This window comes from Chiroxiphia lanceolata, chromosome 15 (genome assembly GCF_009829145.1).
Source record: "Chiroxiphia lanceolata isolate bChiLan1 chromosome 15, bChiLan1.pri, whole genome shotgun sequence".
NCBI lineage: Eukaryota > Metazoa > Chordata > Aves > Passeriformes > Pipridae > Chiroxiphia > Chiroxiphia lanceolata.
In genome coordinates this window covers 16,767,987-16,899,421 of record NC_045651.1, presented here as the reverse complement: position 1 = coordinate 16,899,421, position 131,435 = coordinate 16,767,987, and the positions used below count along the sequence as shown (strand labels likewise).

General features: G+C 43.9%; 7 protein-coding genes and 2 long non-coding RNA genes across 21 annotated transcripts; 6 read left to right on the top strand and 3 right to left on the bottom strand.

Moving 5' to 3' along the window:
• Nucleotides 1–17,521: 17,521 nt before the first annotated feature.
• On the bottom strand, nt 17,522–32,276 carry SAR1B (secretion associated Ras related GTPase 1B). 4 transcript variants are annotated; one of them, XM_032702728.1, is made up of 7 exons: nt 32,153–32,276; nt 27,682–27,752; nt 24,675–24,794; nt 23,821–23,886; nt 23,184–23,287; nt 22,893–23,024; nt 17,522–21,329 (listed from the first exon to the last, which is right to left on the bottom strand). In XM_032702728.1, the coding sequence occupies exons 2-7, from the start codon at nt 27,734–27,736 to the stop codon at nt 21,213–21,215; spliced, it is 594 nt and encodes a 197-aa protein (XP_032558619.1). In that variant the 5' UTR covers nt 27,737–27,752; nt 32,153–32,276; the 3' UTR covers nt 17,522–21,212. The 4 variants fall into 4 exon arrangements, with proteins under 4 accessions (XP_032558619.1, XP_032558622.1, XP_032558620.1 ...); XM_032702731.1 differs by having other exon boundaries at nt 32,163–32,202; XM_032702729.1 differs by having other exon boundaries at nt 32,029–32,166.
• Nucleotides 32,277–32,595: 319 nt separating this feature from the next.
• SEC24A (SEC24 homolog A, COPII coat complex component) lies at nt 32,596–56,492 on the top strand. 3 transcript variants are annotated; one of them, XR_004359714.1, is made up of 24 exons: nt 32,596–32,694; nt 37,576–38,100; nt 39,537–39,695; nt 41,261–41,338; nt 41,654–41,820; nt 42,382–42,554; nt 43,539–43,641; nt 44,423–44,549; nt 44,892–45,001; nt 45,402–45,514; nt 46,164–46,282; nt 46,919–46,974; nt 47,297–47,503; nt 47,785–47,905; nt 48,479–48,637; nt 49,146–49,319; nt 49,675–49,785; nt 50,182–50,357; nt 51,290–51,427; nt 52,099–52,203; nt 52,316–52,408; nt 52,930–53,033; nt 53,435–53,808; nt 53,953–56,492. XR_004359714.1 is itself a non-coding variant. In XM_032702600.1 (23 exons), exons 1-23 carry the CDS (start codon nt 32,646–32,648, stop codon nt 53,547–53,549), a joined length of 3,282 nt encoding a protein of 1,093 aa, XP_032558491.1. In that variant the 5' UTR covers nt 32,596–32,645; the 3' UTR covers nt 53,550–56,492. The 3 variants fall into 3 exon arrangements, 2 of the variants coding, with proteins under 2 accessions (XP_032558491.1, XP_032558492.1); XM_032702600.1 differs by having other exon boundaries at nt 53,435–56,492; XM_032702601.1 differs by lacking the exon at nt 32,596–32,694 and adding an exon at nt 32,821–33,062 and having other exon boundaries at nt 53,435–56,492.
• Nucleotides 38,227–44,642, bottom strand: LOC116794174. The gene is made up of 3 exons (XR_004359716.1): nt 44,262–44,642; nt 41,163–42,571; nt 38,227–38,572 (listed from the first exon to the last, which is right to left on the bottom strand). It is a non-coding gene; the product is annotated as an uncharacterized LOC116794174 (long non-coding RNA).
• On the bottom strand, nt 48,653–57,600 carry LOC116794173. Its single transcript, XR_004359715.1, has 3 exons — nt 56,559–57,600; nt 52,545–52,635; nt 48,653–49,852 (listed from the first exon to the last, which is right to left on the bottom strand). It is a non-coding gene; the product is annotated as an uncharacterized LOC116794173 (long non-coding RNA).
• An 80-nt stretch (nt 57,601–57,680) lies between these two features.
• CAMLG (calcium modulating ligand) lies at nt 57,681–64,491 on the top strand. Its single transcript, XM_032702602.1, has 4 exons — nt 57,681–57,872; nt 59,684–60,138; nt 60,971–61,036; nt 62,756–64,491. The coding sequence occupies exons 1-4, from the start codon at nt 57,710–57,712 to the stop codon at nt 62,945–62,947; spliced, it is 876 nt and encodes a 291-aa protein (XP_032558493.1). The 5' UTR covers nt 57,681–57,709; the 3' UTR covers nt 62,948–64,491.
• Nucleotides 64,492–64,813: 322 nt separating this feature from the next.
• Nucleotides 64,814–82,175, top strand: DDX46 (DEAD-box helicase 46). 3 transcript variants are annotated; one of them, XM_032702675.1, is made up of 24 exons: nt 64,814–64,880; nt 65,778–65,963; nt 66,238–66,378; nt 67,260–67,377; nt 67,545–67,710; nt 68,014–68,165; nt 68,460–68,573; nt 68,783–68,948; nt 69,307–69,427; nt 69,783–69,958; nt 70,319–70,440; nt 71,206–71,284; nt 73,083–73,165; nt 74,010–74,174; nt 74,519–74,681; nt 75,520–75,713; nt 76,228–76,365; nt 76,998–77,147; nt 77,765–77,962; nt 78,541–78,759; nt 79,301–79,445; nt 80,100–80,173; nt 80,634–80,712; nt 81,627–82,175. In XM_032702675.1, the coding sequence occupies exons 1-23, from the start codon at nt 64,864–64,866 to the stop codon at nt 80,679–80,681; spliced, it is 3,135 nt and encodes a 1,044-aa protein (XP_032558566.1). In that variant the 5' UTR covers nt 64,814–64,863; the 3' UTR covers nt 80,682–80,712; nt 81,627–82,175. The 3 variants fall into 3 exon arrangements, with proteins under 3 accessions (XP_032558566.1, XP_032558565.1, XP_032558564.1); XM_032702674.1 differs by lacking the exon at nt 81,627–82,175 and adding an exon at nt 80,817–81,618; XM_032702673.1 differs by lacking the exon at nt 81,627–82,175 and adding an exon at nt 80,802–81,618.
• Nucleotides 80,691–98,623, top strand: C15H5orf24 (chromosome 15 C5orf24 homolog). 4 transcript variants are annotated; one of them, XM_032702680.1, is made up of 3 exons: nt 86,419–86,490; nt 93,964–94,393; nt 96,249–98,623. In XM_032702680.1, exons 2-3 carry the CDS (start codon nt 93,967–93,969, stop codon nt 96,287–96,289), a joined length of 468 nt encoding a protein of 155 aa, XP_032558571.1. In that variant the 5' UTR covers nt 86,419–86,490; nt 93,964–93,966; the 3' UTR covers nt 96,290–98,623. The 4 variants fall into 4 exon arrangements, with proteins under 4 accessions (XP_032558568.1, XP_032558571.1, XP_032558567.1 ...); XM_032702677.1 differs by lacking the exon at nt 86,419–86,490 and adding an exon at nt 80,691–80,712 and having other exon boundaries at nt 93,964–96,939; XM_032702676.1 differs by having other exon boundaries at nt 93,964–96,939.
• A 1,938-nt stretch (nt 98,624–100,561) lies between these two features.
• On the top strand, nt 100,562–104,247 carry TXNDC15 (thioredoxin domain containing 15). The gene is made up of 5 exons (XM_032703261.1): nt 100,562–100,679; nt 100,768–101,129; nt 101,638–101,801; nt 102,000–102,130; nt 102,821–104,247. Exons 1-5 carry the CDS (start codon nt 100,625–100,627, stop codon nt 103,015–103,017), a joined length of 909 nt encoding a protein of 302 aa, XP_032559152.1. The 5' UTR covers nt 100,562–100,624; the 3' UTR covers nt 103,018–104,247.
• A 791-nt stretch (nt 104,248–105,038) lies between these two features.
• On the top strand, nt 105,039–128,285 carry PCBD2 (pterin-4 alpha-carbinolamine dehydratase 2). Of its 3 annotated transcripts, XM_032703212.1 has the most exons (4): nt 105,039–105,110; nt 107,752–107,883; nt 124,920–125,000; nt 126,443–128,285. In XM_032703212.1, the coding sequence occupies exons 1-4, from the start codon at nt 105,054–105,056 to the stop codon at nt 126,536–126,538; spliced, it is 366 nt and encodes a 121-aa protein (XP_032559103.1). In that variant the 5' UTR covers nt 105,039–105,053; the 3' UTR covers nt 126,539–128,285. The 3 variants fall into 3 exon arrangements, with proteins under 3 accessions (XP_032559103.1, XP_032559106.1, XP_032559104.1); XM_032703215.1 differs by lacking the exons at nt 105,039–105,110; nt 107,752–107,883 and adding an exon at nt 111,868–111,925; XM_032703213.1 differs by lacking the exons at nt 105,039–105,110; nt 107,752–107,883 and adding an exon at nt 118,782–118,891.
• Nucleotides 128,286–131,435: the final 3,150 nt, after the last annotated feature.

Genomic DNA, 131,435 nt, shown 5'->3' with positions numbered 1-131,435 from the left:
TTGGAGCCAAACCCTCAGGGGAAGCTCTGCTGTGAGCTGGGCTGCTCAGAGGAACAGCTTCTTGCACCAGGAGCTGGTGTAGCAGGCAGGGAAAAACGCTGCTAGATTTGCTATTCGTGGGAGCAAAGGCAAGCTGTGAAATCCAAATTACTCCAGCAATGTGTTGCTGTTTGTCAGACACTCCTCGTTCTCCTGCTGATACCAACCAGCAACCTGATCTAGTGGGTGGCATCCCTGCCCATGGAAGGGGATTGGAAATAAATATCTCTGGGGTCCCTTCCAATCTAAACCATTCTGTGGTTCTGCTGGTGTGGGCTGTGGTTGCTGGGCCCGACCCTCCACCTGTGGAGTGTGATGGGAGCACAGGACTCATCACAGAGCTTTAAAAACTTGAATGGGATCCACATCTTCCCGTGAATTCTTGGCTGGCGTGGAGGCCACAGGCAAGGGTGCAGCCTTGTTTCAGCAAATACTGGAGTCATCAAAGAATGGCTCTTTTTTTTCTGCCTTCTTGGCATTTCCTGGCACATTTTTCTTCTGTAAAATTGACCACGTGTCCAAGCTGCTGAAGGAAAATGAGCCGTTCAATAGACATACTTGGTGCAATTTATTAGCAAAGTGATTAATCAGGGAAATCACAGTGCCTGGTGAAGACAGCACAAACCCCATCAATCTGAGATGGGTTTTCTGGGCGTTGAGGGGAAGAAGAGGGGGAAATGCACCTTAAACTGTCATGGGCTTATATGTCACTCTTAAAGGAAAAGGCAAAAAATCGGTTTATTGCGAATGAAGGATTTTGTTACTGGGCTGTGTTATTGCTCACAGCTCTCAAGGCACCCCAGTGATGAACTCAAACTCCTGGCTGGTCCCCAAAACCCCACAGTTCAGGTACAATGCCCACAGCAGCGTGCATGAACCTGCCTGTCCAAAGCCAGTTCAAGAGTTGTCTTCTGTAATAAGTTTTTCACCTGTTTTAGGCAGGGAGATATTAACAGAGTTCAATTCCATAAAGCAGGGAGGGAGGCCAGCCTGCCTGTCATGGCTTAACCCCAACCAGCAACCCCCTTCCCAGCTCCCAGAATGTCTGAGGGGATGATGCTCAGCCCAGACACACCTCGGAGATCTGATGCTTGTCCTTACGAAGTGGCAAGGATTTTGTCTTCAAAATATTTGAGGCTAATGGAAGAGCTTGCCAAATTCCTGGGAAGGTACATCCCTGTCTCTGGCACCTTAGATCAGAGTTGTCTGGGATGGTCTGGCTGGATTTATCATGGGCAGGGATGGACAGACCTGGGGCACCAGTGCTCCACCAGCAGCACCACATCATCCTTCTCCTACAGGTCAGCCTGAGAAATGATTCCCCAATAAAGGTAGAAAAAGCCCTTCTTAGTAATAATCTATATTTATAGGCATTTGGAGCACATAGGGTTTCCCTACGTTGCTCCCTTGGGGTTTGCCTGTAGTATCCTCATCACAGGTGGTGCTGAGTGCCTCGATCTGGAGTGAGCAGCCAAAGAATCATTTCAATTTAATTGCAAAATAAATGTTAAGCTAGCCCCTATATGTTTTGCATAAGGATTGGAAGTGCCACCATAAATACTAATGGAGCAAATACACCCCAGTGTCAGTAAATCATCAGCAACGGATGTGGAAAGGAATTAATTTCCCTTCAGCTTATCCTGAAAGAATTGCAGTAAGACCTTGTTTTATTGTGTTTGATTAAGTGCTGGTGGTATAACATAATTTCCCCTAACCATTAAAACCACTGGTGTTGTACTTCTGCGTAAACGCCTCTAATGTGATGAGAGCATATTTAATATTTACTCTTCCAAAGTTAATACATTTAGGGGAGACATTTTGTGCGCTAAAAATAGTTCCTTGGCCTTGGATTTCCATGTAGGGCTGAGAAATGATGTGTCTGCTGTGATTGCAACAGATGAATAAGAAAAAAAAACAAACAACCTCTAAAAAAATAAACAAACCTTATGACTAACCCACAAAACAGGGGAAAAATCCCACTGCAGCCAATGCCCACCCTGGCTGATCCAGAGGGTTTCACAAGTGCTGTCTGTGCTTTGATGTCTTGCCCATCCCAAAATCCACTTGACAAACTCAATTCCCTGTTCATTTACTGCACAAGTTAAAAATAGACCCGTGGAGGGTCTAACCAGGCACTTTTTTTCATAGAAGATTTATCCAGGTACCTTTTTTCACGGAGGCTTATCCTGGGGATGGGATGGGACTGGCATTGGTTGCAGGCAGCTCTTTCTTCTCCTCTGATGGCCCCACATGGATGTCCAGATCCACCACGGAGTCCTGGTGGGGAAGTGCTCAGCCCCCAGCCAAGTTTTGGGGGCACAGGGGGGCCACAGCAAACAGTTTATATGGGAATCAGGAGGTAAGAGGAACGTAGCTCCCTTCTAAAATCAGGACTCTGGTGCTGGGGGTGTTGTTTGGGTTGTGGGTGCCCTGAGAAACGAGCCCTGGGGGTGTCTGTGAGCTCTGCTGGTGTGTGCAGTGGTGGGATGGAGTTTCCCATAGTGGTGGGATTTTGGCATTTCCCTACGCCTCGGGATGGTGTTTCCCAGCTAAACCCACTCTGCTGCACATCAGATGCAGTGTTTTCCCTCAGGAGTAGCTGCTGTACATTCAGATGTAATAAAGATTAAAATAATTGACTGCCTGTGCTTGTATTTTAAGTGGTGCTTCATAATGCTGACACTGAGCAGGAGGAGAAAATGCAGAGGTTAAAATAGTGCTGTTACACTGGGTCATTAGCAGCCCTGCAATGAGCTCTGGAGGGTCAGATCGATGAAAGGGAGTTTTTCCTGGGAGACAGACAGGTCAAAAAGTAAAATAACAGACCTGCAGCCATAACTCCTGGGAAAATGATTCTCAGGAGGGAGATGCTGTGTTTGTTCAGGACCCTGCTGGTGTTAGAGCAGGACACCAGCCAGCCATGTGGGAATGGACCTGCCACGTGCTCTGCCTCCATCCAAGCATCTCCCCGGGCAGGCTGGAATGCAGCACCCTGCAAGAGAGAAAATTCCCTGCAGAAAACAAGGTACCACAACCCCTTCCAAGAATGCTCAGCTAAAAATAGGTGTTTGTTGTATGGGATACCACAAATAACACTCACACTGCACAGAGGGACCGGCAGGCGGGGGATGAATTCCTGCCCTTAGCTAGAAAGCAGGATCAATAAAGCACTTCTAAAAGAGGAAAATCAGCAATTTTTGCAGCTCCAGCTTTAGACTTAGTAAGTCTGGGGGATAAAGCACAGCAGCAAGGATGCTCTTGTGCCATGCATTCCCCAAACCAGCTTTAGCCAGGTGCCATGCTGGGGGACACGGGAGTCCTGGGCACCCAGAGAGACCTGCACACAGCCCTGGGGTGGGCCAGCCCCCTGAAGGGCTGCTTCTGGAGAGCCATGGGAACAAGGTGGTTCCAATCAGGATTTTAAATCCAGCACACAGAGAGCAGCTCTGGAGCAGCACAGGGCCAAGCAGCATCACTGTGTTGCCAGAGGCAGGCTGGGGACACACATGCCCTGTGCCACGAGCATCACCTGCTTGGCACTAGCTCTTCTCCAGTAGCAAAAGGACTCATGGTTGATTTTTTAGGCTTTCTGAGCCACGAGGATGCTGAGGCACAGTCCAGCCACAGGGCAGCAGCACATTTATTGGCGTGGCAAGAGCCAGACGTGTGCCAAGCCGTGGGGACTCAGGTCACTGCTCTGATCTGAAGCCTGCAAGCATCTCCCCAGTCCTATGTGTGTGCTAGACAACAGCTCTAAAACTGGCTCAGACAAATGCAGCAGGAGGAGGAAGGAGTATAAATAGCCAAGCTGCAGGAGCATGGGCTGGGAGCAGCGTGGGCATGGCACGGGCACAGCCAGAGCCAGGGGGTGCTGAGAGTGGCTGTGCCTCCCCCACACCACCAGCAGCCATAGCCCCCCTCAGCATCCCACCAGCCCACCTGACAGGCATCTGCAGTGTTTTCCATCCCAAGCATTGGAAGAGTCAGTGACTGAGGTGTCACTGCTGCCCCTGGCTCAGAGCTGCCTGTTGGAAAACATGAGCTGAGATTTGAAACTCGGTGTAACTCTCTGCTTCCTCATGGGGGAACACAGGGTGCCCCTATAATATGACTGCTCACTGCCTTTTTTTTATACTTTCATAAAGTCCTTGGCTTACCTGGGGATTCCCACCTCCTGACAATTAAGTGGACAACATCTGCTTGAGCAAACAGAATTACCTTACACTGAGGAATGGGCCAAGGGCAGCACTGCCTGACAGCCAGAGGAAATGTGCTGGGACCCTCACAGAAATCACATTTCAGCTGATTTTTCAGTCTGAGGGTGGTTGCTGGCTGCTGGAGAGCTGAGATGCCAGGGGCTGGCAGCAGCGAACTTGTCAGGCGTTTACAAACTCAGTTTGCCTTTTTGGTTTCTGTATGTATCAATGAGAGGGGTTTGGTGGAAATGAGGGAACCAGGGGAAAGGTTTGCTGGCTGGGGCTGTGTGGGCCTGAAGGGCTGTTCTGATGGGGTAAATAAGAAAGGAATTGGTTCATTGCTGAATGGCTGGAAAGAAACAGGAGTCAATTTGCAGCAGCAAATGAAACATCTCCCAGACTCAGCCCTCAGCTAAATCCAGATGGAATGAGCATCCACAGCCCTCAGAAGGGAAGCAGCAGGGCAGGGGTCTTGCTGGCAAAACATCCCCATTCCTTCTCTTCACTTTCTGCTTCTTTGCCTTTCCCAGGGGGATGTGTGGGGCTGTGACTGTGTCCCCCTGTAGGGCTGCTCCCCCTGAGGATGCTCCCTCGGGAGCTGGTACAAGTGGAAACCCAGCCACAGGCAGCAGCTTCATTTACATTTTACTCTGAGAGTTTGACTCATCCCAGCCTGAAAGTGAGAACTAAACCCTCGGCAGGAGGACGGGTGACACCTGAAACAATGAAACCCGGGGGAGGTTTGAACCCCCACCAGGAGCTGGGGGCAGTGGGGAGGCTGTGGAGAGGCTGACACTGGGTCACTGCCTGGAACCTCTGACAGGCACACCTCTGCTCCCAAACCTGGCTTCCCACAGGTGCTGCAGCCCCTTTTAGGATGCTCTTAGCTCCAATCTGAGCAAGAGGATTGACAGGCTCAGATCCTCCACAGAAGAATGAGTTTTTCATCCTGTGACACCATCAAACATAAACCTAAAGAAAAGTGGGACTGAAACACTGCTGTTCCCAGCCCAGCCCAGCTCTGCTCCTTTCATCACTGGCCCAAGTCCCCCAGCCCACATGCTGGTTTTGCTCCCCCTCCCTGAGTGCCCCACACAGCTGAGTCCTGCTGCAGTTCAGTGCACAGTTATGACCCAAATTATCAAGGCAAGGAATGTAATAACTCCCTCCTAATTGAGACAAGGAGCCATGGTGCTGCCTGTTCCAGGCAGAGCTCGATCCCTGCCTTTCTATTCCCCAGGGCCATCATCTACTCTCAGCACAGTTTTCATAGAATCACAGAATGGTTTGGGTTGGAAGGGACCTTAAAGATGATGTATCTCATCCAACCCTCCTGCCATGGGCAGGGACACCTTCCACTATCCCAGGTTGCTCCAAGCCCCATCCAGTCTGGCCTTGGACACTTCCAGGGATGGGATATCCACAGCTTCTCTGGGCAACCTGTGCCAGGGCCTCCCCACCCTCACAGGGAAGAATTTCTTTCTAATATCTAATACAAATCTACCCTCCTTCAGCTTAAAGCCATTCCCTCTCGCCCCGTCACTCCATGCCCTTGTCAGAAGTCCCTCTCCAGCCTTCTTGCAGCCCCTTTAGGTACTGGAAGGGTTTTGGCACCTTCACCTGGGGAAGGAGAGGAAAGCAGAGGCATCACTTGGCGGCACCGAGAGCATCATCTTCCCCGCGAAACACATGAGTCATCTCCGCAGCAGGCAGCCGGTGTCAGCCCGAGCCGCAGGATCCCACCCGCTGCCGGGGGGAGCCGCCAAACGAGCCCCAGACGAGCGCCTTTGGCTTCCCGGCAGCGCCCGGCCCCTTCTGCCTTCCTTCCCCCCCGCCGCCACCTCGGCAGCCCCCGGCTCTGCTCCAGGGGATGCTGCCTTTCTCAGGGCTGGGGGTATTTTTTGCGGTCGATCTGGGCCAGCTGGCTGCAGGGACACAAAGCGGGGCTGATCTCCCTCCCTGCCGCAGCTCTCCAGGCAGCCCGTGTTGGGTCTGATGCCGTGCAGAGGGGCTTTGCTCCCCTCCCTGTTGCACGTCCCCCCTGCGCCGGCTGCTGAGCACCTTCCCACCCCATCAGCCAGGACAGCGACGGGGATGGGGGCAGGGATGAGGACATGGGTCCCCAAGGCACGCCAGGATGCCCAGCACTGTTACAGCACGAGGACCAGCAGCTCCCCTGTGCTCTGTGTGAGCAGTGCTCCTTGCTTAATGATGGAAACACTGTGAAGATGTTACCACAATAGTTTTATGACTTCTTGAGTCTAATTTGATGGCAAAGTGTCACTCCAGGCCCACAGGCAGGTGATTACACTGCAGAACACACCAGACCCACCACTGCTCCTCCAAATGACATGTGCCCATCCTGGTGACTCACCACCCAGCAAGCTGGTGGGTGGGAGCTAGGCTGGACCTGGCAAAATAAATTCATAAATCAATAAAACCTTCATGAAAAAGCAATACTCAGCCTGCTGTGTGTGGCATTTGCCCCAGCCCACTCCAGCTCTCCCAGACCTGCCACCACTGGGAGGGACAGCAGAGGTGACCCAGGGTGACACTCGGCTGTGCATGGAGGAGCAGTTTTGTGGTAGCAGCACGTGGGAATTGCTCTTTCCTGCAGGAATATGAGGCCCCAGCAAGGTCACTGGCAAAGGTCCTGATGATGAACACCACTTGTGCATGTTCCAGCCTGGGCACTGCTGCCCCCAGGCAGGCATCCCAGTGCCAGGAAAGCATTTTTGGGGAAGTGCAGTGCCACTGGGCTGGTTTGAGCTGCCACGTGGATCACACTGGGTGCCTGCAAAGCAATTTCATCTCCTGGGATGGTCTGGGATCAGCTGAGGAAACTGTCCCACTGCCCACGGTGGTGCTTGCTGTGCTTGTGGAAGGGCAGCTCTGCCACAGCTCCCAATTTTGGCACGTTCAGTGAGCTCCACAAGAACCACTATTTCAGCAAACAATCCAGCAGAGCACAGGGTGGGGAGATGCTGAAATTCGTGGGATCTTGTCAGGTACAAACCCTGTCTGGCTGCACAGCAGCTACTTCCCAGGTGGTTAATGCAGGGAAATGGTGAAAATAAATAAAAAGCAGCATTTGCTGTAGAGATGGAGCAGAATTCACCCAATGAAGACAGAGCCCCCTGTTTCAGCTGCCCAGGAGCTGCTGCATCCCTGGCTCAGAGACAAAAAGCACTTGGACATCTTTTTTGGATAAAGGCATGAGGGAAATGGGTGTTTTCAAACAGAGCCTGAACTTCTTCTGGAAGTAATTGCAGGCACTCGATGTCGGAGCAGCAGGCACAGATGGAGGCTGGGAATAATCCAGCCAGAATAAAAGAGCCCAGCCTGAGCAGGAGGGGGTTCCACTGCATGTGATGCTTACACTGTAAATGTCCCCCACCCACCTGCAATTCCCCTCTCTGGCTTTCCCAACACAGATGTGAACCCTGATGGGAAATGCCTTTAAAACACAAACACGTCCTAACACCTGTTCTAATGTTTCCTACCCTGCTCCTGCTGAGAGGAAAACAACCAAACCAGGCCTGATGGCACCAACCACAACCAAAAAGCAAACCTGTGGTGAAGCTGTTGGGTTAAAGAGCATCTCCTTATGCAGCTCCCACCTGCAGGCACAGAAACTGCTCAGGCATTACAGCTGAGCATCCCATCAATGCCAGCACCCACATTTACCTGGAATCAAAAAGGTTTTTAGTCCTATAAAAGTATCTTACAGGCATGTCTGTGTTGAATAGCTTGAAATATCTATATATGAACAGCTATATGAATAGATATCTATAGATAGCTAGCTTTATAAATATAGTTTTCCATCTATAGATATTCAAGATCTTGAATATCTATAGATGAAAAACTGTATTCCCAGAATTTAAGGTTGAAGAACCCAATTCCATTTGGGAAGAGAGAGAGGCGTTGACTTGTCTCCTGAGTTGGACTCTGTGATCCCTGTGGGTACCTTCCAACTTGGAATATTCTTGGCATTTTATGCTACAGCAGATGAAGAACCACTGTTCTCACAGCTGTCTGACATGGAAATCATTCTTTGGGAATTTCCCAGAGAAGGGAAGGTAAAAAGCCACCCAAACACAGGCAGAAGCTCCATTCCCTGCATGGCCTCCACTGCCTGGGCAGGACCCTTCTCCCTGACCCTCTTTTCCCCCTGGAATGCCAGCACCCCCTCCCATCCAACATGTTACTGCTTTCTAACGAAAGGCCACTGCAAAGGAGACCGAGATCACCAGCTCATTTTATGTTAGACACTAAACAGACATGAGATGATCACTTCGACTTAATTATATCATAATTATCCCTCATATTCCTGTCATCTGGAACTGTCAACGGCAGCCTGAGCTGAGCTGCTGCTCCTCTCCAAGAGCCGTCACTCAGTGCTTCTGAGAGGTGTCAAAATAGGGGTAATTTTGCCTGCAGAGCCAGCTCCTGGCTGTAAACAAGCGGTCGTGCTTCACTTCAGAGCAGGGGCTGTGGAGATGGAGGGCTCTCACTCCCCAGGGCTGTGGGATAATGCCCGGGGGGCACAGCAGCCTCGGTCCCCACCTCCCAGCGGTGGCACCGGCACTGCAGCCCCACGGGGAGTCACCTCCCTGCCTCGGGCAGGTCAGCTGTGTAAAACATGTGATTTTAATCATGTTATTAGGAAAGTTAAGTGTAAGCCAGCATGTACTTTTCCTTACAGGATCAGGCAGCGAGGCTGAGGATGGAAATGCAGGGCAGATGCCCTTCCCTGAGGTGCAGCTGAGCAGAGTGTCCACTCCTGCACGTGTAGAGAGCTGGAGATGGGCTCTGTCTGTCCTGGAGGAGACAGGGAGGGGACCATGTCCTCTCTTAGCTCCTCTGCTCACCAGGCCTGATCCTGCTTCCTCACAGCCCCAGGACATTCACAAACCCAGGCTTTCTCCTTCCCCCCTGGATGATGCCTCCCCTCCAGGCCATGCACCAACCCTGTGCATACAGGCACTACTGTAACTACCATTTGATTATTATTTAATCTTACAACACCATGTGCAGCTTGCAAGGTTTTATTTAGGATTGCTCTGCTGCCTGTCAGAATTCTTGTCACCTTTGTGGTTTCCAAGTGAGTCATTATCATTGCTCCAGCAACACTCCACCAGCTACTGGGCAGGGGGAGAAGAATATCTCGTTCAATTAAAGCAGTGATTAATTTTTGCAGGAGAATGACTTGTATGGAGAGTTTCCCTTACTCTTGGCTGGTGCACCTGCCACTTAGCTTTTCTTTCTCCATGCTTTAACAAATTCCCAATTAATCACCCTGGGAGGTGGCTGTGACTCATTGCCTCCTCCAAGCAAGTCCTGCCTCATCCTGACCCCCGAGGAGCCCTCTGTCCTCTCAGCTCTTCCTGCAGCCAGTGTGGCTTTTGGCTGGTCATTGTCAACACAGCTGAACTGTTTGTGTGAGCCTGGCATGAAACACAGGAAAATAAAAGGCAAACCAAAGAGAGAGTCACTGGAGTGTGCTGGGCACATGGCACCACACTGCCCAGGATGTGCCCAGGAGTTCTAGCAGGGACCCACAACCTAAAATTAATGTGAGTAGAAACACCACGGTGCTGACCTTCCTCCATCTGCTCCATCCTCAGGAGTGGGTTGGGATGGGGAGGCTGGAGAAGGGCTGGCTCACAGCTGAGCCCAGGGCAGCCAGAACGATCCTGCTGCAGGTGGAGGTATGAGGGTGGAGATCCCAAGGTCTGGAGATCCTGAGCACCCCGTGGAGCTGGGGTTGTCATCACCATGGAGCAGATCATGCTCCATGTGCTGCTGGAGCACGAGCAGCCAACCTGTCCAAGCCACCCCTGTGTCCCCATGTCCTGAGCTGGGTCTCTGGGTGATCCCACCTGCAGCTGACCCAGACAGAGCCAGGCACCACCACGGCACAGAGAGGAGAGAGCATCCAAAAACAAACTTGAGCAAAGCTGCTTAAATTTGCACTCACATGCTTTTGCGAGGGAAAGCTGTTAACCACATTATTCTTCCTGAGTTACTTATCTGACAAAAATGCTGCTCTTTGCAAGGCTGTGCTGGCCCCAGAGAGGTGCCCATTTGCCCTTTCTTTCCCCTGGGTTTGACTTTCTGCTGTTTGACTTCACGGAGCAATTCAGGGAACAGCTGCAAAGGGTGGCTCATTCCTGGAAAACAATCCATTCCCCTTGCACTGGCTCTGTGCACCAAAGTTCTGGAGATCGTTGCACAATTCCCTGAGCTCTTAAAAAAACATCGATGTTGAGAGGTTAAAGATTTTAAAGCCTGCTGCCACCTATGGATGGAAGGAAAGCAGTGAGAGCAGGAATCCTCCCAGGAGCATGCCTGACTGGAGGGAGACTGGAACTCTGGATAGAGCCCTTGGCAGTGGGGATGTGCCAGCAGCCCTGGGCAAAGACCCGAGCTTTCTCCTCCTTCAGACAAACCCAAAAAAGTGCAGGAAATTTGCTATGCATCATGTGAGTACATGTAGTACAAGAGAGGAAATAAGCCTGGTTTTTGGCTTGCTGGATCAATCCGATTATGGTGTTTTCATTGACAGACTGTGGCTTGCCCTCCCTTTACCTAATTGTTCTGATGTAATTAAATCCTTCAAAAAAAAAATAAAATCGTGCATATTTGCATTCAGATTGCTAAGGTGATAATTTCTGCAGGAAAACTCTACAGAACACCTGAAATGGATATTTGTGGGGCCATGGGAGCTACAGGGCAGCATATTCCACCCTCCCTGGAGGAAACAGAGATATTTATATCATAGATAATGTTATAGATAATAACAGGTCTATAATATGGGTGGTATTTTTATAGCATCATACCTAGCAGAGCTCTTGGCTCTTTGGTCTGTGGCAGGGGACACCTCCCATTCCCAGAGCATCCTGCCAGACCTCAGGGGGGCCAGGCTGCCCTCTGCCCAACAGCACCAACCTTTACCTTAAACTGGGCAAAGGGGAGAGGGCAGGGAGCATAATGCCAACAAATTACTACAATTCAGAGATGTTGTTACTGTTTTTTGCTCTGGTTATCCACCTGCACTCTCTGGAAGTGGAAAGTGAGCTGAAAACAGGCACAACTTAATCCCCTGATCTCAGGCATCCACCACCTTACTCTTCAGAAAAAGATATAATACTTTCAACACGGGGTTAAAGATGTCCTATTGTTTTATTCTTTTTTTTTTTTTTTTTGTAATTTCATCAGCTTCTCGAAAAACCTGTTTTTCTTTTATCCTGAGTCATTTCACATGAAGAAACTATTGTTCTAAACTGTGACTCATCAGTTTGCATCACCACTTTCCAAACCCCAGGGGGCACACGGGCTTCGAAGCAGGGAATGGCAGCCAACCTTAATTTACCAATAAACAGGCACTTCATTTCTGCATTGACTCATCACTGGCTAAGCCTGGGTTTGTTCCTGCTTCCAAGGGTGAACCTGGAGTGATCATTCCATTTGCTTTTTTAATCATCTTTCACGAAGAGCACTCACATGACCCCTGTCTTACTGACAGTCTGTCTGCTGTTTAAATACAAACACTTGGAAGGAGAGACAAGTATCCAAATGATACAGTTCAAATACTTGGAAATACCAAGTTTCCAGAAACTGCCACGAGGCAGAAAAAAACAACTGTTGGTTCTTGAGACACCTCTCATTTATTAGGATTCACAGGGGAAAGGAGGCCACCATCCAAATTATCCACTTTACTGAAGTTCTCACACAGATCCTAACTACGTCTGTTTGAAATCTGAGTCAAAGGAGCTCTTTTGGAGCTGGAATTCCCTCTGTCACTCAGAGGTACATCATCCCTGCCCAGGGAATGCAGTGCCAGGAACGTGTGAGGGATGGACAAATTTTGCATGAGCAAAACTCATGCCTTGAGAGTTTAAAGGTGCAAAATGAAAGGCTTGATCCTGCTTTTCTTACGCACCAGGACCTGGGGGAATGAGCTGGATTTGGGGCTTGAGGGCTTTCTCTGGCTCTTGTGCAGCAGTAACACGCCAGCCTGGGCTCCTCATCCTGCCCATCAGACACAGATTTCTACTGAGGACCTTCCCAGGGCTGTAGAAGGCTTGTGGGGGAAAGCTGCTCTTTTCACTTCACCTAATTTTTTACTCTTGGCATAAAAACCCCACAAACTTTCTAAAAGGTCAGGACTGGGAACAGATTATTCCCTAGGGAGATAGGGAAATACAGGCTAAAGGGATCAGGTGCAGGGTTGCAACATGTGCCCTATAGGCTGCATTACACAGCAGGGAGATGAAGGCACGTGCTGCAAATGAGGTGGGAGTTCGATTGCCTCCTCTGCAAAATGAGAAAATCAGGAATTAAGTAAATAAAAAGGACACAGATCTGTTGGAGCAAGTCCAGAGGAGGCCACAAAGATCCTCTGAAGGCTGGAGTCCCTCTGCTCTGGAGCCAGGCTGGGAGTGTTCATCTGGAGAAGAAAAGGATCCAACAGACCTTAGAGCTCCTTTCAGTGCCTAAAGGGGCTCCAGGAGAGCTGGAGAGGGACTTGGGACAAGGGATGGAGGGACAGGACAAGGGGGAATGGCTTCTCAGTGACAGAGGGCAGGAATATATTGGATATTAGGGATAAATTCTTCCCTGAGGGTGGTGAGGCCCTGGCATAGGTTACCCAGAGAAGCTGTGGCTGCCCCATCCCTGGCAGTGTTCCAGGCCAGGTTGGACAGGGCTTGGAACAACCTGGGATAGTGGAAGGTGTCCCTGCCCCTTGCAGGTGGGTTGGATTGAGATGAGTTTTAAGTTCCCTTCCAACCCAAACCACCCTGGAATTCTATGAAATCCGGGATCCCACCGGTCTTTTTTGTTCCCTAGTTTTGCCCTCCCTCCTTGCATGACTTTTTCACCCAGTTCCCAGGACAGGCTCTGGGTTTCCTCCCACCTGCCAGGACTCACCTGCCTGCACAGGCAGGCTGTGCTTGTCCCAGCAAGCTCCTGCCCAGTGCAACCTGCCCACTCCTCCCCCTCTGGAGCTGCCTGAGCCTCCCTCCTGCACTGAGCTCACTGAACAGGGATGCTGGAGAGGAGATGCCCTGGCAGGGCAGAACTGAATACTGGAGGAGGAATTAAGCATTTGGAGTGGGCAATATCACCGACCTTTGCACCTGGGATGCTCAGAGCTGGAGCTGGTGCAGAGCAGAGGTGCTGGGGATGGTCCCAGTGCAGGTGGGACACATCTCCTGGAGGAGCAGCAGGATCCAGCAAAGGGCTCGGGGTAGGACCAGCTCCTTCCCCACCACAGCCTTGCACTGTGCAGGGGATCACTGGAACCATCTAAGGAGTGCAAAGGCAAAGTATGACCCATTTCCTTCACATCTTTTTCCCCTTGTTTTGCAGCCTTGAGACACACACTTTTTTAAATTTTGCACAGAGTCTCAACCACACATCAGTTTTATGAAGAATGTATTTCAAATCTGGAATGTACAAAAGAAAACCTGTTTCTTGGTGATTTTTTTTCCCAGATGTTGTCTTTGTGAAGTGCTCTTATGCCCGCAAGGTGTGTAAGACATTATTACAGAAACTCTCAACGCTTTCCCTCTTACCTGGTAACATATTTCTTTGCAATATTGCTTGAACCTGCTTTCCTTTCACCACACATCTTCCAGCAGCACAATGTTCTGCAGTAAGTTCAAATTCACTTTGTACTCCCAGAGAGGTCCAAGTCCAACAACAGTTGACCAGGTCAGCCCAGGACTTCACCAGCCCCATCTCCATGGCATGGATTTCATAATTTCATGTTTACTGAGACAGAAATAGACTCATCCACAGTCACATGAGTGAGGATCTGTTACACATTCTTCTCTGCAGTCAGACTTGCAGCAGCTCTGTTAACTTCAACTAACCACAGAGACTGTAACTTTTTGGGCTTTCCTCGTTTCTCCCAAAATAATAATGGCAAAGAACACATGTAAACCTTGTACTAATTCTCTCTTGCATTCTGCCTGACAACAGCTCTGAAAACACCAGCAGAATTTCTTCTTTGACAGAGGCCTCCTTAAAAATTTCTTCCCCAGAATTTTAAGCATCAGAGTGCTGGAAAAAAGCTCCCTCCAAACCAACCCAGGAGAAACAGAACCATATTGTTTTTTAAACTTGGGAGGCAATTCAAAATACAGATTAGGAAACAAAAGGCTATTACAGAAGTGGTAATAGCACATAGGAGGGCTAGAGGGGGAGTGAAAAAATAAAAAAACACTAGAAATCAAAAAGAAGTTCTCTTTACAGACTGATTTTCAGGTACAAATGTCAAATCATCATCACTTTCTTTTGGGGACGTTCACTGGAGCTCCTCAGAGCCAGCTGTCACAGAGCAGTGAGTCAGAGCAAGTGGATGGGACACACTCCCTAAAAACATGCTCAAGTAAACCTCTCATTTTGAAGGAACATCCAGACTTCTTTACACCAATGCTAGAAGTGTCTCTGACGCCAGAAACAAAACAGAAGCTCTAAAAAAGGGAAAACTACATTCCCAGCTCTGCCTCCTGTTCTGCTTAACTGCTGTTTGTCCAGGCAGCACCGAGCTCCAGCTGCTCTCCTGTAGCTGCACATTCTGAATTTCTCTCACACTGTCTCCTGTAATTAATTATTTGCCAGTAAAGTAAAAGCTTTTAATTTTCTGTACTGTCAACTCCTGATTTTTTTACCGTTTAAAACCTTCTACGAGCAGAGAATTTCACTAAATGTCCTCTGCAACTTCATGCTAATGCATCTCAGTAACAATATTTTGCACAGGTTCATATTAAACCTCTTGTGTGTGTATATATATGTATATACATATATTTACATCCTGCAGCTATATTACAAACACACAGAGCAAGGAATAGAAGAATTAAGTGGCACATAAAGGAGTCTTTCTTTTACAGTTTCAATTTATTTGAACCTAAACCAAAACCTGCTCTAAGAATGCAGAGAGGAAACAACATTTGGGCACTGGGGCTGGAACCCAGAGCTTGGGCTGAACTCAAAATCCATCTCTGAGTGCCAGTGGGCAGAGAGAGCTTAAAGTATGGTTTAAGTTTTGCAGCTTGTGCTTATGATCTGGTCAGAAGTCAAGTGTGTTAAACCAGTGAGCTCAGCTTTGTCCTTGGGGAACAATCCACCAAGAACCAGCAGTTGTCAGTGACTTAGCAAAGCCCAGCTCAGTTGTAGGACACTGGGCAGATTTCAAAATATCCTGATGAACGCTGGCACCACCGCAGTGTGCACAGGCTGACTGAAACACAGCTCCTCTCACTACCTGGGTGCTCTCCCTCCTTTGCTTTCACAAGCACCAGCATTTCCAAACCCTGGGGTCAGCCCCACACACGAGCTGTGGCACAGCAGCATCAGGAGCCCTGTGCTGAGTTGCTTTCCCTCTTTACCTTGCTGACAAGGGGACATCTGTCAACCCAACTGATTTTTCCCTTCCTCCATTGCACAGTGGGAACTTGCTCAAGTATTTCCTAGAGATGCTCATAGGACCTGGGGCTGCCCCATGTCCCCAGCACTGACCTCCTGCCCACCAGCAAAGCTTTTGGCTTTCACCAAACCTTCAACAAAGATTTGAACAAACTCGAACTTAAATTCTGCCCTTCCTCTCGGGAGCCACATTCTCGCAGAAATGCAAATCCCTTTTCTCAGAACCCCCATGTGCTACAAAACCTGAACTGCCCCAGAGCCTCTTGCCAGGGTAAGCTCAGGTTCTCTTCAGCTCAGCTCCCCCCTCAGCTGCTGCCAGGGTCGGTGCCACCCCTGCCCAGAGCAGCAGCCTGTCACACTACACCCCCTGTCAACAGAGCTGCTGCTCCCACCCCTGGGGTCGGGCACTCAAATATCACCAAGTGGCCAAGATCAGGTCTCCAACAGCTCATCCCTGCCCCGAGCTACTGCCAAGGGTTTGCTCCAGCTAGTGCTGCTCCTGGGAGTTAATCAAACCACTCTGACAGTGAAGTACCACCCTTGTGGGGGAAAATCTATCCAAGCAACATAAATTCTTATTTGCCTGTGCCAAACCCAGGCATTTGGACCCAATATTGAAGGTATGCCTTTACATTCTCCTTCAATGAGGAGAGTGTTTATTATCTATCACACATTTAGGAAGGAGAATCCAGCACTACAAGTGGATCCCAGCTTTGCACCCAGTCCTCACATTGCAAGTTTTTGTTATCTACTAAATCTTGTCACATTTGTGTGCAACACAGTGAATGGCTCATGCTTAGAGTGGTTGTGGTGCCACGAACACCAGGGAGGGGACCCAAAATGCCCTTGATTTACACACGGTTTGTGCAGGATCTCCAGTAGTTTGCAGGTGAGGGAGGCTTCTCTCATCCCACTGGGACATGGGCAGACAGTGCCCAAGTTAGGGAGGCACTGCTTCCTTCGAGGCTGCTGTGAGAGCTCTTCTTGTTCAGGCAGGGACCAAGCATGACCTGATCCCTCCAGCCATCACCTTCGCCACAGGGAAAACAGGACGAGTGCCCTCTGCCTCCACAAGGATGACGAGGCAGCATCAGCAGGTTGAAAGCTTTGAGATCCTGGAATGAAAGGCATCAAAGGCTCCAAAAATATTACTAGGAAATTTCTTACCATGACAGGACACGTGCAATAAGAACCAGGGTCATAAGGAAGACAAGGGATGTATTTTTTTTTTGTTTTACCACACCTGCTCACCGAATTTCTAATTCTAATTCAAAAGCAGACAAGTAAGAAATCATTTGAAAAATGTAAACTAAGGAGAACATATGCTTAGGGTTGGAAAATAGTTGTCTATCACAGTAGGTTAAGACACTTCCCCATGGGCTGTGTCAGGGCTGAGTTCAGCAATTTGATAATACTCCGTGGCAATCCCCACTCCCCCAACAGTGCCAATCCTAGAGGGCAGCTGGATTCTCAGGTAGCATCATTTGCCTGTAAGATCAGATCCTTCCACCTCACTTCAGAATTGCAGAAAAGGAAATGTCATTTTGTCCACGCTCAAAGAGCTTTCCAGGCCGGGGATTTGCTTCCATGCACACATGAACAAAAATCTAGCAAAAACCAGACTGAATTATTACTGTACCCATCTTAGAACCCAGCCCACTACTAGACCATGTACTGAGCACACTTTTTTCCTGGTTTTGATAATTCTACAAGAACTCCCTGTTTAAAACTCCTTTTCTTCACATTCCAAGTAACATTTTATTTTCTATTTCCGATACTTGTATTTCCAGCATGGGATGGGATAACACAACAACAAACACACTGAGAACATGTCAACAAACACTCTGATCTTAAGCTTCTCTTCTGCAGTTTATTATATAAATTACGCTTTTAAACACTTAGAGCACTCACATTTCCAAACAGAATCCAGTTCCACACAGATACTGGTGCAAAGAGTGGTTTTATCTCAGTGTGAGGAAGTTACAAGACCCCAGTGACAGCCAGTGGATGAGGCTGTTTTAATGTAACCCCTCAGCCCATAACTAACATTTATGTGACTTAAATCTGAGCACGGTGCAGTCAATAGAAATACTGGACTTTGGTTGGTAACAACCAAATATTTGGACAGTACAAACAGGAGAAGAGCAATTCGACCTCAAGCAGACCTGTGAATTCACTGGGGTTGGAGACCACCTCCATCATTTTTCTGAACTGACATTATTATAAATAAATAGGTGCCAAATGTTCTATTTGGTGTTCAGTTGCAATCACCAAAATCCAATAAAGCTCCTGTGCATGCAGGTATTGTGCTCCAGTGAATGCCACAGGTCACCTTTGGCACATCAAAGACAGGACCCGAACACAGAAATAACAATGAAATTATCTTGATCTGGCAAGAGGACAAATGAGAAAACTTGGAGATTCTTCCCCTCTCCAATGCCAATAATTGCTGAAAAAATCATTAAACCAAGACTGAAATACAGCAATCACCTCTCAGTTATACAATACATACTAAACCCCAATTTTAACTAAATCCAAGCAAAATAAAAATTACTCAACCCAGAGATGCCAGCAACTGGGGTCACTGCAGTGAAATACAGGCCACTGTCACAAGTAGTTATGAGGATCTTAGAAATCTGCATTCATTTCTCTTAAGGAACTGTTGTAATGTAAAAACAAAATGAGACACTTCATAAATAACATCTTTATTAATGAGTTTTCTTTTTCACATTCTTTAAAGTGATGTTTAATTGAAATCTGCATAGTCAAGAGTGCAAAAAAAAAAATGAATTCATAGAAGTCAGACCCACATGTGAATGTTGCTTTTGTTTAAGCAAGACTGGTCACAGTCTTAGGAATAAGATAGAAATAAATGGCCAGGGAGATGTGGGGGGGAGTAGGGATGAGAACCACCAGGAAAACTCTCATCAAGTTATTTGTCTATTAATGAAGTCTTCACACAAAGACACACAACACTCATTCACATTCAAGTGCACAACAGAAGGTAAACTACAGAAGGAAGATCCTTCCTCTGCTGAATGAACAGAGCAAGATTGTTTGTGTACTTCGCTGAGCGCTGATCAGCTGTTCCCACAGCAGGGACCATTCCAGCACCCAGGTGGATAAACACAAGGTCCAGATTTCTTCATGCCCTTACAGCAACCACATTTCAGGCAGCATCCCACAGCAGGAACCAGGATTTCCATAACAGTGAGAATTGTTCTTAACACACACTTTTCAAGCACTATCACCTCCCCTTTTTTTCAATTTCTGATAGGATTATCCCTTTCTTTGCTGCTGCTGCTCATGGTTGGTTGGAAGAGCAGGCGAAGAGGACCCTCTGTGCCCATGCAATGGCTCAGCCTGTGGAAGTGCAGCAGAACATCTCCACCTCCAGCTTCATTTCCATCAGCACAGGCAGCACAGTCCCGAGTCTCTCACATCAACACCACAATGTGACTCTGCAAGTAGTACCTTTAATATTTACACCATCTAGTGATTTAGCTGTTCTCTGCATTACAGTCACCATCAGAAAAAGCTAGAGAAAAAAAGCCAAGAGGCACATCCCCTACACAATGGCTGTAGGGAGTAAAGACTCACACACTGTCCATACGCTGGTGAGAGGCCACTTCTTACCTCCAGTTTGGATTTCTGCAGCAGAGACACTACTCTACAGCTGAGCACTGGTTTAAATGCAGAATTCTCTTGTGCTGGTCGTTTGGAAAAGCCATCTGATACCATCACACTGAACTTCCCTGTGCACAAACTGGGCTTAACGCTCTGCACACGATTCTGCAGCAATAAACTTCATTTACAATTTATATTAGCTATGTTCTGAATTATTCATCTTATTCAGATGCACAGTCTAGGACTGTGGGGAACTGATCATCAATATTCAATCATACCAGTTCAGACTTGGGCAAGGAATAAGTCTAATTTATTTGCTATGAGCCTACAGGCTTTAAATCTGAGATTCCATCCCAGAGAAAGTTATTTATGAAATCAAACCAGTCAGAAGTACATTTGCTGCCATGGATATTAGAAACATAAGGCCTAAAGTCTTTTGGAGAAGACCTACAGCAGGAGGTAAAAGGGATTCAGTAAAACTTGCAGCAGTTTGTATCTGTACAAGGGGAAAACAAACTACAGAGTGAAACTCAGACCCATCAAGGTGAAATGGTGATTTCAGGGATGAAACCCCACCTTCATTTCACAGTAAAAAAAAACATCCCCAGCACATGGAAGCACCAACCACAGCTCCCAGGCAGCACCAACAAAATGCTGACAGACAACACCCTTTCTTCAAAGATAACCTGCTTTTTCCTTGGGGAGCCAACACACTCAAAGACAGGGAAAACCAGAAGACTGGAAACAGGGACTGCAGATAACTGAATTTTACTCCAGAAATAAGTCCCCTGGGCAGCCAGCAGCTGCCCCACTGGCCAGGTGTCAGGGCAAAAACCACACAAAAGAGTCCCTCTTGTCCCAGTCTAAAATACCAAAACTAAAACTGGCCAATTGGGTGTGAGCTGATAAATTTTCACAAGCAGCAATGGCAACACTTTTTTTTCCCTGGCAATTTCACAGGCAAATCTGCTGGTAGATCCAAAACTAATGAAATTGGAAGCAAAATATTTAGTGCAGTGATATTCTTAATTTTTTCTTCAGAAAGAAACTGTATTTCTTGTGCCACATCAGGGGTTTAATTCCAGAGACCAGGAGATCAAGATCACTTTTGATATTAGTTTAAGATTTACTTTGGCACAGCTAATTTACATTATTTGTACTTGAAGGGCATCACCTTAGATTTTTCCTTTACTATGCAATATCCTTAAAACAAATGCAATTTGGTAGTCTGAAAAAACCCTACCTTACTCTAGCCTACAATGGAACTACTTTGTGGCCTGCTGTGTTTCAGGAAAATATCCCACATATTCAGATCACCAGGCAGCCTCACTAGTTAAGACACATTAAAACGAAACATTTCCCATTAAAGTTGCCAAAAATTGGATTTAAATTTATTGCATGACGTTGCATAAGAAAGTGTATTATTGAAAACTGTAAGGCATCATGCAATTATCCATCAGCTAATTATTTATTATTCCTTGAAAGATGGTTATATACTCTAAAGTTATAAAACCAGTTTCAAAAAAGTACATAAAAAAATTTAACATAAGCATTAAATATTTTTTTTTCACATGTTCATCGTTTTTAGCTGTTAAAAAGTGCATTCAAACATACTGTACTGGAAAGTTGCTCTGACCAAAAATGGTGCTGGAGACTCATTAAATTAAAAGCTGCAAAAGGAAGTTGCATGGGATCAGAAAGCTCACAGGTTGTGGTATCTCAACTTACAAACGTGAAATAATTTTTCAATCCTCAACACTTATAATTTAGCATCAATGATATAATCAGCTAAAAAGGTGTATTTTTCTGACTTGAACAGTCAAGTGGATTCAAGTTACGTACACTGAGTGATCAGAGGAGGAGCAGAGAAGGTTCAGCCAGGGGCAGGGTGTGCTGCTGGGACTTTGGCATCCATCAGTTGATGTACTGGGCCATCCAGCGGAACCCCTCCCCATAGCCTTGTCTCTTTAGCACACTGCACATGAACACCTCCAGGGGCCTGGCATTCAGGTCCTTCAGTGGTGTGCTGCCCTGCAGAGACACAGAAATACTCCCAGTTACGGTCTCCTTATAAAACAACTCCTACTTTACACGGACAGCTGTTTCTATGGAATGCCAGTACTTAACTTGTGTTGGATACTGGAATTTTAGAACATAAATTCATCTAAAATTGTAGAATGGGTTGGGTTGGAAGGGACTTTAAAGCTCATCTTGTTCCAAACCCCTGCCATGGGCAGGGGCACCTTCCACTAGCCCAGGCTGCTCCAACCTGGCCTTGGACACTTCCAGGGATGGGGCAGCCACAGCTTCTCTGGGCAACCTGTGCCAGGGCCTCCCCACCCTCCCAGGGAAGGATTTCCTCCTAACATCTAAACTAACCCTGCCATCCTAATCTCAGTAACATGTACACAAGGAATACACAAAGCATATTTTCGTGTGTTGAAGGCATATTTTCATATTTTCATCCACACTGGAGACAGTGAAGTACCTGAAGCCAGAATGGAACAGCAACATGTCCATAGAGAATTTCAGTGCTCTGGTTTTCAGTCAAAGTTCCCTGCTGCATTTCCAATAGTTTTCCAGCCAGATAAAAAGAGTATTTTATAGTAATTTTAGGACTGACCAAAGCAGGACTGCAAGGTGCTTGCCAAGATCAGCAGAGTGCAATAAAGCTGTTGCTCAACTGGAGTTCAACTGAACAACAGTGTTCAGACCTCATCGTGTGGGGGTGTAAGAACCCGAAAAAAAGAAGGTAAAGATTTTGTTCCTGCTCAGCCTAAACTCTGACTGGCACTGAACTTTAGGGGAGGCCCCTAAGGGTGAATAAGCAAAGAGGAATTGTGAGACCAGGTGCTCTCAGCAGAACCACAGTGCTGGTCAGCTCATGGGAGCCGGGATGGAAGCCACGCTGGAATGACTCCATCAGTTGCACAGAGGTGTCTCTCCAAGGGCCAAGGACAAGGGAGCAACTCCTCCCCAGTGCCCTGTGTCCCAGTGTCTCCTACAAGCACTGCACTGTATTTACTTTACATTAAGAACAGTTGCAGTATCATGAAGACCCACACGAGAAATCTGCCTTGTTGCTACAGGTACCAGTAGGAACTTTTTCCTTCCCACAACCTACAAACTTAGGTTCAAGCTTGAGGTAAACATTTTAAGTAGAAAATTATTAAAGCCTGTACTTCACACAAGAAAAGTCACTTACTGAAAGACTTTATCCAGTTTTTTCTTACAATTCTCTCCAGAACTATAGCCTCTGAAAACTCAGTTTAAAAATACTGCATAAGAAACTTGAAGTATTAGAAGTTATTCTAACTCTTTTTTTCTCTGAAAAAATGTAGCATTAAATATGATGCTAAAAAGTTGTTGTAAAGATGCATTTAACACACACAAAAACAGACCCCAGAACTCATTTCATATATTGTTATCATGTGCTAAGTACTTTACAAATTAAAAAAAAACATTTGTTTTGTGTAGCTAGAAGGAACCAGAGCCAACACATAAATAAGGCAAACAAACTTCCTAACAAAAAAATCTCATTAAAGCAAAGATCTGCCAAAAAAAAAGAAAAGAAAAAGAAAAAAGGAGCAATACCTTTCCTGTTGTCTGGCCATACAGACCAAATGTCTCCCGTAGCCTTTCTTCACTGATGGCTTCTGGTCTGTCAATCTTGTTACCAAGAATTAGGATAGGCACATTAGCAATAGTTTCATCTGTCATTAGTGACTACAAAGGAAAGGAGAAAGAAGGAGTGATGAATTTAGAATACAGGTCAAATCGCTCCTCCTCATGTGAGGTGACAGCAGGGCTCTGTTGGACACTGGGTGTTTGAGCTGAGCTCTTACAAGTGAAAGGTCATGCTTTGAAAAGCTCCTTTAAACTTACATCAAGTTCTTCTTTTGATTCGAGCAACCTTTCATGATCTGCACAATCCACCAAGAACACAATGCCATTAATTGCAGGCAGGTAGTTCTTCCACACTCTGCGAGCTACAGGGAAAATGAGAATTAAAAATAAAAGGAAATTATCCCCAAATTCAGAGTGATGTATATTGGTCATTAAGGAGCAACATACATAGAGCTTTTTTATTTGACTTTTTTTAAGTCTTAGCTTATGTTGCCAGTGTTCAGAATGCAACCCTTGAAATGACAGAGCAAAAATATCATTCCTTTACTGTTATCACCCCCCCTATCCCACATGGATGCTGATGCACAGAACTTTTTTTGTTTCCCCAAGAATCATGTCAACAAAGGTAAGCTTGAAGTATAAAGCTTAAAGGTAAATACAAGCAATTCAAAGTACATAATCCCCTTCACAGTATTAGACAAAAGTTTCTGCTCTACTGCAGCTCTTGGCAAATTGTATTTGGGATTTGTGGTAAGTGGGGGAGACGGACAAAAAAACCAGCCAATGTCTTTTATGCTCTCAAAGAAGAGTGTGGGAGGTCAGTCTTTGCATTTCTGACTGGAAACAAATTCCAACCCAATTCACTGAGCTTAAGTGAGTCAATGGACACTCTTACCTTGAGCATGTCCACCCAGATCAAAGGTAGTGAAAGTCATGCCAGCAATTGTCAGCTCTTCTGAAGCTGGAAATACACAGAATTATGTTCCTGTGAAGATTGTGCAGTGCATTGGAACAGTCTAACCTTCCAGCACATACATTTTACTTTTTCCTCTTGGTTCTTTTCAGTATTTTGTTATTCAAGAAGCAAATGAGAGCAAAGCATTCTCTCAAAATCAATGACACGTTCGTGTAACACCAAAATGTTATTAACCATTAAAGCATGTGTGAAATTAAATATCTGCAACACTAAGAACAGCAGACAGTATTCATACATTATGTATCCCTACATAATAATACACAAACAGTTGGTTCTGGCATCTGGTTTGCCAAAAAGATGGCATTTTGTGTCCAAAACTATTCAAGGTTTCTCCTCTTCATATCCTTTCCCAGTTTCTCACCTCCTTACTGAACTTCACCAATCCACATTTTCAACCTGTGTTGAACTTTTACTCCTGCAAGGTTACCAAGATAACAATTACACAGCAACTTTCGAGACACAAACTCTAACTTTCCAGCTACACAGAGAAGCTGTTCCCTAAAATTGCAGGCCCCTCTTCCCCACAGTTTCTGTAATATAAACTCTCAGCTTCATCGTTCTGCTTGTTACTCACCTCTTAAATTTAATGTAACACACTGAACTATCCCACACATGTTTTTTTTAATGTTACTTGAACTATCTACGGATTGCATCCCCAAAATTACTTTGTTTCTCCCAATTACACTGTTGGTCTTATGATGTATAATTAAATCCTGCCTTTCCTGCAATCCTTCAAACACTTTCTAGTTATGGGACCAGCAATATCCACTTACTGGGGTGTAACGTGGGGACATGTTGCCCCAGTCTGTCATCTTTGAGCATGTGCAGCAGTGTAGTTTTCCCAGCATTGTCCAGTCCAAGAAACACTAGTTTGCCTGATTTCTTGTACAGTCCTAGAACAAAGAAGGACCCAGTGAATAATCAGTTCAAGTGGTGGGAGTTCATTTCCAGCCCTAGAGATGATTTTGCTCCCAGGAACAAAGTGTTACAGTCCCAGTACAAAATACAGGCCAGCCAAGCCCCACCACACACTTTATCAGTGTCACTTTATCACCACTGCCCTTTATCCATGCTCTCCTCCTCGTACAAATTACATTCCCACTTGCCACGTGGTACCATGTGCAGCTTGGCAGCAGTGGGACAGGCACAAAACTGGTGTGAATGTGTCACTCCTGGAAATGCAGTTACATTAGCTCAGGAAAAGCACTGCAGAACAGAACTAAACACTGCCAGTGGAGTTTACTCTGCCCCAGCAAAAGGCCAGTTTGCTCACAGGAGGTGAGAGGTGGGTGTGCAGGTCCAGCACCACCAGCAGGCTCTGGAGCACGGACCTGAACCTGCACAGAGTTTTGTTCAGCTGCCTCCAGTTACAGCAAAAAACTTGTCTGAGGCAAAAAGAGAATTCAGACTTCAATCAGAATATTACAGAGAAATTGGTTTCAATGTCAATGCTCATAATTAGTGTATGTATGAATTCTTCAATGTTGGTTCATTTGGGCAAAAAGTAACTTCCACCCATACCCTGAGGAAAACTGGTGGCTACATCCTGAATGGCATTGCCAGGGCACTTCTGACACATCTGCTGCCATGTGACAATGCTTTCATAAAAGGGATAAGAAATCTTATTTTCATTGACTGTCATCTTTATAAGAATGACTTTTCCCCTTCTTCTCCCCTCTCTTTGAAACCCCAGAAATGCAACAGTTGCTGTGAAGGAGTGGAAAGACATTTAAAACACCATATTTTCTTAATGTTGGAGATTATCAAAGGGCAATTCTCTAATAACTTGTCAACACTACATCCTCTGCCAGAATTAGTTTTCACTGCTTCAAACTGATTGATATTCAAAGTAAAACATGAAGATAAATTAAATTTAAAAACAAAACGTCGATTCTGTTCTGTACTGAAAAAAAAAAAAAAAGTCTTATCTAAAGTGTTATCCTCATGTGTGTTTTCTGTGGTGGGATTTTAAGCCAGCCCTGCTGATGCCACAGCATTCCAGGGGCACAGGTGCCTCTGCCCAGATCTTTACACTGCTGCTGTTTGCTCACCTCTCCCTCTGCCTTCCATGATCTCTGGGATCATGTTCCAGAGGGACACGTTTTGTAACTTTCATAAATGGATATTCCCTCATATTCCTCATCTTATGTCATTAATGATCTTTATTACTCCAGGTCCTGCTGAGTGTCTTCACAGTTCTTTCAAATACAAACAACTCTTACTTCCCAAACTCACCTTCTCACATGCCCATATGTATATTACCTACTGAACTACAGAGTGGAGGAGAAAATATTAATGTTTACAGAGAAAGAAAAAGTGACAAACATTTTCATATATTTACTTACATCACAGGAGAAACTCACCCTGTGAGTTAAACAGAAGTCTATTAATATACAGTAAAACAGTAACATTTTTGCCACTCTCAGCCTGCACATAAAGGAGTCTTTGCTCCCCAGTAACATGTTGCTGCTTTCTCCAAAACATTTCACACTTCTCAAGTGTCTGTCACAGGGACACAAGACTAACAAGCAGCAATACTTCAGCTATTGGCTACACCAAGACTGGAGTTTTTATATATACATATAAATAAAAAAGTATTCTTTGTGCATTCCAAAAGTATGTGTGCAATGATGTGCTTCCTAAAGTGATCCCATCAGCCTGCTGACAGGACAGGGAACTGTGGGGGGCTTCCCAAGTGTTATGATCAGCCTTCTTCAGCTGTGAACATAACTGAGAATGAAAAGAGAAAGTGCTTCTTTTAGAATAAGAGGGACATATTGGAAGTAATTCTCCTTCCTGCTTCAAGCTCCTGTATCTTACACCAGAATTAGCCTTTGCTTGCCCAGGAGTGGAAGAGCAGGGCAGTGTGCAGCAATCACAGCACAGCTAAGGAAGAGGAGATAAGAAAGATTAGTCAACTTAGTTAAAATTTCACTGGCTGGCATTTCGACAGCAGGCCAAGGGTCCAACATTCAGCAAAAAACTTTAAACTTTCAACTGATAAAAGGCAGGTGGCACAGCCTGCCTTGATTCCTTAGCCTCAAATGCTTTTTGACCACTTCAATAACATCCTTTGAACTTGGAAATTGTGCCTTTTACCTATGAGATCTGCAACTTCTGTTCCTTTTTTAGTGTCCTAACACTCATTCTCCTCCTGGTTGTGGGGTTTTTTCCCTTCCCTGTTAAGCACAAGCTAATATTTCACCTTGGACTGATCTGGATTGCAGACTCTTTTGGCCAGGGAATAATATTCTGAGGCTCTTGAGCAGACGCCAGTGAAGTTTCATGGTGATTTCTGTGACACCAGTCACAGAACAACACACTGCTGAACATGAGAAAGGGCTTCAGTAGCTGGCACTAATTTTTGTAGACAGTCCCTCCTATTTGGATTCTGAAGCAATATACTCATGTGCAAAAGAACTGAACTAAAATAACTGAGTTCACTTCTTTACAGCAGAGAAAAATCAGGAAAAGGTCCACAAAAGCCAACTAAACTACACCAGCTTAAATGTACTATGATTAGAAAAGTCTAACATAATATGATCGTGAAGGAAAACATAATTTCTTTCAAGAAGTTAAGGCTTAATGTAAGATTGAGTGGAGAGCACACTCTGGAAATGCTCACTATTGATAAGTGAAACTTTTGTTTGAGTGTTACTGAACATACACCAAACCAAATATTATTATTTAACCAACGGCCTTGTTTGAAGATAACAGAGGTGAACAGACATTTTATACAAGAATGGCAGAAAGGAAAAGTCCCAAACAATAAAGACTTACCTAAAAACTGTAATATGCTACTGAAACCACTGTAAATCCAATCAAATAGGAACATATCTGAATCTTACAGTCTGAAATAAACAGAAAATATAATGCATTTAAGATCTGTCAGAACAGCACATTAAGCATTGTAAAATATTTATAGGTAACAAAAGTAATCCAAAGTCATGGGTTAAAAATAAAAGCCAATTTAGTTTTGGTAAACTGTATCATGGACCAATTAAGTGACCCCATAACACATTAAAAATTAGTGTAGAAATAGAAAACAGAATCCAGACCTTGTGATTCAACATCAAAGACTTTCTCCTCCCTCAGGGAAACACTATGTGGACTGAAATCTTTGCAAGAAGTAAAAATAACTTTATCCTCAGTATGATTTGGAGGAGATGTGTGATGATCCACTGAAGATTTCAAACAGGATCTTCACACATAGTTTTCAACTGGGAAAAAGCAGCACTTTGGAGAGGGCACTGGAGGGATATCAGTGCAGGGTCAGTGCTCCAGCCACCCCTGGGAGCTGCTGGAGTTCAAAGCAGAGGCAATAAGAGGTGAAGAAGTTTTGTGGATTTGAATCTAGAGAAGTTTGATGCCAAATAAATCCCTGTTGTCCACACAGACCCTGTTTGTTTGGCTTGTTATGGGAAACAACTACCTAGCACAAAGCTCTGGAATTGCCATTCAAAAGTGGTGACCTCCTCTACTGTCCTGCACAGGCTGCCACATGCAGAACTCAAGTTTAAAAAAAAAAACCATCAGAACACCACGTTTCACACTGAGTTCCTTCAGCTTAGATTCAAGAACAGAAGGCTGAGCTGAGAGCCATCACTGGGTTCACTGTGTAGCCACAAACAATTAATTTCCTAGCTTTCATCCAAATTTCCTCATGATCTGAAGTGAGGATAATCATTAAGGTTGAAAAAACCTCTAAGATCATCGGGTCCAACCCTCAGCCCACCACCATCATGTTCAACACTTAAACCATGTCCCCAGGGGCCACATCCACAAACCTTTTGAGCACTTCCAGGGATGGCAATTCCACCACTGCCCTGGGCAGCCTGTGCCAGTGCCTGACCACCCTTTCAATGAAGAAATTCTTCCTGGTATCTAATTTAAACCTTCCCTGGCACAACTCGAGGCTGTTTCCTCTCATCCTGTCCCTTGTTACCTGCGAGCAGAGCCCAACCCCACTCGGCTCCCCCCTCCTGTCAGGGAGTTGTGGAGAGTGAGAAGGTCCCCCTTGAACCCCCTTTTCTCCAGGCTGAGCCCCCTCAGCTGCTCCTCATCAGACTTGTGCTCTAAATCACACCGAAAGCACCAGTTTGACACAGTGAACTAGCACCTAGTGTGAAAACCTTCTGAAAGGCTAAAGGGCAACATCCTTAGAAGCATTTAGGCAGCTAATTCCTGCTGGAATGCATGACCCCTGTGGACATTGGAGTCTGGGTGCCCTGCAGAAACTGGACTGCACTGCTGAGCACAGCTTCCTTTGGAAGCTGCAGAGGTGCCTTGGGGCATCCCAAGATGACTTCAGGGCAGCTCTGAGCCTGGAGCACAGCACACAGGAGTCAAAACACGGGTCTGAACCAGACCAAAACCCAGGCACCTGCCATAGCAATCACACTTGTGACAACCAAGAGTTTCTCTGCTATGCAACAACAGGTACATCACACAAAGATAACGAGGAAAGAGGAGGAGAGAACATTTAAATGACATTTGCTTGCACTGGAACAAAATCTGTTCAGATGACGAAGCACCAGGTGCCTTGGTTTCGCCACCACTAACCCTGAAACCTTTACCCACGTCTACACTGCTCTGAACAGCTCATCAGCTGCAACAGGCACAGATTTCGAGGATACAAATCAAACACGCCTGTCGATGCGTAAACACCCAGTTACACAACGTCATGACTGAAACTGTCCCTTGCCTGGCTAAAAAGCAAAGGTCAAGAATAAGCAAACATGGCAGAACACACACGTCAGCAGATTTATTTATTGCTTGAGCAAAATACCAACGGAGAAAAGCCTCTGTGGGGCTTAGGAAAACCATCGACTCAAGTAACCTGCAAATCAGGGCAAACAGCCTGATGTAAGAGAAGTGCTCAGGTTTCTGAGGTGAGAATAACTTCACAGTGTTTGGCTGCATTAACCTTCTCCATCTATGAAACTTATGTTTACAAAAAAACACCAACCAAAACAATCTTTGTGCATCACGGAAAAAACTTTCAGGGATGAGATTTAAATGATTAACGTGAGAACGGGATCACTCCACAAACACAGCTGAAGTGGCACAAACGTGGGCTCAATTTCCATCAGCACCAGAAAAGTGGTGCTAGAAACAGAGTTACCCAAATTCTCCCAGAACAGCCTCCGTATCAGCTGGCAGCAGGCAAAGGAAAACACTTTCCAAATGGGGAAAAAATGGGCCGCTAATTGTAAAGGCACACAGGCAGTATTTGAATAGAGATATTAAATCTACTCTTATCACACAGCAAAAGTAACTACATAATTCACAGTTGTGTCAAATCAAAGCTCCACAAAGTGGCTCTGCACTGAGATTCAGAGCTATTACCAGGTCCCAGTCAGAGCTGTGCCAAATTTAGGGGAGAGCTGAGGCTGTCAAATATACACAGACTCAAACTCTCAGGCTCACGTTAAAAACACCATAAAAGCAGAACAAAGATAACTCCAGCAATCACTGTTCACGACCCACGTGAAGACAAAGATACCTTTTTAAGGCTGTTTCAAGGGTTCACTTGAAAATAATCTGCTGCAAGCAGACAGAAGCTTTGAATTAAAAATTGTGCTGGACCAAGTAAGTGTTTTGATACCAACTACTTTGACAGACATCACTGTGCCTCCTCCACAAAGACACCAAAGTTAACCTTCTAGCACCAACAACAGATGGCTGCCACTGAAAAATGCCCCCAACGACCCTGTTGAACATTATTTCATCAGCAAAGTATCACCCAGTAACTCCTGTGGAGCCCTGTCCACCACTCCATAGTCAAGGACAGGGGTTCACCTACTGGAGACCACTTCTGACTGTGGGGAATGAGGAATTCCCACACAGTGGCTGTGATAACACCCTAAGCCAGCCTCCTGAAGGGAATGCTGCTGGACTAGCAAGCAAACTCACACTTCTTTTATATCCTGGAAACTAGGAATTTTTTTCTCCTACTCTCAACTTGCATTTTTCTAACTAAAAATTCCTCATTCCCTTCCAAACCTCAGGACAGCGCTTACTTCTGAAGCCTGTGCAAGTTTAGGTAATAGAGGATATTGGGCTTTTAAAGACAGTTTTAAATCCCTTTATGGGGTAATTAGGTAACAGAAACCAGTGACACCCAAGCTGAACAGCTCTGGCAAGAGCTGGGAACACACTGAGCTGCGCCTGTGTGGGGACTGTCAGCAGAACCAGGGAACAAACCTCTGCCCAGCCTGACTGCACCAAACCTGCACCCCAGCCACAGTTCAGTCCAAAACCACAACCTGCAAGCAACAGCCAAGTCTACTGCCAAGGGTGTATTTTTAGTTTTAGTAGGATCTAAATACGATCACTCAAAAGTCATAATTTCACATGTGATCACTGTAACACCGCAAAACGTCACCACAGGCAACAAAACTCAAAATCTTTAAGAAACTCAGTGAGCAAACCTGTGCCTTCCACAGCCCAGTTCATTCTACAATACAAAACTGCACCTGGATGTTGTATTTTAAGAGCTGAAGAAAGGGACAGAGATGGAAAGCGAGGTAACGGCATGGACTTCCTTTGGGTGTCTTGATCAATTTTTTGAAAGCAACTCATCTTCGAGACAGCACCACAACACACAGAGGAGTTCCTAAGGCCAGAGGCTCGGCCAGCCCCGGCTCACAAAGCCCAGCTGTCAGAGCACATCTCGCCGCGGGGCTGCTGCACACACGCTTAGGAAAAAATTCTTGTGAGTAACAACTGGAGAAACGACACCACCTCAAACAAGCGCTGCCGGGTCGGCACAACGTGGCACGGGCTGCCCAGGGCGGCTGCGGGGCACTCGAGGTTATGGGGTCACTGAACACACACTGTCACATCGCAGAGCTCCCGAGGGGCCCTGCGGGCACCGGCACAGCGCCACGGACCGGGCCCCACAGCCCGGGAGAGGAGAGGGAGAGCGGCAGGGGAGGGAAGGGAAGGGGGGACTGCCCGCCCCCAGCCCCGCACGTCGCACAGGCCGCGGCCCCCGGGGCTCTCAGGGACCCCCGCCCAGCCCCGGCCCGGCCCGAGGCCGCTGCCGGCAGGACACGGGCACGGCCCGGAGCCCCGCGGGGCTCGCCCAGCCCCCGCTCCCCGGCCCGTCCGCCCCGCGCTCACCCACCGCCGAGCCTCAGGCGCCCCGGGACCGGACCAGCACCGACACTGACACACACGGACACGGCACGGGCAGGCACGGGCACAGCGACAGACAGACAGACAGACAGACAGACCCGGCACTCACCGACACTCACCCGCGGCTGCGCCCGCTCCGCCCCCGCCGCTCCTTCCGGCACCGGCGCCCGCGGCGCGCGCACTCGGCTGAGCTCGGCTCTGCTCGGCTGGGCTCGGCTCTGCTCGGCTGGGCTCGTCTCTGCTCGGCTGAACTCGGCTCTGCTCGGCTGGGCTCGTCTCTGCTCGGCTGAACTCGGCTCTGCTCGGCTGGGCTCGGCTCTGTCCGGCGAGGCGAGGCTCGTCCGGGTTCAGCTGTGTTAGGATCAGTTCGGCTGCGTTCGAATGAATTCGGCTGTGTTCGGACAGGTTCGGCTGGACTCGGCTGTGTTCGGCTTGGTCCGGCCCCGCCCCCGGTCCGGCCCCGCCCCCGGCCCCGCCCCCGCGGAGCCGCAGCGTTGCTCCCGGAAGTGCCACGTGTCGGTAGTGCGGCTGCGCGCGCGGCGGTTCCGGTGCGTGGTGCCCCCGCCCGGGCCCGCGGGCGGTGCGGGAGCGGCGGCCGAGCCATGGCCCAGCCCGGGGCACCGACCGGCCCACAACGGCCCTACACCAACGGTGAGCGCGAGGGCAGCCCCGGGGGCGGCTCCGGACTCGTCCCGCTCCCCCAGGGACAGCGCGGGCGCGGGGCCGGTGCCCGCGGGCAGAGCGCGGGGAGGGGGTTCCGGGGCGGCCCGTTCGCTGCCCCACTCGCTGGGGGACACCCGGCCGGGCTCGGCGGGGCCCTCAGCGACTCCCGCACACCCGCGGCCCAAGGGGAGCGCGGCGGGATCGGGGAGGGACACGGGGAAGCAGCGGGAGCGGCGCCGACCCCGTGTGTGAACCGGGAGCGGGCCCGGACCGCAGTGTAGCTGAGACAAACGCAGAGCGGCTCATCGGGCACGGGAACCCTTCATTCTCATCTCTGTTCGTGCCCAGCGCCCCCGGTACGCCCGGTGTCGTGCGGGGTCCCCGCGGTGACAGCCCGGGGTTTGACCCTTGGAGCGGCGCTGTACGTGTGGCACCGCGGTTATCGCTGAGCTCAGCCTGCGCCACGGCCGGGCTCCTTTATCTTGTCATTCCCGTAAAGCCGACGTTATCTGCTCCCCTGTGCTGCGAACTGGGAAGGTGCTGGTGACTTTCTTCCCCGCGAAATACACCTTTATAAAATTGAGATACTCAAGGTGAAACCGAACAGCTTATAGCCAGTGTTTTAAGCTAGGAATAAAGACATACAAGGCCAGCCTTCTCTCTGTATCTGTTTTCGTTGTATGTGTGCAAATCTGTGCTGCTGTGTCTCCTGATTTCACACGCACACCCCACATCCTCTGCACTTGCTTCCTTAATTATACACTTGTATGTCTCAGTAGCTCTGCTGCAGCATAAGCAACTCAGTTATAATGAGATCTTTTGATTTTTCTTCCCCCCTTCCTCCTTCCCAGCACGTTTATTGCTTTTCCTCAAAGTCATCAGCAAAACGACCTTTCACAAATAACTGTGGAGTTGCCTCTGGGGTCAAGGCAGTGGGAAGTGTGGGAGAGCAGTGTGGGGAGAGAGGCTCTGTTCTGAGAGCTGATGGTCTGAGCAGAGCCTGCACAAAGGGAGCCTTAGCTAATGGAGTGACTGAGTGGGATGATTTACAGGCTGGCAGTGCTTTATGTTTGCTGATTTCCCTGGTGTCAGATTAAGCACATAATGAAAGTTCTGGAGAGGCAGTCTGAGGAAGAGGAATTTCAGGCTACTCAGCTGTCAGGTGTATGAAAAACAAAGAACTGAAATGTAGAGCTATGCAAATGCTAGGTAAAAGAGTCAGACAGTTGTTAGGGTATGTTAGAGGTAAGGTTTGGGTTGCTGGTCTTTCAGATAAATCAGATTGCTCAAGCATGGATGGCTCTTAGCACTGTTTAAAATACGTGTTGAGAAGGTGCTGTGATCCTTGACAGCTTTATAAAACAGTGTTGAGAGTGCTGTAGTGGGGCTGGTCTGTGAGGAAAGAAGACTGTCAGCAGAATGATGGATTGTTATATGGCTGTCAACCCTGCTTCTCAGCTTGTTGCTTGCTGAGCTGTTTGCAGGTAACTCCCTGCCTGTCCACCAAGGCAGTGAATTATCAGAGCAGCACCATGTGCTGACCAGGAAATTGTTTAGCAGGAGCATCGGGTTGCTTGGCAACAACCTTCCTCTCCTTCATTCCTGTTTGGCTTTTAATAGGGCCAGGATTCTGCTCTCATTTAACTGCAGGTTTCTAGCTTGCTTTCCAGTTGATAGATCTGAAGTGCAAACAAGAAGGAGGAACAATTCTTTTAGAACTGCTTTGCTCTTCTTATGTGGTATCTTAACATGGCACTTAATGAGGTGCTTTAGAAGGGTTTGGAAACCAGTGGGTTGGAGTCACTGGTGGTGACTGATCCCATGGCATCTCTTGGGATGTAACTTCTCAGAGTGTTTATCCTTGCATCTCCCTGGAGGTTGGAAAACTTGTGGCTGGTGAAAGTGATGTGCTAAAGAACTGGCTTGGAGTAGGGGGCAGTGAAATTGTGTGTGGCAGAAAATATGACTTGGATCCTGGCTTTCTTCATTGGTACTTTGACCATTTTATAAAAACCACTAGGCAACATGTGTATATGTTCTGGTGCCATTCCTGAGCTCTTAGAAACGTTAAATGACCTTCTGTTGCTCTAGAGGTGTCTTGTGCTGTTAAGTAGGTGGCCTTTCTTCTGTTACTAACTCATCTCTCTGGTCTCTTGAGTGTCTAGTGCAGGTGAAGTAGCTCTTCAGCCTACACAGAATTCCTTGTTTGTTCTTGGCTTCACAAAAACCAGCAACAGTTGAGGAAAGCTGGGGGGCCCAGATGCTCTTTGATGGGCCTCAGTAAAGAGGTCAGGTCAAGACGGGAGCCTGGCAGCAACAAACCAGCGAGTCCTGAGCAGTTTTGTGTGCTGTGAAACCCTTTGTAAAGCAGTTTTGCCCCTCAGTGCTCTTTCTTTAGCTTTGTTGGCAGCTTTACGCAGGCTCGTCTTGGAAACACGAACTACACGAGGGTATCGAGACATTTTGTCATCCTTCTGATTTTAAAAATTGAAATTTGAAACATTGTGCTGTAGTGAATTATATTTTTTTAGTAGTAGTAGTGGTAAGGTGCCATACAAAATATCAAGTTGGTCAGCTTTGGGTATCACCTCACTTCTGTTTTATCCTCAAGCAGGAAAACAACACATAAGAGAGCAATCCAAGTACTCTTGATTCCTGTCTGGGCTACAGAGTTGTGCCTGAAGGTGAATAATCAAGTTAGGAAATTAATTACTATTTGTTCTGTATTTTTCATACAGCTTATGGTAATGTTGTTGCATCAGTGTGTGTGTGGATGCAGACAGAAGGTTTGGCATCACATAAGAATTCTCCATCATTTTTAAAGTTAGCAAGTTTCATTGACAATGGGGTTTGTAAATTGATTGTTGCAAACCCATCTGATACACTGCAGGGTAATTTTTGGAGGTGAGTCATAACAGCATTTTCATCTTTGTGAGCCACCACTGATTGTAGAGAATTACTGATTGCAAAGATTCATGAGCAGCATTGTAAGGACAGTAGGTTATAACTGGATTTCCTAACTGAATCATAAATTGCATGTTGAAATTAATGGGTGGGGAATGGACGGTGTGTACTTTTGATGCACAATTAACAGAGGAGTGAGGATGAGATCACTGGCACTGTAGTAGTTAGTGTGGATCTGTGCCATATTCCCTGAATTAACACCTGTCTGTGACCGAGAGCCTAAGGCTTCCTAGGGACTGAGGAGCTGAATGACCAGTGCAGTGTTTGTCCTAACTGAGAATTTCAATGTATTCTGCATTTAGCTTAATTTATTGTTAGAATAACAGTTCAAAGTTGTTTTAACATGAAAAAGTGAACGTGCTCACCTTTCAGAACTTAACTAGAATGTTTCAGTAGGAAACCAGCTGTCTTTGGTTTAATGTTAAATGAAATTCTGTGACTTCATTCTGGTGGCAGCTGTTTCCAGTACTTCTATGATAGATATCTGTATATCTGTATATCTGTATATCTGTATATCTGTATATCTGTATATCTGTATATCTGTATATCTGTATATCTGTATATCTGTATATCTGTATATCTGTATATCTGTATATCTATATATCTATATTCACCATCCAAGCTAATATCTCTGACGTGTTTTTTTAAAAAATTTAAGTGTTGAATCCTGCAGGCATTTCTGGTCTGGAGAATTAAGTGCTTTTGTTTCAAAAAAAATTGTTCAAATATTAACTAAATCTGGAAATCTGGAAAACAGTACAAAGTTGCAAAGAAAAGAATCTTAACTCTGAGCCATAAAGAGGTTCTTTTCTGCTCTCACATGTATAACTGTGTGTGTGGAATGTCTCCAGTATTCAAGCTGTGTGTTTAGAGGACGAGCAGAGCCACAATGTGACTGGCTAAACAGAAAGATACAACATTGGGAAGAGTTTTGATAATTTTGAAGGAGTCATGGCTGGCTGGGCATGCAGTATCTAGTGCATTGTGCTCAGAAGGATTTCACTTGAGAATTTATAGCCTCTCTTCAGGATGTCTGTTCTGTGGCAATGGTATGGACAACCTGTAGTAGTACCTTTCTTGATGGAGCTCTTATTGCAGTGGAAATCTCGTGGGATTTTGTATCTCCGTGTTCCCTGGTAAAGCAGGAATCAGATGATGCCCTTGCTGGTGTTGGTTACTATTTGGAGAGTTATTAACCCTTTTTTCAATTTTTTTTCTTCAAATGAGTAAAACTCAGCTGAGCTATACCAACCCCCAAATGCATAAAGAGCATCATTGACCTATCAAGTTTTATTTTCCTGACTGGTGAATTATTTTATGATAAACTTACCCTTCATTCCATGTTGGTGACAGTAGGCCGCTCACATGCATATGAATAGTTCTCTTACTAAAATTAACTGCAGAAACTTTCATAGATTAACTCTGTCACTTGAGAAGCAGCGTGGTGACCTGTGCTGGAGCTGGCTGGTGGTGTCTTTGTGGTAAGCTGAAGTTTAAGTAGATGTCGGTCGTCATGTGAAATGGAGTTATTACGCAATGGATCTTCCGCTTTCGGTCTGCTCATGTGCTGCTGCCAGCTGTGTGAGAGTGCTCCTCTGTGGTCAGCTTGCTTTTGGGTGTTTCTGAAGATTGAAATGGTATCCTGGGTGAATTTCAGTCCAGGAGCGTGGATGGTACTGGAATGCCTGGTGGTTGCAAGGCTACTGTAGAACAAAACAAAGATCTAAGTGTTGATAGCAAAAATATTGCCAAGTTCATGTCCCCTGTAGCAATACTTCTGTCACACCTGACTGTTTAAAGGAAAAATGGCCTGGAGACTTATAAAATCCCAAGGAAAACATCTCTTATTTTCAGAAGTGATGCACCACACTGACTTCCTAAAGAGTGTAGTTTTCTTTCTTGCAGGCCCTGTTCAGAACCAGCTGATGCACTCACCCGATGGCCAGGGATACAACCCTGCGGTTCCAGGACCGTACCCCCATCAGGCGCCGGCGAAGGCTCCTCCACATCAGTCTCCTGGACAGTATAACTATAGTGGCTCTCAGAATGTTTCTCAGTTAAACAGTTATCAAGGACCTGGCCAGACTCTGAACAGACCCCCAGTGCCAGCTTTCTCCGGGTCACCAGTACCACAGACAGGTCCTGCTCCGCAAGTGGTGCCGCCGCCCGCGTTACAGAACTCAGCTGCTCTGTCTTCTGCTGGAAGCTTTCCCCCTGGAGCCAGCCCACCGGTGCTTTCAAACTGGCAGTACAGCCAGCCTCCTGTGAGTCAGCCACTTGGGGCTCAAACAAGCCATTTGGCTCATGGGACAGGGACAGGGTCAGCTCAGCCACCGTCATCGTTGTCAGGAAGTACAAATCCCCCAGGGAGTTACCAATATGCTGCTTCTCCGGGAGGTCCCCAGCTTCAGAACAGCTACATGAAGCCAGGTAACCATCCCCTCTGGATGTCTTAGCAATGTCCATTTCTCAGTGTCCTTTTAAAATAAAGAGCATAGAATTGACTCTGCAGTGGCACTTAGCTTGTGGAACAAGAGTCAAAGCAGATACGGCCACTGGAAATACCAGGGTGCTTTCTTTGGGATAGAAATGGAAGTTCTGTGCACAGGTTGGGTGTTTCAGTTGGCTGAAGCAGGTAACTCCTGAATGGTGTCTCATTGTTTTGGGACACTGCATTTCTGTGACCTTCACCATTCCTTGGGGTGGCTCTTAGAGCATTAACATGTTTCAGTCCAGGACTTCACAGTTAAAAACTATAGTTCTGTTTAGTGAGCATGGTCTCCTTTTAGCATGGTCTCCTTTCAGCATGGCTAGCTTTTCTATAATCACTTGATTCAGGTTGTTTTCTGAGCAACCTAAGTCAGGTTGATGCAAAAAATTGGAGCACAGCCTGGAAAGAAAACTGAAAAGCGTTCTGTGCTGTCAAAATGAAAAGTTCAATGAAAAGCTTCCTCCCTCCAAACTTGCAATTTTCACATTTGATGATAATTGTCAGTCTTTAGAAAGTACTCTAAAAGTATGAGACTTGTTCCTGCTGCTTGACTGCTGGTATATGCAGTGGTAAAAGCTTTTCTAACACTAAATAGCTCTATTATGCAACTTGTGATTATTGTGGAAACACGGTTAATACTCAAGTTTCTCTTTGCCAAACTGCTGTCTGTTGTTACAGAGGTTTTTCTGACTGAGCATGCAAACAGGAATTAAGTACAGAAATATTTTCCATGTAAAAGCAAATAATTTTTCTTGTGAAGTGCTTTTAGCCTCATTAGAGACTTTTCTTGATGCTAGTTTTTTTGTTATATGCCTGACTAATTTTGTTATGCTGTTCAAAATGTCCTAAGTTCACAAAATTTATGAAACTGTTTCTGGCACTGAATTGGAATAACCAGTTAGTACTCTGGAGTTAGTGAGGAAAATGCTGGGAGATTTTGGAAAGTGGCATATGAAATGAGAGCAAGTGTTTGGAATAAGCTAATTTTTATATCCATTCAGTGGTGAATCCTCCTGAGCGATTTCCCTGGTATTTTTTTGTAGAACAATGATCACTTTTAATTCAGCTCACTTGGTGATCACTCCAGACTCAGTTATGAAGTTTGAATGCTTTCTGTACCTCTTGAAATTCTTGCCAACAATAGCAACAAAAAGCTGACAGATCAACAGCTACAGGAACCCAGCCTGAGAAAAGCATGACAGAAACAACCTGAAGTTTGGAGACCCTCTACACACATTAGGGTTTATGTATCTCATGCTGTTCATGCTCTGAATAAGAGGAATATTTAGAGTTCAGCCCGTGTGTTTTCCTAACAAAACTTAGGTGACTTTTTTCAGCTGGGTTAAACTCTTCCTAAAGGTTAATTTCTTTACAGGATCTGCACCTCCACCAGTGACCCAGCCTTTAACTCCACTCCACCCTCCAAGGCCACCTTTAGGGCCCCCACCAGTTGGAGGTCCACCAAGGCCACCAACAGCAGTAGCAGGACCCCCTAATGCACAGTCTCTGCTAAATTCAGCTGCAAATAGAGAAGGTAAGAAATCATCTGCTCTTTATGTTGAATTCCAACATGGCAGTTTGCTGTAATAGGCAACCTTTGAAGTCAAGCACATTGTTCTATTAGAGACTCGAATTGTAAAATTGGTCCTAATACAGCTAATAATTTAATGTGAAAGGAGCAGGTAAGGACCTGGAAGGAAGTAAAATACTTCTTGTAGACAGATATTAATAAAATTTTAAGAACTAAGTAATTTTCAAGTGCTGTTTAACATGGCCATGTCTCCCACGGTTGGTATTGCGTTTTTTCTTTGTCGTGTTCTAAAATGATAATGAAATTCTGATTTCCCTGCACCCCTGACTGCTGTAGGGACAAAGTCTATGCATAATTTCCCATATTGTTTTTTCTGCAGGGAGAGCTAAAATGTGGACCCTGCAATCTCTTGGTAGCTGTATCTTATTCTTCCCCTCTGTGTAAAACCACTGAAACACACATCTTGGATTTGTTCATTTTCTGAAGGAAGTTACTGCAGGCTGTTGAGTGTCAGCTGTTGAAGACAGATACCTGACTTTCTGTGTCTCCTGTGGGCCTTGCACAAACGTGCCATTGTTTAGGAACTCCTCAGGGCTCTGTATCAGACAGACTGCAGCTGGATGGTATTTAGTGCCCATTCTAGATAGGGCCACGTGGTAGTCAGCAGCTTTATTTTGACATATATAGTTTGTTCTGTCAGAGCCGTTGTTTCCTTGCATGTTCAGATTGACAGTTTCTTGTGTGTGGCGGCTGTGTGAGTACAAGAATAGTAGGTTCAGATTTAGCTTAATTTAGAATATATTAAATGCATTAGAAACAGCTTTTACTTAGAAAATATTTTCTTCATAATTAAGAAGCATTTTCATAGCCCTGGAGAAATAAAAATGTTTAGTCTAGGAAGCAGGTTGACTGCTGCATTCTTGCAAGATTCAATGTGTGATGTGAGTTCTTTTTATTGCGTCATCTTTGAAGATTTTAATGATAATAAAAATAATTTGAGAACCTACTTCTCCTTAGCGATAGATAATTGTGTTTGTATATTTAGACAGTTACCTTACCAAAAACTGTCCTTTGGGAGCACTCTCTCAATTTCAAGGTTTTCTTATCTCAGATGGAATTTCTGTCTTGACTGATATGTGACCGTATCAGAACTGTTACTGTTTGGTGACCAATACTGGACCAAGTGTGTAAGTGAAGGGAATTTGGTGTTTCTATGAATTATTAGTGGAAAAAGTTTGTCAGGGAACTCAGTACCTAAGCTGTCCCCTGATCCTTTACTGCATGGAAAGTTGTGGCAAATACCTGATCTAAAGGAATCCCAGAAGGTGATTGAACCTTGAAAAAAGACTGTCAGGTTTTGTATATGTCCTTTGTTAAGGTCACAAAGGAAGGGTGAGAAAGAGGCCAAAGTGTTTATTTAATTCAGTTTTGTCCTGGGACAAAACCAAAGTAGATCCAAATTATGCTCACCTAAATATTCATCCAGCAAGTAAAATTGTTCTGCAGTTAACTCATTAAAACATCTTCATAACTTGTGAATTTTTTTTTCTGATCCTTTTCCTTCAAAGGTGATGCTGCATCTGCTGCCAGTGATGGGTCTGTGGTGCAAAACAGCTACGATGCGATAGAAGGTGGTGGCCTCATGGGTAAGGCTTGGGGAGTAAAAACGGTTGCTGTTATCATGTAACTTTTAAGAGTCTGGGAAAGATAGAAGTTTAAGCATTTATGTACAAACATATGTACTTGGTTCAATGCCTGTGTTGAAGCTAAATATGAAATTTGAAGGATTGACAGTTAGCATGTCTTTGCCTGTAACACACAAAGCAGGTGAGAGCACTTTGCAAAATTGACAGTAGTTGTAATATTTACGGTTAGAAACTAAAGCAGCTCTCCAGCTGTACTAATGCCCTGAGTAAGATACAGTTCCTCAGCAATTAAGTCTTTGTCTGCTCTGCTTTCAGCAACTCCACATCATTCTCCTGCTGCCCCGAATCTTAAGATGAATAGAAGTGTTGGGTATTCTTACCCTGCCTTACCCCCAGGCTACCAACATCCTTCTCCTCCTGGAGCACCAGGAATGCATGGAGCTGCTTTGCAATATCCAGATGGATCAAAACCTTTCCACCAGGTAAAGACTGTCTGGTTTTTGTCTCAGTACTGCCTGTGGGGTGTGTGTGGGTAAAGAAAAGGGATGATTGGTGTGTGTTGTACATCTCTAAGGTGCTGCTTCTGTGGTTCCCTGGTTAAGCACCGTTTGTTCAAAGAGGATGGATGTAGCCTGAATTAATGCTTTTGCCAGTGCCTTTCTGAAGTGCCAGCTCTATCTGAAGTGTTCTATCCTCACATCTGTTCAGGATGTTTCTTTCAGCTGCTTTTGGCATGTTTCTCTTCCCTTGTGTTCTCATTGTCAGCTGAAGTATTTGTTTTTTTTTTTTTTTTTGCTGAACTTTGAAAGCAAACTGAACAACATTTCAAGAACTTTGTAGCAAATGTAACAAATTTTTACCTCTGCTGTGTTACATGCCGAAGTCCAAGTTTGTGTAACAAGTAATATTCTAAATATATCAATACAATGGCAGTTAATACATGAACAAAACAAACTGAAGGGGAAATATGTTTACTTTTGAAATGAACTCTGGGTTTCAGCCAGATAATTGGTGTTAATTTCTGAATTTTTATTTGACTCTAGCCTGCCCTGGGCACTAATCACTTAACTGCATCAATGGGTGGCCTGAGTCTACAGCAAGAAGGGTTAAGACCTGTGAATCTTCTTCAAGAAAGGAATATTCTTCCTACGACCCTATTGAAGGCTCCTGTCCCAAACTTGCACGAGGACATCCAGAAGCTCAACTGTAATCCTGAGTAAGATTATCTGTTTGCTATAATTCATCAAAATAATTAGAAGTATAAATTTCTGCTTATAAACATAACTTCACAAACTATTTCCTTAACTCTGTGAGGAGGAAACATCGAAGTTGGGCTTCATTGTGTTAAGATAAAGGTGGTAAGTGGGTTTCACTTTGAAGCTGGGAAAATTATTTGTGTGGAAAGTATGAGGGAAAATATGTTGCTTGCAAGGCAGCTATAGATAGGTGGAGTACAAAAACTTTATAGCTGGCAGTATAAGAAAAGATATAAAATAGGAATTAAGTCATTCAAGCAAGGTACACCAAAAAGATTGTGAATGCAGAAATATGGGTGAGCTCTGTATTGAAAGTAAGCTTTTAAAACAACAGAATAAATGAAATATCAGACAAGAGGCTGGCAGTTGGTTATTCAAGTCATCTCTCTGAGGAGACCAACCAAACTGTGTGTAGCCAGGTAGTCCTGCTTTGCAAATCTTTTTGTGACAGAGGAAATAACAGTGCCTTTGGGACGCTGTTCATGCAAACAAGCTGGACTGGATTTGCAAACCTGCCATGCACATCTGCTCTTTGCAGAAACATCCGAGTGCTGAACCCTCAGAAAATGACTGTGGGGTTGTTTTTAGTTACTAAGTTTTAAAACAACTTTTTAAACTTTGCTGGTTCTGATTTATTCCAAAGTAAATCGTCATATATAAAGATTTGGTGCAACTTTGAACATTGTTAGGCTTAACTTTGACTTGAGTGACTAAAATGACACTCAACTCAGTGTAAAGAGCATTTGTATAAAATAACATAAGAACTCAAAATATGGTTTATGTGTCAAGCTCAGAGAAACAAAATGATGTGACAGAGATGGAGAAGATCCTTTATCTGGAAATGGAAATTCACCATCACCAGCTCTAGAAAAATATACTGTACTACTGAAATCATAATTTATTTTCTGAAAGCCTCTGAAAATAACCCTTTGTCCTCCATGTAGGTTGTTCCGCTGTACCCTGACTAACATTCCTCAAACTCAGGCCTTATTGAATAAAGCCAAACTTCCTTTGGGGCTCCTGCTTCATCCTTTCAAAGACTTATCGGTATGACAAATGTTCAAAACTTTTAACTGCTGAAATATCAACTGTGCCTTTACCAGAGTCCAGAGTTGGACAGTGAATTATAAAACAAGGGCAGGTATCTTGGCCCAGAAAAATTACCATAGTAACTGACATTTCCCTGTTCCATCCAGATCACTGTAATTTTTCTAAATTATTTCTCCCTACCATTTTTAAACCTTCAAGTCTCACTTCTAATGAAAAAACCCAACTCTCAAACCTTAAAAAACCAAAAGTGTAGAGACAGCACAACCCTGGAACTCTGACAGAAGACAACACATCTAAATTCCAGTTTATCTTGTCACATATCAGTCGTAGTTATTGATTTCCTATACCAAACCTAGTACTAATTCTAAAGTCAATTAAGACTTGACAAAGTTGAAGGGGTTTGGATGTCCTCGGATAGACAGAAGACTGTGAATTTAACAGTGCCTCTTTTAAACACTGTTGGGTTTTTTTTACAATTCAATTAATTGGTTTTTCTGCCCCTGATTTTTGATCTGTAGTGGGTATAGGAATTGGTCTTAAACCATCATAAAATTCAAGACTTTAGAGGCTTGGAAAGGAAACCTACACAATCAAATATGTTAGAGCTCAGTTCCTACCTGGTACACTGAGGAAATGTAGGGATGCTGTGAGGATGCAGAAGTGCTCCTTCCTTCCACAAGAGTGCTTTGAGCAGCTAGCCAGGAAGCAGAGTGTTGTTGCTGTAGATGAGTAGCTGCAGTGTGGTGATGCTTTAAAACAGGAAGCTTCTCTCTTCCAGCAATTGCCAGTGGTCACTTCCAGTATTATCGTGAGATGCCGTTCCTGCCGGACCTACATTAACCCTTTTGTCAGCTTTCTAGACCAAAGGAGGTGGAAATGCAATTTGTGCTATAGAGTGAATGATGGTAGGTTTTAAATGTGCTTATTGCTTTAAAGGGTTACAGTTCACCTTTCCCACCTTGGCCTTTGAGACTGTTATTTGTTGGCCAGGTCAATCTGGGGTTGTTGCGAGTCCTGCTGGGGCTGTGAGTCGTGAGAATTGTTTCCCAATGACAGTGGTGTCACTAGAGAAGCACAGTAAGCCCAAGTGGTCCCCCAGAGTATCCTTTCAGGTGACAAAATAGCTGCCCTGCCTAGTGTAGTTCTCCAAGAAGTGTTGCCCAACAGCTACAAAAGATATATTTGTTTTAAAATGCAGCACAGCCAGTACCAGTGTGAAATACTAACATATAAACTTACCTGCATAGTTCCTGAAGAATTCCTGTATAATCCTGTGACGAGAGTTTATGGAGAACCTCATAAAAGACCTGAAGTCCAGAATGCTACTATTGAGTTTATGGCTCCATCTGAATACATGGTAAGGCTTTATTTATTTTTAGTTACTTTTAGTTAGTCTCTCCCTTTGCTTTGTTTTCAGAGGGAAGTCAGAAAAAACTTTGTTACAGAGGATACTTTCCAGCTCAGTAGAACAGTTTTTGCTTCAAGTAGTGTATTAGAAAACTCCTGGGGAGAACTTCAGATAGTTCACTTCTAAACATTTATGATGTCAGACTTGTTCTGTATTTAAATATGTAGGTACTTGTAGGTCTTCTGGAAGAAAACTAGAATTCTGGTATTACCAAATGAGAGGCAGATGCATTCAGAAGTTTTAGCTGTCATCTGTGTACTGTTTTAAGAGTTTAAACTTGCAGTGGGATGAACAAACCTAATGTAGTGAGCGTTATTTGAAAATTAAAGGTAATCTTTTCTTTGCTCAGCTGCGTCCACCTCAGCCACCCGTGTACCTCTTTGTGTTTGATGTCTCTCACAATGCAATTGAGACAGGATACTTGAATACAGTCTGCCAGACCTTGTTGGACAATCTTGACTTGTAAGTACTTTTTTTCTTAAAATCTCCTATTTTCATTCCTCTTAAGAAATTTGTAATAGACACCAACATGCCAGTCCTTCCTGTCTAGAAGAGATATGTCCTGGTGTTGGCCAGTGGTGTGTTAAAATGTGCCATAAAGCTGCAGTCTTTTTTCCCATCACAGCTGCACCAGTATAAAAGATAATTCTGAGGCTTGTTTTTCAGTCTGACTCTCCTATCTGCTTCACCAGTCCCCAAAAGAATATAAACATCATGTTTATGAGATCTTCTGAACTGTATTTTTTAAAAGCTGAAATTTAGATAAGCATTTGCTGAAAGAGTTCATACAGCTAATAAACTTTTCATAAAATACATGCTCTTTGAACATATATAAATGCTGCTTGGTATTTTGCAGTTTATTTCTGCCTTTTGCATTTCTGATTGCTCTCTTAAGGTTCCTGCATGTCTGCTAGGTGACTCTGCTATGAGCTACTTTTTTGTTGTTTGGGGTTTTTTTTCAATCTCCACAATGACTTAATCAAGCTTTTGCAGTGTAGCTGTGAAGCTACTTTGTAATAACCATGGAGAGATGCAGTGGATGTTTAAAAATAAAAAAAAGCCTGCAGAAATGAAATTTCATCTTGTTGAACACCATATGTCTCATTTTCAGGCTTCCTGGGAACACTAGAACAAAAATAGGCTTCATAACATTTGACAGCACAATCCATTTCTACAGCCTTCAGGAAGGTCTCTCTCAGCCTCAGATGCTTATAGTTTCAGATATTGAAGGTATGCAGAAATAAATTCTGTGATTAGTATCTACTAATGACTGCCTGTTATGACAGCCTTTAAAAATATGTATATCTTGTGAGAGTTTGTAGGTCAGATCATTAATCTCTCTGGTAATGCCTTTAGGAGTAGCACATGTGTGTGTTCCTTTATGAAGTCATCTCCCTGATGTCTCCCTGAGCAGTGCTGGGGCTGCTCATGACTTAAAACGTGCAGCCAGCCTTCCTGACTCCTGGTTTAATTTGGACAATTATCTGGATTCCTCTTGAGGTCCCAAATGCTGATGCTGGGTACATTTCTATAGATTTCCTGGTGACTGGTGCTTAGTGCTGGTCCTGCTGCCTTTCGTTTCAAGTCACCCTTCAGCACGTTGTGGGGCAGGGTGGAATGAACACTGGAATTATTTGCTCTGTGGTTTTACTTAATAGTCTTGATTATCCTTCAGCCCTGTTGATTGCTACTCTAACATAGCATTCTAGCCACAGGAATGCTTATGAGGAAAAAAAAAAAGAAATCCACATAATTATGTTTACATGGGTTTATACGCTGACACCCTGTGCTTTTTTCAATGGTTGGCAAATACAGTCAGGGAAGTGTTCTTTAAAGATAACTGAAATACTTTTTTTTCCCTTCCAGATGTATTTATACCAATGCCAGAAAACTTATTAGTAAATTTAAATGAAAATAAAGAGGTAAGAGCTAAGAACTGTCTTAAGTAACTAGTGACGTTCACATAGTTTGGGATATGTTTGGTAATTCTTGGATTACTTAATGCTCTTGAACACCTACTGTTCAAATGCCAGGTTTGAGGCAGAAAAGAGAGGTTTTATCTGTGTGATTCAGTAAACTTTGGCCAACTTTAAACAAGGCAGTACTTCAATTTTCTAGGACTTTTTCTTTACTACCTTAATATTAGAAGTGTTAATACACAATTATGTAGTTCAGCAATCAACTCTAGAAAGAAGAAAACTCTGAAGACTCCCAGACTTAATACTTGTGTTTCCTCACTTGTAGCTAATTCAAGATCTGTTGAAGACCTTGCCACAGATGTTTACCAAGTCCCTGGAAACTCAGAGTGCTCTGGGGCCTGCATTACAGGCTGCCTTTAAACTCATGTCCCCCACTGGAGGTAGAATCACTGTCTTCCAGACGCAGCTTCCCACTGTGGGAATGGGAGCACTGAAGCCACGAGAAGAGCCAAACCAAAGAGCAACTGCAAAGGTTAGGAAAGCAGAAAAGGTTGAGGGAACTGGCAGCCTTGTTCTGTGCATTTGGGTAGTTCTGGGATTGCCTGTTCCAGGTTAATTTTGTGGTTTTCTTGGTAGAAGGAACAAAAAAGCCAACCAGGCAACATAAACACAGATTAATTATCTGATTTTTTTTTTTTTTTTTTAATATTGCTGTAATCAGTGATGGAGAATCAGTTATTTGTGCCCCTGAAAACAGGCAATAAATCTATTTAAATCTCCTTTGTATTTTTTAATTCTGCCCTGTATTAACAGGACATACACCTGACACCATCGACTGATTTTTACAAGAAGTTAGCCTTGGACTGCTCAGGGCAACAGGTTGCAGTGGATTTATTTCTTCTTAGTGGGCAGTATTCTGACTTGGCTTCTCTAGGTAAGTCATATAAAGCTGTTGAGGGGTGTGTAACTCTTGTACTTTTGGCAAATGTATAGAATCTACATTAAAGTTTAGTGTATGAACCTGATTTGAACTAATCTAGTGTGTCAAGGTGCAAATTCATCCTTGCTGAGCAGTGACAGTGAATAGAATGATGTTTAGTTAGAATAGAAGTTACTTTCATATCCTCCCTTAGTGAGTCAGGATTTTTGTGATACTGGTATAAGTGGCTGAAATACTTTCCTCCTTTTTATGCCTTTTAACTGTCAGTGTAATTGTCTTTAGAGTAAGTTTTATTAGCATTTTAATTATTTTCTTCTCCATTTAACTAAACTATCAGGTGACCAAGTACCTGCAATTTCAGGTCAATGGAAAATTATTTCCCACCTGAAACTACACACATACTTAAAGATATAGTTGTGTTATATCTGTGTCTCTGTATGCAGGTCTACAACTGTGCATCAGAGCAATTTGCAGTTTAATAATTAAAGGGAATATTGCATTCAGCTGGTATATTTAAAGGCTGCAGCAACTGTCTGCACTCTCCAATGTGTGCTGGTTTTGTTTCAGGTTGTATATCCAGGTATTCTGCAGGTAGTGTCTATTACTACCAGTCTTACCATCATAAACACAACCCTGTCCAGGTGGAGAAGTTGCAAAAGGAGCTGAAACGATATCTAACTAGAAAAATTGGGTTTGAGGCTGTCATGAGGATAAGATGCACAAAAGGTTTGAATTCACTTTCTTAGATTTTTGGGGCGGAGAGGAAGTGGGTGTTTGCTGTTATTTGGGAATGTTTTCATTGGTATTTTAGCTGATTTGTAAGCTTAAATGCTTAAAAGGTAGAGATTAGAAAAGTCAAATTCAATACCAGAGATCAGGCAATTTATTAAAGACTGTATTTGCAGTGTATTTTCTGGCATCTAAGTTCCATTTTACAATGGTTAAAACTGGAAATTTTGTTGGACTGCTATTTCAGCAAGGGACCTTTTAAAACCTAGAGACTTTCTACTATTGTGCATTGATTTGCCTTGCTAATTCCTGCTTTCTCTTAGGCTGTGTGGATTCTTTGGATTACTTGTGTGTTTGGGATATTTGCCTTTTCTGCAGATACTGTATTTCACTGAGAGGGAACATTCTAACACAGATCCATCTACACTGGTGGCACATGTGTAAACAGTGTCTGTATTTCACAGCTATGAAACCCAAACTGATTCAATCCTTGCTTATCTTGCAGGGCTTTCCATCCATACTTTCCATGGGAACTTCTTCGTAAGATCCACGGACTTGTTGTCGTTACCCAACGTGAACCCGGATGCGGGATACGCCGTGCAAATGTCCGTGGAGGAGAGTCTGACTGATATGCAAGTTGTTTCTTTCCAGTCAGCTCTCCTGTACACATCCAGCAAGGGTAAGATGTACAGGTGGTGTCACCTGCAGTGTTCACATGAGTCTTTGTGTCCATTTATCAGCTGCAGTTCAGCTGCAGTAACTTAGTCAAACTGCTTTATTTAATATCAGGATCACAATATTGGGTATGTCGTTGAAATTGTTGCTTCTTTCAGACCAAGAAGTTTCTTGGGAAACATAGTTTTGGTCTGAAAATAAGTAGGCTTAACCCAGAAACTGAGAACTAATCATTTTTAAGGGCTACTGGAAATGGCCTGATTCACCATCTGTATGATAAATTAGGTTGAGCAAACAGTGGCATTTTAGTATTTCATAAAACAAGTATGTTGGAAGACAACACTTTTCTTTTCCTGCAGGTGAAAGGCGAATTCGTGTGCACACCATGTGCTTACCTGTGGTGACAACACTGAGTGATGTGTACCTGGGGGCAGATGTGCAGGCCATCACTGGGCTCTTGGCCAACATGGGTAAGTGTGCTCAGAGCCTGTGTGGATATGCGTGGATCCCATCCTTAAAGCTCTGAGCAATAATCCCCTAGGAGAAGAAAAAAAAAAGAAAAATCTTTTAGAAGAAAATATTCCCACTTTCTAAGAGTACTTTCTAAGTAGAAAGCCCAAGAGTATTGTTTTTAATGCTTAGCTTAAGTATCAGTAGAGCTGTGTGTAGTCACCTGGACTTAGGCTTAGTCTGGTGCATCATCACAGGCCCCTGGCTTTTTTCCTGAATCACTTCCTCTGGAGTGCAGTAAAAGCTTATTGGGATGCATCAAAGTATAGGATAAAATGAGAAGAGTTAACGTACGTGACTGTATTCCTGCCAAGGGAGGAAAAGGCTCTTACTTGAGCTCTGTGCTGTGTCTTTAGCTGTGGACAGATCAGTGTCTGCCACGCTGAGCGATGCTCGGGACGCCCTGGTGAACGCAGTGATCGATTCCTTGTCTGCCTACCGCTCATCGGTGCTGAGCATCCAACAGCCCGGGCTCACCGCCCCCCACTCCCTGCGCCTCTTCCCGCTGTACATCCTGGCACTCCTGAAACAGGTAAGAGGGTGATTGTTTGGCAGGTCAGCTCCAAGTGGAAGGAGAGTTCTTTAGTGGAGAATGATTCAGTTCGGAAGTGTATGTAAAACCAAAAGTGTAAATGTTTTAAGGAAGGGAACAGCAAAATATTAAAGATAATGAATAATGTAGAGAATGTGGCAGGGTAGTGGTAGAGTGTTTTTTCAGGAATCATTTTTTGTGCCTTTCTGGAAATGTGGATCCACACAGTAGTTCAGTGTGGATCAGAAGAGAGCCAGTTGGCTGGCTGTTCTTGCAACAGGTTTAAAGTATTTAACAATATTTTCTTAATGTATTTTTTAATTGAATTTCTGTGAACTCATACTAGAAGTAATTTTAAATGTTGGACAAATTGGCTTTCTCTTTTAGAGAGAATTTTTGATTCATACTTCTTGATTAGGAATTAACCAGCATGTTCACACTGAGCTTGTTCATTTAAAAGACTTTATAAGTATTTGACCCAATCAAGTGGGAGGAGTGAGCCCTTGTTTAATTTATAGCTGTTGTTCTGTCCCAACAAACCAGGACTATCTCTTTCTTGTAAATCCAGACCTAAGATTCTGAACTCTGGAGCCAATTGTAACCTGCTCCAATGTTAATTAAGTTCCATCAAGTAGCATTTTTAAGGTGTATGTTAGAGAGACACATTGCAGGATGATTTCATCTCAGCTGTAGTGGATTGATGGTGCTGGGTCATGGTTAATTCTAGAATCCAGAAATGAGAATCAAGAGACTTGTATGATTTGTATGTGAAACACTGAAGAGAATATAAAATAGCAGCAGTAAAACACCATAAGAAAATACTTGCTGCACATCTCTACAACTTAAGTGGGAAATAAGCAATAGATGGTGTGTGAAATTCAGCTTCTCTGGCTTTGCTTTAATGGTTAAACTAAATGCCTGACTGTTTGCAGAAAGCATTTCAAACTGGGACGAACACACGTCTGGATGAACGGATCTTCACCATGTGTCAAGTGAAAAACCAGCCCCTTGTTTACCTCATGCTCATGACACATCCCAGTCTGTACAGAGTCGATACTCTCACAGATGAGGTGAGTCTTTGCATTGCTACATGATCTGTCTGTTTGATGGCAAAGACTTGTATGATGTGAAATTAAATTTGTGTTAAAAAGCTCCCAAGTTTCCCACATTAAAGCTGCTTAGCTAAAATGTAATGTTTCATATTCTCCCACTTGTTGCATTTATGCATTTGTTGTTTGGGGCTGGATTGATGAATTCTGGAGAGAAGCTGTGCTCTGGCTATAGATGGATGAGGAAGATTTTTCCCTAACTTTTTAACTTTTTGCCTTATGTCATTATCTTGCACTATAAATCACATGCACATAAAGACATCATAACATGCTTTAACCTTTTGTCCCTCTGCAGCTTCCTTTATTTTAAAATGTCAAGCATTTCTGTGAACAGTGAATGTTTATGTAAAACCCTGAATAATTTTAGAAATCATATCTTTCATAGATAACAAATCTGACATTCCAGTTCTAGAACTAATTAACCAAGATGAAGTTGATTAAATACCCCTCTCTAAATAAAACATTGGGATGTATTAGTAAATTATGCACTTGAAGTATGACTTAAGTTAAACTGACAAAAAAGGACCAGCTTCAGTATTCAGTGTAATACATCCTACTGTTATTTAACCTTCTGTTCTGTTTTGTTGCATCAAGATGTGAACTGCTGGTTTTCTTCTTGCTTCTTCTTTTAGGGGGCTCTTAACATAAATGACAGAACTATACCTCAGCCACCCCTTCTCCAGCTGTCAGTGGAGAAGCTGAGCAGGGATGGTGCTTACCTTATGGATGCTGGCTCTGTAAGTTGGGTGCCGGTGGAGATTTTAAGAAGTATCCAAATTTACTTTATGAGAACACTGCTGGGGTGTGTTTTGTGCTGGACTAATGTTGTTATTGATGGGTATCTTTCAGGTGATGTTTCTGTGGGTCGGGAAGAACTGTGGGCAGGGTTTTATCAGCCAAGTCCTTGGAGTTCCAAATTATGGCTCAATACCACAGAATATGGTACGTGCTTGCTTTGCTGAACACCAGCCTTACAGTGCTGCCACAATGTTGTCATGAGAACTAAAATACCACTACTCAAATATTAGCCCTGTAGTTGTATAAATCCAGATTCAAGGAAAGAAAGAATCGCTGTTACCCCTTGGGGTTTCTCCAGGCTGAAACTTTATAGAATATATTCCCATGAAAACGCTGTAAGAAGAGGCTGACAGTGATTGAGTTTCTCAGACCTGTGGGAGCAGACCAAGAACACTTGCAAATAGTGAGCACAGTGGGTTAGTGGGGTATCCTTTAGTGTCTGCAGTAAAACAGGCATCAATCACAGCTCACTCATCATCATTCTGATAGCTAATTGCTGATAGCAGTTTAGTGCCCTTCACTGTCTGAAGCCCTTTCAAAGAAGACAGAACTGAAACTATACATCACAAAACCTATCTGTCTGGGTTTTCTTTATGCCCAATAAGTTCATTCTACTTTTTCTGAAAAATATCCTGTTTGTTTTAATGAAACCCTTTGCCTTTTAGACACATCTCCCAGAACTTGAAACTGCAGAATCCATCAGAACACGAGCTTTCGTTTCCTGGCTGAGAGAACAGAGACCTTTCTTTCCTATACTATATATAATAAAGTAAGTGGGTTTTAAGTCATTGTGCTTCTTCAGGAACCTGTTAACAATACATAATTGGATATCATATACTGAACTTCCTTAATGGAAGTTTTAATGATGGTGTGTGCTGTGCTTGACAGATTTGACAACAGATATGACTTGTTGTGAGTTGTGTTAAATTAGAATTTCCACAGACTATAAAAGACTAAATGTCACAGAACAATCTTTAGGTAATGTCATATAAATGAAGTAAATGCTGGTAAGTGCCCTTACTAGGATTAATCACTATTAAAGGCTCTTTGAGATGCACTTTTCATATGTCCTTAAGCTCTTGAAATGTTTTGCCTGTAACTTTATCAATGTATTGCACTGTAGCTCTTGGTAAATGTTTATTTCACTCAAACACTATTTTCATTTTTAAGGGATGAGAGTCCATTGAAATCAAGTTTTCTGCAAAATATGATTGAAGACAGAACAGAATCAGCCTTATCATACTATGAATTCCTCCTTCATATACAGCAGCAAGTGAATAAATGAAACACTAGCCTTTGGCTCACTTCTTTAAGGAAAGATTTTGCAGTAAAGAATGATTGTGCTTGTAATATCTTCATTAATTCTGTGGCCTGAGGCAGTTGATGAGAAGTTCTCACTGTGATTTCAACGAACTAAAGCAAATAAAGGACCACATCTGAGAATCAAATGTGCAACTACATAATATTGTACCTTAAAAAAAAAAAAAATCAAACTGTTGGAACCGGTTGAGCACCTTTAATTTGCTGCAAATCGTGTTTTTACTGTAAGTAGTTGCAGCATGAAGTACATTTACAAAGGCAATACTGAAAAGGTGAAATACATTTTGTAAAATAAAGAGTTCTTTGTTGTTCAAAATGTATATTTCTGTAACTTTTTGCCTTTTTTTTTTTTTTTTTTTTGCTGCTAGATATAAAACCTCACAATACTGATCATGATTTGCAGGGAAGTTCTTTCTAAGTGCATCCAGTGATTACAGACAGAGCATCTCAATGTTCAACTTAATGCTTAAAGTAGCAATGAAACAAGTGTTCATTGTGAAATGAACAAATACTTATGGAGTGTAGAATCCAGTGCTTGGATTTGGATTATGGCTAATAGGACTAAAGGTAAGCTTAACCTGGACGAGGTGGCTGAATTCATAAAGCTTTTAATAAGTCAGTATTCTAATTTAAAAACTGGGGAGGAGTGGGCCCTACATGAGGTGGCTGAGTCAGCAGCAAGAGTAGACTTGGTAGATGGCAAGCTTTGCTTTTCTTCAGTAGAAGGAATAATTTTAATTTCAGTTTGTGGGAGGGGAAGGGCAAGGAAGGTTATCTCAGATTTATTGTTTTGGTTTACATTCAGTAGACTTTTGGCTCTTGTTTATGTGAACTGAATGTTGGGCCCCTCAGATCTGGTGTTTGTGTGGCAGCGCTTGGGGCTGAATGTTTAGAGACAACACTGAACATCCTGATGTTAAAATAGGAAATTATTTTTCCAAGGACAAAATTACTATATTGCATTTGAAGATTCGTGTATCATTGCAGACATGCCTGAAGTTGTCAAAGAAGGGGTTTTTTACTGTAGCTGTGTGATGAGCCCAGGTACAAAGCCAATGTGCACCAAATAAAAGCTTTAAATATACTCTCAGATCCTGCCAGAGCTGCAGATTGAAGGTGACATCAGACTTGAATCAAAAATTTATATACAAAAAGTATTTAAATAACTTTATAGAAGTGTATTGATAGTTGTTCTGTTTTGAAGATTAGGCTATCCTTGATAGCTACCAACATAGAGTATTTAACTTGCTGTATCCCTATGCCCATGGAAGTGTTGCATATGGAGAAATCTTGGTTTGCTTTTTTTGTTTAAGAGTGTAAACTTAAAGGTCTTGCAAAACCTGCTTCCTGGGGCAAGTAACTTGAAGAGGTAAAACACTTGTAAGTGGTCAAACGTACTGTGCTCAGTTCACTTACCTTTGGTGACACAAATGTCAGTGGGGTCAACATTTGGGTCAGCATTTGCTCCCATTTCAGGCTGTAGCTGCACGTGATTGTCAGGAGTTGCCTTACTTCAGGGGAGGAGTTCCTTGGGGGAAATTGTTCTTGTGGCTCGAGCACAAGAAGCTAAAGTTCAGAACAATGACTAAAATAGCATGGAAAGCCTATTATAGAACCAATTTAAGCTTCCCTGTCTGCTGCCTCCGTAGCAAACAGGAATATATTTACTTGAACAGCTTTTCAGAGAATTGCACAGTTTCTAGTCATACTGAAGAGGTTTTTTAAGTTTTGACAGTCTGATTTTTTTTTCCCGTGGGGGAAAGGGGTCTCTTCATTTAAATCATAAATGGAACCTCTGCACTTGCATAGGTTCTGACTGAAATGTTGTGTTTTGGGTATATCATCACCCCGATGTTGAAAACCATCCTTACATCTAACAGCCCACCTGAAGTCTGTTTGTTACTATGACTGTATTTTGCTACTATATCCCTTATTTTTTTTTAAGAAACATAAATGTTGGAGGTGGCCTCATTGCTTTATGTACACCAGACTAATGGCTGAAGATGTCTTGTCTTTGTGGCAATTAACAGCTTTGAATTGGAGTCCCTAAGTTTGACAGAGCAAAACATGATAAATGAGTCCGATGAACCCTCTTGGAGTTCTCTTCTCTTTGGAAGAAATTCTGTATTAGTTTATTCCCTAGCAGTGGGGAAGGCCTGCTGGTTCACTTGTACTGCTGTAAGGGCAACACAGGGCAGATGGACACACACACTACCTAGGATTTCTCATTTTTACATAACATTGAAAAATGAGGACACTGAAGATGAACTGCAAAAGTAGGCAAGAGTGGCTCTGGTACTTAGATCTCAGCATGACAAACTCTCCCACTGCAAATGTGTGGTAGAGGTGTGTCTGTTTTTCTAGTTGAACACTTTTTTTTAAGCTGTTTCTGTATTTGACACATTAGTGTTCAGCGAACAACATTGTTACCATCCATTTTACTTTGCTTTCATTATCGTTTTTAATTTAATATATTTGAGTCTAAGTCCACATAGACTGTGTTGCAATAACTAGAATGATTCACTTTTATTTAGAATTAATTTCTTAACAGATTTTAATCAAAGATGCAGAATGGCTGTTAAGTTAAGGGACCATTAAATGTGATTTTAAGGTTCTGTTTACTATTATGGATGTAATCCTTATAGTAAATTTAATTTTGTAAAGTAGTGTATAATATTGTAATATTAAACCTTTGTTTTCTGAACTCAAACATTTGATCTTCAGTATGAAGTTATAAATCTTCCCCCTTCTGAATTTGAGACAGGATTTACTTGTCCTCCTTTTTACAGTTTGTAATTTTCACTGTTTTATTCCTGTAAAAAGTCATTTGTAACACATGCAAATGCTTATTTTGTCTGTGCTAATTTATCAGATTTGGCTACTCAATAAAATTAATTGAAAGAACTCATGCAAGTCCATCACTCCTTTCTTATAAATAAAAATAGTAATGTATTTGATTAAGTGAGATAAATACCATGTATCAATCAAGAAGTTGGTCTCACGAGCCAGCTGACAGTGATGGTTGGAATTTAGCCTTCAGCAGCATTCCAAGATGGTGATCAGTTTTCTTGTAGGTGATCCTGTATCTTCATTTAACATCCCATTCTTTCAGCACCTTTTTGTAAAAGTCATTTCCATTTTACGCTTGCCAATTCTTTTATGGGCTGTTGTCACCGCTGCTTCTGGTTCATCGTGGATGACTTAATGCATGAGCTTGGTAGTCGGATCTCTGTATTTAACTGTTTTTGAATACAGAATTCTGTCATTCAGTTTTGTTGAAATATTAATTGGACTTGTCAGCGCTGGGGTTTTTTTTCCCCAATACACATCCCACTGTCCTGCTGCTGCTGAGCTCCACTGCTCTGGCTGTGGCTCTGGGCTTTGGAACCCTCAGTGAGGGATCTCGTGTTCCTAACTGAAGTGTCTGGGGTGCTAAGGAGCAAAGTCATTCGGTGTCGAGGATGTGGAGGGCAATTATGTGAAGTACTGATGGAAATGATCCCTCTCCTCGCTCCTTTGGTTTGGCTCTCGGGTGCTGTCGCCCAGTGGTTGTCTGTGGCAGTGTTCAGGCAGAGGAAGAATTACTGTGGTTCAGTTTTATCACCTGTCACACAAGGAGAGGTGTGATGGACTTTTAGTGTGCATAAACATGAGTATTATGCGTCTTCCTAGAAAGAACTGAATGCACTCCGAGTTCTGTAATGTCACGGCAATTCTGGAATGCTGGAGCGGTCCTTGTGTGTTGGTTTTTGCTCCGTGTGCACAGTCAGTCCGCAGCGGTGCGGCGGCAGATTGGGGGGCTGCCCTGTGTGTGCCGCACACTCGTGTGCGCTGCACAGCCCCTGCCCCGCCTGAAGGTGCCCCGTCATCCCCGTCCCCTCAGCGCCGCCATCGCCCCTTCCCGCCCTCACATAGCTGTGACGTCACCTCCGAGGCCGCGCCCGCCCTCTTTAGTGCTGGCGCCGCGCCGTTAGAGAGCGCAGGGAGTAGGACTCCCCCAGCGCGTCCCACCTTTCTCTTGCCCTTACCCAAGATGGCGGCGCCCGCTTCAGCGGGCGGGCAGGGCGGTGCCCGCGCCTGCGCAGTGAGCGGGGCGGGCGCGGTGCCGGGCCTGAGGAGCCGGGGATGGCGGACAGCGGGGCGGGCGCGGCGCCCACACCGCCGGGTCCCCCCGCGGGGCTCTCGGCGTCCCAGCGCCGCGCCGAGCTGCGCCGCAGGAAGCTGCTCATGAACTCCGAGGAGCGCATCAACCGCATCATGGGCTTCCACCGGCCCGCGGCCGGCAAGGGTGAGCCGGGTGGCAGGGGTGGTGTGAGGGCTCCGCGCGGGGCTGCGGGGACGCCTCGGGCTCCTCTCGCCCTGAGCGCTGCCCGCGCTCCCCTCGCGGGCAGGAGCGGCGGCGACAGAGCCCGCTGGCTCCCCAGGGTCCCTCAGTGCCGCCTGCCCTCGCAGGGATGCTCTGAGAGCAGCGCGACCTCCGAGGGACCCGCCCTCGGGTAAGATCCGTGTGTCACCGGAACGTCGGGACTTGGGGCCGGCACTGTCCATGGTCATTTCACTGCAAGTGGGTTTTCTTAGCTAAAGAAAGGGTGAGCCTCCCCTGCAAGTGGTTTTTCTTAGTTAGAGAAAGGATGAGCCTCCCCCACGTTTCCAGTCATTTACTCCTGGCTTTCGTAGCTGGGTTTTTCTAGCAGTCTGTTGTCTCCCGTTTGGGTAATGACCAGGCGTTGGACGTTTTTGGTTGGCATGCAGGATTTTCTTGCAGAATCATAGGTAGGTCGTTTATATTTCTCCACACGCTTCAAGCAGGCTGACCATCTTGTCAGGAAGGAGTTTCAGATTTTGGTTTACAAGGGTGCCCGTGAGCCATGAATCAATGTGATTTAACACTGAGAAGTTCTCCTTAAGCATTGCTTCTCGCTCTCTGGTAGGACCAGACCTGTTATGTCTCTTGGTTTGGCTTTTCTTCTCTGCCATCACCTCTCTTGCTCTAAGATGGGTCTTGAGATTTCATGCAGAGCAGATTAACACTGCTCTGCCTCTGGCAATAGAAAACAAGCCAAATTGTTGGAAATGGTACAACTTTTCTAATTTTTAATAGCTTTAATTAACCTTTTGGTAGTTGTTTTAATTAATCATACATGCTGTGTTAGGCCTTAAATCACTTTTAGCCAGTGTTTAGCAGAAAGTTGTCATAAGCTACTTTTGTGGGAACGCAGCTTGGGAAAAGTACCAAAACTGTAAGTTTTGTTAAAAGTTAACCTTGAAATACTTCAATGAACAAAGCCTGGGAGAGAGAAAGATGTATTGTTGAAGCTGGACATCTGGAACCCAAGATTTATGAACTGCAAGAGCTTTTTGCAGAAATCAGCAGATAAAGAAGAAGGGTAACAAAGACTCCATAGATGTGATACAAAGTCCCTTCTGAGAGAAAAAGGTACTAAAAAGACTGAAGATATGAACTAATTATCATAAAAAGCAGAAATTAATGCCTAATAAAAGGCAGAATACTAACTAAAGAGAATTATGTAATTTAGAACCAATGAGCATTGATTTGTTTGCTAAAAATGTAAAAATAGGTAGAAAAATTATGTATTGGGTCTGTGTGGGGACTGAAATTTGTCTTACACCTCTGGCTAGAAATGAAGTAATGCCTTGCTTTCTAACACTAAAAAGACAGTGTTTTAGAGTTTTACGTATCCTGGCAATTTTGGAGTATTTGGCAGCCAAGGTGCACTTTTTTTGCCTGCTCATTTGTCAGGTTTCAATGCTCTCCTGGGTGATTCACCTGCAAATCTTTGTCTTTTGTTTTATGTTGCTCTATGCATTTGGAACGAGGTCTTTCCTCCTGTGCAGGCAGTGCTGTTGCTTAGGGAAGTACAGTGTTTTAATTTCTCCACTGCTGACCAACAGCTTCACCTTGTGGCCTGCGTTGCCCAGCTGCCTGTCCCATGTTTGTCTGTGAAGCAGTGCCCTCTTTAGTCCTGTCTTTTCACTTGGGAAGCAAAGACATCAACCCAGGACCCCAGTCCTCTTTGGCCAAGTGTTGTTCCACGTACCTGCTGCGTGTAACTGCGTGTTTCTGTTTCTCTCCTTCAGATGACGACAGTCACACAGAGTCAAAGCTGCAGCACGAGCAGGATAAATCCAACTCCCTCCCCATTCCTTCGGTTTCCAAGCGAATCGTGCTTGGAGATTCCATGTGCAGTGTGCCAGGCTCTGCTGACCACGCAGGGAGCCTGGCAGAGCTCAGGGGGGACAAGGACTTGTTCAGCAAAGCCCCCGAGCTGGTCACCGAGGGCACAGGGGAGCTCCGCCACCGGCACCGGGGCGACCTGCCCCCGGAGGCTGCACCACGGCCACCCAGACACGGGCTGGAGCAGTACCTGTCCAGATTTGACGAGGCTCTGAAGCTGAGGAACCAGCTGATGAGTGAGAAGCCGAGCCAGGAGAACGGGAGTGCCGGGGAGGAGTTTGACTCTTTCCGCATTTTCCGCTTGGTGGGATGTGCTCTGCTCGCCGTCGTGGTCAGGGCTTTTGTGTGCAAGTACCTGGTGAGTTCAGGGGAGCAGTCCTGCTCTGCTGATGCAAATTTATTGTGAAATACCCTTCGTCTGGGGCTGAAGTCTGTTGGCAGTGACCCAGTTGGGAACTTCAGGCACACTACATTTCCACACAGCCACTGTGTAACCACTGAGAGCAGCACGTGTTTGGTCTGTAGTGGTTGAGGGCAGATGCACTGGAATAGTTGTTGCAGTTTAAGTCCCCTGCAAATTTATTCACTTCTTTGTGAGCATATGAGTCAGCTGCTCCCCTAGTTTGGAGTGTAATAATAGAGTAAGAATAAGAATCCCCATCCCTGGAAGTATTTGATGCCAGGTTGGACAGGGCTTGGAGCAACCTAGTCTAGTTGAAGCCCCCTAGTTGCCCTTCAGGGGGCTGGAATGAGATGGTCTTTAAGGTCCTTCCAACCCCAATCATTCTGTAATTCTAGGAACAGTAACATTTGTCCCAAGATAAGTAGATCCTACTCATTTATCAGTCTGAGAAAAGTAATTCTCAGTATTCCTGGTGCCCGCCAGAACAGCACAGAGATGTGTGGCAGTCACAACCTGCCACCTCCTGGATCCCTGGGCTCAGTTTCACTCACTGCTGCTCTCTTCTGTGATTTCAGGGTTTTAGGCTCCAAATAGGGCAGAACCTTATTTTTGTCATGTAACTTGTCTACTTAGGTTTGTAGTATTCAAGAATAGGGTTGCTGTGTTCCATGAATTATTTTTTACCTACTAATTTTCATTTAGGACTTATGAAGCATTAAATTTCTGTGTTTCTTAGCTGTTACTTCTGACCAAGTTAATTTTTGTGTATTCTTTTCTGTTTCTTCAGTCAATATTTGCACCATTTCTTACTCTACAACTCGCTTACATGGGACTGTCCAAGTACTTTCCAAAGGTAAATTTTTTATTTTCAGAATTAGATTAATTTGAAGTGGTTTAGATTTAAATTTGTGTTTAGATTGTATTAGGACCAACACATGTGAAGTATTCTTCTCTTGTTTTAACCTGTAGAGTTGTATTACCAATGCTGATAGTTTATACTAATTTTTAATCTTTCCAGATTTAGTCCAAATCTTTTTTTTACAGTTTCTGTGAAAACATGGACTAGCAGCTTGTTTAGCTGTAGCCTAATTAAAAGCATCTGACCAGGAAATCCAGGTAGTTCTTTCATGTCTTCAGGAAATTTGCTTTTCTCCTAGACCATGCTCTTCTCTGGTTACATTTTGCTCTGTCAGCAGCTGTTCTGCATGTAATATCTGGATGAAATTCGTGAGTGTGTTTGCTAAAGAATGAGGCAGAACGTGGGTTTTAAGGGCTCTGCATTCCATTGCTGGTATCAGGTTGAATGGCAGCTTGAAATGAGACATTTATTTGTGTGTGAGACTTGCTGCTCATTAGCTAGATTTGCTCTATCACTTGATTCATATATTTACACCAGGCAATTGTGCTAAAGTATTTGTTAGGTTGATGATTTTGTCAGGTTTGTGCTGCAAAGTGGGATTGAATGATGTTCAATCCATAGTTAAAAGGGAAAATTTACATTTTAAAAGGAATAATACATTACCTGTAGGAAACCAGAATAAATCAGCAGTTCTTTTGTAGTTAAGTAAATCGTAATAGTCACTCTAAGCTGATGTGTCACAACACGAAACAGTAGAATTAGCCTTAGATTTGCACCAGCTCATCAGCTACATCTTCTTGATCTTGTTTCTGCTGTATTTAAAATCAGCTCTTCAGTTTCAGAATTTAGAGAGGTGTTTCCCTTCCACAATGTGCTTTTACTGCACTGTATTGCATGAGGTCAATCTGTTAGTTACCCTTCATTTTTCTCTCATGAAACATAGAAATGTTCTTGAAATCTTAATTTAGATTGGATTAAATTAAGATATCCAGCAAATCTCATCAGATTACCAGAATTTTCAGCCACTGTCACCTTTTCCTGCCTGTCAGACTTTGCATTCTTGGGATTCCTCGTCTCAAGGATGGAACATCTTTCAGAAGGTTTTGGGACATTTCTAAGTTCAGAGGATGAAACTTCCAAATTAAGTTGTTCTAAAATAGAAACAGTTGGGTTTTCAATTCTAAATATTTTTTCTGTTAGAAAACTAACAGTATTTATGTGGCTTGGAGCAACCTGGTGTAGTGGAAGGTGTCCCTGCCTGTGGCAGGGGGGTTGGAACGAGATGAGCTTTAAGGTCCCTTCCATCCCAAAGCTTTCTGTGTTCTATTTTTTGCCAAGTAGTGTAATGAGATTAATCCAGTTCTGCCAGTGGAGATGCCAGGCTTGGCTTCTTACACCCAGATTGCCCCTGTCTGGGAATCTCCCCACTCCTGCACAGCCCCAGCTCTCAGCCTGCTTGGAGGCAGAATATCCGGGATCAGTTTTCTCTGCTGTTCTCCAGCCTCTCGCTCAGCTCTGGGGGATCAGGCACAGCAGGAATCTGTGTCTGGGATAAGTGCTGTGAATCCTCCAGTGTGTCTGGAGAGAATCAATCCAAACCTGCTGCTCTTACCAGTGAATTTGGAATGTGTGAAATTGGCACAACACTGGTGACATGTAAAGCAGAATTGGATTAGGAGGACTAACATGACACTGTGTTTTTATCCCTTTTAGTGTGAGAAGAAGGTGAAAACGACAGTCCTGACTGCTGCTCTCCTGCTGTCTGGCATCCCTGCAGAAGTGATCAGTCGCTCCATGGACACCTACAGCAAAATGGGAGATGTTTTCACAGACCTCTGTGTCTATTTCTTTACTTTTATCTTTTGCCATGAACTCACTTTGGTTTTTGGCTCTGAAGTACCATGATGGCTGTACAATTCCATGCAGCAGCTACACTAAACCTTTCTGGACTGTGTTCCTTTATGTCTGACACTGTGCAGACAGGTCTAAACCTTCACTAAAATTCCTACCTGTTGAAATGCTTGAAAGGAGCCTTAAATCCAGTCATTTTGGGAAAGGAAGAGCAGGGTCCCAGACTGCCAGTTGTATTGGTTCAGTTTATTTAAATACTGTGTCTGCATATTACAAATGTGAAGACTAGGGTGCAAGTGTCAGTGGATGATTTATCTCCTTTAGTTAGATGATGCCCCTCTCAGCCTCCTTCATAAATATTTACAAAGCTGCCTTTGTTCTTTTCAGTGAGAACAAGAAGAGAGTTCCCTTCAGCAGAAGCATATATATGTGTATATCCTGTATGACTGTATCTAACTAGACCTGCTCATTTTGTGGTGTTCCCATTTTTTTTAAAGAAAGCTCTAAATAAAAGAAATCCCTGTTCAAATGTTCAAGGTCAGAAGGTTGAACCAAGTAGCTGCTTCTGGAGAATGTTGGTGAAACTTGCCACTTTGTTGTTATGATCCTTGCCTTGCTATACCTTATTTGTTGTGATTGTAATTAATTTCATTTGATGATGACTGTGGAAAAGAGCTAAGCAAAACCAATAACAAGAAAATCCTGGTGCTTACAAATGTCATTAATCAAAAAATAAGAAGAAACAAAATTAATCTCACCTGTTTATGAGTTTCCAGCAACCCAATCCTAGTGCAGCTCATCCCTGTGCTTTCTGATGCCTTTCTTTATGTTAACAGTTCATCTCATGAGGGAGTTGTACATATTGGCACCCAACCTGCAGTGTCAAATCTTTGCTCTAGTGTTTGTAAAACTTACAAGGGAAGCTGTTTTGTTTTCAATCTCTTAGGAATTTTGCACAGTGGGAGGAAGGAAGTGTCATTCCAAATAGTCAACTTAAATGGTGATAATCTCTAAAAATCTTTATTGAAGCTAAATTTGGTAGTGTTTTCATCTTGTAGTTTTCTGTTTAGAATCTGGACTTTCAGGAGATGTAGGCTGATGTCTTTTTTAGCACAGTAAAACACCTATTTAACTTGGTATTTTTCTGCAGAAATTTTTTTAGGGAGCAGAAGTGTTTGATTATACCTCTCTAAAGTAAATGCCCTGCACTCTGCCTGTTATTTTCTGTTAAAGCTGTAATTCTAGTGCCTCGTTTCTGACTCCTGAATTAGATACATGTTTGTGGCCTGAAAACGAGAATCTTACATTTTGATTTGACTATTTTTGTTTGTTGTTTTTTTTTTTTTTTAACATTATGTTACAGTGGGTATTATGTTACAGATGTACAGGGCTGCAGAAGATTCTGACTTGGGTCTATGAGCGGAGATACTGATTCAGAAGCTTTAAATTTGTTTATACTAGACAGGAATTTCAGCAAACGGAAATTAAGGTCGAGATATGTAAATAACGAGTTTGCTCCGAAGTTACACGTGTCCCGATTCTCTATTTATATGCCCAAACGTGATACAAATAAATTGCAAAAACACCGTGTACCAAGACCTGCATAAAGCAGCGAATGTTTAATCATAATTTTAACACCAATCAGCTCCATACCGTGGCGTGAGCGGGCAGAGCTCCAGGAGGGGCTGGGTGGAGAAAGGGCGATCAAGAAGCGCCCTTTTGACCAAGAAGCGAACCGCCTCTATTCTGTTTACACCGTCCCCCTGCTCGTGTCCATAACTGTGTTTCCCGTGCCTTTCCGCCGCTTGTTTCCTCCCAGCGCGCTCTCCCCCGTCCCCGGCTCTGTCCCGCTGTCGCTGCGCCCTCCGGCCGCGGGGGCGCTGCCGGGCCGGGCGGAAGGGGCGGGGCCGGGGCGGGCGGGGCCGGGCGGCGCGGGATGGCGGCCGCCGTGTAGCGGGAGCGCCGCCGCCATGGGCCGCGAGTCCAGGTGAGGGAGCGGGGGGCGGCATCGCGGGCTCTGCCCCCGCCCCGGGAGCGCGGCTCGCCCGGGGAGCGCGGCGCGGGGACGGGCACGGAGCGGGACAAAGGCGGCGCGGGCGCTGAGGGCGCCGCGGCGGGGCCGGGCCCGGCGCCGGTCTGAGGGCAGCGCCGGGGCCGCGGCGCTCCGGGACGGGGCTGAGGGGCCGCGGGGCCGGCGCTGGGTGGGCCCGAGCTGCCCCGAGCCGCCCCCGCGGCCTTCGCGGGCTTGCTCTAAAGAGGCGTAATTCGCCACGTAGCGCTTCGAACGTGGGTTAGACGTTTTCCTGGTGCTTCTTGAGTTTCTGCAGGGTCACGTACGTTTTGCCCGATCGCAGCCGGTATAAACACCTGGTTGGCGCTGTGGCCAGCCCGGCAGTGGTGTGAGTGTGTGCTCCGGCTGATCTGGAGCTGCTCACACCGCTCAGGCTTTGCACCGACCCCGCAACGTGCCGGTGCTGTCGGGCACGTCTCTGTTTCCCAGTTTGGTCAAACCATCGGATTTTAACACCAGAGCTACCACAGCAGCCCCCACACGCGATCCTCAGTGCACTGGCACAGCCCCCAGACCCGTAACGGGGGTTTACACCGACAGAGGCAGATGAGTTGAAATTTTACCAACCAGCTTGAACTCAAATTAGTGATTCAGTGCAGAGCTGGGCACTCCCAGAGATCCATCTAATTAGCTCCAAATGAGCTGGGGCAGCGCTGGGTGGGACATGTTACAAATGTTTAGAAATTTAAAAGCTCTGAGAAATTAACTTTTTTTTTTTTTTTTTTTTTTGCTCGTTCACCTAAATATGATCAATATCCTTTAAGTGCAAACGGTTTTTGTGCTGACATTCATCTCTGTGAATTTGTGTCTCAGGCATTATCGGAAGCGCTCCGCGTCCCGTGGGCGCTCCGGGAGCCGCTCCAGGAGTCGCTCCCCGTCGGACAAAAGGGGCAAACGTGAGGACAGGCGCTCCAGGAGCAGGGATCGGGATCGCAGGCGGGAGAGGTCCCGCAGCAGGGACAAGAGAAGGTCCCGGTCGCGGGACAGAAAGCGCCAAAGGTAGGACATGAGTTCCAGTCGCAGCAGATCAAAGTGCCTGTCAGCTGGATGTTGATGTTCTTCCCTCTCCTCGGTCACTTTGCTGATGGTTGTATAGATTTCACTGTACTCAAGGCTTTTTGCTTATTAAATCCTTTCTAACTGCTGGCGCTGGAGTCTGTGTTCTTAGTGGTCTTGATGATTGGTGGATTCCTTTTACAGCCTGTTCCTCAGTAGCAGACTAAAGTCCTACTGTGATCACGGGGTAAATAAATACAATTTTGTTCCATGTCAGACGCTCGAGGAGCAGAGAAAGGGAACGGAGCCGAGAGAGAAGGCGCTCCCGGAGCAGGGAGAGGAGGCGCTCAAGGAGCAGGAGTAGAGGGAGACGGTCTCGATCCTCCAGTCCAAGCAAGAACAGGAAAACAGAGAACAGGTATTCTTGTGTTCCTGACTCTAGAAATGTGTGAAAACTGCGGGTTTTGTTCCTTTCAATATATGTTAATGGAGTCTTCAGACATAACTGCGGGCAGTGTTACAATTGTGCTGTGCCGTAAAACGAGTGGGAGCAGCCTGTATACAGAATAAGCAGGTTGGTGGTACTCTAGAAATAGAAATAGAAGCTGGAATCACAAAGCCTTTTGAAGGAAGTGTGTGTTCTGTATTAGAATAACCCAAAGAAAAAGGTGTGAAAAGGCTTAATTGGCTAAAGTGAATTTTAAATTTTTTGTTGTAAGTTAGCACGTGTTTGGTTTAGATGCATTTTTCTCTTTTAAATTGGAAGCAAGTTGGGGTAATAAAAGCTGTGATAAGTGGGTTTTGTATTCACTGCAAGTCTGCATGTTACATTTGTGTTAAATAAGTAGCTTTTCCCAGGGAGAGGTGTTTTTGTGTTTCAGTACCATATGCTCAGGGGAACGTTCACACTTTCATGGCAAGATGCCAGATCACTTTGCCTTTCTCTAGAAATTCCACAATTTTAGTATCTCCTTTCTAAATGCTGACTTCAAGGAGGTGTAAAATAAACTGCAGAACCACTCACGTATCAATTGTAAGTGTTCTGGAAATGAAGTCTGTGAAGAAATGAGAAGAACAGAGCCAAAGCACATGAATAGCAATGGATTCTACATTTCTGGTAGTTAGAGGAAATAGTTCCATGACATGGAAAGACTGTCTGGATAGCAGCATGTTTTGTGAGGTGTTTGAAAACATAAACCTGTACTGGTTGTTCACATTTCTGTTTCTGTCCAGCACATGTGTATCCTCCCCCTGAGAAAAGCTGTGAGTTTCTAAGAAACCTCTGATCTTACCTTTCAGATCAAGATCTAAAGAAAAGACAGAAGGAGTAGAAGTTTCCAAAGAAAAGAAAAAAGACAAAGATGACAAGGAAGAAGAGAAGGATAAAGATGCTACCACAAATGCCGTGGCCACTGAGGTAGAGGCTTTTAACACTTGCAAGTTTAAAAGATAAAGAATTTAAACCAGGGAGTTTGTGGATGTCCAGTCTACAGCATGCTCATGCAATGGTTATATTTGTTTGAAGAAGCATAGACTAAAGTCAGTGGCCATTAATTTTCACTGTTTGGTTGGTTTTTATCATAGAATTTTGATCAGAACAAACTTGAAGAAGAAATGAGAAAACGAAAGGAAAGAGTGGAGAAATGGAGGGAAGAACAACGCAAGAAGGCAATGGAAAACATAGGAGAGCTGAAAAAAGAAATTGAAGAGATGAAGCAGGGGAAAAAATGGAGTTTAGAAGATGATGATGGTATTTTAATCTTTTATATAAAACAGAATGCTTTTATTCCTAATAATATTTTTATTATGTTATCTTTAAAGCATTAAATTATTCTTCAGAATGTAAACAGTAAAATAACAAAGCCTAAATCTGGTCATGCCTTCAAATGGTTTAAGATACATTTTTGATTAAACAACTGGAGAGATTTGTATGAGGAAAAATTAGATAGTAATAACACTGAACTGTAATTATTTGGGTGGACAAATAATTTGGCACATGTGAGCACTTTTGTGTTTCCCTGTCTTTTATCCTCATCTTTCTTGCTCATATCAGATGATGAAGAGGAAACTGCAGAAGGAGAAAAAGAAGGCAATGAAGTTGAAGATGAGGAGTTAGATCCTTTGGATGCTTATATGGAAGAAGTAAAAGAAGAGGTCAAAAAGTTCAATATGAGAAGTGTGAAAGGTGGAGGTGGGAGTGAAAAGGTAAAATCACCAGTTGAGATTTCTGATTTTTAAAAGATAACTTTGTGTTTTAATAGCAAAATGGGGGGAAATGCAAAAAAGCATGAAGTTAGATGCACTTAAAGCCTGTTTGTCTTAATTTCCTGGTGTTTTTATGAAGGTGTTTTCTCAAACATTACTCTGATAAAATTTCACTGAGGGAAGTGGAAAAAAAGCTCAGCATAATGCCTTCAGAAGTACAAATATTCTATATATTTTATAGAGCACCTTTTTTGTTTTATATAAAATGCAGTAACTTTCTTAACTGTTTTGTAGAAGTCTGGACCAACTGTTACCAAGGTGGTAACTGTGGTGACAACCAAAAAGGCAGCTGCAGAGTCAGAAAAGAAGAAAGGGGAGCTCATGGAGAACGACCAAGATGCAATGGAGGTAATGGAAATGTCTTGTATTTGTACTGTGAAAACACAACGTGCCTCTGCTTTACTTCCTGAGGTTGTGTGTGGGCCTGAAGGGTTGTTAAGGGTGTGGGCACGTGGCTGTCTAACACAGTGAGGAGTGCCTGCTTCTAAATGAAGTTCATGTGTGAATGAAAAACCATTCCTTCATACTGATGTACCCACAAATGGTGATCTCCACAGTATTCCTCAGAGGAGGAGGAGGTGGATCTTCAGACTGCCCTGACTGGCTATCAGACCAAGCAGAGGAAGCTGCTGGAACCAGTGGATCATGGAAAGATAGAATATGAACCTTTCAGGAAAAACTTCTACGTTGAAGTACCAGAACTGGCAAAAATGACTCCAGAAGGTAAAGACAAACACAACCAGCACACCTTGGGTACTGTTGAAGAAAAAAATGGTGGATTTCAAAGGAACAGCAGATGGGTTTGGAATATAAAGAACATTTGAAGCAACTTGGTATAGAAGAATGTTGAATCAGTTGCATCACTATTGATGATAATTATAATTATTGATGAGGCTTTGATTGGAGGAAAATTTACGTCCTTTCCACCTGCCTCCTGTGTTTACATGTAACAAGCAAAAAACTTTTTTTGGTGGTGATAAAATTAGTATTTCATGTTAAGGGACAAAGCAAGGATTTTTTAATCAAGGTAGTAGAGAAGTGTCAAGTAGAGAAGACTGTTGTAATGCAAACTCTCTTTCAGAGGTGAATGTGTACAGGCTGGAGTTGGAGGGAATTACAGTCAAGGGAAAAGGCTGCCCCAAACCAATAAAAACCTGGGTACAGTGTGGTATTTCCATGAAGATTCTCACTGCCCTCAAAAAGTAAGCAAGCACTTTGTGAACTGTATTATGCTTGATTTTGCTCACTGTATTCTATGTTCATGAGAAAAACCTTTTTCTTTGTTGCATAATGCCACATGTCCACGTTTGTAGATGTTACATATGTAGTCATCAGAGTGTTTATCACTCACTGTTGAGTTATTGTTATTAACTATTCTCTGCCATTTGTATCATGGTTTTGCTGCTCATTTTAATTTGTATTTTTTGAATGGCTCTGATATGTATATATGTTATATATAAATACGAATATGCAGAAAAATTTTGCATGACTTGGTGATTCACATCTGTCAAATCCTATTTTGTTCTTTAAATATCTTTTTTCTTTCCTTTCTTTAAGACATGGCTATGAAAAGCCCACTCCCATTCAGACCCAGGCTATCCCAGCAATCATGAATGGACGGGATTTGATTGGCATTGCTAAAACAGGAAGTGGAAAAACCATTGCATTTCTGTTGCCCATGTTCAGACACATTATGGATCAGAGAGCATTAGAAGAAGGAGAAGGTCCCATAGGTACAGAGATTTTGTTTTCAAAGTCACTATTTAAATGAATACAGCCTCAAGTATATGCTTTAGATGGTCTTCAGTTCTTCTGTTGGTTATATACTGTCCATTAATTAGTGTCTTTTTTTTAGTTAATGCTGTCTCATGTTTCAAGAGCACTCCCATGTCCATGTGAGACCTTACTTTGATTTTGGCACTTGGACCAGATTTCCACTCCATTCTCTTATTGTCTTATCTTTTCCTTGAAATTACATTCTTTAAAACAGGAAGTAAATTGCCGTAAACATCATCACAAAAGATTAATTTTTATTGTGTACATTACAACATCACCTGTGTTACAGTGTATGATGAAAGTGCTTTGCTTTTCAGCTGTCATTATGACACCTACTCGTGAGTTGGCTTTGCAGATTACCAAGGAGTGCAAGAAGTTCTCAAAGACACTTGGGCTTCGAGTTGTCTGTGTTTATGGAGGAACAGGAATCAGTGAACAGGTACACAAAACACATACCTACCTTGTCAAAGAATTCTTGGACTTTATTAGTTAATGTTACTTTTGCAGTGAATTTAGTTCCTTTCTCTCCCATAAATCCAGGACATTCGCAGCCTTCATTATGGACTTTCTCTGTGGCAATGGTAGTAATGCAAAAGCTTAAGCATTTTCAAATAACTTAGCCTTAAACATACTGATTTTGAAAATTCTCAGATACGATCCTTAAAAGTTTCAGACTTTCTTTTCATGTATATATTGAGCATGGCAGTAATTAAACAGTGGGATGTGATAGTTACAAAGGGAAGCTATATTTTTGAGAGTTCCCCTCAAGATAACAAAAGCCAGAAAATGGTAACATTGGTTTATTGCATTATCAAATGCTGCATGTTAGAGTAATTTAGATATTAATTTCAAGGGTTTCCACACCCCCACACCACCCACCTGCTTATGGAAACAAGAGGAGTGTCCATCTGTGATGGAGTATGGTGTATTTAATATAATTAGTCCCTGCTAGAACACATAATATTTCTTACAGGCTCTTAACTGTATAGAAATCATATCCCTATTATAACTCCTTCAGGTGGTAACTTAGGTTGTCAGAGCTGACTTCTGGGAAGCCAAGTTTTCCAAAGACTTAAAAAAATTGCTGAGTAAAATCTTTATTACGGGGTTGGTTGTTTTCTTTTTTACAAGGTGATACATGTTTAAAAAAAACAAATCACAAAGCAAAAAATTAATTAGTTTGTTCACTGTGTTTTAAAATCAGATAGCTGAACTCAAAAGAGGTGCTGAAATTATTGTTTGCACACCTGGACGTATGATTGACATGTTAGCAGCTAACAATGGTGAGTAGAAAACCTTTTCCTATGGAGAAATTTTTGTATTTGTTGTGTAATTCTTACAAATTCAAAAGATCATGTATTTTGATAAATGTTCTTATGGAATTTTCTTATATCTCTTCAGGCTGCACTATCTAGCTATTGAGAATATATAGCACTAATAATAGGTTTAAGCATATATTGGTTTGACTCTTTTTGGGAGGACAGGAAATGCTACATTCTTGGAGAGTTTCTGAGAATGTTTATCGTTGCTAAACTTAAAATGTGCTGGTCCAAATTTTTTAGCTCCGAGTCCCTTAGGTAAAGGTTATATAACAGTTGGTTATTTTGTCTGCTCCTTGATCTGTTATTGTGTAAGTGTAGCTCAGCAGTTTCCCACTTTTACATAAGAGCATCTGACTCTGCCTTTATCTGTTGGTTTAAAAAACCAGAGAAGCCCTCCCTAAATACCTGCTCAAAAGTGAGAGAACTGACCTTATATCAGATATTCAGATTTATTAAACTGAGCCACTGCAGCTTTAAGAGGTTTTGTCCTAGTGTAACCATTGCATGCTTATTAGATAAAGTTTTATTATTAAATTATTCCACATCAAAACCTCTACTAAACTGTTGACATTATTTAACTTCTGTGGAAAAAGTACCTTCAAGACATATAGAACTGGGCTTCCAAGACTTAAATCGTCAAAGGTAGGTACATTAATGCTGTTCCCAAGTAATTTTACCGAGTTATTATTTGGGGATGAAAATGTTAAGATGTTAAATAGATATGTAGATTTTAAGAAATATTTATTTTGTTCCCTGAGTATGAATTCCATATCCTAAAAAAACGCAGCGCTAAATGTCTTTAAAATAATTTGAGGATTCAGCTACAATTTGCTGAAGCTGAGAGGACCAAATTCTACTGTGGTTTGATAGGCACGAGTCTGAGTGATAGTTGTAGAAAATGTGACAAATCTGTTCCTTTCTGAGAGCATTTGACAGTGTCACTCCACAGCTGTGTGGAACTAAATGTGTTTATATCATTTGAGAGTAGGATTCTTAAATCCTTGAGTTAAATCCTTCTCATGAAAGGGAATTTCTTAACTGTTTGTTTGGGAAGGGTGCTAATTATCCTGTCCATCATAATTTCAAAATGTCCACCGATCTACAACTTATTGTATTTCCAGCTGTCCCAGAGTTTGGGGTGGTTCTTGATTTTAAATTCAGTAGCGTTACTGGGTAGGTTTTACTCTTTATATATTCATTTTGAAAGGAATGCTTTCTCTGTTTTATGCATATTATTAGCAGTGAGCTAGAACTGGTATGCTTATCCTCCAGTAGTTACTCCTAGCTCCAAGGAAGCATTACAGATTGTGTATAAAGGAGTTTTCTGAGGCTGCAGCAGTTAGCACTGGGCTTTGCCTTCCACACATGCGCTGTAATCTCTAATATGTTCTTTTCTAGGTGCCGCTGTCAGATACTGGCTGATGTGGCTCCTTGCTTCAGCTCAGTCTTAGTTTTATGATGTGTTTTGGCGAGGGCAGTTTTCTGAATTTTACAGGTTCTTCTGGCCCTATGATGGTATGCAAGAGAAGAGTTTGACAAAATAAAAGGGCCTTGTGCATACTTACCCATTTGCCAGAATGTATGTGTGATTAAAGTGTGAACATTAAAATTCACGTTTGGTGAATTTTTAAAAAAATTAATTAATGTCTGTGTTAGAAGATAGCGAGACTATGTAACATTAAAAAAAAAAATATTCCTGAGGGAAACTAGATTTCCATTTGATTTTGTTTCCCATGTGTTTTTTCCTCTCCTTTCACAGGTCGGGTGACAAACCTCCGCAGAGTCACGTACGTTGTGCTTGATGAAGCAGACAGAATGTTTGACATGGGCTTTGAGCCTCAGGTAACTCAGGACATGAGTGATGTTGCCACAAGATGCTGTTTTCCACTTGAAGGATTTTGCAGTGCTGCATTATTCTTACACTGCCAGTGGGTGTTCAAAAAGATGTGCTGCACATGGACAGCAGTTTAAACTGACTCTGCTATTTCTATTATGCTCACATCTATTATCCCATTGCTGTAACATCACATATTATCCTCACATCTAGAAGGTGTCCCTTCCCACGGCAAAGAGTTGGAACTGGATGGTCCCTTCCAACCCAAACTGTTCTGTGGTTCTATGTTTTGCTTTCAATAAGTTCTTGTATAGCTTAGATTTTTCTGTAATGTACAGGGTTTTTTTACATCCACATTTCTAATACTTGTGGCCATGTTGCAGCCCTCTGTAATCCCTTGATACAGGTGTTCTGTTAGCACTTATAAAGTCTTTGGTTTCTCTTGGCAATGTCGTGCAAGAGACAGGAACAGAATGTTGGAAATGCTGGTGACAAATCACTTGCTGGGAGCTTTGGACATCCTAGACTCTTTCAGTTGCCATAGGCTATATTGTTCTCCAAAAGTGGGAACATTCCTTTATTTCTCTCTTGAGCTGTAGGGTTTCTGCTGCATTTCCTAAGATTCCTGCTGGGCTGTTGTCAGGTTGTGTATGGCTGCCCAACTTACTTTTGAATCCAGCAAGTTTTGCCTGCCTTCCAACACCAGCAGCTCAATCCCACGAGGAAATCTGTAAAGACTGCTTTGTAGTCTGTGTAGTGCAGATACCACCTAACCTTGAAGCTGAGAGCTCTGTGTGTGTGCGGTTCAATTCCAGCACTTGGATACTGACAGGGAATGTTCTCCTCACACAGGTTATGCGCATTGTAGACAACGTCAGGCCTGACCGTCAGACTGTCATGTTCTCTGCTACTTTCCCCAGAGCTATGGAGGCCCTGGCTCGGAGGATCCTCAGTAAACCCATTGAGGTGCAGGTTGGAGGCAGGAGTGTTGTCTGTTCTGATGTGGAGCAGCACGTTGTGAGTATCACACACCTGCCTCGCTTGGCTTCTCGTTTGCTTGTTCCCAGCAATATTGAATATAAACCAATATACCCACAGGGCTTTCATTCTATGAGGTTTAGTGATCTCATTAAACATGAAGTCAGGATAAGTTAACACCCTAATCTGCAAATACAATGTGATCACTTTTTTTGTAAACCTGGTTTATATAGCAGTAAACAGCAGTTTGGCACTAACTGTGGAAACAGCCTGAAAAGGTCATCTCCTGTTCTGGTTTTTATTTTTATGCACCCTGAATGTGTTTAATGACACCAGATACAATTTATACTCTTTCTCCTTTGCTTTTTTATTTCTTTTTCCAGATTGTCATAGAAGAGGAGAACAAGTTTCTGAAGTTGCTGGAGCTGCTGGGACACTATCAGGAGAAGGGCTCTGTTATCATATTCGTAGATAAACAAGAACACGCTGATGGGTTGTTGAAAGATTTAATGAGAGCCTCTTACCCTTGCTTGTCTCTTCATGGAGGTAATCTGCAGACTTAAGGATTTATATTTGCTGCTCCAGCTAAAATGTTGGTATTCAGTAGCCAAAATTACTTAGGTCCTGTGTAATACCAATTACTGTTTCTTCCTAAGCAGGTTTTGCTTTGTAATTGGGGAAGATAATTGTCTCTTAATTTGAAATAGACATGATAGTTTTCTGTAATTACAATTCATTGCTCCCTGTGAGATGTCATCAGATACCAAATCTTGTGTCTGTGCAACAACACTATTATTGAGAGTTTACACCTCTCAGGAAATATTGCTGAATGCCATTGGGGAGTATTATATGAAATTTTTGTTTGAGATTCACAGTAATAGCAGCTGTTGCTTTACTTTTCTGCTATCAAGTAGTAATACAACAGAAGTAGCAAGAGGAGAAAAATCTCGTTAGAATATTGTCCATCCCAGAGCATCTTAAAACTTTCTATGTATAATGCTCTAAAAAAGCACAATAACAGTAAGTACAAAGAGGGAAAAATATTCCCCTTCTTCTGAAATTTCTGTTGCCTTTAGAGACCAAAGCCTCCAGATGAGGTCTCAACTGAATATAAGTCATCAAATAGAAAATCATATCAAAAAAACCTTTTGAATATTCTGGTAAGGGGAAAACATCTTTTGGCAGTTGAAAAATGAGAAGTTTTCTTATTCTAGATAATAGAGATTTATTATTCTGGCTTATGCATTTTGCCTGTGAATGTGTTGACATTTTATTTGCTTATGCTTTTGGTTGTTCGAAGTTGGAGGGTGTTTTGACCTGTGTATAAATTCTTTTGGCTTAAAGCAGAGCTTTATAATCAGCTGATCTGTCTGGTTTCTGGCAGGTATTGATCAGTATGACAGGGACAGCATCATCAATGATTTCAAGAATGGAACCTGCAAACTTCTGGTGGCCACATCTGTTGCAGCAAGAGGTTTGGATGTTAAGCAGCTGATGCTGGTGGTGAACTACAGCTGCCCCAACCATTATGAGGATTATGTGCACCGAGCAGGCCGCACTGGACGGGCTGGCAATAAAGTAGGTGTTACAGTGCTCTGCTTTGGTTAGTACTGACATTTTTCCCTTCTTTATTGCTTGATCAAGTTGTTCCCAAAGGATAGTTATTGGTGGAAAGAGTGTTTTTCCTTTAATTATATTCTGAATTTTAACACTGTGAAAGTTGGAACTTTACATGTTCTGATGTACGAGTGTTCTTTTAAATCCCATTTGTGGCTGAAACTTTGGATGTTTTTCACTGTTGGAAATGTACTCTACTAAATTGATAGGATTTTCATTTTTCAAGCTTTTAACCATGACAAAATTGATTGAAAGATTTCAGCATCTATCATCTTTGGTTGGTTACCTCTTTATCAGCTTGCTGGGAAATCACATTATTTATTCTACATTTCTACTAAAAAAAGTTATTGCTGACTATCATGGTTAATTTCACTGACCAGAACAACAGCATCTGTGCAAGGGTGCTTCAATAAATTTAGAGATGAAGTGTCTTTAGAGCTTTTTCTTAATTGTCTTTTAAATTAACGTTGACCAGGGCTATGCATACACGTTCATTACTGAGGATCAGGCACGGTATGCTGGTGATATCATTAAAGCTTTGGAATTGTCCGGGAATCCAATTCCTCCTGATTTGGAGAAGCTCTGGGCTGACTTCAAAGACCAGCAGAAGGCTGTGAGTAATTCTTTATTCTGCAGTGGGCTTTGGTCTGGGTTTGATGTGTGTTTTATGCACATGGGTCCAGTTGACCAGGGTACAAACATGGGTCATCTCACTGGCTTCCCTGGGGACACGGGTGTGCTTGGCTAAGTGTGTGAGTGTCTTCAAGACTGGGGTCTTGAGTATTATTTACAGGACTGAGAATTTAAATATTGTCACCTGGTGTGTGATAGAGAAACACCTACGGTATAAGGGGCACTTGGGCTTTTATACATACCAGGTAATGAAGCTCTTTCACAGAATCTGTGTGATTATTTCTAGAGCTCTCGCCATCAGAGGGTCTTGCTCATGCTACCAAGAGTGACTCTGGAATTTTTCTGATTTAAAAACTGGAGTGTTTTTTTCCCTGCATTTGAAAAGCATTTAAAATGTATATTTACAGAAAATCCCAATAGGGTATTGTCTGCTGAATTAATGTTGTTTTTTATTACACTTCAGTGTAAAATGCAGTTTTTAAATTTGAAGAGCTTTTTGAATGTCTTAGGATTTGCTTTTTAAAAAACTTCAAAATCATTTATATAATCTTATAACTATCAGAACTGGGATTTTAAACTTCTGAGTATGAAAATATGTGTTTTTATTTTCAGGAGGGAAAGTTGATCAAAAAAAGCAGTGGATTCTCTGGCAAAGGCTTTAAATTTGATGAAACAGAACAAGCTTTGGCTAATGAAAGAAAGAAGCTACAAAAAGCAGCTCTTGGCCTGCAAGATTCAGATGATGAAGATACAGCTGTTGATGTAAGCACCTGGAAACAGGATTTAAGTTGCTTAAGGAATTTCAATACATTTGGGTTTTTTCTCCAGTAGATTACAGAACACATTTTGTTAGTCTGTGACCTGTGTTACCAACTTTGTTAAATTCCATGGATAGATCTGTATGTATTCTTAAATATAAAGAGACACAGCTATGAAGATCAAGATCTTCAAAGTCTCTTTCCAACTTTTTGGTATTTTACTATGTGTAGTTATTTAAATGTCACATAAATTATTTTATTTGTGGTGTTAATCTTGCATAAATGAAACAGAACAATTGTCCTCAATCGCAAACATTTTTTTTCTGTGCAGTGTTTTAAAGACATTCATAGTAGCCTTTTCTATTTCTAAATCTTCTTAGATTCCTTTCTTAATGTTTGTTGGACACCTTTTTGTGACCTTACAAGTAAACACTCTGTTCAGACTTTTTCCTGATGAGTAGATCACCTGTTCCTTTTGTTGAGTTGTAGTTTTGGGCAGCGTTCTGTCATTTATACAAGAATAATATCTTTAAAAGCATGTAAACTAATTGCCCCTTTCTTTAGGATGGTGGGATTAGATAGTGGGAAATGCAATGATCTAATAATTTTTATTTTCTTTAGATTGACGAACAAATCGAAAGCATGTTCAATTCAAAGAAAAGAGTAAAAGACATGGCAGCACCAGGAACTTCAAATGCTCCTACACCATCGGCTGGGAATGCAGAAAAATTGGAAATTGCTAAAAGATTGGCTTTGAGAATCAACGCCCAGAAGAATCTTGGGGCAGAGGCACAAGTAATGGTCCCCTTCCACTTCAAGGTCAGGCTCTTTACAGACCAGTTTTTTTTCCTTTTTTTAGTAAAGGTTGTTCACTTCTTTGTTCTGTGGCTGCCATTTTATTTAGTGTGTCTGCACACTGGTAACATGCTGCTTTATTTATCTCATTTGTGCTGGGCTAACTCACTTATAGGATTTGTAAGTGAGCTGATAGGATGATAAGACCTTGGTACAGAACTGTAAATGCTTTGTCTGCCCTGGCAAAGAGTTAGTTCATTACTGATAACACTACACAATTAGGTTTGTCAGCTTTGGCAGAGCTGCAGAACATCTTTCTCCGCTGAAGCCTGTGAGATACAATCATTTGGATTGAGGTTAATGTGTTCAGGAATGTCCAAAGATGTTTTAAGCTCAAGATACAAAGGATCTGTAAAATCTTTTCTGTGCAGGTGTGAGGGGAGTTGTTTAGAGGAAGGAAGGAAGAACAGGAGGAGTCTGGAGGAGTGTATTTGTTATGCAGACAAGTATATTACATAGAGATCTTTAATGAAACCCTTGCTGGTTTATATAGAATTTTTTTTTGGCTACCTTGTTCTCAACATGGACCTGTGTTTTTACAGGATGTGATGCAGCAGGCTACAAATGCTATCCTGAGAGGAGGCACAATTCAAGCTCCTACTGTGTCTGCCAAGACCATTGCAGAGCAACTGGCTGAAAAAATCAATGCCAAGCTCAATTATGTACCCATAGAGAAGCAGGAAGAAGAGAAACAGGATGGAGGACAAAATGAATCCTTTAAGAGATATGAAGAAGAATTGGAGATCAATGACTTCCCACAGGCAAGTAACCATTTTGCTGTAATCAAGTGTAAATGACCATTACTTAACAAAACCTCTCTTTGTAGCTTAAATATGATCACACCAATAAAATATTTTGTCTGTATTTCTGATCATACCTAATTGAAATTACTACATTATCTGTGATTACTTCTCAGCTTTGTATATACACAGTGCTTTGGACTTATTCCAGAGAGTATCAGAAAAACAAGCATTCCTTATCAGACAGAAGTCTTTTTACCTTCTGCCACTGACTTCTCTTGTGTCCAAATCTCTAACACTGCCTGGTGATTTTTGTAAAGGCTGTACTACTATGACTGATACAGCTCTTTGGTTTTTTTTAGTACTTGAGTATTTTTGCCATTCAGAATATTGCTGCTCTGACCTACCTCTTCTGTTACTTTGAGGATTTATGTTTCACAGTATCGAGCACAAATTCCCTGTATTTATGTTTGAGGTTCTGCTCAGATTGGCAGAACTAAGGGGTTGCCATTTTGTGTGGTGCCTTTCTCCTTGCTGATCCTGCCATATCCTTGCCTTGCAGACTGCCAGATGGAAAGTTACCTCCAAAGAAGCACTGCAGAGAATCAGTGAATATTCTGAAGCTGCTATTACAATCAGGGGAACTTACTTCCCTCCAGGCAAAGAACCCAAGGAAGGAGAAAGAAAGATTTATTTGGCTATAGAAAGTACGTATTCTTTTTATAAGTGTTGCCATTAAAGCTATGAGTCTGATTTTGAAATTAGACATGGAATCTCTGTAGTCAGTGTTTGGATACTGAGTTACAGACCACTGTATTTATTTTGCAATTACTAAAAAAACCACTTGTTTATCTTCCTGCACTTTGTCATATGATCTGTGGGGATCACAGAGATGCTTCTCCTCACCTGCCACGGAACAACAGCAAACATGTATGGAATCAGTTTGGAGGAGAGGGAAAGAGAAGAGTTAAAAAGAAAATATAGAATAAGCACAAAGAGGTCTGTGCCAGTGTGAAATAAGGAAGAAAATAGAATTCTGTGGGTTTAGGCTGTTAAAGGTATAAGAAATTGCATCAACTACTACAAAAAAAAAAACTTTGCAAATGTCGTGGTGGTTGAGTAGAATTTTTCTCAAAGAAATGTCTAATCCTGTGTATTTCTGGAAAGTATCATTTATGACTGTGTTAAGTATCTGCCTTAAAACAGAACACAATCGAGCTGTGGCAGACTAGAGTGCAATACTAGAGTGCTCTTCAGCTGAGGATATTCTGCAAGTTTTGCTGTTCTTCTGAGAAGAGCCAGCAGTGTAGGCTTCACATACAGAAAGTGTTTATGATTGTAATACATATTTTTGTCTTCAGGTGCCAATGAACTGGCTGTACAGAAAGCAAAGGCAGAAATCACACGACTTATAAAAGAGGAGCTCATCAGATTGGTGAGTCAAATATCCAGAATGCTGAGGGAAAATGCCTTAATTTGTGCTTTTTAGGATTGACTTGTGCAAATGTTGGCACTCTGGCATACAGTTTTTATTCGTGTCAGGGACTGGGACCTACAGATCTCAAACACCCCGTTTCATTGAACAGCCTCAAAATCTGTGGCTCTGTTTAATCAGCCAGAACACGGCTGTTATCCAGCCAGCAGATGGAGATAACACATTGAGCTTTTTGAGTGAAGACCCCTCAAAGAGTTGGGTCCCAAGAAATTCCCTAATTTCAGCACCTTCAGGCAGGGGAAAGGAGAATTATTCCCCTCGATTTAATATTTTACATGTGTCGAGAGATCTGTTTTGCTGTAGCTTTGCAGCATACCCAGCTGCCAATCTAGTGGGGGTTTATTGCAATTCATTGTCCATTTTCACGTTTAACTGTGATTATCCTCTCCTTTATTTGCAGCAAAATTCTTACCAACCAACCAACAAAGGAAGATACAAAGTTCTATGAGTATTTGGAGTTCTCTGTCTGTCAGCAGCTGGTGCGTGAAACTTTGTGGCTTCTGTTGTTTTTGCTGTTTACATTGCTTATTGTAAATTAAGAATTATTTTTTTTTTATTTTGTCCTGAGGACGTTTTTTGACAGAAAATTGATCCTTGCTGAAACATCTTAATTCTCTCCACTGAAGTTATCAGTCTTAAAGCAGACCAGTTTGGGCGGAACGTGATTTAATTTAAAAGTGCATTTTATATACTTTTCATCAGAAGGAATATTAAATAAACAGATTTTAATTTTTATGACAGACAGTATGCTGTTAAGTAAATTAAACAGTGTTGGGATTTGTGTTGGGAATTGTTAGAATGTACCTGCTTCGTTTTGTTGGGATGGTTCTCGCCATATCAATTTATACTGGAAAAATGATAAAACACCAAAATAAAGACAGGATTTTTCTCCTGATCCATAGATCTCTCTGGCTGGTTCCACACACGTTACTTCCCTGTACAAATGTCCCCCTAAGGTCAGAGAGTCTTGCAATGATTAGAGTAAAGAATCTTATGCAGAAATACTTGAGGTCTTGTTTTAAGATCTTCTTATCCCTCTCATGTCCCATTTTGTCTTTCTCATACATAATAAAATAACTCTCTGGGTTTTTTGTAAAGTGAAATGTTTTGTAGTATGACGGTAGTTTTCCTGTTTTTTTCTAAACATGAGAATTTTAGGATTTTTTTTCTTCCCTCTGTGACATAAGAATGAAAGCCTGATTAAGTTTAAAAAGAAATCTGCAGGAAAAAGAGAGAAACCTCTTTTTTAATGAAATACAACTTTGTCACTCTTTTATAGTGTTCTTATATATACGTTTAATGTGATTATTCCCCAGGAATTGTCATCTTTACTGCTGTTAGGACGTGGCTTTAAGTAAAAATGAATAATGATATTTATGAATGAATTCCACAGATATTGACTATCGTTGCAGTCAATAAGCTACTGGGACAGGCAAGACCTTTCTTTTTGAGGTCTCATCCCCCTAAGCATTAGTATTCGTGATGGACAGTACTTGTCTGGAGAAGAAGCAGTAGCAATTTGAATTGTCTCATTCTAGCAGCTGCAAGACTTTCAAGATGATGATTTTCAAAAGGACTTTTGTAGAAAGCTTTTCTTAACTGACACATGGAGAAGAAATGTGTCATTTTAAACCAGCTGTGTATATACTGCTTTAACCCTGGTGAAGACAAATCATACAATCTACATCGTGGCTGTATAAATTGACAGCTTCTCTTTCCAGACTTCAGGTAATTCAAGTGACTCTTTCTGCCTGCATCCAACTGTCTGTTACTCTGTCAGTGCACCTTATTTGCAATATAGGAAAGGAAAGGAATGATTATACCAGCTTTACAGTCTACATTTAGGATGAGAACACCCCTAATGTAGTACTTGCCAATATTAATACATGGAGTAGAGCAAGAGGAGCAGCACACACGGTAACACTTCTCAAAACTTAAAATAGAAAGCTCAAACTAAAGCCCTGTGGTGCCCTTTAAATACATCAGGTTTCCTTCCCTTAAGAACTGGGGTTTGATCTGTTTCATACCACTTGTCTTAACTTTTAGACAGTGTCCCTTCCCAGAAGAGCGACAGATTTTGGTGTATTTAATGAAGAGCACTTGCAAGTTTGGACAGCCTGACACTTCTTTAAAAATCTTGTTTCAAAATGTTCATACATGTATTGGTACCTCCTAAAAAAAGCATGGTGGAGACATTTTTGTTGGATTTCAGAGATGCAACAATGTATAATCTTTAACTTCCTGGGGTTTTTAAATGCAATGTCGATATTCTTAAGTTTTTTAAATTCCAGCAAAAATAAAAAATAATTTCCATGTATATTTTTCAGAAACTGTCTTTCTGAATAGCTCCTCTGTTTTCTGCACTTGCACTGCTTGTGTGTTTTTTCCTCTGACAGTTAGACTGTTTGGAGTAGGGTGATGTGAACAGCAGTTTGTGCTTTTGTTTTTCTTCTGGAAATGGGACAAAGCTCACACTCAGTTAAGAAAGTCACAGTGAAGGTCTTTGGATACATGAAAGCAGGAGCAAAATGCATATAAGCCAGAGGAAAAGAAACTCTCAAATTAATGAATACATGGGGAAAAAACAGTGGAAACAAGATGAGAATAGAAGTTTGGAGGAGATACAACGAAGTGATGAAAAACGCTATATTTAGTTCCTCACAAGTGTGTCCATGGATATAGGCAAGATCTTTGTAAACATCCCAGTTTGGCAGCTCTCCAGGGAATCTGCCCTGGTTGGCTTCCTGTTGTCAGAAGAGCAAGGGATATGCCGTATTTGTTGGTTTTTTTCTTTTCAGATATACATATGCAGAGCTTGTTCTGTCCCCTGCCCCAGGTGATCTGCTGCCAGTTTTCAAGGTTGCTTTACTCTTTCAGTGTGTGAGTAAATAGTGGTATTTTGGGTGGCTAAGTGATATGGGTATTTGGTACTGGGTCCTGAATGAGCTCTTGGTTGCATGTCACAGCAATGTGGTGCTGCCATCGTGCAGCAGGTCCCCACCAGTGAAAGGAGGGAGAGCAAGACCCACCTGGCTCCTTCATCCACATGCAAGTGGCCCACCAGGGATGCACACAGCAGTAATCCCCATCACACTGTGAAGGGTTAATTCCCTAGCCAGGAAAACAGGAGAGACTAAATCCAGTGTTTTGTGTGGGGGAGAAAATCCACAGCAAGATAAGTGCCTGCAATTGCAATTCAGAATTTTATCCTCCCTGAACTACCTGGTACGTTGTTGCCACCCTTTGTTTCATTAAACAGGCAGCTCAAGGCCTACTTTGCTGTTAGGTTTTATGCTATAAAAGTTGTAACCAAAATGTAATGAGTGTAGATCACAAGCCAGGCATGTTCCGTAGCTTTCCCCTGTGCTGGCTGTCGGAGATTTTACTTGCACACTTAAAGCAGTGCAATCTATTTAAATGTGCATTTGGCTGCTAATTGAATAAAAAGATTCAGAGGCTCAAAGTGCCATTTGTAGGGGCCTTTATGCCTCAAGTCTTCCAAGTGGAAGACAGAAAAAAAATAAAGATTTTTTTAAGCAAAGTTTTGCTGAAATTCTGCAATTGGAACAGCCAAATATAAAACAAACACCAAAGGCTGGATTGGGGCTCTTCCTAAAATAAGAAAAAGAATGCTGGAGTCGAGGGAGCACTTCGGTATTTCAGTCCTTCAGGCTTGTGTACAGGTGTAAGAAGTGATGGTTACTTCAGCAAAACTATTGACAGGGTTAGAGACAGGTACCTGTGTCTGTGAGGATGGAGACTTGCCAGAGTTAGTTTTTAACTTTCTGCCATGGGCATAACACTGTCAGTGGTTGTTGAACCCCACATTTATGAGAACCTAAATTGGCTGGAGAGGCGGTTCCCAGGGTGAACGTGGTGTAAAATGTGGTGTAAAACCAGCCCGTGAGTCCCCGTGAGGGTCGCGCGCGGCCCCTCTGCTCCCCCGAGCGTGGGCGCCGGGCCCTGTGCGCGTTCTGGCCTCCTCACGTGATGCCCCAGGAATGCACTTTCCTTTGATTATTTCTCTTGACCCAGATCTCTTCCAAATATGGTCTCAGCTTAAACAAGTTTGTGTTCCTAGAGCTCGGGCGTTTGCAGAATAAATCCTGGCTTCCAGCTAACTGTGCTGTATGGAGGAGTGGAGGCGGAGAGCAGCCTAAAAACGCGAAGATAAAAGGGGCACAGCTGGACTCAAATTTGTCCCAAAATGTACATTTTGTACAATGTTTATACAATGCTAGGCAGGAAGATTTGTTTTCATAGTTTTAGCTACAGTGGAAACAATTGTTTTTAAATAGATGACCATTAGGCTGAGTGATTGCCACCCAAACGTTGCTTCTCTGAGACTTCTCATCTGAAACAGATTTAAATATTTTTCTTTCGTCAAACTGAGAGATACAAAATTGTCAAGCTGACCAACTGACATCTCAGAACTAAGTTGTTCTTGTGAGCTACGAAATTATTAATCACCTACTGTGGAGTGAGCATATGATTAAGTTATTTTATAGTTTGGCCATTCTAAGTACGAAGTTCATCGTCACAAACGTTTCTCAGAGCAATAAATACCACTGGGCAACTGCTCTGAAATAAACTGCCCAGCAAGGAAAATGTTACCCTGCAAGTTAAGATTAAGGATTTTCATTAAAACCTACATTTCCTTTGCCTGTGTGAGTTAGCAGGGATACCAAAAAGGTATCGAACTGAACTGTTCTTCCTTGGCAGCAGCATTTCCAACAGGAGTTTAAACAGCAGAAAGATGAGCTTTGTAAATAAACTGAATCATTTGCTAAATTAAGCTAAATAAATGCTGCTTTTCCCTGCTGCTTTTTTATATTGCAAGTGAGGATTCCTGCATGTGTTAGGAAGCACTGGCAAAAATATGAAACATCATCTTGGCAGGATGTTTCACAGCAATTTTTGACCTGAATAACTCCAAGTACTGTAGAAATGGAATATTACAGTGTTGGAATACAGTAGTTGCCTCCCCAAACAACAGCAGGAGAGGAAAATTGTTAGAAAAAGAGAATTAGCCATTTGTAAAAGCTGCAAGTTCTTTTTTTTTTCTTGGTCTTTTTTTGCTTTTATTTTCCAAAACCTCATCCGAATAACACAGAACATCTTTCAGGCTCTCTCATATGTCAGTCGTTTAAGGACTGATATGTTCATTTAGACCCTTGGTTTGAAGATGTGTTGTTGCTGAATGTCAATGGCCCAAAGGTGCTAACAGAGGGCAGGAAGGCATAAGGATAAAAAAATGTGTTGGTCCCAGCCCTTCACAAAGCAGGCTGTCACGTTCTTTCACGAAAACTTGACCTTGGGGACAAAAGGTTACATGGTGACATGTGTTGGGCACTTAAAATTCCTGTTTCTATGGGATCTCTTTGGAAACAGTTGAAGTTGCTGTTCCCTGCTTGAAGGTGTGAAGCCTCGTTTATAGTGAAGTGCTATTGCAATACTGAACTCTTCAGAACATGGGGGAAACAGAGCAAAATATTTAACAACCAAATAAGAAATATTTAATGTCCCACACTGTAAGATGCCAAGGGCTGATGGTCTGTGCACGGCCCCAATCCCATGTGAACTGTGTTGGAAATGCAAAGTCAGCGGGGAAAGAGAACTAATTTAATACATTAATCTAATAGTCCTAAAGCTGAACTGTTCTGTAATGGACTCTGTGTGCGGTGGAGGTGGTGGAGTCACTGTCCCAGGTGTCTAAGGAAAGACTAGACGTGGCACTCCATGGTTGACATGGTTGTGTTGGGTCATGGGTTGGACTTGATGATCTCAGATTGATTAGGTTGATTCCTCAGATTGAATCTGATCGATTAGATTGACTCTGGTTGACTTTGTGCGTAGTTTTGGGACAGGAGACACCGCAGTCCTCCCTCCAAACGACAGCAATGGAAGCAGAGGGAATACCGCACCCACTTTTTTAATTAATTACAGCGTTCAAAGCACATAGGACATATATGGCGGGACCGGCCCGGCCTGGCCCGGCCTCGCCTCCTCCCCCCCGCCCCACAAAATGGCGGCGGGCGCGCGGCCCTCAGCGCCGGGCGGTGGGAGGGGCCGGCTCGGCCCCGCCCCGCGCGCGCCCCCGCGGCGCGGCCCCGCCCGGGAGCGCGCCCCGCCCGCGCCGCCGCCCGCGCCCGCCGCCGCAGCGCCGCGCCCGCCCCGCCGCCCCCTCCCTGCAGCGCCCGGCGCGGTGTGGGGAGGCGGCCGCGCCGCCCGCCCGCCGCCGCCCCGAGCCCCCGCAGGTAGGTGCGGGCCGGGACCGCGCGCCCCGGACCCTGCTCCGCGCGGTGGGGAGGTGGCGGGCGGGCAAGATGGAGCCGCGGCCGGCGGGGGAGGGGAGGGGAGCGGAGCGGGGAGGAGAAGAGAGGAGAGGAGAGGAAAGCCCCGCTCCGCGCCCTCTCCGCCGCTCAGGGGAATCCCGCGCTCCCTTGGCCCCGGGGTGCGGTGCCCGGCCCCGCGGGGCCGTGCCAGGGGAGCTCCGTGAGGGGGGCTGTGCCAGGGGAGCTGCGCCATCGCCGCCTGGGCCGAGGGCCGGGCCCTGCCCGTGCCCCTCACTCGGGGCGCGACCCCCGGGCGGTGCCCCCGCGGCGGCCGGGCCGGGGGAGCTGAGCCGCCCCTTTGTCCCCTGGGCCGGCCCGCGGCCGCTCCAGGTGCGGCCCGGCCCTCCTGCCGCTCTCCAGCTGCGCCCGGGGATTGTTCACTGCCCTCGGCACCCACAGCCCCGGGCGCGGGGATGGGGTGTGTGTGCAGGGCTTTTCACTTAGAGCGTATTCCCACTAGCGTGTGGGGTCTGGATGCGTTCGTACAGCCCATGGATGTATTCCTGGCGTGCCCAAGTAGCGGATGCCTTGGCTCACCTGGAGGTCGGGGTACCTGGAGAGCCTCGCTGTGTTCTTGCTGTGCCTCTTTGCGTTCTCACATAACGCGTGGCAGTGCTGTGTATTCTTGTGGATAGTTACAGATAGTTTAGTACAGCCTTGTTTGTGCATAGTCTTTCTGGGGCAATTAATTTTGCGAATAGTTGCACCTTTAATTTGCACGTAGTTCTCTCTGGATATCTCTAAAGAAAGTAATAGTTATTTTGATCCATGTGGTTTTTATTTTTGTAAAATGAAAGAGTAGGAGGAGCACTCGGTTAATATATTTATTAAATTATTGCTTATTTCTATTTCAGTCTTCAGATACCACGATTTCTGTTACAACTTTTTTTTGTGTGTGTATGCACGTGTGTCTTTATCCGTACTCTTCAGGTTTTAGATGTAACCTTAAACAAAACGAGCCCTGAGTGTTTGTCCTTTGACCATTGTTGAACAGATTCAACAAGTGGATTTTGTCTTTCTGCAGTGTCACAAAGACGTGCTGCACTGGCTGTGTTTTTGGGTGTGTGGACAGGTGTCCAGAGCCCTTTGCACTGTTGGGGGGTGTGCACCAGTGTCCAGAGCATTTTGTACCAGTCCTGTCACAGAGAAACACCGTGAAAAAGCACATCAGGGAGGAGAAGCTGGATCCATCCCTTAAGCTTCTGAACCCTTTTGTGGGAGCAGGCTGGGGAAAGAGGAGAGGGTAGGTGAGAACACCCACTGAGATGAATGAGCAGCTCTTACCTCTCCGAGCTGTTGTTCTAGACTGCAGCAAGGTCTGTTCCCTGGGGAGAGGAGCGGGTGGGCGAGAACACCCACAGAGATGAATAAGCATCTCCAGCTCCTCAGAGCCCTGGTTCTAGGCTATAGCAAGGGCTGCTCCAGTTTACTTGGGAATAGCTCCTTGAGGTGGACAATTCACAAATACTAATAATCCTTTCTTCATAAAGACCCACCTCTACCTGCTCCATCATTCATATGCATATTTGGTTTGCCTTGAAGTTTGGTAATTACAGAACCACAGAATAATCAGGGTGCAGTTTCACTGTACTCTCCACAGCCAGTCTGTCTGGCCTGGTGGCTGCACTGCTCCATCCCCAGCTGTGGGGTTTTTCCCCAACCCTCATTCCCTGTGCTACCACCCAGGATTTCTAAGTCCATTAAGACCGTGGTTTTGAGGCCTGTGGGTTTTGGGGGTTTTTTTGAGTAACAGGGACCAGGGAATGGGTCAGTGGCAGCCATTGGGTAATGTGGCTTAGGCTGACCTGGGACCTCAGTCTGTCTCTGTGCTAATGGAAATGTGCATTTCTGTTCCTTTCTTGCCCACAAACTGTTGCTTTTGCCTTCTTGTTGGATTAGTTTTCACCTGGATCAGATCCCTGGTGTTGATTTGCCCTGCTCTTACATAATAGTTGGTGTTGGCACAAGGAATGGGAATGTGGGAGCAGAGGAAAGGGCAAGATTGTCCTGTTCGGAAAGTGTGGATTAAGAGTGGTTTCTATTGATTATGAAACCAAACTCTCAGTTGTGTCAGTGTAACTGGAGGTGCACAGGTAATTAAATCATTGATACCCTCTTCCTTAATTTTTGTGAAGCTGTCTTAACCCTTTTAAGTGTCCTGTTCCTCATCATCATAGATGATCTTAGTTTTGGGGTGGGAAGAAGTCAGCTGACGTTCTTGCTGATGTTAGCATTGAGTGAGACTCTGCCCTTGGATATGACTTATTTGTTTTTTAGGGTTAGAAAGCCTAACAATTAGTTGTTTGCCTGGTTTTGCAATCAAATCATGAATGAACCCTAAAAGTTCAGTTTACTTGACACTCAGCCTTGCTGGTGCTTGCCAACACCAACTCTTTGTGAGAGCAGCTGAGCTCTGTCTGTATGACAAAGCTGGTGCTTCGGCTCTGGAGAGAATTGTTTCTCCAAGGGTGTCTGAGTCAAAACCCTCCAATTCCTGGGGGCACAGAGGAGCACCCAGGGTTGCAGCTCTGGTGAGGAGCAGGAATCACAGACCTTGGTGAGGGGGAAGTCTCCCCCTCTGCCTGGCACGACTGGGGAAGAGGAATTTGAAGGGGGTGGGTGTTTCAGCTCCAAATAACTCTTCCTTTAACATAAGAAAATTACCCTGGGTCATGGGGGGAAGGACCATACTTGTAAGTTCTTGTATTGCTTGGGGAACTCTTAATTTCTTAGTGTTTTTGCACTAAGAGTAATTGAGGTAGAAACTGTTTCCAGAACTGTGTTGACTCTTCAATCTGCAGTTGCATGTTGTCACGTAGTAGCTCTAGCAAGTCACTGCTCTATAAAGAGATTACTTCTTATATTTTGGCAGTTTTTAATATATTTTACCTAGTGTCAGATGGTGAGAAAATCATACTATACACCGACTTTGGAAAGGGCTTCATAAGCACAGTGTGGAGAAACTGGTTATCATGCTTCACAAGTAGATTAGATTTCAGTTGTAGATTCAGGTGTTAGTGTGTGTTGTGCCCCTGATAAAATTTCATACTTAGTATTTTAAAAATATTTATATTTAGAGGAATGCTCAAAGTAAGGTGCAACTTCGTGAAAGCAAGCAGTTAGAGGATTTTAAAAATTGGGTAAGGCCCTACTTTAGTTAACGTGTAGAAAAGGAGCTGACAATAAAGGGGACACTTGAAAAACATTTAAATTGATACGTTCATTCTTTTCAGTGAGTGATGAAAGGATTTCTCACACATGCTGTCCTACGAGGGAAGAACAGAATTGATACCATATCTCTGTTGCAGTCTTGAAAGGGATAATATTCTTGCTGCTGCTGCTCAACCCCCCCTGCAAAGCAGTAAAGCCCTTTGCAGCTCCCCAGGGCCTGCAGCCCCTGTGCCGAGGAACGGGGCACAGAGAGCCCTTTATGGGAGATCCCGAACAGAGCCCGGCCTGTGCTCGCTCCAGGCCTTCAGAGAACTGTGCACAAATGATACTTGTAGCTGCTCGTGTCGTTCTGTAGCTGTCACATACTTTGTGTGTGTTGGATGGTGATGAAAATGTACTGATACAGCCTCCTGCAGCTGCACAGACCCTGCTGAAACTATTGCAAGCTCAGCGCTGGAAACCTCTGAAAAACGAGTGGGATTTACATGCATTAGAAGGAAAATTGTCCTGTTGGCAAGAGGAGTTTACCTTTCCTGGTATTCATCATTTGGAAAACTGTAGTGTAGATGTACTTCCAGTTTTGTTCCAGTTTGCTCTGATTCTCATGTGCTTTATCCGAGGTCAGAAGCACTTGCTGAGTCAGGCCTGTTCTGGAGCTCACCAGGCCCCAGAGCACAGGCTGGGCTGGGTGAGAGCAGAGCAGTTGTGCTGCTTATGTTGGAACTGATTATTCTGCTCGGTGCAAATGATGGGTCACAGGTCCAGTGCTCAGTATAAAACAGCTGCTCAGCAAGTGCCTGTTCTGGGGGGCTTGAGAGCTTCTCTGCTCATCAAAGGTTTCACCTTGTCTATGCTGGCAGCTGAATTCTACCCATGAAGAAGACAAAGGGCATGATGTTTGAAAGCCAAAGACAGCATCATGTTGCAACCTGAGAGGGTTGTGTAATGTAATTTTATGTAATGTCATTTGAGTAGCTTTGATCTTAAAATGTTGTGTAGTGAACAAGCCATGAATGGGGATTTTCTGCAGGGTTTCAAGCCTGGAGAGCAATGGGCCATATCAGTCCTGGGAGCCTTAGCAGCTGTAAGCTCGAGCTGTATGGGATATTAGCCTGCATTTAGGGTACAGGGAGGGGCCATTGCCATGTCCAGACATCCCCCTGCAGCAAAGCTGTGAGTCCCACCTGGATGGTCCCCTTTCTTTCTAGCTTCTGTGCTTTGTTGCATGGGAAGCTCTAGTGCTGCCTCTCTTTTCCCAAAGCCAGCTTATCCAGTGTCTCCTGCCTTTCCTAGCATTTTTGTAGATATAAATTACCAGACAGAAAAAGATCCATACAGAAAATCCTCTGCAGACACTTTCCAGTAAGATTCATTTCGAAATATGACTAAATTTCTTTCCTGCAGTGCCTCATCTTAACTATTTGTTTATTCAGAGAGTCAGTTGAATCAGTTTAAAAACTGATTTAAGTAAACTGTTGCAAATATTTTTATGTGTCTATTTACAGGTTTTAAAACAAGCAAGTTCTATTTTGTTGGAAACTTTTCTGGTGGGTTTTATTCAAGAATGCTTGCACACAAAGTTGTGTGTGTTTGGCTATACAATTTAGCTAGAGTGTGATTTTTAAATTGGCACAGCTTTGCATTTTATACCAATTCTCCTTTATACTGTTTATCTCCCTGCCAAGAAACCTGCTTCCACTCTGCAGATAGACTCACTGCATTCTTTTATTCCCTGCTGTAATGTGAATGAAGTAAAGCTGTGCTGGAGATGGCCATGTTAGGGTAATTAAGCTCGATTACAGATTTCCTTTTCAGAACTTTTCCAAAAACAAAAGTCTTAAATAATAAAACACAGAATAGAAACCTTGGCTACTACTTGAAATTTTCATGGTTTGATGAAAAATGGTGTCGGGAGGGGGGAAAGCATTAAAAAAAAAATCCCGTTGGCAGCTTTCCACCGAGATTTGGGTTTGTTTAAGCTTCCTCTTGTAAGAAGTTTTGAACAGTTACTGATCTGTACATCTTTCTTCGTTCATCCATTCCAGTGATACTGGTTGTTGCCAGGTGGAAGGTAAACCAGCGTCAGCCAGGTCTTGTGTGTGAAGTTGGAGTTCATGGAGAGCTCTCAGGGGTGTTACAGCAGACACAAAACACATGCTTGTGGTGATGGAGCTCCAGCGTTTGGCAGTTCCAGCAGAATGTATTCGCTGTCTTGGAGTACCTGTGATGGTTCTCCCCTGGAAAGATTGATGCTATCTGTCTGAAAAATCACCCCCCACACCCTGAGTGGAAGGAGGAGAAAAAGCAGAGAATAAGAATGTAACATAGACAGGAAGGAGTCTGAGCAGTGGTTGGTCTCACGAGAAATACCAGGGGCCCCTGCTCTATTCAGTGCCTTCTCCCAGCTCTGGTGTGTTCCTTGGATACTGGGCAGCTGAACTGATGCTTCTTTGTGGCAGTTGAGCTTGGAGCAGCTTTTTGGGGCCAAAGCCAGGATTCCTGTGTTTAAAATGAGTCCTGAGACAAGAATGCTGCTCCACCACTCCAAGTGTCTCTGGAGTACCAACAAACAGCTGAACAGCCTTTCAGGGCTGCTGGGCTTCACTGTCTCCGCAGCAGAAGGACCTTATTAGAACCCTCGTGTTTGCAATTACATATCATGAAAAATCTCTGGTATTTTTTGTGATATTGCAGGCCCTTTTCTAGTGGGGTTAAGGAAATGTAACAGTTTTTTTGGACTGCTAATTGTGGAAAACCTTAAGCTTCCTTTTAATTGCTGCATGGAAAAATCTGTCTGGTCTCTTGACCTGAGCTTATTTCCTTTGTCCTTTGCTAAGCACAGGCTTGCAAATTATTCTTAGTTGTTTGTTTGCTAGTTAACACCTGCAGTAACAGTGGTTTCACTTTGCTCTGCTGTACCCTGTGCAACACACCAGCATTGTAGCACTTGGATTATCTCTGCTAGAACATCTAATATTTAAACTATATTATTATCATAATTTCACTATTTGACATGTATTCATATATTTGCACAAGAGTAATGCACACTGTAATGTGCATTTGACAAGCCAGGGTAGATTGAGTGTTCCAACAGGGAATGTATCCTTTGCAATCAGGAGAAAAGAGCACGGGGATTTACTCCAGGGTAAATAGACTGTCTCTGCTGTGTGCTTTCTCTCTGGCTGGGAGGAGACATTCATAACTGCCAAAGAAATTCAGTAATCAATGGTAGAGTGTAAATGGTGTTGTTGTAGGTGCTATTCCAGAGCTGTTGCAGAGAAAATGTAATAAATCTTCCAGACTTTGTCTACTAGAGAAATTTACCATGGGAAGAGGTATTTGGTGTCCTAAGTGTGGCTGTAGGGCACAGAAATACTGTGATGGGCCAGATATTTATTGGCTTAATCTTGTCTTCAGCATGGGTAAATATTGCTATCTTAAGCTGAGTATTTGCAGCTTATTTAAGCTGTAGAACCGATAGAGTTGAATGGGTGAAAATATAATTTTATTTCCCAGAGTTGTTACCTCAGTGTTGGCATTACCAGCAGTTTGTACTCACTAGGACAGCAGTGGCATTTTTGCAATCCAGCACCTTCTGCTTCGTTACAGATTCATTTCATCCCTCTGCTTTCCCAACTATGGCACCATTGCCTTGCTGAATGCCTTACCTGTTTCTTTCTCTGACACTGATTGTGACATGAGATTACAGAACTGATTAGCACTTTATTATTTTGCTTCAGTTAAACAAACATAAAAATCTTTAAGACCCTATATTTAGTAAAACAGGAGTGTGACACTTTATCTCTCCTTGGCTGAGTCACAGGTTAATCTTAGAAGTAGAACAAGTAAAATTTAGATGAGATTTGGTTGGAAAGGTTTTGAAATCACGGCGGGTGAGCAAATATTGTATATCTTGGTGCTGAAATGCTCTTGTTGGTTTTTTTTCCGCTTACTTCTTCTCTGATTATACCTGTCTGAATAATACATGGTTTAAACTGTCCTTTCTAACCACGTTTAAAGGTTACTGTGCAAAACCTCAAGCGAAAGCTTAATAAAACTCATTTTAAAAAGTATCAATACTAAAAATAGACAAAATAGTTTGGACTAATTTTGAGAAACAGGGGTAGCTTCTGAGAGATTCTCGCTTGCGGAACGCTGATTATTATGATAATAAAAAAATATTGTTACATACTGATACATATTTTTCTCTCTTCTCTTTGGTAGAAAATGATGCACCCTGTTGCCAGCAGTAACCCAGCTTTCTGTGGGACCGGCAAGAGCTCCTGCCTTAACGAGGACAATGTGAGAGCCGCGGAGCAGTTCGACCTTTACGCCACCCAGCAGAGCAAGTACGGCCACGCCGTCGCCCACAAACCCATCGCCTGCCAGAGACAGGACGCCCTGAGCGAGTCGCACTTGCAGACCACGAGTGGCAGGAGTTTAGAGACAAAAGATGAACTGAAGAAAAAGAAAAACCTCAACCGCTCCGGGAAACGTGGGAGGCCCTCAGGGACCACCAAATCAGCAGGGTACCGGACCAGCACAGGCCGACCCCTGGGGACCACCAAAGCAGCTGGATTTAAGACAAGTCCAGGCAGACCCTTGGGTACAACTAAAGCAGCAGGATACAAAGTCAGCCCAGGCAGACCTCCAGGTAGCATTAAAGCTCTATCACGGCTTGCAAATCTAAATTATACTTGTGGCAGTGCAGCTTTTCCTTACCCTATGGTGCATAACAGAGGAGTACACGCTGCTGGTGAAACTAGTAGCAAAATCAAACAGCCTAATGAATGAAAGGAGGGAATTAGTAACTCCTTACTAATCTGCTTTACGCTGATTTTTGGGCATGGTTCTCACGTTTTGTTGTAATGTTTGTCTAAGTCTGGGTTTCTAGATTTTATTTCTATTCAGATAATGCCATAGCCTATGGGTGCAGTTCATAACATTTACAGTCATGCTGAGAAGGCTTTGGTTTAAAGGGGCTTTTGTTGGGCTTAAGTCATAATTGATAAGAAAGTCTGAAGTGATGAATTACTCCTTGGTGTCGATACTTAGGTAATGTCCATGTCCCTAATTTTACATCCAATTTCTCACAAATCTAGATGAGGTGATGCATCAAGTATTTGAAATAAGGAGGACAGAATTAGCTGGCTGATGGATCATGATGTGGCCTGTCCCAAAATAAGCAACTTAGGCAGTTAAGTTCTTACTTGATAAGAAAAATTGATAAAGAAAGCAGCAAGCTACATTTTCTACTTCTGCAGGAGCCTCTAGGACCTCAAATAGATACCTAAAAATTAAATTAAAAAAACCCAGCCTTTTCTTTTTAAGGTGATTTCAGGTGGCTTTTGTTTCCGGAGTTGTAGCATTAAGTGAATTACAACTAATGCTCCAAAAATATTTTTGAAGATACTGGAGAGACCTGATCATTTGTACAGTGTGTTACAGCTTCACAGCCTTACTAGGACAAGTTAATTTGCCTTTGGGTGAGAGCTGTTCTTTCAGTTACACTGTCACTGCTGTGTAATTGTGAAATGCCTAATAGTACATATACCAAACCACAAATAATTCTTTGAGATTTGAAATATTTTATAAGAAATTAAGTACTGTTCATTCTGGTTAGGCACTCGGTTAATCTTAAGCAGTAAGTTCTTAAATCTGTAAATAGCTATTTACGCTGGCTTTGGCCTTTAAAACCTGTGCTTAGATGGCGACAGTTTAATAGCTTTTGAAGTATTAACCTATAATGTTTACAAATTAAACTTTTTAAATAGACACTGTTGCCAAATTTTTAGACTCAATTTTGCCAGATATTCCTGGAAATACAATTATTTCGTTGTTTGACACTTATATTTAAGTTATGTAAGCTTATATATCTACCAAAGGACACTATTTTCCTGATTTATAAAGGCAAACTGTATAGCTGATGCAAACAGGATGCAGTTTACTGCACTGCTACACCCCAGATACAGAGTAATTCATCTATGCATGAAAGCTGGAAAAAAAATGTTGTTGGTTAACTATAAATACCTTTCTTGACTCAAACTAAAACCTTCCTTCCTCCCAAAAGAACTGCTCCATTTTTCAACTGGGTGTGTTTAATTTTTTTTTGAAGTGTGAGAGAGTGTGTGAATGTGTAAAATACTTTCATCTAGACTTCAAAAAAATCAGTCCTCAATGTTGCATATTCTTGGTCCTAAATTTATTTTACTGAAATTAAAGCTTTTTTTTTTTTTCAATCTGGAAGAAAGTTTACATTTAAGTCATTTCACATATAAAATGACTTTGTGATAAATTTGTAGCTTGAAATATCTGGGGAGGGGGGAGTTTGCAGATTTGGGGGAGCATAAAAATTTGGGTTAATTGAGCTTGTGCTGAATGGGTAACGATGCTGATAATTTTTGTTAACATAAATGTTATTCTGGCCTGCTGTCATTTTGATGAGACCTCTTGATTTCAGTGTTGACAATTTAAGAAACAGATGTCATGTTTCATACCTTTTTTATCAGGAAAAAAGCAGCAAGCCTTCAGGTGTTCCAGTGATGCCTAACACATATTGAGCTGGACTTTTGCTGTACTTTACAATAGGTGTGTTGAATGGTTTTGGGGGAACTGTGTATGCACTGGCAACTAAGACAATGAACCTCAACTTATACTGGATGGCTCCTTAGTCCATAGATGAACTAATGGCAGCTAAACTGCTACTAAGGAATAGTTTCTTCATGCTGAAGCTCTGAAATCCAGTTGTACCTTCTGTTCCTCAGCAAACTCTCCAGTCTGACCTTTAGCATCCTCTCTCAGAACGATGTAACTTCTGACACGTGCAAATGCTAACGTGAGCTCGTTCACCCTCAGGATCTGTGTTGTGGTGGCTGTTTTTAATCAGATGATTTTTCAACTAAAGACTGCTTTAAGTTCTTTCCTGAACTCAGCTGGGCAAGCAGTCCTCTTCAGCTGAATGTATCACTGCAGGAGTGTCACACCTCGCTGGCAAGGAACGTGTTGCATGTCACCACTGTCCCTTGGAGAAACTCCACTCCTTACCTCCTCCTGTTTATCCTGTTGGCTCCTGCTCCGTTCCTCACTTGTGCATCCACTCGATGGTGCTGTGCTGTGTGTCAGGAGATAATGCAGATGTATTGCTGTTCTGCTAGTATAATTTGTATTCAAGTATGCTGATGAAATAATGAAATCACCTAAGCAATTTCTGTTCATTACAGTGTTTATTAATTATATCAGATGGCATATAATCCCAGTAAAAACTAATTAATGTTGTCAGTTGTGAAATGACGAGCATCAAGTAGAAAAGTGTTCAGAGTCTGTAATGGGCTGCTTGGCACTCCAGATTTAGGAAGGAGACCACAAGTGCACTGCTGGGCACTTCCTAATCTGCTCTATTTTATATCTGACTGGAGTTTACTGGTGCCCTGCAGTGAGGGGAAGGAAAAAGAGGATAAGAGATTCAAAGTGACTAGAAATGGAATTTTCAAATACTCCTGCTCTTCCTGTGTGTACTCTGCAGAATACATTGTGCTTTTTTCAACACTTTTCTTGCCATGAGAAACACTGAAACAGCATGTTAATGCCTAAACTTTATTAGTACCAATGGGAAAACTGGCCTTTTCCCCCCATAGTATGAAAACATTACTTGTAAGGTAAATTGCTTATTTTATATTATATATCATAATTCAGCTATTCATAAGCTAGGATCACTGTTGTGTGTTAACACTGTTCAGAAGACCGACATGTCAAGTTTGGGTTTTAATAATTTCTTTTAATTATCAAGTTTCTAACGTCTTATTTATACATAAATGAAATGTATTAGCTTGCTATTATTCCTTAATGATGCTATACAAGTTCACTGTTTAATATACATATAGTAACTACTATTCATTTTCTGATTAAATTTACTTAAACTTTAAAACCAAATAATTTTGCTACTATAAAGTCTTGCACTGGACAGATTCAAGATGCTAGCACCATATTTTGGCAGAAAAAAGTCAGATACCATCAGAAGCAGCTGACTTTGATATCAAAGATAGTATTTTTGAAATCAGCACTTAGCTTTGTCATTAAAGCAATGTTCCTTATATCTTGGATTTAGTTTGAACTAATGGAAATAACTAGAGCCATTAAAGATCTCTCTTCTGAATGAATATATTTTCATTTTGTCTGAAGGATCTTAGAGTTCAGTCAGGACAGACCAAGCATTGTCAGTGAAGAGTGATGTGTCTGTGAAAAGAATTACCTGGAACTACAAAACACAGAGTAATTCAGATGAGAATTGACTCCCTCCCCCATTTTTGAAGAGCTTTAAAAGGCAGAGCAATGTGAAGTCATTTGTGTGATGGTTTCATTAGCTGTGACTCTGCTGTTCTTTGTTACATGTATAATAATGTTTCACACTATCCTTAGAGTCGACAGTTGAAATAGCTGATAACAATCATAAATACTTGGAACTGCAAACTTCATTTCTGACCACAAAAGAAGTTTATTCTTCTCTATTTTAATGCATATATTTTAACACTGCTTGAATATATTTATGACTTTAGTAGAGATTAGACCTTTCTCCTTGTGATTTTTTTTTTTCCCAAATAGAAAAATCCTAAAATTTGAACCACTTTCTGATACTTTAATCTTTCATCATTTCCTTTTCCACAGGTTTACTTTGGGGGAAACAATAATCTGTTAAATAACTAGTATTATCAGCACCCTGTCCTCTGCTGTAAAAAGCCTGATTAGATACTGTGTATGTTTTTATGTCCATGAACTTGAGCTACTCGTGTGCAATTATGTGTATGGGAATGGAGTAGTGTTCATGATCTGTATTTACATCATCATATGGATGTATATTTATTAATAAAGTTAATACTTTAAAACCTAACCATTTTTTCCCCTGTTGTTTTTTTTTAATATCATATAAATTCTGGCTGAAGATCCCTGTTGACTGTTACTTGCTTGTTACAGGCAAGTTACATATATTTACAAAAAGCCTCTATGGATGGCAAGATGTCAGGAAATGTTGCTCATTTTTTAATGAATTGAAAACACTGCGACAGTAACTTAATTGTTCTTGTCCTTTCTCTCAAATGGAAGAGGGGAGGAAGGGAGTTATAGCCATATATGGGTAAATAGGAAGCTGCTAACTTTTTTTCCTTTATTGCACATGGAAATCAGTTTGCAAGTACTCAGAAACAAAACTTTTCATGGAATGGTGGTCATTAGTCACTTATCCCTGTATGGCAACAATATTCCAATTTATCTCTGTTGGTAAGATGTATTCTGCATACCACTCAATGCCTCTTTTTAATTTTTTTAATTTTTTTTTTTTTCTACTGAAGTGTCTCAATAACTTTGGGGCAGACAGACAGTGCTGCCTACCAGAAGCTGCAATCCAGACTCCCAGGTCTGCATCCTCCCTTTGTTTTCCAGCACCCTTTTTGTCTTCCATGAACTTCCAAAGCCGTTGAATACATCTGGGGTTGGGACATTCCAAATGGCAGTTGCAGTTATTTTGCAGACTCCTGTGTTTTACCTGAAAAGGACATCTAATGCCTTGTTTGTTTGTGTGGGGTTTTTTGTTTGTGTGGGGTTTTTTGTTTGTGTGGGGTTTTTTGTTTGTGTGGGGTTTTTTGTTTGTGTGGGGTTTTTTGTTTGTGTGGGGTTTTTTGTTTGTGTGGGGTTTTTTGTTTTGTGTGGGTTTTTTTGTTTTGTTTGGGGTTTTTTGTTTTGTTTGGAGTTTTGCTTGTTTGTTTGGCTTTTTTTGTTGGTGATTCTGGTAATGCTAAATATTTGGCTTTCAAGGTGACTGGATATGTTCAGAACAGAGTTCAGCTTCGGTCTGCTACATCCTGCTCTAAAAATCAGTTCCTGGATGTGATTCTTGAGCAAAAGGGATTATTTTCTTGGTTCTAAGGAAACCGTAAGTATTAGCTATTAAATCACACAAATGATATCATAGAAGAATACAGGCTTTCCAGCTCAACTGCTTCCATGGCTGCTGTGTTCCCTGCCATGGAGGGAAGGATGGAAGCTGCAGGGCAGGCTGTTCCTCGGTGCACACCTGGTGTGGTTTCTGATGACAGTTTATGATTTATTCATGCTGACAGACTGGCAGTGGTGGGGTATCAGCTACACAAGCTGGACATCTTCAGAGAGTCTCTGAGATGGTTCTGTCCCTTAATAATTTCAGATTTGTGTACGGTGAGACACCAGGGCTTGTTCTGGGGCTGGACTGGCATTTTTATGTTCGGTACCTGGTGTTACTGAGCAGTCCAGCTGCACAAGTCTCAGCTGCACAAATACCCACCAAGTTTTCATGGGTGCAGAAAGACTCATGTTTTGCATATCTTCCTGTTTGCTAAATTTCAGCTCCTCCCCACCCTCACAGGGAAGGATTTTTCCCTAAAAGATTTTTAGCAAATAATTTTTTCCTAATATCCAGTCGAAACCTCCTCTTTCAATCTGAACCCATTCCCCCTCGTCCTGTCACTACACGCTCTTGTAAATGCTCTTGCCCCATCTTTCCTCTAATGTCCCTTCAGGTACTGGCAGGCCGCAATGTCACCCCGAATGCTTCTCTCTTCCAGGCTGAACAATCCCAACTCCGGAACCGGGAGCAAACTCGGTTAAACCCACACGATTCGTGCCTACCGCGGGCAGGGCCGGGCAGGGCCGGGCCGAGCCCCCACCGCGCTCCCGCACGGCCCGGCCCGCGCAGGGCTCTGCCCGACCCTGCCCCGGCCCTGTCCCCCCGCGGCCGCGCCCCCGGGGCCCTTCCCACGGAAATAGGACCAGCGGCGGAACTGGAAGTGTCCCGGGGATCCGGCGGAAGCGATCGTTGTCTGGGGAGACGCGGCCGCGGCGGCCGGGGCCGAGGGTGAGGATGTGGCGGCTGGCGCTGCTGGCGCTGTCCTGGCTCGGTAGGACCCTTCCCGCAGGTGAGACCGGGGGGCTCTGGGTGCGCGGTGCCGGCGCGGGAGGAGCGGGGCACTGACACGTCCTTTCCTCCCCGCCTGGGTCCCGCAGGGGCGGCGGAGCGCGGCGCGGGCGGCCCCGAGCCCGTGCGGTACCGCACGGCCGAGATGGCGGACGCGATGCTGGGCAGCGGCAGCGATGCCCCGGCCGAGCCGCCCGTGCTGCTCTCGGCAGTGCCGGCCGAGCCGAGCGGCGGCCCCTGTGAAGGGGCGACCGGGGCCGGGGCGTGCGGCCCCACCGGGAGCGGCCTCGCAGCCCCCCCGGGCCCGCCCCGCGAGCAGCCCGTGCTGGAGCCCGTCCTGCCCGAGGAGCCGAACGGCACCGACAGCGCCAAGGCCCCCAAGGTGAACTGCGAGGAGAGGAACACCACGGGCATCGAGCGCTTCACGCTGCAGATCCTGAACGTGTCGCAGGTACCCGGGGTTGGGCTGAACGCCAGAGGGGGGGAAGGTGCCGGCGTGGTGCTCTCAGTGCTTCACCTAGGTAATGTTATTGTGTAACATCCTCTGTGCTACCGAAGAGAAGATATATCCGGGCAAGGAAGCGTTTCGGGTCATTCTGATTGAAAAAAATGGAAATACAGCACACTCCATGTGCCTGTGCCTGTCATCTCTGTGCCTGCAGGGAACTGCCAGCTTTGCTGCTCTGTGCACTGGTGCTTCTCTCTGAAATCGTTAATGGCACTTACTGCCAGCTTGTTTCTTGTAATGGCTATGCCTGTGTATATTTTTAAATTATTAACTTTTAAATCAACCTTTGAAAATGCAATCCTCTACCTGTTGTAAAAAGATTAAGCAAAGGTGCAGTTAACTTGGTAATATTGCCCAGTATCTAATTGACTGAGTGGTGCATCCCTACATAGAATTTAACTCTGTGAAATATGTAGTCATCTGTGCTTGTTCTTCTTGTTCTTTCTCCAAGGACCTGATGGAGTTCCTAAACCCAAACAGCAGTGACTGTACGTTGGTCCTGTTCTACACTCCATGGTGCCGCTTTTCTGCCAGCCTGGCACCTCATTTTAACTCTTTACCCCGAGCATTTCCAACCCTTCGCTTCCTGGCACTGGATGCATCCCAGCACAGCAGGTAACTCTCACTCCCTGTGCTCCAGCAGCAGTTTAGTTCTGTTAATTTTGAGTTTTAAAAACAGCAGTGCTCTTTTTTCCATATAAGGTGACAGTTTAATTTAGTGAGACTGACAATTCCTGTAACATGACTGTCTTTATTTCTTCCTCCAGTGGATTTAATTTCTTTCCTGCTTTGTGTTTGCCTTATGTCCACCAGTTTATCAACTAGATTTGGAACTGTGGCTGTACCAAATATCCTCCTTTTCCAAGGTGCTAAACCTATGGCTAGATTTAATCATACAGACAGAACGCTGGAAACTCTGAAAGACTTCATCTTTAACCAAACAGGTGTGTCAATCAGCCCTGATGTGTCAGTGGGAAGAACAGGCTGGCTTTTAACTCCAAAATTTCCTCTCCCTGTGTTTGTTCCTTAAAATGAACTTCATGAATACCCTGAGAGGACCCAGCAGAGGTTTATATAATCAGCTGCTGCCATGAGCTGGATTTCTGTGTGCTGAGAGCAGAAAATCAGTTCCTTGGGCTGCTGTCATAGAACAGGGGGAACAGTGGGGTTTAGCTAGAGTGGGTGCTAGAAGGTTGGAGCACATCTTCCTGCCCAAAGATTTAATTGAAAATGAAATAAATTTAATTCTCTTTGCCAGCCAGCTAGTTCTCTTCTAACCTACACTGAATTCCTGTGTGGGTCTACATTGCCAGAAATGCACAAAAATAAAATTCCTGAAGAAACACTCTAAATTAAATTTCTGTGCACTGAAAAAACCCCATAAACTTACCCAAGGCTGTGCTGTGGGAGGACAGAACAAGCCCTGTCCTGCTATGAAAATACACATAAGAATCAATGTTTTTATGTAAGTAAATCCTTTGCTGGGTATATGTTAACACACAAGGGCCATCTCACCAAAATTTTAAGTCTACCTGTGCATGAGCCTTAGTCTGAGAACAGAAACAAATCTCCAGGTAGAACCAGCCTCTCTGTATTTGAGGATTATGACGTTGCTCTGGTGCTTTGTTTTTTAGGGATAGAAGCTAAAAGTGACGTGGCTGTGACGAAGGAGGACTGGGAAGGGCCCCTGCCCAGCGTCCTGACGAAGGGCATAGACTGGCTGCTCCTGTTCTCCGTGCTCTTCCTGGCCAGCTTTGTCCTCTATGCGACCCTTCGGACCGAGAGCATCCGCTGGCTCATCCCGGGACAAGAGCACGAACACCAGGAATAACCTCAGATGCTGAAACAGGGACAAGAAATCCCACTTATTGGTAAAAGCGGGAAGTTCTATGGGCTAGAAGCACCTAAGAACGAACTGTGGAATTTTTTGGTTGTAATTTATAATAATGACTAAAGATCGGCTTTATTTATCAACTACTGAATCTGTAAAAAGCACATTCGTGGCGACTACGGTGGTAAGAAAACAGATACGAAGAAACATGAACTAAAGTATTTATTAAGCTGCTCTGATTGGCCTCTTTTTCATGGGCTCCAGTGTAATTAGTGGTACAGTTCTACTTTGCTCTTCTGAAGAGCTCCCTGATCTACAAGCTCTCCCTTGTAGACCAAGAAAGATTTTTAGAGCTCACTGGTCTGCACATGGCAATGCAAGGAAAACACTGGTGAAGGGAGATAATGATGTTTTGCAAGACAGTGTACTTCAGATGAGCTGTTCCATTGTCTGCCAGCAGTAACAGTTCCAAAGCTGTTTCATTCCCGTGGCTGACTGTTCCCACCTCTGGCACTGGGATGGTGCTGCTTTTCTCGTTCACTCTGCCCTGAGTTTTGACTTGGTGGCAGTTCTTGATGAGATTTAGAATAACTTCCCAAGCTGACCTCACTATTTTTGTGTGTGTGTATACAGCTTATTTACCACATTCCTGGAGAATGAAATTGTATTAATTGTCCTTTTACAAAAAAAAAAAAAGAGGTTTTTAGTGAAACCTTTTAAGTCACTTTCTTATAGAATTTATAACATGCGATTTCTGAACTATGGTTCACCTGCCTAAATTAGCCAGTCCTGATGTTTATTTAAATTTCTACTACCATCTTTGCTGGTTCCACAGTCTCCAGCTGAGGCTACATAAAGAATTGATATTTTTTTAGTTATAATTAGTATGGAAGACTTTGGATAAGGTATGGACTGGTATGTTTTGTGGGGTTTGGATTATTTGATTGCATAGCATTTATCATGTTGGAGTCTTGCCAGAGTACCCTGATAGGAAGATTTAGAGAGCAAACTAAGCTAAGGCAAAACAAAGACTTATTGCTTGACAAAGAGTTCGTGTCTCTGCAACCTAACTCTTCAAGTATTTCTCTGTTGGCTCTGTCTTTTCCTTTGGAAAGTGGAGGTCCTGTATTTCTGTGTCCAAAAAGGAAACTGCACTGGTAAAACCTTGGTGTGACTGAAGATAAAGCTACAATGGATGTTATTAATAAAGATCCAAGATTTTGAATGAGTGTTCTTGCCTCTGCCATCTGGTTTGTTTGAGAGGCCCAGAGCTGGATTGTCCCTGGTGCTCATCTCCGCACTGCTGAAGAAACAGGGATGTGTTTACAAGTGGAAAGGGGCTGTTTCAGTGCAGCCCCACGGGATGGAAGTGAAACCTGGCAGCTCGCAGTGCAACAGGATCCACCCACGGATGCATCCCGTTCTCCTCCCGGGTAGGTGTCATGGAATAATGGAATCACGGAGGTTTGGAAGAGACCTTTAGGTCGTCCAGTCCAACCGTCCACCCGGCACCGCCACTGTCACCCCGAAACCACTGAACCGCATCGCCCAGCGCCACATCTCAAACACCTCCAGGGGATGGTGACCCCACCGCCTCCTGGGCCGCCCTTCAGTGTCTGACCACCCCAACAGGGAAAACTTTCTAATATTTAATCTGAACCTCCCTGTCTCAGTTTAAGGCCGTTTCCTCCGGTGCTCTCACGGCAGCACAGACCTGTCCCACCTCCCTGCACCCTCCTGGCAGGGAGTCCTACAGAGCCATGGGGAGCCGCCCGAGCCTCCTCCCCTCGTTCAAGCGGGAGACGCGGCGGCGGAGGCAGCTCCCCATTCCCCGTTCCCAGCTCCCTTCTCCTCGTTCCCAGCTCCCTTCTCCTCGTTCCCAGCTCCCTGCTCCCCGTTCCCTGCTCCCCGTTCCCTGCTCCCCGTTCCCAGCTCCCTTCTCCCCGTTCCCAGCTCCCAGCTCCCTGTTCCCCGCTCCCCGTTCCCTCCTCCCTGCCCGGTTCCGGGGCGGCTCCGGCGGGGGCGGTGCCGGGGCCATGCCGGGCGGCGGGGCCGGGCTGCGGCGGGCGCTGCTGGGAGCGCGGCGGGCCATGGTGAGGGGCCGAGGGGCCCAGGGCAGGGCGGGGGGCTCGGCGGAGCGCGGGGGACCCGCACGGGCTCGGGGCAGCCCGCCCGCCTTCCCCCGGCACTGCGGGAGCCGCGGGAGGTGGGATGGGTGGGATGGGTGTGCCTGGAGCACGGGGGGCTGCGGGGACACCTCGGTGCCACCGCTCAGAGCCTGATTGGGAGGGGCCTCGTACGGGGACAGGACAAGGGGGAACCGCTTGAAACTCACCCAGGGCAGGGTTAGGGGGGATACTGGGGAGAAATCCTTTCCTGCCAGCGTGGGGAGGCCCTGGCACAAGTTGCCCAGAGAAGATGTGGCTGCCCCGTCCCTGGAAGTGTCCAAGGCCAGGCTGGATGGGGCTTGGAGCAACCTGGGATAGTGGGAGGTGTCCTTGCCCATGGCAGGGGGGGTCAGAACAAGGTGATCTTCAAGATCCCTTCCAACCCAGACCATTCTGTGATTCTCCCTGTGTCCTGCTACCATCCCACTTCATGACTGTTTTGTTTTACACAAAGCTGATAACGAGTGGCACGCACAGGGTTCAACCCTCGGCCCTCAGGCGTGAGATGTTTAGTACTAATTTTTTTAAGTAATTAATGAACCATTTCCTCGAGCTTCCTCCAAACGAACAGTACCAATTACAGGGTCAAACCCACACCCGGTGCCTGTTCCTGCCTCTCTGGGGGCTCTGGCTGTGCCCATGATGTGCTGCTGGGAGGTGGTGACTGCAGAAATGCAATTTGAATCTCCCACCTTATCTTCTTCCTTCTTCAAGCAAATTCCTGCTGCTTTCTGCTACATTTCTGAATATCGTGATGCATCAGGACATGGCCTCCACAACCCGTTCTGAAGCAAAACATCTGCATCAAACCCAGTCTCCATATTCCTTTTAAAACTGCCTGATCAAATTTCAGGTCACAGCACAGTCTTGTCAATGCCCGTGTGTCAGGTGAGGTGTCAGGAAGGCACCACGGTGTCCCCAGAGCTGACAGGACATCTCTGTGCCAGCAGGAGGAGTGGACTTTGTGCTGCCTCCTGGTTGCAATCCTGGACTTTGCTATCTCAAACCCCCCCCCCCCCCATGATTTTTTGTAAATTAGCAGAGTGACTTCATCCTGCACCAGAGAAAATAGTACATTTCGGGACAGCCTTGAACTGTGGCGATTGTTGTATAGGGTTGGAAAAAAGAGGAACGTAAGAAATTCATGCTTGTGATTGTCTTTATAGCAATGACAAATCTGAAATTTGTGTTCTTGCAAGCCCAAAGTTGTGTTTTAAGTGTAAAGAGCCTAAATTAGGTTTGGGAGCTGTAAAACCCATCCCTTGGTTACGTCTCTGGATGTATCCCACTGAACACAAGCAGCAGCAGTGGTGGTTAGACTGATTTATACCAGTTTTGGGGTTTTTATCCGATATTATTGATGAAAATGTTGCTCCTTGGCCCTCTTGCATCATAAAGCCTTGCTCAGGTCACATTAATTGCGTTAATTCCTGCTCTGCTCAGACTCACAGCCCCATCTGGTGGCATCGGGGCTCCCGCTGGAGCAGCGGCTGGCAAAGGTGGAAAGTCCTGAGCTGCTGAGCTGACAGTGGGTCCTCACTGGCCTCCCATGTCTGAGAGAAGCTCTGGAGCAAAACTGCCTTTCTGCAGGTTCTTAGAAAGCTGTGCCAGCTGCTAAAGTAAAGAGTAAAGCAATCTGAATTCAGCTATACTGGGGAGAAAGGCTTTTCCCACCAAAGCAATGCCTTTGTCATGTGAGTCTGAGACCCTTCTGTCAGGATATATTGTCCTTAGTCTCTTCTTTTAGGAGAAGTGTCAAACCTCTTCCAAAGGCCCCACTGAACATTCCTCTGTGTCTGGCTCTGGCCTGTATCAGCCCCTGATTCAGATATTCAAGTGTTAGTCTGTCACGTCTGTGCTCCCAGTGGCATCAGGAGGACAGGTCACTTCAAATAAATAATATTTAAGCATCAGTGCTCTGCAGAATCTAGTGCTTATAGCAGTAAATTGAAACTTCTTGTAATTGTGTCTGTATTGTCATTCTTTTTCTTTTCATGCAGTCAAAAAGCTCTTTGTTTCTTGTAGAACTCCACAGTATGTGCTGTCTTAAAATCCATTCCTGCTTTCTCAAAATAGTAAACTACAAGCTGGGTAGAATACAATCTCCTGTTTTGCTTGTCTCTTTTGAAACCTATTTTCTGATATCTCTTTTAGCCTTGTAAGTGTACCTTTAGCAAATAATGTAAATAATCCTTTGCTTATATGACAGTATAATACTTGAAAATTATTTGAGGTGATACAGCATCTGAATAATCCAGATGACCAAGGGTGCAGGTTTGCTGGTGTCCATATTCATTCCTGGGGAGAAGCCTGTTGCTTTTCCTTAGTTTTGTACAAAAGCATTTAGCCAGATTTATCTGCCCAAAAAAAAAATGATGGGGTTTGGCTGTTTTAGATGTAACTGGACTGTGAAATTATAAACAGTAAGAAACCGTGCAGTGAATATTCCACATCCTTACCTTTGCACAGCACATAACCACACTTTCTTCGTGTGGTTTTCTTATTGTTGTACAGCAGAGAACCTCAACCTCACTCCTGCCATGCCTTTCTTTGTTTCCCTCAATAGTCTTCCCAGTCCCACTGGTTGACAACAGAGGAGAGGAACCAAGTTTTACTGGATCTCAAAGCTTCGGGCTGGTCCGAGTTGGGTGAAAGAGATGCCATCTACAAGGAGTTCAATTTCAAAAATTTTAATCAGGTAATTACTGTTATACACCACTTTTCATTTAAAGGAAATGTAATTGCTTTAATTTCCATATGATCCTGATGGGAAAATATTTGTATTCAGAAATTTGGGAGTATCCTTGTGAGGCCAAATCCTCTTGGCTTTGCCTTGACGAATTCCTCTCTGATTCTGATCTCATTAGGTGGAGTAAATTAATTCCATTTCGTAGTCGATAAGTAGATGATTATAATATTAGGGCCAAGGTTGGTACTGTGGAATTAGACAAACAGTATTTGATCTCCATTTTTTTTTGTTGTTTTCATTACCAGCGTGTGTAAATGAATGCTGGAAATACATAACTGATGGACAGTGGGGTTCATTTTTGTCAGGAATAAACTTGAGAAAAATGGGTAAATATAAGAACAGAAACTTTAATAAGGTTGGGAAAATGGGACACATTTCACCTTCTAAGCAGGAAGACAGAGTTCTGGTACATCCTTGAATGAGTTGTAAAACATGATCTCGCAGTGTCTTTGGCACACAAACTGCTGGTTTTATTTGGAGACAGGATCCTGAGCCACGTCTCAAACGCACAAGAGCTTGTGCTGGACCATCAGTTTACAAACTTGCTTCAGAAACACTGAATTTGCCTCGAGATGTGCGTTCAGCCCCATTCCCCTGTAAATTCCCTTCTGAGGAATCATGACATTGCTTAGAAAAAGTCACGTTCCCAGAGCGTGCATTTCCCTTCTGTTTTATTTCTGAGGGAGGGGTGAGTGCTTTCTGGGGAGGGAGAGAATTCCCAGGGGTTTGTTGGGATGCTGGCTCTCCCTGAGCTGGTTCTCTCCCTTGCTGTGGAGGGACATGGTGAGCTGCAGCCCGGGGATGCCAAGGGTTTGTTGGTGTGTGTGGGGACCAGGAGCTGTGCTCTGAGCTGTTTATTTACATGGCTGTGCCTAAGCCCAGACCAGGATGTTTTAGGAAACCACAGTGAGCTGGATAAACAACAATTTGTAACTGTGGCTCTTTTTTTCACTGTTTCAGTCAGTAGTTGTGGGGTAAGTAAAGCCCAGGCAGCAGAGTAAGGTGAGTGAGGTGATCCCAGCCCCTCTGAGCTGGGTGAAAGCAAAAGAGAAAACCACTGCAGGCAGATCCAGCTCATGAGCAGGACAGGGCTGGTCCAGGGAGCACATTTTTTTCTGGATTGCACTTCAGACCCGAAGGTTACTACAGAGCAAAGAGAACCATGTCAGATCATACAGAGGGCAGCGAAGGGGAGAAGCCCATGAGAGGGAGCTCACATGAAGCCTTGGTGAGATGTGCAGGCAGCTCAGGGCTGGGGCAACCTGCAGGTTTGACACGATGAGATAGAAGTGACCCTTGGAAGAGCTGAGATTTCCAGCCTTTGTGCTTTGAATATTCATGAAAGAGCAGCTCTGCTGGGTTATGGCCAAAGTCTTTGTTGGTTCAGCACAACTACAAATGACTTTTGTTTTCCCCAAAGTTAATTTAAAAGCAGTTTTACCCACTGTAAATAAATAGGTCAGTTTGATCAGATGGACTTGGGCAGTCTCTGCCAACAAGCAGGTCAGGAGACAGGTCACTGTGTGCACCAGCAGGTATCTGGAAAACCCATTGCTTTGACAAAAATTCACAAAGCTGTATTTTTTCTTGATGGTGTAGATTTGTCTTACAACATGGGTACGTTTCCATGTGTCTTCCTAATGTGAAGATTGATGGAGCACATATCAGTATAGGAAGTTGAGGATATTTAAATATGCTTATTGATAAATGATGAACTATGCATTTATGCTTCTAGTACATGTTGTCTTACAAAAGGTACTTTAAAAAAATACCACTTAAATTGTTTGGGAGATATTGGAACAGTCTCTTTCATTCTTGGTTCTTTCCTGCTACCCTTTTGCAGATGGAGTAAAATCAGGTGCGGGAAAAAAAAATCACCCAAAAAAAAACCAACAAAAAAAAAGTAGAAAGTAGTTGAGCTGACATGAAAGGTATTTCAAATTTATGTTTTGCAGATGATATTGGTATGATTAATGTCTTCATTGCTTTTTTTATTTTTTTATTGCTTCTTACAGATAGTGTTCATGATGCATGGAAAATTCTGTGGCTTCAAAATCTATGCCAGGTTTACAAAGTCTGTGTATGTCAACAGATGTTAGGAATATAAACACAACTTTTTATTATAAAGTCGTGCAAATGTGTAGACATGAGCTTGGTTTATGTATATTATTTTCAGCATGAGAATGAAATGAAACTTCTGTGCAACAAGAGTTATTTAGATTCCTGAAGCTTTCAGGCTGAGCTTAGCTCGGTTAAAAGCGATCAGCAGCGAGCTGCCTTTGTGAGGCTGACAAGCTAATGACACTTCTGGCTCAGGGAATTAGTCTGTAACCCACAGCTTGAAAGCCCTGGTGCTGTTTGTTAGTCTGAAGATACTTTTTCATGAAAGTGGGCTTTGGTGGTGAAATTCTCTGAAACAAGCTGGAGACCAGCCTGGGGGCCGTGCTGGAAGCCCTGTGTTGGTTGTGTTGCTGCGGGTCCTGGTGGACTGGAGGATGTTGGTGCTGGATGCTCCTGTTGCCTTTAGTGAGGCAGGCTCCTGGTGGGTGGGTGTTCTGAATCTTGTATAAAATATAAAATGCAGCAGTGTATGTACACAAACACAGCTCAGCTGTGGAGGAGAGCCTTGTCCAGAAGAGCTGTGCTGATGGCACCAATGCACCCGTTCCTCCTTAAGCCTTGCTGTTCCTGTGAGTTATTGCCACTGTGGAGCAGCAGGTGGGCAGCAAGGATTTAAAGTTGGAGTCTTTCACCTCCAGGACTCTCACTCTTGTGCACTCACTGAAGAGGCCCTGTGTCGAGTCTCTTTTCCCAAGGAACATCTCCTGGGCAGGAACCTCTGGCTGTGAGTGGGGTCTTGGAGAGCGGGTGGGCTCGGAGCACTCCCTGGTGAGTCCCAATCCCTGCCACGCATCTGGGTGCTGGTGAGCCTCAATAAACCTCACAGCCACGTCAGGGAGCTTCTCTGGAGCCTCTTTCCCAGGTTGCAGGGTAGAGAAAAGCAGTGAGCAAGGCTTTCAGGCTGTGGTGTAGCATCGAGAAGGGACACTCTTTTCATCCATGTCTTTGTGCTACTGAAACAAAATGTTTTTCTTCCAGTGGAACAAACTCTCTGCTTCCAGTCTGCTCAAGCAAAATTTAGAAATGGGATAGAAAGTTAATTTACACCTCCAGACTGTGCTGGTAACTTCTCCCAGCATTCCAGGTCAGTTCACCTTGGGAGCAGTGATCCAGCAAAGGGGACAGGCCTGGCTTAAAAATGTGAATTTCTCCCAGATCCATCCAAACCCAGTCCCGGACTGGGCAGGCTGTGAAGGGCTGTGAGTGCTGGGTTCTGAATGCTGCCTTTGGTTCCTGTATCCAGCTGCTCACTTCCACCAAATCTGCTGGAACATCTTAGCTCTGAGACTTCCATGTCTCTTGTCAAAGTTGGTTGGATTTGACCAGGGGGTTTAAGGGGCAACTGCCTGTGTGATTGCGTTTCCGTAGGTAATCACACCAAGGCAGCAAATGCAGTTAGGAAATTACAAAGGTGGGCAACTTTGCTGATGGTCAGGTTCAGCCTTTACAGCTGCTTTCTTTTATAGAGTAAGTTTTTAATTAAGTTTGTTTTTTTTTTAAAAAAAAAAAATAAGATCATGTAGGAAGTCTCCATGAGACCTCTAACATCATTTTGTAAAATGACAGGAAATCAAACGCTCGAAGAGTTTTAAAGCTATTTTAAGTACATTTTGTGTTTTGGGGCTAGAGGATGGAGGTGGAAGATGAACCTGAGTGGAGGGGATGGTATGGAAACAGCGTGCAGTGAGAGTAGAAGCACATGTGTTTCAGTTCAGTTGTGGAGTCTTAGTTTTTGAGACCATATTTAAAGATGCGCAAAAAATCTAGAACTATTACATAAATTATTATTCTCACTTTGCATTTCCCTTCCAGATTTGCTATCTCTCTTGCTTGGAATCCAGGAGAAAAAGGTCAGACAGAGCATGTTACGGTAGATGCCTTTTTTCCTCCCTCCTCCTTGTGATGCCAGTTATTTTCCTTTGGCTGTAGGGAGACATGCTCAGATTTGCCCCTTTAAATTGACATCTTTGTTGTATGATCCCAGTTACACATCCAGATGAATTTGGTAGGATATGCAATGAATGCTCTTGATTTCTTTCGATGGCAGTACTTGGTGCCAGTGTAATACAATCTGTCAATCCTTCCTTTTTCTACTCCCAACACATTGCTTTGTTTTCTACATTGATCAAAGGTTGGAAAATTTGTTTTTATATATACAGGCAGTGTATTTCATTGCTGCTTTTTTGTACTTAATCTTTTGGCTGTTTGGCTGAAATACGTCCACGCCTTTCATGTACTGAAAACATAATATCCTTTAACCTACAATCTGCAGAGTTAAAATGAATTTTATGGTAAATATTCGGTTGTGGACCACATCTCCAGCTTTTTATATACCACAGCGGTCTTGTGTTTTTTTTCTTCTCCATTGTCTGATAGTGAGGTCATTTTCAGTCCTCTGAGAAATTTTATTCCCAGCCAGATGCGGGCCATATATTAAAAGTAGCACCTGTGGCTAATATCACAGCAGCTTACCATAAATTTACATGGTAACTAGGATTATATCTGTCAAGACTGTTAAAAAATGTCTAGATTTAATTTGATTTCCAGTATTGAAGGAGCTCTCCAACATTCTGCTTCATAACTATATTTTAAAAGTTAAAATCACTCCATTGTTAAGTTTTATAGCACTCCCAGTGCCCATTAAGTTGATTTGTTAAATGGGGGTCAGAATAAAGCAAGTTGGCTATGGGAGGATCGGAAACCAACCCATTTGTGACAAATTCAGTCCTCGCGTGTGAATCTTCTCGGAGCCCGGGGAGTGATTGGATTCAGGTGCAGCTTATGTCACTTGTGTTTAACCTCAAAGCCTGAGCAGCCTCAGCCCCACTGTCACTTCTGCTGATCAAAAGTCAGCCCCATTTCTGTATATTTTGGGGGGAATTGCTGTTTTTAGTGCAGTATCACTCTGCTCACTCCCTCGGCCAGGGTTTTGCGTTTGATTGCTCGTCGACCGAAAATGAATTATATTTTTTATCCACCTCGGTAGGTGCTGGTTTTCATATAGGCTTTCCTAGACTGCTTCATTTTCCATTATCCTTTGAGTGCCTCTCCCATATGCAGTGATTTGTGCACCTGCAAAGTTATGAAAGTATTTCTGTTGGTAGTTATGTTGTTCACTGACTTCCCGGCGTTTATGAATACAATAACTGATTTACCATAAATCAGAATTATTTATGGGTGGCTTTACAGAGCCGAGAAAATCTTTGTATCTGAAAATAATGAATTTCTGGCCTATCTGCCTGTTGACATTTTCCTTTATGAGAAACTGATAGTGAAGTCTGTGGGACTGGCAGAGGTTAACCTGCAGGGTGAAACGCAGGGAATGAACTGGATCAAGTGTCTTGGAGCAGAGCACAGTAAAAATATATGATTCCTGGATGGTCACACCTTCCTTGAGTTTATTCTTGGGATGGACTGAGCGAATAACACTCTCACCTCACAGTCAGCAGGTCAGGGAGCAGCTGCAGGACCTGGACATGATCCACTTACCTGGCACTGCCCAGGGGAGGAGGGTAGTGCAGGGTCTGGGGGAAATGAAAGGAGAAATTCTAGGAAGACAGCCTGTTTGAAAGCTTATAAGACTCCTTCCTTGGCCTTGGGGGAGCAGGACATGACACTGGTGCTCTGGTCAGTGCAACCTGTGTCCAGTGTTGCCTCCAGTTAACTGGCAGTCAGTGGTGAGAAATTATGGTGGAAATATCTGGGAGTGTCCTTGGTGCTGGGAGTTGGGAAATAAAGGATTTATTTTCTTCCCAAGGCCACCATGGCTAGTGGTGTACAAAACCATAGAATGACAGAATGGTTTGATTGGAAGGGACCTTAAAGATCATCTCATTCCAACCTCCTGCCAGCCTTCCACTAGTTCAGGTTGCTAAGTGATATTTCTCCCTATAATAAACCATTGTTTTATAGTTTATAATTATTGGGGTGTGGCATTTCTACTTGCTGAGTTTCCCCCTCCCCTCCAGTAGAGCTGCTGTATCTCCTTTTATTCAGGCCACTGCTTAAAATATGCCCAGTTGACCTTTGGGCTGCTCTCCAGTTGACTCAAATACAAATTGCTTTCCTTAAAAGATGGATTTATTATCACTCAAGTAAAAATTATTACAGCATTTGCCTTGTGCTTGTTGCATGCATTGATCTGAAAGTGCAAAAGAAATTATTTGTCAAAATGCCTTTTGGATCTCACAAGCTGTTTCTCCTTTTTTTTTTTTTTTTTTTTCAGCTGCACTAATTGATTGTTTAAATTAAACAGAACAAATGTTCTGTCAGCCATGTGGGCAGGGCTGCTGTACCCAAAGAGGGCAAATGGTCAACTTGATTTTAGCTACAGTTTGGGCACTTTCCTTGTTAAAACTCCTCTGGAAAATGAAGGGAAAATTCAACGGGTTTGAATTTAGTTGAACAACTTCATTTGGGAAAATACAGGTCTGTCTGCTGCTGCCTTTTCTGAAGAAGGTGGTCACTCAGCTGAATTTTTTTTACCTTCTCAGTTAAGGAAAACCAGTGCCTTGAAACTCTTTATGCATTAAAACTTATTTTCATGGGGGTGCTGGGGCGATGCTGGTTAAACCCAACCTTGCTCGTTTAACCTTTAGCGTCCCCCTTGCTTTTGGAGCAACGCCTGGGTACGGTTCCAAACCTTAAATTGCCTTTAGCAGCAGCAGCAGCAGCAGCTCTCACTTTCTCATCCTCCCCCGGCGGATCGCTGTGCTCGGGGACGTCGCCCGCCGCCGCAATTAAAAATGAACCGAAATGAAACTGCAACGCCCCTGCTTCAAAATTAACCATTACTCACGGAAAGCACATCAAACCCGCTTAGCGGACATCCGTTAATCCCGCCGTGAGCCGCTCCGGGCTTTAATGCCCCCTGTTTTACACGTTAAGGGGTTTGAAGTCGCGGGCCGGCGCTGACCTTTCGCATCTGCTCCTCTCGCAGTAGGAATCTCCGCTCGCCGCTCCCCGTCAGCCTGGATTAGCGTGACGAAGTGCAGCGCTTCTGCTGGCTGCAATTTGGGGTTTTGATCAGAATTATTTCTTTCACAAACAATCACGTTTTGGCTAAAGCGTTACATCTGCTCTGCGAAGCCGCTGGCAGGGCCGCGGTTTGTCGGGGCGAGGCGAGCGGAGGTTTTTTTCGGTCCTCTTCTGTAAAGCTGCTTCACGTGTTTTTTTTTTTATGGGGAGAACTTCCCTTCTTCCTCTTCTCCCTGCCCTTTATTCCTTTAGCTTTGTTTGGCTGAGAGGAAAAGTCGCTTTTGGACAAACTTCGGGTTGGTTGTGATGTCTTGGAGGGGTTTGGTGGGAACCCCGTGCTGAGTCAGCGCTGCACTGTTGGGTTTATTGCTAAGGATGCTTTGTAGGAAGATGTTGTTTATTCCTAGGATCAGAGGGAAAAGTGCTGATTTCGTGATCTACCGTGATATTTCTTGTGCTGTGATGAGAACAGCAGTAGGCAGTTAAATATATGTCTGTGTATGACCAAGGGTGTCCCTGGTTGAGGGAATCTTTACTCCATGATACAGTGGATGGGTGCTTGTAGTGAGCAAAACACAAGCCCGGAATGCTGTGTTTATGCACGGGGCTTGTAATGCCCAAACTAATAAAAAACCAGAGTTTTACAAAGGGTTTCCCTTGGTGGTGTGCTCATATGAATTTCTAAAAGAAATTGGATGTTCACTGGAGGACTCAGAATTTGCCTCCCCTCGTGAGCCCATCTCTCCACTTCCAGATGTACCAATGTACAAGCGGTGTGGGTTGCCCAGAGAAACTTTTGTGTTTTAGTAAAAAAAACCCCATCAAACAAAAAAACTGTGGAACTTCTCAAAATATTGCTCATTGGACATACTCTGCCACTTAGGTGAGCCTTGTTCTCAACAATACATCTTAAAGTGGCTGCCTTTGTCCTTTTCTCCTTGACCTGCTCCTACCATTCTTCCAAATACCAGAGACAGGAGAGGAAGCTCAGGTCGAGGTGACCTGCAGGTCACAGAGGGAACAGTGGGCTTGGCAAACCAGGCAAGGGACTCGAGGGCATGGAGCTTCAAGGATGCCCCATGTTGTCTGGGAAGATACTTGGTCTCTCTTATTCTTTTTTTTCCCCAAGGATCCATCACTTCTAGACTTGAAATGATTGATTGCAAAATAATATTTGAATTTTAGGATGCAATATAAATTAACAGCCTGCCAGTGCTGGCCCAGGTAAGTCTCCTGCTGAGTTCACTGCCCCTGTGTATCATCTAAACTGTTCTACTATGGGAGGTGTCCAAACATTAAGACCCATTCTGACAGTACAGTAGGACACCTTCAGCAGTTCAGTTTAGTGAAATAATCCCCTGACTGGATCTGCAGTAAATCCTTAGTTTGCTTTATTTCACATCTTTAGGTCTTTTTAGCTTCTGGCTTGGCCAAGAGGGTGATGGGAAGACCTCTCCAAATTCCCTGAGTCTCCATTGTGATTTCTCTGTTACATGTTTGAATCATTGAACTTGTCTTTAAAAAAAACAAACTAAACCAAAAATGCTGACAGGACAGTGGAAGATGAAATGGTCATGAGACCAGCTTCTTCTTCTCTTAATCCATCATAAAGCAAAGCCTTTCTTACCACTCTTTGATGTGTTCTTAGGATCATAAAGGGCAGAGCTTTAGAGGATTATCAGAGGCAGGTTATGATTGCCCTTGGACACTCAGCAGAGAAGAACTTGGATATTAAACTGATAGTATGTGTATCATCTTGGCCAAAAGACCAGGGAGAATTTTGTCTGAGCGTTCCTGGTGTTATCAACAGCATGGATGGCACGTGAACTTCTCTTTCATGTCTGCAGGATGAAATCATTCCTTTGCATGTGAGTAAAAAGAAACACTGGGGGAAATAGGGTAGTATTTTGTTCTGCTCCAGCCAGATCTGTTTCATCCAAAATGTGGTGTGATGAGATAAAGAACTTCTCTGTTCTTCTGCACCATACCTGCACTCAGTGTCAGAGGTTTGAGCACCTTTGAGAAGTGGAGCATTCACTTAAACTAGTTCTGATTTGCTCTTGTTTTTCAGCACCTTCATGTCATGGTCTGGCACCGTGAATCGAGGATGATTCAGGTGCCTGAATTCAGAGGGTTGGAACTGGGGACTCCCTGCCCCTTGTTACTGCTTTATTTTTATGGTGGTTTGTGTGATGGCTTTATTACAGTGCAGCCAGGGGTTTGATTTGCTGGGCCAAACATTTGCTTTAACAAGTCAAATTATCATTGTTCTTTCAGTTGTGCAGCCAAGAGAGTTTATTATTTTAAGTGCCTGATTGCTTTAGCAGGTGCTCAGTTAATGGGGGCTTCGCTGTGTTATTTCATGTTTTTAGGTAGGGTGCAAAAAGCTCATTTTAAAAAGTCATGTTTCTTGAAATAGCTATTTTATTTGGTGTAAACCTCCTAAGTGCAACCTTTATATTCCATTTTTTAACACAAAGCATGCAATAATGGCTTGGGAGGTGCAGAGCCACATTTAGCTGATGACATAGCTGGAGGATTTATTCCACGTCCTAGTTCAGTTCTGAAACCTGGGATTATGTCCCTCTGGTTTTTTTTTTTTTTTTAAATATCTAAGTTAGATATCTACATTTTTTAATAAATAAGATAATATTTATGAGTCTTTGTTTACCTAGAATGTTAAGCAACTGGGAAAAAAAGGGGGAAAAAAACCCATTTATTTTGACTATTCATGTATGAAATGATACATCACAAATACCTTGTTACAGGTTTAGTTGGGATTTAGGGTATCTACTTATTTTGCAGTAGTCTTTTTAGACAACTATAATCATATTTATCTACCTAGAAGCAAATGAATGTATTTTGTAATATGGTTGTATTGACATTGAAACTTTTATCACTCCCAGGAAGGAGTTTTTATGCTGCCTTAAGACACCTCCACGTTCTGTCACTTCTGCTCCACCAAGTCTATAAATCTTTTTGGTGGAATAGGTGATTAATTTTGGTGTGAAGTCTGTTCATTGAATCACCAAGAATATTATCTGTGTTCTGTTCATGAAACCCAGGTGCAGTCACTTACTGTAACAAAAAGGAGAATAGGAAAAAAGATCCTCAACACTGAGGCTGCTGGAAAAGTCAAGATGTGATGAAGAGGCAATAGGTGAAACATTTTGTGTTGTATTATCACCAGTGAGGGAAAAAAGGTCTAAATTCAGCAGTTATTAAAATCCTGATATAAATAGGCTTTAGAAAAGATCAAGTTGAGGTTTGTTGTGCAGATTGCACACAAGGGTTTTTCACACTCTTGGAACTCGAGAGGAAGAGCAGAGCAAAGCAAGGAGCAGGATTTGAGTGCAGCTTTAGTGCTCTCTGCCTTCCTCCCAGTCCCTTGCCCTGCCCTGAGCCGTGTCCTTCACCTGAGCAGAATACTCCAGTTTGCTTTTTGGACCAGTTGAATCTCAGATGGGGCAAATGGCACTTGCACCTGCTTTGTGACTCTTAACAGCTTTCAACTGAAAGAGGGTAAGTTTATATTGGATATTAGGAAGGAATTCTTCCCTGTGAGGGTGGGGAGGCCCTGGCACAGGTTGCCCAGAGAAGCTGTGGCTGCCCCATCCCTGGAAGTGTCCAAGGCCAGGATGGACAGGGCTTGGGACAACCTGGTCTAGTGGAAGGTAAGGGCATTAGAACTAGATGTTCTTTAAGGTCTCTTCCAACCCAAACCATTCTGTGATTCTGTGATGTCATAGCTGAGGTCACTGCTGAGCTGGGAAGATGAAGCCTTGGACTCAGAATAGCATCTCGAGCATCATCAGAGCTGTGTTGTGTCAAGAACCACACTGGGTCTAGATGGTGCTGAGTGAGTGTAAACCTCCCTTTACCACAAGCAGCGTGGGCTTTCCCTGGGACAGCATTCCTGGAATTGCCTTCTGTCATCTCCTGCAGCTCTTGACATTGTGCTGGTACCTGTGAGAGAACCGTCCCCGCCGAGGCAAGGCCGTGCCTCCCAGCTCTGCTCCTCTCTGCCTCCACTTACTCTTCGTGTTCCTCAAATTGGGAAATCATATGACAATAAACAGAAATACCCTCAGTGAAGAGAGAAGGGGAAACTGTTGTTTATCTGGTCAGGTGGTTTAGATTAGCAGTGATGCTGGTCTGTATTATGTTACTTTAAATCATAGTGTCCCAACAGGACATAAATTATGAAGATTGTTACAGTATGTTTCATCCAATGTAAGATCAACAAATTGGAATAATTTTTTTAATAGGAAAATCAGTGCTTTGGCAAGGTTATTGTTGAAGAATTTAATTTAACTTGAGCTTTGCTTGCATTATTTCTTAATATATAAAAACTATTTGCATAATGTACAAAGTATAAACATTTTTAGAATCAAAGGCAAGAATGCCTTTTCCAAGATTACATAGAGTGGCAAACTACTTAGAATAGATCAGTGTTTGTGCTTTTGCTGTCAAAAATGTTTGATATAGAGCTGGCAAGCTGGTTTCTTCACGAACATAATTGTAAACAAGTGTTGGGAGACAGAAACAGCATTCTTTGGAGAACGTGGTGTAAAGGTTTGCACATTCACTGCTGCAGATCTAACACAGAGAGCAATGTTTACAGCCAGAATAGGAATATAAATAGGTAACTTTTTTTAGAGTGCAAAGCAGCATTACACTTCTGTGTAAATGAGGTGTGCAGATAAGTACTGGGGATGAGAGCGATCAGCTCTGGATTTTTAAAGAATATTGTAAACACAGAAAAGCACAGACAATTCAGTTGGAAATGGGAATTGTGGGGGTTTTCACAGTTTCAGATTTTGCTATGAAGACAGAAATGGCATCTCAGTCCACGCCAGTATGTCTGAGTGTTCTTCTTCCATCCCTTCCCCTCATGAGTATCCTTCAGAGTTCGGAGCACTGCTTTCCCCAGTCACGAGCGATGCTGGGGAACAAGAGGGTTGGTTCTGTTCACAATATTTTGCTGCTCGAGCTATTAAAGGGGAGAAAACCAAATTTCTACCAGTGGTTTGTCAGGTGGTGTTCACCTTCAGACCCTGCTGGCTGCCCATGCCAGGATGGGGTGAGATGGAGGGAGTAGGGATTGCAGGCACAACGCCTGAACTGCCAGAGAGATGGGGACAAGAGTAACCTGAGTTTAACTCTATTTTGGGACTTGGTTTAGTTGCATTCTTAATTACTGTCCCACTGTTTGTGGAATGATATTAAAAAGGGGGAGAGCAGTGGGAAGATGTTCACCTGATTTATGTTGTGGATGAATCCAGACACAGCCAAAGAAGAAGAGGAAAATACCCAGTGCCACGTGAATCCAGTGTCCCTGAGGATGGTTCAGGCAGACTGATGATGCCACTGGGGCAGAATCCCAAAATGGGCACATGGTTCTGGGAATTAATACCTGTTCTCCTGTGCTCCTACATACAAGTTAGATTCCTCTTTTTTTGTGTGTTTTAACCATATTGTCACTCTCAGATGAAGAGATGTGACAGATGATCAGATGATGAAGATGCTTTGTGAGATGATTTTTGCATATTTATATGATCAAAGTCTTTAGTAATGGAGTAAATAGAATTAAAAAAAACTAATTAAAATAAACCCTGCTTTTTTCATGAGAGCACAACCCTTGTGACAAGCTAAACCTCGACATTAAAGAGCTTTTTCCTTTTATCTGCTGGCCCATAGCTCACTGTTAGGTAATAATGTCAGCTGGATGTGTGAAAGCTTCTGCAGTTTGGGAGTGAACCTTAATGATTTAACTTTATTGTTCTAAGTGTCAAACTGATGAGGAGAACACGTGTTCCTGGGTATTTTTTACTCGGGTGAGTGGAGAGCAAACGTGTGAGGCGTGGTCATCTCCTGCATGACAGTGTCACTGTAACTTGACTAATTCATTAATTTCCCACTGATAAATGGTACAGATGCAGCCTGGGTGGGTGGGGAAGGGAAGACAGGTAGCCCTTACACTGCAGAAGGTCGAGGTTAATGCTACCTCCAGCATTATAATGACAGATGGGAGGCAGAAACCTTAATGTACTTGCGATTAGCACATGCTTTCCTTGGCTGGGCGTCCGAAGGATTTAAGAAGCCCGAGTGCACACTTCATTTTAAAACAAACAAATAAAAAGTGTGTGTGGTTATATCGTTGAGCCTTTCAGCTGTTTTTTCTTAAATTTCTCCACTTCTGAGTCAAGTACTGTCAGCTGCTTCCTCCTGGAGATGCGCGGGGGTGATCCATCACGGGGCGCTCGCGGTGGGTGATGTATGAGCACGACACAGCGACCTGTGGGCCTTTGATGTGTAACTCATCAAGATAATGTTGGCAAGCATTGTACAAAGAGCAGCATGTTTAAAAAGTATTAAGATGAATGGATTCCTCGCTTAAGGAGTGTGAAAGGAAGAATAATAGCAGATTAGCTCCGGGATCCCGCGGTTCTCCCGGAGCCGCGCGGCGCTGCACGGAGGGGAGGATGGAATTTCATCTTTCCTCCCACTCCTGACAGCAAAGTGTCTGGCCCTGGTTTTCCCATTCTCAGGAAACAAGAGTCACATTAAGTCTTATTTTGTGATGGAGGATTTTATCACTTCCAAAAGCGGTTTGGCCAAACATTCTGAGGTAGCTGGATTTTTATAAAGTTTGCTTTTGGGTTTTTTCCACTTCGTGGGGTTAACTTGTTCTTCTAAGAGTAGCCCTGATTTTTATCTCATGGAGACATATTATGGCTGATAGTGTTTAACAAACATTTTAGATGTGATGTTGCTTCTAAAACAACATTAGTTTTTAGTTCCTTCTGAAAGACACGAAGGGAAGAGATGTAGCAGTGCACCCAAGGCATCTTGTCCATACAGGATTGCTTCACTCCTTACTTCTTCTATTGCTCTTCATGGTTCATTTTAGGACTCTGCACTCTGCCATCATTTGGGTGATGTGATGTACTTATGTAGAATACCCTGTCTGGGTGCTGTTTTAGCTAAAAGGGTTAGGTTGAAAATGTCTGTCTAATATGCCTGTTACTGAAATACCAGAATACTTTGTAATATTTAATACATCAAAGTCTCTTTTAATACTTTTTTTTGTGGCTTCTAGAAAACGCACGTATCCTTTTTTTTCTCCTCTCTTTTCATTTTTGAAGGAAAAATCAGAAAAACTTCTCATGAGGGGCAGAGGGGCTGCAGATCCCTGTTAATAATATAGTGAAAGTCAAGACTTTGTTGGGTCTCACTGTCATGAGTAAAGTGCTTGTCCCACTTTCATCAAGAAATGTGTGATGGTCTGATAAACTCTGCCCACCAGTGCAGTCTTGACAATGATCTTGCACTGCAGACTGCATAATAATTTTCATTATTTTTAATTAAAGTTGAAGAAGTGCAGACTCCTGCTCAAATTAGGGTTGGTTGTGTTGCCGGAATGGGGTAATTACTTTAATTGATCACAAGATAGTTTCCTTGATCACCAATTAGACCAAATTACCGATCAAGTTTCAAGACGTGAAGAAATGTCCAAACGGATTTTATGTAATAGTGTTTTCATATCTAATCAAATCTAAATATCTTTTCCTTCCAGAGCCAGTTGTATTTTCCCAAAGAAAGGTTAAGGCTCTACAAATATAAAGGTGATTCATAAACAATAGCGTTCCAATTCATTTAATTAGCAAGGGAAGCATTTAGGACCTTAATGGAGATTGCATTGGTAGCTCATTTTCCCTAGCTCATTTTCTTAGTGGGAGATGCTTTTTGTGTGTAATTAAAATAAACTAAAATGCAAGGAGTAAGTTGCTGTGGGTGCAAGGAGGGAGAACGTCTCTGAGCAGAGCAGGACACGAAGGCGGGTGGGCTTCGTCCTTCTCTGGGACACCAGACTGGGGCTGTCGTGGGCAGCTGGAGCAACAAGCAGCAGGACCTGTCCTGGGGAGGGTTCTCCATGCTGGAATTTATTCCTTTTCGTGAGTTGGACAACCTCAAGCTGAGCAGTCTTGGTAGGATGAACAGTTTTGAGACCGATGTCCGTTTTATCCAGCCGGAGACTTCACTGACTGCAGGGAGCAGGTAGTGGAGTGGTGTGTTGGTGCATGGACTGGGAGGATCTGGTGGTCCACTGATGGGGAGGATTTGTCACCTGAAGTCTGAAGGAAGGTCTACAGAGCAAATTAATTTTGCAGATTCGTTTGCTTGTGTAATTCTCTCTGTGAGCCTTTGCTGGATAGATGATTGCTGTCCCACAGCCAGTGACTGTGTTTGTGCAGTGCAACCTGGGTTTGTACCTGGCTGAGTTCCTGGGATGCACAGACAGACCCCAGAAGAACATCCAAAATCTAGTAGTGGTTTTTATAGATTTATTCTTATTTTTTACCTTGCTGTTTGCTTCTACAAAGGCAGTCTGGCTGCAGACACATCACTAATTTAAAGTTCTGGGGACATTCCTGTATATAGATTGCTGTGTTGGAAATAACATTGCTGTCAAGGCCATGGACCCTCTAAAAACCGTTTGAATCAAGTATCATTCAGCACTATTAATGCAGAAGTTGTTTTCCAAATCATTGCTAACATCTGATGCACAACTTGCAGCTTTTTGCCTCAAAGCATGCTGCTGAAACGTGGGCAAATTTTTAAAAGTAATCGTTCACTCCAAGTAAAACTAAACCGAGCGAGACCTTCAAGGGAAGTTAGATTTTTCTGAATTTTGGTATGCTCCTGGGTCAAAGAAAAAAAGAGCTTTTTAATTGCTGACAGTTTGGTGATTTCCAAATGACAAACCTCATTGGAGTGATTTTCTCTGATTATAACGTTTGCATTCATTTGACTGGCAAAGCGACCAACAAAGTCATACTTCATCCAGGCACCGATTCTTTTTCCTTTCCTTAAAGGTTTTTGTAATTTGTGAGAGGAAAAAAGACTTGAAACTATTATCAACCATTATATGTTATTCATGGACCACATGTTTGTTTGAAATGGCCATCGCTTGGTGGAATGCGGGCTATATACATTCTCTTCCATAAATTAGCACTAAAAAACTACCTAAATCAGGTAGGGTTTTGTGGAGCTTGTTGTATTATAATCTGAACCAGACTGTAATGTGGATGTTCCTCCAGCTTTGCATCTTAATTCAGGTCCTGAACCCGATGGATGGAGCTTGGTATGAACAAAGCTCGCTGCTGAGAGGCGTCCTGCTCACGCTCCCAGGCCCTTTGGGCCCCGCTGCATAATTGCATTCTTGATTTACATGGACATTCTAATTTTCTTTATAATGCAGTCATTTGCTCTTAAGTATTTTGGCAAGGGCCTGTTATTATTTTCTTTTTGAGCCTGTGGTAAAACCTGTGTCCTGGGGGAGTGTGCCGTGCAGAACGTAGGGGCAGAGGATTGGAAAGCCTATTTTAACTCATTTTAAGGGAAAATATTTCTCATAAAGCAGAGGGGCAAACCCACCTGCTGCCTTTTTCTCCCCAGTAAAATAAATAGCAAAATAGTTAGGCAGAAGGATGTGTTTCTGGAAGCAGTGTTGGTAATACTGTGGCATGATGCTTAATTAGAAATGGCGTATTTCTAAAATGCAGTAAGGGAGAGGGGGTTGGGGTGGATATTGAAAATCCCTGTTGGATGCTGAAGGTAAGATCAGTGCTCTTCTGCAATAGCTTTGAGTCCTGAGGTGAATGACATTGAGCAGAGTGTTTTACCACGGTCTGCAGGGCGTGATTTCAGCAGTTTTGGGAAATGCACCAGTGGCATGAGAAGCTGAAATGCTCCTTTAACACTGAGGTGCTGCCTCTGTGGCATCTCGAGGAGTTTTTGAGATTTTGGGGTGAACCTTGCCAATCTGCTGCCAGTCCTGGCAGGTAGAAGAGTATTTTCCTCTTTGCTCTCTCTTTCCCCAGGCTTTTGGATTCATGACCCGGGTTGCTCTACAAGCGGAGAAGATGAATCACCACCCGGAATGGTTCAATGTCTACAACAAGGTAACGTGTTCACCAGCCCTAGTTACTCACGTGGCAAGTTAAGGAGACCAAACCACTGGTCCATTCTCTCTGCCTTGTTTGTAGCTTGTCTACAAGATACAGGAATGAGAAGTGTCATTATAAAGAGAGTTGAGATTTTAAAGAGATGCTGAGATTTGTGGTGGTGGGAAATGGAGAATGAAGCTCTTTGCGCCCGCTGCCAACTGTATGGTTTGGGCCTGTGGCTTCACCTCTCTGGCTGAGATCTAAAAATAAAATAGAAGCCTTTAAGCTCCTATTTAGCCAACCTGAATAAATCACTCTTTTGAAACTACTCACCAGCTTTCATTCCTTTCTGTGCAGCAGGTCGGGAGCTCAGTGGTGTAGGGTAGCAGACTGTTGGTGTGTTGGTACCTAAATGGGAGCCTGGCAGTCTCAGTTTAGGTGTGATTTTTTAAAAATTGTAGGCTCCTATGTCTGAACATAGCAGCTTATAAAATTTGTTTATAATATTACCTAACTGATGGTGGTCTCATATTTACAAGGGTCACAGGGATTACTGCAGCCCTCGAATGAAAGGTGCTGTGTGAAGGGGGAAATTATTGCTCTCCCTTTGGTTTTATTTTCCAATACTTCTCATTGCATTGTATCACTTTGTTTGTTGTAGCATTTGGTAAATATATGGCAATCCCCCTAAAAATATACTAAAAGAAAAGAAAGGACATGTGGGTGAGCAGCCTGCAGCAGGACATCCCACCTCTCCACACAGCTGAGGCTCCCAGCACAGGCTCTTCCTCATCAGCCCCTCAGGTTTAAGGGACATTAAATGATCACTGGACAAAGTCATGATCACCAACTCTTCATGATTTTCATGGCTTTCTAGAATATTCAGAATTTGTCTTTTTTTTCCTCTTCTGTCTTCCAAAAGTCTCGGTCAAAGGCAAGACAAAGTAATGCCCAACTTGGCATCTGGCTCAGTCTAGACAGACCCACGAGGCAGCCACGTCACAGCAGCGTGCACTGGTCTGGTTTTTGTTTTTTTAATTAAACTGCTACAAGCTTAACAATTTCTTCACCTTCAGGGTGCTGGTTTTTAACAAAACACATGAGCCCCTGACCCAGCTCTTGCAGCTTGGTCACTGGCCCAGGTTCTTCATGGAACCGATCCGTGGAATTTATTGTAAAGACCAAGTGATTTAATCGGACACCTCTTCTTGGATGAAGCCCAGGAATGCAAAGCCTGTGTTATTCTGCAAAGGGGCTCATTTTGGTGAGATTCCAGGCTCTGTTAAACCTCCTCACCTACAGCATCTTCTGGCTTGCCTGAGCAGGGAAGGTCCCTCTCTGTCCTTGCCAGGAGTGAAACCACTTCACTGTGGAGACACACAGCATTCCCAGTGAACTCAGCCTACGTGTCAGAGATCAAAATGACTTTGTAACCCCTTTCTTTTCTTTTTTGACAGGTTCAGATAACTCTGATTTCCCATGACTGCGGTGGGCTGAGCAAGAGAGACGTGAAGCTGGCTCAGTTTATTGACAAAGCTGCTGCCTCAGTTTAACCAAGATGTAAATTGCTCTAATGCAGTGTCCACCCATATTTTGTGTTTAAATGGTGTCCCTCTTTCCTTTTAACCCTGATTTCACAAACCCCTTGAGACAAGAATTTTGTAAAAAGAGTGGCTTAGCTTTGCTGACCTTTAAGACCTTAGTCTTGAGACCCTTCTGGATGCCAGTGCTTGTCCTTTCCCATTGCTGGCTCTGCAGGAGGATGCAGCAGATAAACCAGCAATAAATAAGTTTTGAACATGTAAATAAGTAAGTTTAGTAACTAAACCAAGCTGGAATGAAATTGGGAGCCCACCCATGTGTGTCAGTGTTCCCCAAACCTAGAGGAGCTTGTGGCAGCTGCCATGTGATCTTACCCCATGCCTGGCCACTTCCCTCCTATAGATTTGTACCTCTCTGCATTTCACACGAGGTAAGAGCAGCTCAGCCAGGTCAGTCCCCTCTGGCTTGGGTTGGGTTGGGAGGAACCTTAAAGCTCATCTTGTTCCAACCCCTCCAAGGGCAGGGACACCTTCCACTAGACCAGGTTGCTCCAAGCCCTGTCCAACCTGGCCTTGGACACTTCCAGGTGCAGGATTGGATCTTGCAGTTGCCGAAAACCTCAGCTCTGGAACAGCAAATACAAAAAACTCTCGGTGAGCTCCCGGCACTCACATCTGTAAATGAAGCCTGCTTGGCTTAAGTGCTTGGCCAGGTCAGTGCTCAGCACCTTGCAGGATTGAGCCATTATTTGTGTAGTAATGCTCCAGTACCTGCAGGATCAGGCCGGGGTAGCTTGGCCGGGTGCCCGGAGCCCTGACCAGAGCTGCCAGTGGTGAAGGAAGCAGTGTTAGCAGGATTCTGGCTAAGCTGGGCTCAACTGAACCTGTGCTCACCCTTCCCTTTTTTTTTTCTGTAGCTACCATTACTCATTGCAAACGTTGTGGCGGGAGCTGCAGATCCCACTGTCAAGGTTTAAAACCATTCCTTCCGCGGTTTCCAAGTCTTTGTTTTTGTCACCCAGACAGATTCCCGGTGTCAGCAGGGAGATTTCACCCTGCTCCAGGCTCCCAGGAGGGCCTCTCGCCGCAGTCCCACCACTGCTGAGTGTCCCCAGCGTGCTCTGTCATGCCCTGGGAGCAGCTCCGGGCGCGGAGCTCCCGGGAGATTGACACCTCCGAAATGCCGGAGCGCATTGCTGGGATGACACCGGCGGCACAGCCACCAGCTACTGAGAGCTGAGGCTCGAGTGCCAAACCCCGGATCGGGGGGATGTGCGAGGTGTGTGGTCTCTCAGATATTTTGGGCTGCAAAATGCCACGAGCTGCCACCCAAGCGCTCGCCTCGATAAAATAAGAAAGGTATTTTTTTGTAAATCCTCGGCGAGCGCCACTGTCATGTGCTAATTAGTTGCAGGAAGCGAGATGTTGGGGTTTGTTGTCAGAAACCCTACTTGGGATATCAAGTTAATACCTAAAAAGAACCCAAATTCGGGCTATGTGCTCAGATGTCCTTCTCTCACAAGTGCCTTCCCCCAGTGAAGTGGAGGATTTCCCCGATATGGTTTGAAAATGGTCACTGTTGTGAGGAGTGAATAAAACTAAAACAAACAACCAGGCTGTGATGTCTCCTGTCACTGGTGGGGAAGTGAAATGAGCTTCACCCAAAGTTTTGACAACATCTCTAATGAACTGTGAAAAGCCTGCTGTTAGGAATTAATATATAACTGTGTGTGCGTTGAATAAAACCAATAAAATCAAATTCCTCTTTTGTAATTTGTTTCTTTATTATTGTACATATGTGACAAAGCTGTTTGGTTTGGAGATGAATTTAAGATAAATAATATTTAGTTGCTGGGAGGTCTTTGGTTTAGAATATTGATATTTATTTACATACTCTGAGGAAAAAAAATCCCCATCAACTAATTCAGCTCAGAGAGCTGCACTGTCTGGCTATGGCACAGAGCTGTCCTGGGGGTGTTGAGAATCCTGATCTGCAAAGAGGTAAAAATACTCAGGAAAGGGAAGGATGGCTTTGAAATGCTCGAAGTTCTATCATCAGTGCTTGTTTAGCCATAATTTCAGCCATAATTTAGTAATTTTTTGTTAACTTCTGGGGCATCCCACAGACCTGCAAGTGAGGTGAGCATTGCTGTGTAGTACTAGGGAATAATCAGCTTCCACTTTCTTTTCCAGTGAGTGCTGACTTGGGAGGCACTCTCACAGTGAAATCCTGGCTCTGCAGATGCCATAAAGAAGATCTTTCCTTATACAAGCACCTTTTATTTTGGGGCTGGTTTGGTTTTTAGACAGGTTTCCCATCATTTCTGAAGTGTGGCTCCAAAGTGCCCTGAACTTCACCTCCCACCCTGTCTTGGCAGCATCCCCAACTTTCTGCAGAGCTGGGCAGAGGAGTCCTGTGATGCTGAGGAGCCCTGACCCACCTTCTTGTAGCTCCCTAAATCCCTGGCAGGCAGCTCCCAGCCACTCCATGCTCCCACCTCTCCCCAGCTCCTCCCCACCTGTACGTGTGCGGCCAGCACAGGGTGCCGGGGGCCATGGGGAGGGGAGGCACAGCCCCCCTGGCTGAGCTGGAACTTCACAGCAAATTTAGACAGCAAGGATTTAGTGACAGGTGCTGGATTTGGGCCAGGAAACTCAGCCTAAGGCTCCTTCTCTTGTGAAGAGCATCATCAGCCCAGCTCTGAGCCACAGCAGCCGGTGTGCAGGGGTTGGGTCCTTCCCAGGTGATGGCATTGCTGGAGCTGTGCTACTCTGGGATGTTACAGCCCGAGTAGCTGCCCAAAATACAGCTTCCTCTGCTGTGCTGGCTTCTCCTCGGGGTCAGCCTGGTACCTGCTCCCTGTGAGCCCACAGAGTTGCACCCCAAGGTATCATGTTGCTGCTCCTGCAAACTAATCACTAGTCACAGCTTCAGCTCATGGCTGCCAGCCGCCAGGTTAAACACTCTCCTGGAGTTTTGGGGTTTTTTTTTTTGCTTTAAGACTGATTGTGGATTAAAATATTTGGATAATCCATCAGAAACAACTTCCTTGCAGGCAAATTCCCTGTGTTGAGACTGATATAATTCACTGTGTCCCCTCCGCCAACCTTGTCCGTGGTGTATGAGAAACGCTGTCCCTGGGAGACCCTCCAGTGGTGCTCTGTGGCCACAGGAAATTAAAAAAGCAAAAGCTCAAGGCTGAGAGATGCCTGCAGTGTGCTGTGTGGTTGGGATTGGTGCTCAGCTCCTGTGAGGCTGGAGATCAGACCTTCACAGGACCGTCTCTGAAACAGGGCCAACAAATAATCCTTTTCTTTCCCCACACTGGGAGCTCAGGTCCAGTAAACTGCAAAAGTCATATTGAAAGGAGAGGCAGCGGCATCAGATGTGCTGCAGGGCTCTGGGGATGGGCTCCCACAGCTCTGCAGGAACATGTTAGAAAGCAAAAGTCTATCTTGATGTGTGAGTCACAGCACGGTCTGGCTGCACAGGGATTCCTGCTGCCCTTCCTCCTCCTCCTGCCTGTCCACACTGCAGGCCAAGGGGGGGGGGTGGAGTGGCTGAAGGAGAGGTGGGTTTTCTGTTAATTAACCTCTCTCATCTGGAGCAGTTTGGACATTAGAAGGCTAATGAGGACATGTCCTCACCCAGCTGCCTCTCCAGGCTGGAAGGACAGACTGATGTGGTTACTTTTCAGATTGTGACACATCCCTGGCTCCAGGGTGGGGCTGGAGGGATCACAACATCCCTTGGAACGTGTCAGGGCTTCTGTGCTGGTGACTACTGCCTGTTCATTGGTCTTGTCTGGAGCCCTGGGGGTTCAGCAGAGCAAAACCACAGGGTGAATCCTATGGCAGTTTTGAGTTGGTTTATGTTCCCTGGATAGGGCTTGGCCCAAGGTCAAGGATTCTTGCAGCATCCCTGGTTTTGGGTGACGAGCACAATTCCTGAGTTTGCCCAATCCCTGCTCCAGCAATGCCTCCATGCTCAGTCTCACAGCCTGCCAGGTCCTCAGCCCTGCCCTACCTTTCCCTCCTCCACGGGGCTTTTCAATCCTGCAAAACATAACTTTGAAAACTTTGCACTTTCTGCAACTTCTTACTGGTGTGTGTGCATCTCCTCTGGCCCTTTAAGCCTCAGGTTAATGAAGGGATTGTCAATTAACTGAAGTTAATGAGTTCTTCTGCATGACCTACTTTCAGTTTTCACCATTGTTTGCTCCAAGAAACAAATATTTGTGGCTCACTCCAAGATGCACCTCGGGATTAACCAAACTCGTGTGTGTCCTGGAACAAGTGCTTGCACAGCGTCCAGACTCGCAGCACAGAGATGCTGACTCATGGAAATGGCAATTGTTAGTGCTCTTTCTCCTCAGGATCCAAGGAAAGGAGCAAACACTGACGTGAGCTGTCCTGCTGACATCAAAGGCTGTGTTTATGTAAAAACTGCTCACTCTGAGGATCTGTTGCAGACTTGGGCTGTGGTGAGGAGCTGACAACTCGTTTGCAAACGAACTTGGGAAGGAGCCCAGGCTGTCAGTGGTTGTCCAGTCAGAGCCAGCCAACCCACATGGACTGCAGGGATGCTGGAGCCCTGGGAGAGCAGAGCTCTGTGCTTGGGCTCCTGCTCTGCTTCCAGACCTGGTGGGTGCACACAGAAAGGAGGGTGAGCCCCCAGAGCTCAAAGTCACAGTTTTTGCTGTTGGACACTGGAGCCAGGTGACAGGGGGGTGTGATGGTCTCCATCTCACTGCTGGCTGCTCCCACCTTGGCACAGAGGCAGGCTGTTCCCTGGGATGCTGGGAGGGATCACACCCAGTGTCCGCACACCTACTCCCCCCGGTAGGAGCAGGTGGGTGCCTAAACTTCAACCCAATAAATTAAGAATAATCAGTGTCTGCTGGTTATA

Excerpts from the sequence above, each read along its gene's own strand:
- SAR1B (XM_032702728.1), bottom strand. The coding sequence starts at position 27,736 with ATGTTCCTATTTGATTGGATTTACAGTGGTTTCAGTAGCATATTACAG. Across the intron at positions 23,288-23,820 it reads TCTGGGTGGACATGCTCAAG|CTCGCAGAGTGTGGAAGAAC; the intron begins GTAAGAGTGTCC and ends TTTTCCCTGTAG. Across the intron at positions 23,025-23,183 it reads AATCAAAAGAAGAACTTGAT|TCACTAATGACAGATGAAAC; the intron begins GTAAGTTTAAAG and ends TTTCCTTTGTAG.
- SEC24A (XM_032702600.1), top strand. The coding sequence starts at position 32,646 with ATGGCCCAGCCCGGGGCACCGACCGGCCCACAACGGCCCTACACCAAC. Across the intron at positions 47,504-47,784 it reads ACCAAAGAGCAACTGCAAAG|GACATACACCTGACACCATC; the intron begins GTTAGGAAAGCA and ends CTGTATTAACAG. Across the intron at positions 50,358-51,289 it reads TCCTGGCACTCCTGAAACAG|AAAGCATTTCAAACTGGGAC; the intron begins GTAAGAGGGTGA and ends GACTGTTTGCAG.
- CAMLG (XM_032702602.1), top strand. The coding sequence starts at position 57,710 with ATGGCGGACAGCGGGGCGGGCGCGGCGCCCACACCGCCGGGTCCCCCC. Across the intron at positions 60,139-60,970 it reads CTTTTGTGTGCAAGTACCTG|TCAATATTTGCACCATTTCT; the intron begins GTGAGTTCAGGG and ends CTGTTTCTTCAG. Across the intron at positions 61,037-62,755 it reads TGTCCAAGTACTTTCCAAAG|TGTGAGAAGAAGGTGAAAAC; the intron begins GTAAATTTTTTA and ends TATCCCTTTTAG.
- C15H5orf24 (XM_032702677.1), top strand. The coding sequence starts at position 93,967 with ATGATGCACCCTGTTGCCAGCAGTAACCCAGCTTTCTGTGGGACCGGC.
- DDX46 (XM_032702675.1), top strand. Across the intron at positions 66,379-67,259 it reads AACAGGAAAACAGAGAACAG|ATCAAGATCTAAAGAAAAGA; the intron begins GTATTCTTGTGT and ends CTTACCTTTCAG. Across the intron at positions 74,175-74,518 it reads CTGATGTGGAGCAGCACGTT|ATTGTCATAGAAGAGGAGAA; the intron begins GTGAGTATCACA and ends TTCTTTTTCCAG.
- TXNDC15 (XM_032703261.1), top strand. The coding sequence starts at position 100,625 with ATGTGGCGGCTGGCGCTGCTGGCGCTGTCCTGGCTCGGTAGGACCCTT. Across the intron at positions 100,680-100,767 it reads CGGTAGGACCCTTCCCGCAG|GGGCGGCGGAGCGCGGCGCG; the intron begins GTGAGACCGGGG and ends TGGGTCCCGCAG. Across the intron at positions 101,802-101,999 it reads GATGCATCCCAGCACAGCAG|TTTATCAACTAGATTTGGAA; the intron begins GTAACTCTCACT and ends TATGTCCACCAG.
- PCBD2 (XM_032703212.1), top strand. The coding sequence starts at position 105,054 with ATGCCGGGCGGCGGGGCCGGGCTGCGGCGGGCGCTGCTGGGAGCGCGG. Across the intron at positions 107,884-124,919 it reads ATTTCAAAAATTTTAATCAG|GCTTTTGGATTCATGACCCG; the intron begins GTAATTACTGTT and ends CTCTTTCCCCAG. Across the intron at positions 125,001-126,442 it reads GGTTCAATGTCTACAACAAG|GTTCAGATAACTCTGATTTC; the intron begins GTAACGTGTTCA and ends CTTTTTTGACAG.